Source organism: Nicotiana sylvestris, chromosome 4 (genome assembly GCF_000393655.2).
Source record: "Nicotiana sylvestris chromosome 4, ASM39365v2, whole genome shotgun sequence".
Lineage (NCBI taxonomy): Eukaryota > Viridiplantae > Streptophyta > Magnoliopsida > Solanales > Solanaceae > Nicotiana > Nicotiana sylvestris.
Window position 1 is genome coordinate 17,774,284 of NC_091060.1, and position 144,179 is coordinate 17,918,462.

Sequence of the window (144,179 nt, forward strand, 5' to 3'; positions counted from 1 at the left end):
TCTATATTTCTTCCATGTCTCTGATGTACTTACTTATGTGCCTTACATACTCGGTACATTATTCGTACTGACGTCCCTTTTGCCTGGGGACGCTGCGTTTCATGCCTGCAGGTCTCGATAGACAGATCGAGAGCCCTCCAAGTAGGCTATCAGCTCCGCGAAAGATGTTGGTGCGCTCCATTTGCTTCGGAGTTGGTCATTTGGTTAGTATGATTTAGACGTGTATTGTTTGGTATGGCGGGACTCTATCCCGACCCTTATGACATTTATGTATTCTTAGAGACTTGTAGACATATATCGTGCACATAAAAGATTGTACGGCCTTGTCGGCCTATGTTTTGAGTTTATAAAGGATCATGTTGGCCTATTAGGCCCGTATGCATGTGTATATGGTGATGTATTAAGAAAGATACGTTACGTTGGTACTCAGTTGAGTAAGGTACCGGGTGCCCATCGCGGCCCATCGGTTTGGGTCGTGACAATCAGTCCAAATAATGATGATATCAAATAAACTCCAATGAAATACGCGGTAAAAGCATCACTCGGGACGGACCAAGTCACAATCCCCACTAGTAAACGACCCCATGCTCATCATCAAGCGCGTGTCTCACCTCAATATAGCACTACGATGTGCAAATCCGGGGTTTCAAACCCTCAGGCATCATTTACATTCATTACTCATCTCGAACCAGCTACTGTGAGCACGTGATTTTTGCCCTACATGAATTACTCCCATAAATTCAAAACAAAATAATTTCTTTTCATTATTTGTAATTTTTGTGAATTTTGTGGCATTTTCTGATAATTGTTTGCATTTGTCTGTGCATTTTCATTTTTGTTTAATTAATGAAAAATACAAAATATCACGCATTGCATTAAGGGTTCAATTTTACATTGTTTAGATTAATTAGTAAAATAGTTTGTTTTATAAAATATGAAAATCACAAAAAAAAAGTAGTTTATTTTTTCATTTTTACTCTTTAATTTTGAATTTTATGGTTTTCTTTAAATTTAGAATTTAATTAATTATTGCAAATACTATGATGAGTGATTAATTTAGTTTAAAAAATTAATTTAGGATTTTATTTTTAAGAAAGGATTTGAAATTGAAAATGAAAAAGAATTGAAATAAAAGGAAAAACCAATTTTTGGGCTGTTACAATTGAGTTTGTCCCAGGCCCAAGTGTTAAACACATCTCAACCCAGCCCAATACCCGTCCCCTAACCCTGTCCGCCCCACCTAAAGCCAAACGACGTTGTTTCGTTAGGCTTGATCTGAGCCGTTGATAGTTCCTAATCCAACGGATCAGAACTGATTCCCCCTGTATATAACTGTTCTAAACGAGCCTCCCCCCCTCATCGTCTCTCTCACCCTTCCGCTTCAGAGGTCAGGTGTAACCCTAATCCGCCGCCCTTATTTCCCCACCGTCTCAGCCTGGCGTCGCCGACCCAAACCGCCTCAAAATCACACCACAGAACCATCCTGACCCCCTCTTCCCAAATCCCGGGTCAATACCCCTCGAATGTTGCCCGAGCTTCTCGAATCTTGAATCATAGCTTGACCCTAAAAATTTCAAATTTTCCAATTCGGGGTTTCCTCAAAGTTTTAGGTTCATTCGGATGGTATCTGTGTGTTTTGATAAAAAAACACACGATTAGTCTCAGATTGAGCCAAGAATCTGAAGGTTCAAAGATCCATCACCACCTTTTACGGTCCGAGACACGTTTAGGTATTTCCATTTTTCTTTTGTTATTTGTTCTCCAGTTTTACTCCGTTTGTTTTTCTTGTTCTACTTCAGTCTCTTCTTCTGAACTCCTGTCCATTCTGTTTAGTTCCTGAAGGGTAGTTTTTGTGATGCATGTTAGTTTTAAGAAAACCTTTTTCTTTAATCAGTACAATCAATCTGTTAATTAGGTTAGTTCCGATTTGTTAATTTTAGTTCATCATTTGGGTTTGGAAATTGTTCGAATTGCTTCTGTTCTTTTTTGCCTCAGATAATTTGGTTTTGATTTAGGTCTGGGGTTTGTACCTTTAGGCTTCAAGCTCGTTGGGTTGGATTGGTCTTTGAATTAACTCAACCTAGGGTCAACTTGACCCGTATTTGGTTGGAGGGGTAATTTTCAGGGTCATGGGGGGTAGTCTAGGAAATTGGCCTAGGGAATCTCATGGTAACTGAATAGGGAAGCTTCTAGGAAGCTGGGGTGGGGGGGGGGCTATTTTGGATTCTGAAAATTAAACTAAGGGCACCTAGGCTAAAATGAAAACTTCAGAAGGGGCCAAGTGCAAACTTGATTTTCTTTAAGGTACCCTAATGGCCTGCCTATAAAGACATCCTGACTTACACCCAAGTCAGGAATTCAGAGATAACAAATCCAGAAAAAAAACATCTGAAAATTTCAATGAAATCATTGTTTCATTGAACTTCTCTTGTGATTTTTGAAGTTTTCAATTTCTAAAACAATTTCTGATTCATTTGGGGTGGAAATGGATTGAATCTGGGTTTGTAAAGGTTTGGTTTGATGTTTGCTGGGTGATTGTTCGATTGAACTGTTTTTTCGACTGTTGCATATCCTGTTTCTGGTTTGAAATTGGTTTTACTGGATATTTCCTGCTGCTGAAGTTCTGGTTCTGTTGTTGCCTACTGTTCCCTCACCTCTTTTTCCCTTTCAAATTACAGGTACATGTTCTTGAGACTCATACAATGTGATACTCAAACTGACGATTTGAAATGGAAACAAAATCTTGAAGTTTTAATAGTAGTCTAATGGTCCATAGCCTAATCTCATTTCCTTTATGAATATTTTCTGATTCATGTTCTTCCTACATGCTGTATGTTCACTTTAGGACTGAATTTGGTTCTGTTAAAGCGTAGGTGATTCAGAATACTTTGGACCATACATAGTATGTGTTAAATGAGCCATTAATTATATCTTATAACTCATTATGGAATTTAGGTGCAAAAGACTGCATTAGAGCTATCTTGTTGTATGATTCATTTAAGAGGATATGGCATATGTGTTGTGCTTAAATAACATTCTGACATAGCTAATCAAATGAGGTATATTAGCTATTGGATGGGGTTGAAATTTGTCAATATATGTTTCACTTGTTAATTATGGTTGTTCGCATTAGCCTAAATTCGATAATGAGTCTATGACCGTTAGTCTTTTTTTTTAAAAAATGGTTCTGAGTTCATTGAGGTTTGGGAGGTGAGGTCTCTTGCAAAGAAATGACCTGTTGTTGATACATGGGCTTGCTTTTCGAGCCAGATCTGAGGCTGGCCCATTTGACGCCAGTTATGGCTTGCTCAGTTTGTTTGGAGGTGTGTCTTTGGACATTCATCTCACATTAAGAGTTTGGTCTCAATTTAGACCCAAAATCTTAAAATGCAGTCGGAGGTATAAAACGGTAAACCTTGCATCATGCGTTTTGCTTAACTGGCCCAAGCCCTCATTGTTACAATTTGGTTTAACCCGGTTTCGTGGATTTGATTCGCTAATTTCCTATGCCTTTTAATGGGTTAGCTAAGCCCTTTAATAATCAAGGCAAGCCATATTATGTAACATGAATAGTCTATGACCCTCCAAATGTAATTTGAATTCCCTTTTAAAACTGGATTTGAGGTGTGCTACGCCAAACAAAACTCTTGAAATGCGTGGCCCTCACTTAATTGTTTCTTTTAAAGTCCTTAGAATTCGAGGCATTCCATTTAGCTAATTTTTATGGCCCCCGCAAAGTTGCTAACGCGTAGTTGCCTAGGCGTGCCATTTTAATAAAGTTACCTTCCTAAATTCGGTTGCGCATTTATGTGACCCAAATCTAAATCCCAACAATATTAAAATATGTCAAAGACCACGGGTGCATTTATGTGACGTGGTTCAAGACGTGTTTTAGTAACGTTGCAATCTTCTTAAAAATGTTAAAAGCGGTCAATTAGTTAAAATTGTATCATAGGCTAAACATGTACTAAAATCAAATAATAGGCCAATTATAACAGTTGATCGACCGTGCTAGAACCACGGAACTCGGGAATGCCTAATACCTTCTCCCGGGTTAATAGAGTTCCTTACCCTGATTTCTGGTTCACAGACTGTATTACAGAGTCAACCTTTCCTCGATTCGAGATTTTGAACCGGTGACTTGGGACACCATAAATCTCCCAAGTGGCGACTCTGAATCTTTTAATAATATGATCCCGTTTTGATTGTCCTTTAATTGGAAAAACTCCCTTATACACTCCCTCCTGGGGGTGTAGGAAAAAGGAGGTGTAACAGCTCTGGCGACTCTGTTAGGGATAAAAACCTAGAATCTCTGGTTCAGGGTTCAAGAATTTGAGCTTAAAATAATTATTCTATTTGGCTTTGTTTATTATCTGGTTTTATTACATGTTTGGGCCTAATGTGCTAATTGTTGCTTTTTACCGCTTTGATATTATCTGAACTGTATATATAAACTGCTACGAAACCCCTCTCTTCTCCCTCCTGAGGAGTGCACGCTGGTCGTGACTTCCTTCTGTTAGTGTCATATCCCAAATAGAACGAGGTTCAGACAAGTTGCAAAGCCAAATGATCTTTTGGTTACCGGTACGCAGCCCCCCCTCGGCTCGAGTTGTCTGCTCGGGTAAGCCAGGTCTAGAACAATAAACCCAGGTTTTACACCTAGTATAACCATACCTCATGCCGGATCCCTAGTAGGAACGTTTGTTTGCATCATGTGTATTTTGACTTTAGAGACTCACAGGGGTTGGGTCTGTCTAGGACAGGTGCACCCGAAATAAAAAGACCATCCTGATGCATCTTACTTGCTACTTGCGCATTTATTTGCTTTGGATTTGCATGCTGACCGGCTTTGGAATGAAAGGAGAGAATTTGGGAAAGAAATAACAGTGTAGAGGGTTAAGGGAGTGAATCACCTGTTTAAAGAAAAATTAGTGTCCAAATAGCGCTGAAACTCTGCCGAATTTTTGAAAAAAGAGAAAACGAATTGAAAAATGAGAAAGGAGTTTTGTTTTCGAAAATAGTTCATTTTATTTGCTCAAACTACGCCAGTTTGATTTCACCGGATGTGAGATACGTAGGCAACCCCCATCGGGTTCAACTTCCTTTTTGGAAAAAATAGCCCAAAAGAACGAAAATTTTACTTTTATTTAAAAAATAATTAGGGTGGTGTCATTCTTGTCATAAATAGCCGAATGTCTCTAAAAGGGAGTCGGAAGGCTGCTTTTGCAAGAATAGCCGCCTGTGGTAATTTTTTCAAGGTTTTCACCGGTTAGCCAACACAGCCTTAAAATCTTCGTCTCCGAGGCGCTGAAAGGCCGTTCTTGCAAAACCGAATTTTATTTTTAAATAAAAAAAAGAGAAAAAAGTGTCAATTTTGTATTTGAGTCAAATGAGTCTTGATTTTTGTTTAATACCCTAATAAATGTGCAGAATGACCACGAGTCCAAGTTTGCCGATAACAGTCATGAACAAGATCCCTTTGGAGTTGCATATGTGGTGGGAGGATCTGGGAAAATCGGAGCAAGGTAAAGTCAATATACATTTGGGAGGTCTCACCGGGTTGTTGAAAATTAGACCTAGAAGAGAAATCATAAAGGCTTTGGTTACGTTTTGGGACCCGGTCCATAACGTATTTCACTTCTCGGATTTTGAACTCACTCCAACTTTGGAAGAGATAGCAGGTTATATGGGAAGTACTGAAGGGCTGAGACATAAGTATCTGATTGCTCCAAGAGCTGTTAACTCTCACAAATTCATGGATTTGTTAAAGATAAGCAAGGGAGTCTCGTATGCCGAGTTGGAGAGTGGTTTTTCCACTTTACGCTTTATATATTAGAGGTACGGGCATGTAGGAGAGTTCAACGATCCGGAAAGCGGGGTTTGTAGCAAAGGAAACCGAACAAAATGGGATGAGCATAGGCGATTCGCCTTCATGGTAGCTTTCCTAGGCCTTGTAGTGTTTCCCCGAAAAGATGGGAATATCGATTTGCGAGTGGCTGGAGTCATCAAGGTCCTGATTACCAATGCCAAGAGCATTCTTGCCCCTATGATAGTATCTGAGATATACCGGGCTCTCACAACATGTAAAGCTGGGGCAGATTTCTTCGAGGGATGCAATTTGCTGTTACAGATGTGGATGATCGAGCACCTGTGTCATCGCCCTCAGTATATGAGTTATGGATCTACAAAGAAAAGTTGCATTGAAGAGTTTGACACAAGGATTTCAGGGTTCAAGCTGCCAGAAGGGTTTGGAGATTGGGTATCTCGCCTTCGTTCCATTACTGTGGGACAAATATAATGGACATTGGGTTGGCTTCCTATTGAAGAAATTGTGTATATGCCCGCCACTGGTCCTTACTTCCTCCTGATGGGTCTGCGAGGTATTCAACCTTACGCTCCTTACCGGGCGATGAGACAATTGGGAAGGTGTCAGGTGATGCACCCAGATGAAGATCTTAGTGTTTATGCAGTCGGGGCTAGTTCTGACGGTCAATTTCATGAAGAAATAGTTCGTTCTATTTGGAACAAATTCCAGTATTTGACGGTGAACACTCAAGTGCATGACCTATCTAGAGGCGAAGTCTCACCCACCTACCTTGCCTGGTATAGAAAGAAGAACACTGCAAGGGCTGAACCAGAAAGACCAGCCAAAAAGCCTCACATTCAGGAATTCGTTGAGGCGTCGCAAGAACAGTTGGTTTGGTTGGCCAAGGAGAATGAAAATTGGAAAAGCAAGTCAGAGAACTTCAATTCGAGAATAGCTTGCAAGTCGCGGCAGATGAAGGAGAAAAGAAAAAGCTAGCCAAAGAAAATGAGGCCCTTCGAGCCCAAATTCAGAAAATGAAAATAGCGGCAGAAAACCCCGCCCGAAGTGCCAAAGATGAAAACTCATAGATAACTTAAGGCAGAAAGTGAATGATTATAGTTTTGATTTGAACAAAGCAGAAAGTGAACTAGCCAAGGCTCGGAAGCAATTGGCTAAAAATGCAGATGAACGAGCACGCCTGATTAAGCAGTTGAAAGAAAGGTACGACAATGAGGTCGTATGATCAAACAAGCTAAAGACTTCAAGGTTAAAAGCGAGCATTGTTATACAGCATTGGCACAATTAGAAATAAATTTGCAACAATTTCAGGAGCAGAATCAAGTGGCCGAGCAAACTTTGGAGGCCAGGGCCCATCAAATCGGGAGTTTGTTACAAGAAAAGGGTGTCATAAGAGAGAGAATCAGAAACATCGCCGATTACATTGTTATGAAGTGCCAAGTCTATGAGGATATGACTCGCACCACCTTCTTCGCAGCAGTAACGACATTTGTTAAGCAGATAATGAGTGACTTGGACCGACTTCAAAGGGATCTTGCATATAGGCCCGCGATGAGACCGAATGATGTCCCGCGGGCACCAGGAGCATTGATGTATTCATGAGTTTTCATTTGAGTCTGTATTTCCTTTTCCGTCTGTCAGTTGTGTTGAGTCTATATTTTCTTTCTGCTGGAGTTTGTCATTTCTTTTCGAGTCTGCATTTTCTTCTTTTGAGTATGATAGTTTATTTTGGAGTCTGTATTTCGTCTTTTCATCAGCGTTTGTTAGTTTCCCTTGGAGTCTGTTAGTTCTGAGTCTTTGTAATCAAAGCATTTGCTTTTATGAAAATTGAAAATCCCAAAAAATGTTTTATTATTTACTTTCACACTTATCTCCCACAACTACGCTCGGTCTAATTTATGCGGGGTCATGATACGTAGACAATCTCCATAGGATTCGACCATAACCAAAAGAGAAACAAAAAAGAGAAAAGAAAAGAGGAAAAGAAGAAAAACGAAAGGAGAGAGGAAAAACAAGAGAGAAAAGAAAAGAAAAGAGAGAAAAAATAAGAAGGCTAAGAGAAAGAAGCAATGGCAAAACCAGAGGAAAATGGGAGGATGAAAACAACATAATGAAAAAGAGAAAAAAGGGAGGAAGTTGCAAATAGAAAAGCCGGGATGACGCAAGCAGCCGATCAAATGCATAATAGAAATGGTTAACTCCTTAGGTGCATTCATTCCCCAAAATGTGCGGTTACCAATCTGTTAAAATCCTAATCGCTAACAAGGTTGTTATTGATGTGTTGAGTTCAGACAGGTGGTTAGTTGATTGGCATTCTGGCAACTCACTCATACAACACCCGATCAAAAGACAGGCTGAATATGGCCAACCAAGAATTTGAGGCAAGTATTGTTGACCCGTCAAAAGAGGTGGAAGAATTGTATGTTAATGCGATGAAAGAAGAGATGTATAAGTTAAAGCAGCAAATGCCTGAAATGTACTAAGCCTGGGCAAAGGGGCATCCGCCACCGGTTTATCCCGCCAACCCTACTTATATCCCACCATTGGCTCAATCTCAGGAACCTCCCATTGTGAACTCATCTCCCGCCTTTCCCCTCTACCAACAATGCCACGAAACCACTTCCCATACATCACAAGCTCCTCCATCCAGACAAGTCCCGCACCCTCCCCCACCAATCACACCTGTTTTTGTGGCACCTCCACCTGCTGCATTACACCGATCTTCCAGTGAACCTCTGTTCCAGACTGACGACAACCAGTATTATCCCCCTGAACCCACCTTCAAAGTCCCGGAACCATATTCTTACACCCCTCATCTTGATCTCCCGGCGAAGACCGAGAAGCCACCCAAAAATCTCGAGCATGAAGAGATGATCAGAAATGTCAAAAGCTTAGAACAATCGTTTAGAGATATGAGGGGGTTGGGAGGTCAAGTAAGTTTGGCCTATAAAGATTTATATCTGTTCCCAGATGTTCAGTTACCAGCAGGGTTCAAAATGCCCAAGTTTGATCTGTACGACGGGCATAGTGACCTAGTAACACACTTAAGAGGATTTTGTAGCAAGATGAGAGGAGCAGGCGGAAGAAATGAATGGCTGATGACATATTTCAGCCAAAGTTTGAGTGGATCGACATTAGAATGGTATACCAGACAAGATCACAGCAGGTGGTACACATGGGACGATTTGGTCCAAGCCTTTGCCTGCCATTTTCAGTACAATCTTGAAATTATCCTAGACCGTCTGTCATTAACAAAGATTGAGAAAAAGACCGGTGAGAGTTTCAGAGAGTATGGATTCCATTGGAGGGAACAAGCCGCGAGGGTTAACCCTCCGATGAAAGAAAGTGAGATGGTTGATTATTTCTTGCAGGCTTTGGAGCCCACTTATTTTGGTCATTTGGTGTCAGCAGTGGGCAAGTCCTTTAATAAGGTTGTAAAAATGGGAGGCATGGTTGAGGAGGGACTCAAGTCCAACAAGATCATGAGTTATTCAGCAATCAAAGCAACCACCCAGGCCATTCAAAACGATACTGTGGGTGTACTCGCGAAGAAGAAGAAAGAGGACGTTGCGACAATTGAGTCGGGAGCTTGGGTCGGATCTAGGAACCTTCCATGTTACTACAACCCGCCTCGACCCTATCACCAAACTTACCCCCACACTCCATATAGCCACAACACTACTACCCACCGCCAGATCCCCATTTTTCTGTCCATCAGACACAAACCTATACCCAACCTCCTGCTCACGCACAATGGCATGCGCCAGCTCCATAAAATCCATACCCAGCCCCACAAAATGCCCATCCACCCCCAAGAGCCTATAGAAATCCCCCTGGAACAGGTTTTCGACCAAATCAACCCTTTAAGAATGAGAGGTTGCAGAAGCAGAAGACTTTCACTCCATTGGGGGAATCATATACTAGCCTATTCCACAGATTGAGACAATTGGATATGTTGAATCCGATCGAGGCTAAACTGCCAAATCCCCATCCCAGAAATCTTGACCGCTCGATGAGTTGTGAGTATTGTTCAGGGGTCCCGGGTCATGACACAGAGAAATGCTGGAAATTGAAAACAGCTATTCAAGAGCGCATTGATACTAATAGTATTGAGGTCCAAGCCCCGGAGTCACCCAATATTATCCAGAACCCGTTGCCGGCCCATCATGAGACAAATATGATTGAGATAGTGCATAAGAGAGGGGAGCCTAAGAAGTCTTCTCAAACCGTCATGATGATTCGGGCTAGTGAAGCCAAGCCGTTTGAAAAGTCAACAAGTGAGAAGTCTATGATCAAGTTGAACGGGTCAAATAATGAACCATCTGTGGAAGTCAAGAAGGGGTCCTCAAGTGACGTTGAAGGAAAACATGAAAGAGCAAAAATGGTTGTGCTAGGAGTGACGAACAAGTTTGTGGTAATTATGAAGGGCGCCCGCACATATCCTATCATTATTAAACCGGTAACTCAATTACCGATAGTCAACAGCAAGGCAGTCCCATGAAATTATGAACGAGTGATAGTGACTTACAAGGGGAAAGAGGTTAAAGAAGAAGTGTGTGAGACCCATGGTTTGACTCGATCGGGGAGATGCTTTGCCCCCTAAGAGTTGAGAAAAGCTAAGACCTCCAAAGATAACCCAGTGTTGGTGAAGAAAGCTGTGACCGAGAGAAGCAGAGGAATTTCTGAGAAAGATGAAAGTGCAGGAGTATTCCATTGTGGATCAGTTAAGGAAGACACCGGCTCAGATCTCGTATTGTCATTATTGATCCATTCAGACGAGCACCGTCGGGCTTTGATGAAGATCTTGAACGAAGCCCACGTTCCTAACAAAATCTCAGTAAACCACTTGTAAAAGATAGCTAACAAGATATTTGAGGTAAACAGAGTCACCTTTTCTGATGATGAGTTGCCCGTGGAGTGTACTGAGCACAATAGAGTCCTCTATCTGACGATGAAATGTGAAGATTCCGTGGTTACTCGGGTATTGGTTGACAATGGTTCCAGTGCAAATATTTGCCCTCTTTCCACTCTGAACAAGTTGAAGGTGGATGATGAAAGAATTCACAAAAACAGTATCTGCATTCGGGGATTCGACGGTGGAGGGAAAGATTCAGTCGGGGACATAGTGCTCGAGCTTACAATAGGGCCAGTTGAATTTACTATGGAATTCCAAGTGCTCGATATGGCTATTTCTTACAATCTGCTGTTAGGTCGACCCTAGATTCATGCTGCCAAAGCGGTCCCGTCCACTCTGCATCAAATGGTTAAGTTTGAATGGGATAGACATGAAATTGTTGTGCATGACGAAGATAATTTGTGTGTTCCCAGCGATGCCATTGTTCCGTTCATAGAGTTTGAAGACGACGACGGACCATGGGTTTATCAGGTTTTTGACATGGTATCGGTAGAAAAAATTCCTGGAGGGAAGTGCGTGCCGACTCCAAGGGTAGCTGCTGCATTAGTCATGGTAGCCGTTGAAATGTTGAAAAATGGTTTTGTACCGGGTAGGGGTTTGGGTGCATCTCTGCAAGGTATCGTACAGATGGTTTCTCTTCCTAAAAACTTGGATACATTTGGTCTGGGGTTAAAGAACACAATCGCAGACGTGAGAAGAGCCAGAAAAATGAAACAAAGAGCATGGGCCCTTCCAAAGCCAGTCCCATGTCTTTCCAGATAATTTGTCAGGCTTGGTACCAGAAAGCGCCCAGTGACGACGATTCCCAGTTCGGTGGTTGATATGGATGGAGATTTGATGGAAAAGTTCGAGAGGATATTCGACGACGTGAACACGGTGGAAGCTGGAGAGGGTTCTAGCAAGGCGGATGTGCAATTTGTTGGGCCCAGCGCAAAGATTAACAATTGGGAAGCTACTCCTCTCCCCACCAGGAAGGAGTTTTGGTAGTTTTCTTTGATTTTCTTTCAGTTTATATGGATTATCCCAGGGTTGTAGTTCAGATTCTATGTTTCGTCCGTTTGGATGTATAAGCCTTGTTATCTCTAATTTCAATGAAATGCAATTTCCCTTTTTCTCCCTTCCTGATAGTTTTATTTTTGTTTTGCTTTTCTTCCTTGTACAGTTCTTTTTATGCTGGCTTCAATGATATGACAAGCATGCGGAATATCCGGCCCAGTCTTAAAAGTCAATCTAATTCTGAAATAGTAATTCAAGAAATAGAGTGATGTTGAATCGGAATATGACGAGGATGAAGCCTTTGAAGATATGTAAAGAATTAAGCCATTTTGAAGAAAAACCCAAGCCGAACCTGAGTGATACAGAAACAATCAATTTAGAGAACCAAGATAATGTCCGGGAAACTAAAATAAGTGTCCATCTTGAACCACAACTCAGAAAGGAGATAATTAAAACATTGTTCTAGTATAAAGATGTTTTTGCATAGTCCTATAACGACATGCCAGGTCTAAGCACTGGCTTGGTGGTTCACAAATTGCCCACTGATCCGGAATTCCCCCTGTCAAGCAGAAGCTGAGGAAATTTAAAACTAATATGAGTGTAAAAATTAAGGAAGAGGTCACCAAACAGTTTGAGGCCAAAGTCATTCGGGTCACCCGGTTAGCCAATGTTGTGCCTGTGCCGAAGAAGGATGGTAAGACTAGGGTGTGATTTGATTATCGAGATCTCAACAAGGCAAGTCGGAAGGATAACTTCCCATTGCCGAATATCCATATATTGATAGATAATTGTGCCAAACATGAAATTGGTTCTTTTGTGTATTGTTATGCGGGTTACCACCTGATCTTAATGGATGAGGAGTACGCAGAAAAGACAACATTCATCACGCCATGGGGAATGTACAGCTATCGGGTCATGCCATTTGGTTTGAAAAATGCTGGGGCAACCTACATAAGGGCAATGACAACCATGTTCCACGACATGATACACAGAGAGATCGAGGTCTATGTGGATGATATGATCATAAAGTCTAGAAAGTAGTCTGACCATGTCAGAAATTTGAGAAAGTTCTTCCAAAGGCTTCGCAGGTACAATCTTAAGCTCAATCCTGCAAAGTGCGCATTTGGTGTGCTGTCTGGAAAATTGCTGGGATTCATAGTCAGCCACCGAGGTATTGAATTGGACCCGTCAAAGATTAAAGCTATCCAAGAATTGCCACCTCCAAGGAACAAGACTGAAGTGATGAGTCTATTAGGGAGGTTGAACTACATTAGCAAGTTCATTGCTCAGCTTACGACAACCTGTGAGACTATCTTCAAGCTGTTGAAGAAAGATGCCGCGGTCAAGTGGACAGACGAGTGTCAAGAAGCATTTGATATGATAAAGGGGTACTTGTCAAACCCACCTGTGTTGGTCCCGCCAGAACCAGAGAGACCTTTGATTCTGTATTTGACGGTCTTGGGCAATTCATTTGGATGTGTGTTGGGACAGCATGACATCACTGGCAAGAAGGAGAAGGCCATCTATTATCTTAGCAAGAAGTTCACATCTTACGAGGTTAAGTACACTCATCTTGAGAGGACGTGTTGCGCCCTAACTTGGGTAGCCCAGAAGCTGAAACATTATTTGTCATCTTATACTACTTACCTCATCTCTCGCTTGGATCCGCTGAAGTATATCTTCCAGAAGCCTATGCCCACGGGAAGACTCGTAAAGTGGCAGATCTTGCTCACAAAATTTGACATTGTCTACGTGACCCAGACTGCGATGAAAGCACAAGCATTGGTCGACCATTTGGCTGAGAATCCCGTGGATGAAGAATACGAACCTTTGAAGACATATTTCCCTGATGAAGAGGTAATGCACATTGAAGAGTTGGAACAAAGTGAAAGGCCAGGATGGAAACTTTTCTTTGATGGGGTTGCTAACATGAAAGGCGTTGGGATAGAAGCGGTACTTGTTTATGAAATCGGGCATCATTACCCTATCACGGCTCAACTTTGGTTCTACTGTACTAACAATATGGCTGAGTACGAGGCATGCAGTTTGGGTTTGAGGATGGCTGTGGATATGGGTGTCCAGGAAGTCTTGGTCTTGGGTGACTCAGACCTTCTGGTGCACCAGATTCAGGGAGAATGGGAAACACGGGATTTAAAACTCATACCATACCGGCAATGCTTGCATGATCTTTGTCAACGGTTTCAATCAATAGAGTTCAAGCATATTCCGAGGATCCACAATGAGGTCGTCGATGCTTTGGCTACTCTAGTGTCGATGTTGCATCATCCGGATAAGGCTTATGTTGACCTGTTGCATATTCAGGTCCACGATCAACATGCGTATTGTAACATGGTGGAGGATGAACTCGATGGTGAACTGTGGTTCCACAATATCAAGGAATACATCAGAATGGGAATGTATCCGGTATAAGCCACAGGTGATCAAAAGAGAACAATTAGGCGATTGGCAAGCGGTTTTTTCTTCAGTGGAGGAGTGTTGTACAAAAGAACTCCAAATCTTGGATTGCTGAGATGCATAGATGCTAGGCAGGCTACAAATATCATGACCGAAGTACATTCTGGATTCTGTGGACCGCACATGAGTGGGTACGTGTTGGCAAAGAAGATTCTCCGAGCAGGTTATTATTGGCTCACTATGGAGCGAGATTATATCAGTTTCGTGCGTAAATATCATCAGTTCCAAGTGCATGGAGATTTGATTCATTCTCTACCATCTGAATTACACACGATGTCTGCACCATGGCCCTTTGTTGCTTGGGGAATGGATGTCATTTGACCAATTGAGCCAGCAGCGTCCAACGGGCATAGGTTTATTCTGGTGGCCATTGATTATTTCACCAAGTGGGTAGAGGCTAAAACATTCAAGTCTGTAACCAAGAAGGCGGTGGTTGATTTTGTGCACTCAAATATCATTTGCTAGTTTGGGATACCAAATGTGATCATTACAGACAATGGGGCTAATCTCAACAGTCATCTGATGAAAGAGGCATGTCAGCAGTTCAGGATTACACATCGCAATTCTACCCCGTACTGCCCTAAGGCAAACAGAGCAGTTGAGATGGCTAACAAGAATATAAAGAAGATACTTCAAAAAATGGTGGAGGGTTCTAAGCAGTGGCATGAAAAGTTGCCATTTGCGTTGCTGGTTTATTGCACTACTGTCCGAACTTTAGTAGGGGCGACTCCTTATTTGTTGGTGTATGGCACCGAAGCAGTAATACCCGTAGAAGTGGAAATTCCATCCCTTCGAATTGTCGCGGAGGCTGAAATTGATGATGATGAGGGGGTTAAAACCCGTTTGGAACAATTGAGTTTGATCAACGAGAAAAGATTGGTAGTAGTGTGTCATGGCCAATTGTATCAATGAAGAATGGAAAGAGCATACAATAAGAAGGTGCGTCCACGGAAGTTTGAAGTGGGTCAGTTAGTATTGAAGCGCATTCTTCCTCATCAGGTTGAAGCAAAAGGAAAATTTTCCCCAAACTAGCAATGGCCGTTCGTTGTAACTAGAGTGTTGTCCAATGGTGTATTGTATTAGACAAAAGTAGAAGGCAAATGTGTAGAAATGGCTATCAACTCTGATGCAGTCAAGAGATACTATGTATGATTTTCTTTGTTTGATTGTACTTGTTTGTATTTGGCGTGTTTTGAATATTGAAATGACGAAGGCATTTGTTCTGCTATCTAAACAGTTCATACCTTGTCATCCCCTTTGAGCCTTATTTATTTTCTTTTATACCCCTCTTTCGGAATCAGTAACAAATATCGGAAACACAAGCGTAAAAGATAAGTAAAGGAAAGAGAGAAAAATGGAAAGAAAAGAATGAAGAGAGAAAGAAAAGAATGGAAAAGAAAGAAAATAATGAAAATAAAAAAGAAGAAGAAAAACAACAAAAAAGAAAGCAAAGAAAGAGAAAGAGAAAAATCACAACAACAGAGCAATTCCTATGTCATGAACTACGTTCGACCTGATTCCTTTTATGGATACGTAGGCAGCCTCACAGTTCGGTGCCATCAAAGTAAAAATCCAAAAGTCCCCAAACAAGAAACTGGGGCAGTTGTTGCGGTTGTTATCAGAAATTTGATTCCGAAAGTTGTAATTTTGAACCCATTCGAATTGTTTTGAGCTTTTTACACCCTTTATTTCTAAACCCATCCAAAAACCACATTACGGTCCAAAGAAAGACCTTCCGATCAGTCTTCGAGAAATGCCAAGTCAAGCAGGTAGAGGTGATTCATATCAAGGGCAACACTCTGGCCCAAATAGGAAGAGAAATAAAAAATGAGAGAGTCTTATTGGTGAAAACCCTCACGGGCACCATAAGGCGACGAGAGCTGAGAGAAATCAAAAAATGAGAGAGTCTTATTGGTGAAAATCCTCACGGGCACCGTAAGGCGAAAGTGAGTTGGGAGATGAACGAATGAGAGAGGTCTGCTGGTAAAAACCTTTCAAGGCACCGCATGATGAACAAGGTCAGGATTTGGGTGAAGAAATTAGGTTATGGAAATTCTGAAGCAACAAAGTATGGCAACTGTAAGTTGATTGGTTGGACAAATTGGGCCGATTAATCCAAATTGCATGTCATGATCATTGGCGACAATTGTTCCACTCAGATAAGTCTCTTTTTTTTTCTCTCTTCAGATAGTCTTCCAGTTTTGGATTTCCTTATACTTAACTCTGAAGGTCATTGCATTTCATTTCTTTTGGGTTTATTTCTCTAAGATGTTCGCAATGTCAGTTCTGTTTAAGCAAATAAGAAGGAATTTCAAAGCTCACTACCAGCTTCAAGATTGTAAAGCACAGTGCGACCAGAGCACACCAAAGATAGCATGATGTAAAGTGGGATAAAGTGCCAACAAGAGTTTCATCGGCAAAATGATTTGGTAATTTCATGGGAGATGCAGAGGTTCCGTTTAAGGGGTCAGTGGTGTGAAACAACGATTCAGGTAAAGAACCCTTGGGTCATTCAGGGTCATAGGGTTTTGAAAGTCAGTCATAAATCCAAGCGGTTCAGGGCCAGTTCGGGGAAGCTAGTCAAAACAAAACAATGCAGCGGAGAGACCTTCAGCAAAGAATGCCATCAACTAACCACCACATTTTAAACTGACGAATTTTTATTTGATTAAACAGGGACATGAAATTTCGGTTGTTTCGGAGAAATCCTCCATGGAGAAAGACGGTCACCAAACAGGTTTGATTTTTGATTTTTCAGGACCCTCCTGGAAAATGGGACCTAGTTCAGAAATAGCGTAATCTAGTATAAATGTATCCCGAAGGAATATAAGCTGGTTTAGAAGTTTTCATGTTCGAGATAAGATTCAATGAGGAGTTATCAGGACCCTCCCGAATAATGGGACTTAGCTTTAAGATTTTGATTAGATAACAACATTTAGCATAAATTCTGCTGTAGGGTAGTATAATTCAGCCATAAAAGTTGTCACTCTTAAGATAAAATTTGACCTTTGATTTTCAGGACCCTCATGGATAATGGGAATAGTTTAAAGACCCTCTTAGATAACAAGATTTAGCAGAAGTCACACCTTTAGAAAATATAACTTAGATTTAAAATTGTCATTTAATTAAGAGTTGTCAAGACCCCCTGGATAATGGGACCTAGCTTTCAAATTCTTAGTAATACTTGGTAATATGATTTAGTTTTACACTCACATCTGTGCCCAACCACCAAACTGGGGCAGAAAATTTTTTCTTTGTTTTTGTCTATTTTGTTGAAGTCAGGAGCCCGCCTGGAGAGCAGAGAATACATTTCAAGTCAGCAGTCAGGAGCCCGCCTGGAAAGCAGGGAATACATTTCAAGCCAGCAGTTAGGAGCCCGCCTGGAGAGCAGAGAATACATTTCAAGTCAGCAGTCAGGAGCCCGCCTGGAGAGCAGAGAATACATTTCAAGTCAGCAACCAGGAGCCCACCTGGAGAACAAGGGAGTATAACTCAAGTTTTAGCTTTCAAGTTCTTATTGATATTTGGTAATGTGGTTCGTTTTACACTTACATATGTGTCCAGATACCCAAACTGGGGCAGAAAAAGTTTCTTTGTTTTGTCTATTTTGTTGAAGTCAGGCGCCCACCTGGAGAGCAAGGGAATACAATTCAAGTTCATGAAATCAGGCGCCCACCTGGAGAGCAGGGAATACATTTCAAGTTCAGCAATCAGGAGCCCGCCTGGAGAATAGGGAGTACATTCAAGTTCAGCAGTCAAGTGTCCACTTGGAGAAAAGAAAAAAACATCTCAAAGTGTAGTTGGCAGTCAGGCATCCACCTGGAGAAATGGAAAACATCTCAGATTACAATTCAAGGAGGCAACAAAAGGATTCCACCGGGAGAATACAAGTCAACAAGGCAACATGAACCGCAAGAGCAAGTTTGAAGATAAATAGGATTTTGTAATGCATAGATCATAGTCTAGTCTAGCTTCGTTTTATTTTATCATGGTGTAATAAGGGGATCCAGTAAGTAGTAGCAGCAACAGTAAAACCACAGTTTCATGGTAGTCCCAGCTACCAAAACTTCCTGAACTACACTGACCTGATCCCTTTTCAGCCAAAGATATGTAGGCAACCTTAGAAGTAGGGTGCAATCAACTCTTTCAAAAGCGCTTCCCACAGAGTATTCAAACAAGCAAAAATCGCTCGTATCCGCTCACTTTATCTTTGCACGAAAATTCTTCGTGTTTTCGAGCAAAGAGGGGCATCTGTGAGCACGTGATTTTTACCCTACATGAATTACTTCCATAAATTCAAAACAAAATAATTTCTTTTCATTATTTGCAATTTTTATGAATTTTGTGGCATTTTCTGATAATTGTTTGCATTTGTCTGTGCATTTTCATTTTTGTTTAATTATTGAAAAATACAAAATATCACGTATTGTATTTAGGGTTTAATTTTACATTGTTTAGATTAATTAGTAAATTAGTTTGTTTTATAAAATATGAAAATCACAAAAAAAAAGTAGTTCATTTTTGCATTTTTACTCTTTAATTTTGAATTTTATGGTTTTCTTTAAATTTAGGATTTAATTGATTATTACAAAAACTATGATGAGTGATTAATTTAATTGGGTAGGTTAATTTAGTTTAAAAAATTAATTTAGGATTTTATTTTTAAGAAAGGATTTGAAATTGAAAAAGAAAAAGAATTGAAATAAAAGGAAAAACCGATTTTTGGGCTGTGACAATTGAGTTTGTCCCAGGCCCAAGTGTTAAACACCCCTCAACCCAGCCCAATACCCGTCCCCTAACCTGGTCCGCCCCACCCTAAAGCCAAAGAACATCGTTTCGTTAGGCTTGATCTGAGCTGTTGATAGTTCCTAATCCAACGGATCGGAACTGATTCCCCCTGTATATAACTGTACTAAACAAGCCTACCCCCCTCATCGTCTCTCTCACCCTTCCGCTTCAGAGGTCAGGTGTAACCCTAATACGGCACCCCTATTTCCCCACCGTCTCAGCCCGGCGGAGTCGGCCCAAACCGCCTCAAAATCACACCACAGAACCACCCTGACCCCCTCTTCCCAAATCCTGGGTCAATTCCCCTCGAATGTTGCCCAAGCTTCTCGAATCTTGAATTAGAGCTTGACCCTAAAAATTCGAAATTTTCTAATTCGGGGTTTCCTCAAAGTTTTAGGTTCATTCTGATGGTATCCGTGTGTTTTGATAAAAAAACACATGGTTAGTCTCAGATTGAGCCAAGAATCTGAAGGTTCAAAGATCCATCACCACCTTTTACGGTCCGAGGCACGTTTAGGTATTTCCATTTTTCTTTTGTTATTTGTTCTCAAGTTTTACTCCGTTTGTTTTTCTTGTTCTACTTCAGTCTCTTCTTCTGAACTCCTTTCCATTTGTTTAGTTCCTGAAGGGTAGTTTTTGTGATGCATGTTAGTTTTAAGAAAACCTTTTTCTTTAATCAGTACAATTAATCTGTTAATTAGGTTAGTTCCGATTTGTTAATTTTAGTTCATCATTTGGGTTTGGATTTTGTTTGAATTGCTTCTGTTCTTTTTCGCCTTAGATAATTTGGTTTTGATTTGGGCCTGGGGTTTGTACCTTTAGGCTTCAGGCTCGTTGGGTTGGATTGGGCTTTGAATTAACTCAACCCAGGGTCAACTTGACCCGTATTTGGTTGGAGGGATAATATTCAGGGTCATGGGGGGTATTCTAGGAAATTGGCCTAGGGAATCTCATGGTAACTGAATAGGGAAGCTTCTAGGAAGCTGGGGTGGGAAGCTATTTTGAATTCTGAAAACAAAACTAAGGGCACCTAGGCTAAAATGAAAACTTCAGAAGGGGCCAAGTGCAAACTTGATTTTCTTTAAGCTACCTTAATGGCCTGCCTATAAAGGCATCCTGACTTGACACTCAAGTCAGGAATTCAGAGATAACAAATCCAGAAAAAAAAACATCTTAAAATTTCAATGAAATCACTGTTTCATTGAACTTCTCCTGTGATTTTTGAAGTTTTCAATTTCTAAAACAATTTCTGATTCATCTGGGGTGGAAATGGATTGAATCTGGGTTTGTAAAGGTTTGGTTTGATGTTTGCTGGGTGATTGTTCGATTGAACTATTTTTTAGACTGTTGCATATCCTGTTTCTGGTTTGAAATTGGTTTTACTGGATATTTCCTGCTGCTGAAGTTCTGGTTCTGTTGTTGCCTACTGTTCCCTCACCTCTTTTTCCCTTTCAAATTCTAGGTGCATGTTCTTGAGACTCATACAATGTGATACTCAAACTGACGATTTGAAATGGAAACAGAATCCTGAAATTTTAATAGTAGTCTAATGGTCCATAGCCTATTCTCATTTCCTTTTTGAATGTCTTATGATTCATGTTCTTCCTACATGCTGTATGTTCACTTTAGGATTGAATATGGTTCTGTTAAAGCGTAGGTGATTCAGAATACTTTGGACCATACATAGTATGTGTTAAATGAGCCATTAATTGTATCTTGTTGTATGATTCATTTAAGAGGATATGACATATGTGTTGTGCTTAAATAACATTCTGAAATAGCTAATCAAATGGGGTATATTAGCTATTGGATGGGGTTGAAATTTGTCAATACATGTTTCACTTGTTAATTATGGTTGTTCGCATTAGCCTAAATTCGATAATGAGTCTATGACCGTTAGTCTTTTTTTAAAAAAAATGGTTCTGAGTTCATTGAGCTTTGGGAGGTGAGGTCTCTTGCAAAGAAATGACCTGTTGTTGATACATGGGCTTGCTTTTCGAGCCAGATCTGAGGCTGGCCCATTTGATGCCAGTTATGGCTTGCTCAGTTTGTTTGGAGGTGTATCTTTGGACATTCATCTCACGTTAAGAGTTTGGGCTCAATTTAGGCCCAAAATCTTAAAATGCAGTCGGAGGTATAAAACGATAAACCTTGCATCATGCGTTTTGCTTAACTGGCCCAAGCCCTCATCATTACAATTTGGTTTAACCCGGTTTCGTGGATTTGATTCTCTAATTTCCTATGCCTTTTAATCAGTTAGCCAAGCCCTTTAATAATCAAGGCAAGCCATATTATGTAACATGAATAGTCTATGACCCTCCAAATGTAATTTGAATTCCCTTTTAAAATTGGATTTGAGGTGTGCTACGCCAAACAAAACTCTTGAAATGCGTGGCCCTCGCTTAATTGTATCTTTTAAAGTCCTTAGAATTTGAGGCGTGCCATTTAGCTAATTTGTATGGCCCCGGCAAAGTTGCTAACGCGTAGTTGCCCTAGGCGCGCCATTTTAATAAAGTTACCTTCCTAAATTCGGGTGCGCATTTATGTGACCCAAATCCAAATCCCAACAATATTAAAATATGTCAAAGACCACGGGTGAATTTATGTGACGTGGTTCAAGATGTGTTTTAGTAACGTTGCAATCTTCTTAAAATTGATTAAAAGCGGTCAATTAGTTAAAATTGTATCATAGGCTAAACATGTACTAAAATCAGATAATAGGCCAATTATAACAGTTGAGCGACCGTGCTAGAACCACGGAACTCGGAAATGCCTAACACCTTCTCCCGGGTTAACATAATTCCTTACCCGGATTTCTGGTTCGCAGATTGTATTACAGAGTCAACCTTTCCTCGATTCGGGATTTTGAACTGGTGACTTGGGACACCATAAATCTCCCAAGTGGCTACTCTGAATCTTTTCATAATATGATCCCGTTTCGATTGTTCTTTAATTGGAAAAACTCCCTTATACACTCCCTCCCGGGGGTATAACGTTACCTTTTACCCTCGAATCATTTTAATAAAGTTACCTTTGCCCCTCGAATTGGCCTCCACGTGCATCAAATCTATCCAAAATCAGAACGAATACGTCACTATATGCTAAGGGAACAAAGCCCAAGCGAAAATAATCGAAAAATATTAAAAATCTCGAAATTAGCAAAACCCGAGCCCCGGGCCCACTTCTCGAAACTCAAAAACTTTCACATCATTAGATTCCTTATCACCCCACGAGTTTATACATACTAAAAGTTCTCAAATCCGACCCCAAATGGTCCTCCAAATCGCAAATCAAAGTCCAATTTTCTATAGCCCTAGTTCTTCAATTTTAGCCTTAGTTTTCCATGAATTTCTAGGTGGATTTCACAATATAATCGAGTTTTAAGACCAAGATTCTATCCTCAAGTCGATTCCTCTTGAATCCCTCTTTAATTTCCTTAAACAATCTCCAAAAACGAGCAACCATGGGTGAAAGTAGACCCAAAATCGCAGACAAGATGACTTAAAAACATTCTGCCCAGGACTGACTTTCCTTCTTTGCGAACGTGGTCAACCACTCGCGAACGCGTAGCACAAAATTGCGTTGACCAATTTTTACTCTATGCGAACACGACATGCGGGTCGCGAATGCGATGCCTTTCCTCCTCTACCTCCGCGAACGCATAGACTCTTACGCGAACGCGATGGGCAATCTCCCCTGGGACCCAATTCCTTATACACGATCGCGAACACAACATCGTGAACGCGATGAACAACCTCATGAACCCTTCGCGAACGCGGCCTAGACCCTCGCGAATGCGAAGCACACAATCCCAGCCTTCCGCGAACGCGAGACCTCAAACATGAACGCAAAGGCTTAACTCTAGCTAACCCAAATTCCTTCTACGCGATCGCAATATTCCCCTCGCGATCGTGAAGGCATAATTTCTCTACAACTGCTGAACACAATTTCTGCAACTTTTAACTTCAAAAGTATCCGATTGACCACCTGAAACTCACCCGAGGCCTCCAGGACCCCATCCAAGGGTACCAACACATCCTAAAACCTCATTCAAACTTGTTCCAATCATCAAAACACCTCAAACAACACCAAATCCATCAATTCACATCGAATTCAAACCTAAGTTTTCTAAAAACTTCTGAAATACGCTTTCGATAAAAAACCCAACCAAACCACATCCGAATGACGTGAAATTTTTCACACACATCAAAAATGACATAACGAAGCTACAACAACTCTCGGAATTCCATTCCGACTCTTGGATCGAAATCACACCTATCAACCGGAATTCGCCAAAATACTAACTTCGCCAATTCAAGCCTAATTCTACACCGGACCTCCAAAACTGATTCCGATCGCGCTCCTAAGTCATAAATCATCCAACAAAGCTAACTAAATCATAAAAATTCCAATCCGAGCTCATATACAAATAAGTCAACTTTTGGTCAAACCTTTCAAATTCAAAGCTTTCAACTAAGACTGTTCTTTCAAATTCATACCGATTTCCGTGAAAACCAATATTAACGATTTACATTAGTCATAATACATCATACGGGGCAAGTCATGCCCAAGAACTGGCGATCCAAGTGCAAAAGCTCAAAACGACCGGTCGAGTCGTTACAGCCTCCCGTACTTAAACACGCGTTTGTCCTCGAACGTACCCAGAGTTGTCCTAGAAGCCAACCAATAACTGAATAACTTTACCATGCATATACCCGGGGGTAATCCCACATCACCCTATCTCACATAGGTTCGATAACACAATATAACTAAAATTTCACAATCCATCCTAGTTCATAAACCATAGAACCACATTTCCACTTCTAAAACCATCAATGCTATCAAAATCCCACATTTATACTTTGAATAACTCCAAACAAGCCGTAACAAACCATATCTACTATCTCAGGTGCAATCACATGATATACCACATAACTCAAACACTCGTAGCGATAAGTTCTATTCATAGCAGCTGCCCATAAAATCGAATACTGGTAGAAAATCTCTTATCAACTAAAGTCTCATTCCAACACTGTCATATACTTCCAACGATAAAGGAAACATGCAATAAACCATAACCATTTATGAGATCAACTACCCATGTAGCCGCTTCTCCTTTGATAATTACCATAGCAAATTTTCGAGCCGAACCTCGACATTATCCTCCCAATATGCTGAAATCGAATCCGTTCGTATTCCTTAATGATCCCAACGATCTCCTCTAATCCAACACACTACTCTGGCGACATGACACATCAATACAGGCTTAAGCTATAACTTGTGCAATACACGCACCAATAGGCAACAGTCTGAACAAACTCAAATCATGAAAATGACTCAAATGAAAGAGCTGCACCTCAAGCTCAGCAGAACCACCACAACGCAAGGCTGAGGACCCGTCTCACATCATAGAAATAGAACACACGAATCTAACCCGAAAAATCATATCTCCACATAATCTTCGTTGCAATGCACGACTCTATCCAAACACTGCTCCACATGAACCACCTCAAGCCACTATGCTTGAAATCGACAACCACGCACAATTTGATGTCTGGAACCAATGCAATTCATTACACCCACGGTGAAACAAGTAACATATACCACGCAAACCCGATAGGGCATAACCGATACGCCATTCACCGAGCAACACCTAATTACTCTTCCTGCTCGACTTCGACTATGAACCCCAATAGAATCGCACCATATGTTCCCATAACCAACAAATCGTAACGCCTCGCAACACCAAAAGGCAACTCATAGATCTCCCTAGATCACCAGTAGACTCAATAATAGTCAAATCGACACATCCCTCAACAATGCAATTCAGAGCCAACCAACGAACTCTTTATCAAGGGGAAAACCTGAAGCTGTTCCTTTATCTCCTTAACTCTGCCAGTGCCATACGATATGGTGCCCGACACCAAATTAATACAGAAATCGACAACCCTGCCAGGTGACATGCCCGGCCACAAGAAACACATCTGAAAAGTCCCTCACCACCGGAACTGAATCAATATGAGGAGCCTCAGCACTAACACTCATCACAAGAGCCCGAGTAAGAAAGACAAACCCTTCCCAGCTGTCCGTTGAGCCTTCAAAATGTAAAACAACTCTACCAGGACATAATCCAACGCACCTCGCCATTCAACCCGTGACATTTCCGGCATAGCCCATAGCGCAATAGTCCAGAATAACCCAACACAAAGACAACCAGTCTAAACCGCCATATCACATCCAAAATCTAACATACCAAGCAAATAAAGATCCACTCAGGCCTCCAAATCCTGATAGTTGCTAAACAGTGCCGATACCCACGATCTACAACCAACATAGCCTGAATGTGAGAACTTTCATCTCCAATTCCACACGGTACATGAATCACCATATCCAATCCCAATTTCTACATCCAAATACATGCCACACCTTTAATACCCAATCATTTCACGAGAGATACTCTAAAATTCTTCTGTGCCACCAAGCAGACTCGAATATCAGCAATCGATCTAGCCAAAAAGTGCCATAATACTACCGAAGTGCCATCAACTTAATCACATTGCCCTTTTCCTAAAACATACACCCTCGCCAAATCACCTCAGTTAGCATTACCATTTCTTTAATCATCTGAAGATCATTTCTCAAATCATCTGAAATTGCCTGTGCTGCCTAAGAATTTTATGACTTTCCACTCAGAACTAAACTGTAACCTTACACACGCAATTCTCAATTCTCCACAACATACCGCATGTGCCATTCTTACCATCTTAGGATAACATGAGAACTTCATCCTCTTTCCTAGCCACAAACATTTACGTACTCAACTAGTCAAGAACTTTCCGAGTTTTTTTCCCTTGTACAAATCAGATCTGCCAGGACTGAGTCCTTCTAACTCGACCAAGCTAAGAAAGCCATCAAAACTTAAGAGCATTGCTGAAAAATACCTGCAAGAACCCATTACCTCGAACACACACACGGAATTAATCATATCCTTACCATACCGATTCGGTCTACTAGCAAACTATTCCCTCTATCTAAATTTCCTTCTGATTCATTTTCAACTTGATATTCCCTCTAGCTATAACATCACAATTCCTCAACCCAGACGTACCACACGGGACCCAAGCATAAAGCCACACCGTCTAAGGCTCATAAGCCGCTCAATACTCACTCAATTACTCCCAGAAACACCACATCCCAGAGCAATTTACTCTGAGGAACTTCCTGCGAATCAAAATCCGTTACCTTTGTTTTCCTGATACTAATACATAGAATCCGATAATCAATATAGAAACATCACAAATTTTGACCTCTTCCAATGAAAACACAATTCTAACCCCATATACAACTTTAAGATACCCAATTGTTCCATGTAGAACCTCAAACACATTAGAACCATTCTTGAGAGTCACTCACTCTCCTCAAACTACAATTAGCCTGATCAAACAAACAGAACCACCCGAGCCGCATTAGCACTCTGACACCGCAGAATGAATTCCTCATCCCAACACACCCAAGCAACTTCCTGCTCTATGCACCGAGCATTCTTTACCAATAACAACTTAAGAAATCCCGTGATTTTCTTACTCTATGAAGCATAATATAACCTTTGTCAAATTCTTGAGTCATCCTCGGTCTCAATTTCCGCAAGCCATAACTGATTCGCCCGCACGCCTCAACCTGGAACCAACATAGCACCTAACTATGCAATCAACTACTCACAGCAGACTCCCCCACTTGGCTCGGAGCCATAGATCAAAATACACTCGATAACTCATAACACTTATACTCCATTGATGCCACAATACCATAGTGAGATTAAGCTCAAATCCTTTTGTAAGCTTGTGAAAACACAGATCATCTAGTACTTTAAATCTTCAGCAAATCTTGCATTCACTCTCACAATAGTTAAGCCCACTCTCTCAAGTGACCCGAAATTTCAAATCCTCACGCACTTTTCACTTACACATGAGATCTTCTAACATACCCATAAGGATCACACCACTTCAGAACACTCCGCAGGAGATAACCCACCTACTTTGCCTCAATATAACATTTCTGTATACCTTCCACCGTCATACATATTACACAGTCACTTAGTCTTCCTGAGTCTGAACTCGTACCTCAACATAAAATTTACTTCACTCTCAATTGGGAAACATGAAAAGATCATTCACACGCCCCTAATTCGGGGCTATACCTCGAATCATGATAGAATTCAAGCACCTAATAGTTCTTCTATCATCCAGCAGACCTTCCTCGTCACTTCCAAGTCATATAGATACATCTCGCAGTACTAACATACTCATCACATAGTTACCCAACCGTCACTCCCACTAATAGTGACAATACCGAACATATAAGTCCAAAACACTTGCTCACACAATCAGTACCTCGGTGCTCAAGCCATAGGCAATGATCCTTCCTCAAGCCATAGGCAAAGATCCGTCCTCAAGTCCTCCAGACTGGCCCAACATCAACTCACAGAGATCACATCTCGCCCCTCGATCAGGGAATCACAAGCCACCAGGGCACATCTAATACGGAGCGCTCATACGTGCATACGAACGCGTGGAAGGAATTTCAAGAGTTACATTTCAAGCTGAATCAAGGATGCACGATAAGAATTCAAGAATGTGAAGTTTTCCTAAAGGTTTTACAGCCTCTCGAGGATAAATACGGACGTCTCCGTACCGATCCACGAGACTCTACTAAACCTGCTCATGACTCGTGAGACCTATGTAACCTAGGCTCTGATACCAACTTGTCACGACCCGAACCCCGATCCGATCATGATGGTGCCTCTCGTGAAGACAAGGCCAGCCAACCAACCCATTTCGCCTTTTCAAAATAGTTAATAAGAATAAACAATTTTAGCATAATTAAATAACCACAGTCTAAACAAAAGTTTTCTTTATTAAATACAGAATACAACCCAAACACAGCCCAAACCGGGGTGTCACAAGTCACGATCATCTATTAGGGTGTAAATACAACTACAAAGTCTAAATTATACAAAATAGGAATAATGAGCAAAAGGGAGAAAAATGGTGCTGCGAACGCCGGTAGCCACCTTGCTAAACTCCGATAACTCTGCCTCTGACCAACCAAAACCCGCTACCGGGTGTATAAATACCTGCATCTACATACAAGGTGCAGGGAGTAATGTGAGTACTCCGACCCAGTGAGTGATAAGCATAAATAATGACTGGGAATAAGAAATCACAGAAAACACAGAGTAATCTATAATGTGGCGGTTTAAACAAGTAATATGAAAGCAGTAAACCAATGGAAACGAAATATGGTAATGCTACAACAAATAAGCGGTTAAGTGAAAGACATATAAGGAAATTAACACATAAAATGGTACCCTATAGTACCCACTGCGGCGTGCAACCCGATCTATATATCGCTGCAGCATGCAGCCTGATCCATATATTTCGTCGACGGCGCTCACTAGGGGTGTGTAGACTCTGGGATGGGCCCCTTACGACCCAAGCACAATATCAATCCATATCGTGGCATCAAAATCTAGGCCCTCAGCCTCATATCAGTATTAGTATAACACTGTTGCGGCGCGCCGCCCGATCCCATAGTATCCTCACTTCTGGCCTTTGGCCATACTCAGTACAGAAATCATATAAGCCCATCGGGCATTAGTAAAACAGTAGTTCTTAGCACAAAACATCATCTAATATATCATTTTAGTTTCAAACCGAGTAAAAGTGGCTGAGATGTAAAAACAGTGGAAAACGGTACAACTGAGTTCAAGTAGTAAGTCAAAATAGTGAGGAAATAGTGATAAAACTTCCCGGAGGGTTCAAATAGTTGGCACGAAGCCCAAATATGGCAATCAGTCCAAGTAATGATGATATCAAATAAACTCCAATCAAATACGCGGTAAAAGCATCACTTGGGATGCACCAAGTCACAATCCCCACTGGTAAACTACCCCACACTCATCATCAAGCACGTGTCTCACCTCAATATAGCACTACAATGTGCAAATTCGGGGTTTCAAACCCTCAGGGCATCATTTACATTTATTACTCATCTCGAATCGGCTACAACTCTAGCTCGCGACACCTTTGCCCCTTGAATTGGCCTCCACGCGCATCAAATCAATCCAAAATCAGAACGAATACGTCACCATATGCTAAGGGAACAAAGCCCAAGCGAAAACAATCAAAAATAGCAACGATCTCGAAATTAGCAATACCCGAGCCCCGAGCCCACTTCTCGAAACTCAAATATTTTCACATCATTAGATTCCTTATCACCCCATGAGTTCATACATACCAAAAGTTCTCAAATCCGACCCCAAATGGTCCTCCAAATCCCAAATCAAAGTCCAACTTTCTCAAGCCCTAGTTCTTCAATTTTAGCCTTAGCTTTCCATGAATTTCTAGGTGGATTTCACAATATAATCGAATTTTAAGACCAAGATTCTTACCTCAAGTCGATTCCTCTTGAATCCTTCTTTAATTTCCTTCAAAAATCTCCAAAAACGAGCAGCGATGGGTGAAAATAGACTTAAAATCGCGGACAAGACGACTTAAAAACATTTTGCCCAGGCCTGACTTTCCTTCTTCGCGAACGCGGTCAACCACTCGCGAACGCGTAGCACAAAATTGCGTTGACCAATTTTTACTCTATGTGAACGTGACATGCGGGTCGCGAACGCGATGCCTTTCCTCCTCTACCTCCACGAACGCATAGACTCTCACGCGAACGTGATGGGAAATTTCCCCTGGGACCCAATTCCTTATATGCGATTGCGAACACAATATTGCGAACGTGATGAACAGCCTCATGAACCCTTCGCGAACGCGAAGCACACAATCCCAGCCTTCCGCGAACACGAGGCCTCAAACGCGAACGCGAAGGCTTAACTCTAGCTAACCCAAATTACTTCTACGCGATCGCGATATGCCCCTCACGATCGCGAAGGCATAATTTCTCTGCAACTGCTGAACACAATTTTTGCAACTTTTAACTTCAAAAGTGGTCCGATTGACCACCTGAAACTCACCCGAGGCCCCCGGGACCCCAAACAAGGGTACCAACACATCCTAAAACCTCATTCAAACTTGTTCCAATCATCAAATCACCTCAAACAACACCAAATCCATCAATTCACATCGAATTCAAGCCTACGTTTTCTAAAAACTTCTGACATACGCTTTCGATCAAAAACCCAACCAAACCACGTCCGAATGACCTGAAATTTGGCGCACACATCACAAATGACATAACGAAGCTACAACAACTCTCAGAATTCCATTCAGACCCTCGGATCGAAATCTCACCTATCAACCGGAATTCGCCAAAATACTAACTTCGCCAATTCAAGCCTAATTCTACACCGGACCTCCAAAACCGATTCCAATAACGCTTCTAAGTCATAAATCACCCAAAAAGCTAACCAAATCATAAAAATTCCTATACAAGATCATATACAAATAAGTCAACTCTTGGTCAAACCTTTCAAATTCAAAGCTTTCAACTGAGACTGTTCTTTCTAATTCATACCGATTTCCGTGAAAACCAAAATCAATGATTTACATCAGTCATAATACATCATACGGGGTAAGTCATGCCCGAGAACTGGCGATTCAAGTGCAAAAGCTTAAAACGACCTGTCGGGTTTTTACATGGCCCTAGTAAGTGTCAAAGTCCACCCCTCATCACTACTTCTTCGTGGTTAGACGAGATACTTACTGGGTACATATTTTTATGTACTCAAGCTATACTTCTGCACTTTATTGTACAGGATTTGAGGCAGGAGCATCTGGCCATCAGTCCGGTGCATAGACTTGACTCCCTATCTTTAGACTTCCCGGTGAGCTACCCTTTTGAGCCATTCTACAGCAGCTGGAGTCTCTCTAATGTTTTTATTTTCCTATATATTTCTTCTCAGATAGTAGGATAGTATGGTTTTGTATCTTCTACTAGATTGCCCACATACTTGTGACACTAGGTCTTGGCACACACACTAGTAGACTTGTGATTTTGGTTTACTTACATGATCACGATTCGTATTTATTGCTTCCATTTATTTATGCTTATATTTTAAACTCCTAAATTTTTATCAAATAAGGGGAAGTTATCACTTATTAATTACTTAAATGAGAATTCACTAGTTGATTAGTGTTGGCTTGCCTAACAATAGTGTTGGGTGCAATCATGACCTAATATGGAATTTGGGTCGTGACAAAAATTCACTATACCGATAAGACTACAAAATTAGAGTAAATACTCTAATTAATCTCAAATACCCCCAAAAGAATAACCTCACAAGATCACTCCAAAGAAAGGGGATCACACAAATATTTTCCAACACTCAACTCTCTTACAAACAAATCTCAATAAAGGAGGAGAGGAAGAAACAATAAATGAAGATTGAAGTCTTGTTGGTGTATTTAAAATGAACTAGTGGCCTTTCTTTTTATAGGCAAAAAAGCCTTGCCTCCAAGGTTTAAAAGAAAAGATACAACTTGTGCAAATGATATCCACCATACAATGTAATATTTTTGGTTCCCAAAGAACATTTCCAACAATTACAAATAGGCTTTTATCTGAGATGGACTCTACTAGCCAAAATATTGGCCATATTACAAATCTCCACATTGGCCTAATTTGGGTTGATATAGTAAATTTGCTCCACCCTCTTTGCAAAATCCCATATGGGTTGGATCATTCTTCATAAATAGCAATCTAGCTCAAGAGCTTGAACTTGCCAACTGGAAGAGGCTTTGTGAACATGTCAGCATGACTGTCTCTAGTGTTGATATTCTGAACAGAGGCTTTTCCATCAGCAATGGTTTCCGGATAAAATGATACTTGATGTTGATATACTTCGTCCTCTCATGATACATTTTGTCTTTAGTCAAGTAAATGGCACTTTGCCTATCACAAAAATAGTAATACTACCTTGGTGTAAACTGAGTTTAGCAAATAGACCCTTCAACCATAAGGCTTCTTTGATAGCCTCGGTCCCTTCCATATATTCTTCTTCAGTAGTAGATAAAGCTACTGCATGTTGTAATGTAGCTTTTCCGCTGATAGCTCAACCACCAATGCAAAATACATAGCCTGTTAGTGATCTTCTTTTGTCAAGATCACCTGCATAATCTGAGTCTACAAAACCATCCAAAGAGTTAGTATTTCTCCCAAGCTCCAAAAATGTGTTTGAAGTACCTTACAAGTATATGAGAATCCATTTCATAGTCTGTTAATGTGCTTTACCAGGGCAAACCATATATCGGCTCACTATACTTACTTCTTGGGAAATATCTGTATGTGTGCACACCATTGTATACATAATATTGCCGACTGCACTGGAATAAGGTACCTGTGCCATATACCTCTCTTCTTCCTCTGACTACAGTGACTGAGCAACTGATAACATTAAATGAGCAGCAAGAGGGGTACTAACCGGTTTAGCATCTTTCATGCTAAACTTTTCCAAAACTTTCTCCAAGTACTTTTTCTGGGTCAGGAATAGCCTGTTGGCTCCTCAGTCTCTTTTGATATCTATGACAAGAATTTTCTTAGTTGCTCCCAAATATTTCATCTAAAATTTACCTTGACTTTTCAAATTGTGAATTTTTGTCAAATCCTTAGCAGCAATGAGCATTTCATCAACATATAGTAATAAGTACATAAATGAATCATCATTTAACTTCCGAAAGTAAACACAACTATCATACATGCTTCTCGAATAACCATGACCCAACATAAAGAAATCAAACCTTTTGTACCATTGTCTTAGAGAATGCTTTAATCCGTACAAGGATTTATTCAACAAGTAAACAAGATCTTCCTTTCCTTCAATTTTAAATCCTTCGAGTTGGTTCATGTATATTTGTTCCTCAAGTTTTCCATGTAAGAAAGTTGTCTTAACATCAAGCTATTCTAATTCCAAATCATACATGGCAACTAAGGCAAGCAAGACACAAATAGAGTTATGTTTAACAACAGGTGAGAAAATATCATTAAAATCAACTCGTTGTACCTGACAATAGCCCTTTGCAACTAATTGTGCTTTATACCTCGCATCTTCAACCCCTGAAATGCCATCCTTTTTCTTGAAGACCCATTTGCAACCAACAATTCTCTTTCCTGATGGTGGCTTCATAGGAGACCAAGTACTATTCTTGTGGAGAGACTCAATTTCTCCATTCATTGCAAACTACTTGGCTAAATCAGCACCAAAAACCGCTTCTGAATATTTTGATGGTTCTCCAATTTCTTCAGCTTCCTATGCAACTAATGGTTGTTTACTTTCTCTTCTTGGTCTATTTTTGGCTAAAGAATACTCCTCTTCTTCTGGTTCAACTTTAGGAATTTCAACTTCTGGCTCAACTTTAGGAGTTTCAACTGTATTTTGCTCCAAAGTTGGTGATCTTGGCTTAGAAGGAATGCCAATCTCAACCTCTACATGCTTTTTTGTACTCTTCCCTTTATCCGTATTACAAGAACTAGAAGACTCTTTTTTGGAATGTAACATAGAAGATTCATCAAAGGTTATATGTTTGCTAATTATAAATTTTGGTGTCATGGGATCAAGATACCATAGTCGTTATCTGATCAACTCCAACCCTATACCCATATAAAATGGTGAGGAGTGGTCGATGCAGCTTTTACCGGAAAGGTCAGGATCGAATCTGCAGAGAGTTAATATTGGTTTGGAATTGGATTTCTATCTAATCTAGCTATGCGTGTTGTTCTTAATTGCACTTCTAATAATGTTTGGATTTGATTCTATTCTAATTTTAATGCTAAGGATTGTTGAAAATAATCTAAGTACAATATTTTTGCAAGGGTTTTCTCAAGTGATAAAAGGCACTAGGGAAGTGACTTAGAACTAGGTGAGTATCTGATGGGATCTAAAACTTAGGGCAAGCTTGTTATAATTTGGGTCGTGATATAACCATTACATATAATTACTCACTCTATACCTCTCGGTAGTTTGAGTGACTTTGCCCTAATTGGCTTTCTCAAGCCCAATTGGGTGTTCAAATAATACAAGTAAAATTGGTTCAAGTCGGGTATTACTATCTCTAGGTTTAACCCTTTAATTGGGGCTATCAATCTCTTGAGTGCACCCCTATTCGTTGTTAGCCTGAATTTCCTAGACTTAGTCCCTCTTTCTCAAGAAAAGTCTAAGCCATAAAGGCATGAATCAGTGTTTGCAACTACCAATTCTACAATTAAAGCATGAAACAAGCTAAATATCACTAACCCATAAACAATTAAGCCCTAAAATAGAAGACCCATTAAATACCCACACTAGGGTTGGGTCACAACCCTAGTTAATGGGTTTAGCTACTCATAATGAAGGTAGAAATCAAAGATGAAGATGAAATATAAGCCATAAATGTTGATTACAAAGATAAGATCTAAGAATAAATAGCTAAAGATACTCTAAAATTACTCAAAACAGCTAAGTACAGCGGTTCACGAGCTCCTCAGTACAAAAGTTACCCTAAAAATCTGAAAAAGATCTATTTATACACAGCTAAAATTACTGGACAAAAATGCCCCTACGGAGGTTCTGCTGACAACGGAAAACTGGTCGCCTCAACGCTTGGACTTCCGTGGCCGCACAAAAGCAAGCGCGGACCGTGGTTCTTCTCTTCTGATCTTGGTCTAGACGTGATTCTGCTGGGAGCGGAAAAGAAACCACCTCAGAGTTGTCTTCAACAGCGGCCGCGAAATATGTTCACGGACTGCACTTTTTATTTGAGCTCCAATCTCCAGTCCTCTGATTCTCAATTCCGCTGAGGGCGAAATTTGGACCTTGGCCATGTCAAGTAATTCTACTGCTGTGCTATTTTACCGTGGTCAGCGGCCCCTATCTTCCTTCAAAACACCTCTCTGAACCTCACTTCCACTGAGAGTGTAATTATGGCCGCCCTAACAGTTGTCCTTCCGCGGCTGCACTATTTTATCGCTGTCAGCGCTTTTTCTCTCAACTTTGAACTTGCACAGATTTCACTCCTTTATGAGTTGGTTATGACTTTCTTTTATGGGTGCTGAGAATTTGTGCTTCACGATCGCGAAGGATGTCCCGCGATCGCGAAGAAGGAAATTAAGACCTGGGCAGAAGGTTTAAAAGGTCGTCTTGTCCGCAAATGTGAGGTTTATTTCTTCCATTGTTGGTCGTTTTTGGAGCTTTTTGAAGGAGATTGAAGAGGGATTCAAGGGTAATCGCTTGGAGGTAAGATTCTTGGACTTAAAAATCGATTCTAATGTGAAATCTACCTAATAAATCATAGAATCTAAGCCTAAAATTGAGGAATTAGGGCTTGAGATTGAGAGACTGTAGAATGTGAATTTGAGGGGTCATTTGGACTCCGATTTCAGTGTTCTTAGTATGCATGGACTCGTGGGAGGATAAGGATTCCGTTGATGTGATTTTTATCGAGTTTCAAGATGTGGTACCGGGGGTCAGGTTTGGCCAATTTCGGGATTTTTGGTATAATTTGATTATTTTTGTTTGGGCTTCGTTCCCTTAGCATATTTTGACGCCGTGATTCTGATTTTGGATAGATTCAACACGAGTGGAGTCCAATTCGAGGGGAAAAGGCATCGTGGAGTAGTATTTTCACCTATTTGAGGTAAGTAACCATTGTAAATCTGGAACTGAGGGTACAAACCCCGGTATTTGACTTGTTTTGATAAATGCTGATGCACATGCTATGTAGCGAGCGTGTGGGCATGCACCAGTAGGGATTGTGACTTGGTCCGTCTCGTAGAGACTATTAACCTGCGTATTTGATTTGGAATCTTATATTATTCCGTACTTTAGTCATTTATACTATATTATGGGATGTATGCCATGTTTGGGGCCTTGTGCCGACCTGTTGAGACTCTTAGGGGCATTTTTACTGTTTTTCCTCACTTTACTTATTGAAAGCATATCTTCAGTCATGCTTTACCTGTTTAATTGTTTAGAACTGGTTTTATAACCCTACTTTTAAATGTGAGGATTGTTTGGGCTGAGTTCCCTAGTTTCTACTATTGTGCCCGAGAGACTGTGAGATTAATGACCAAGAGAGGTTGAGAACCTAATGGTGAGGATAATTATATATGTATGAAATATGGATCGGGTTGCACTCCACAACGATACTTATATGGATCGGGCTGCATGCCGCAACGATATATGTATTGGATCGGGCTGCGCGCCGCAGCGATATGACACTTGGGCTGTAGGAGCCCCTCCGGAGTTTGTACACCCACAGTGAGCGTAGTCGACTAATAATTACGGATCGGGCTGCACGCCGTAGTGGTTACTATGATTTCTATTATTATGGGATATTAATGAGCCTGAGTGCTGAGAGTGAGTCACGAGTGACTGAGAGGCTGCCCGAGAGGCCATGTTTTGAGTGATACCTTGCCCGAGGGGCCCAGTTATTATATTTTCACTGATTTCACTCTTCTTTTTAAAATAGCCTCTATTGGAAAAATTGCTAAGTATATGATTTCAAGTGTTTAAATTGAAGTTGATAATTTTACGACGAAACTGGTTTTAAACTATGAAATGGATTTGTTATCATGTGTTTATTCAGTTATATGATTTTTAACTGATCGTCACTACTTTCAGACCTTATTTACTTTAGTTACTTACTGAGTTGGCGTACTCACGTTACTTCCAGCACCTTGTATGCAGATCTAGGTGCCCGAGTGGTAGAGTGATGATCCTCAGCTGATCCAGAGGTTACTGGAGATTTTAAGGTAGCTGCATGGCGTCCGCAACCCTGTTTTCTCCTTCTTATCTTTTTCTTTTCTGCATTTTTCTAGAATTTTGTTGTATCAAATAGTCAGTTATATAGTAGAGGCTCTAGACTCGTGACACCAGATATTTGGGGACTTTCACTTATATTTTGTTGTTTTTAAACACTTATTATGGGAAATTGGTATTTAAACCTATGTTACAAAAATGAGTTTATAAAAGGAACTTGTTGTAGTTAATGGTTTGGGTTGGCTTGCCTAGTAATATGATAGGTGCCATCGCGACCGGGTATTTGGGGTCATGATAAGTTGGTATCAGAGCCTAGGTTACATAGGTCTCACGAGTCATGAGCTGGTTTAGTAGAGTCTCGCGGATCAGTATGAAGACGTCTGTATTTATCCTCGAGAGGCTGTAGAACCTTTAGGAAAATCTTCATATTCTTGAAATTCTTGTCATGCGAATATGTTGATCTGACTACTAAACTTCTGTTATTCTATTCTCTCACAGATGGTGAGGACACGTGCTACCGGGCACGGTGGACGACTACCAGTACCAACGGTTGCGGCCACCAGAGACCGAGGACGCGGCCGAGGCCATCGTAGGGGCAGAGCAGCTAGGGCAGGACCTGCAGATCCACCAACTGCCCTAGTTCAGGATCAGGTCCCAGTTGTGGACGCTATAGCAGCACCAGTTCAAGCACCAGCTGTGCCTATTGTGATTCCAGTCCTTCAGGAGCCTTTAGCTTAGATCTTATCAGTGTGTACCGGTTTGGCTCAGGTGGTCTCAGTTACTACGACCGCATCTACTTTTCAGGCCGGGAGAGGCACCCAAAATCTCATTACTCGCACACCTGAGTCGGTTGTACAGGGACTCCAAACACCAAAGGCACCTCCAGCCCAGCCGGTTGCACCAACTCAGGAGTTTGTGGTACCAGTTATGCTGGACGACGAGCAGCATTGACTAGAGAGGTTTGGTAGACTCAAGCCTCCAACTTTTAGCTGTGCAGAGGGCGAGGATGCCCAGGGTTTGTTAGATAAGTGTTAGAGGATGCTTCGTACAACGGGGATTCTAGAGACCAGTGGTGTAGCTTTTACCACCTTTCAGTTTTCTGGGGCTAACTTCACTTGTTGGGAGGCGTATGAGAGGCGTAGGCCTATTGATGCAACGCCCCTTACTTGGCAGCAGTTCTCTGTTCTCTTTATTGAAAAATATGTACTACAGTCTCGCCGAGAGGAGCTACATAGGCAGTTCTAGTAGTTGCGTCAGGGAGAGATGACTATGACGCAATATGAGATGCGGTTCTCTGAGTTAGCTCGTCATGTGGTCTGGTTGGTTCCGACAGATAGAGAGAGGATTATAAGGTTTGTTGATGGTCTCACATATCAGCTTTGGATTCTTATGACTAGGGAAAGGGTGACATGTGCTACTTTTGAGGAGGTTGTTGACATCGCCCGTGAGATTGAGTTGGTTTGCCGCCAGGAGCGAGAGGAGAGGGAGGCCAAGAGGCCTCAGGGATTTGGTAGCTTTAGTGGTGCTCCTTTGAGGGGTCAGTTCTAGCAGGGAAGAGGCTGCCCATTCAGACAGTCTCATTCAGCTCGCCCAGGTTATCGTGGGGCATCATCGGGTCATGGTTCTCACAGTTCTCATCAGGGCCACTCATCACTTAGTGCCCTTCTAGCCCAGAGTTCGTCCTGTGCTCCATCAGTTCAGGGTTCTTCCATGCCAGGTCCTTCTACTGGTCATTCCGGTGCCAGGGGTTCTTTTTAGTCCCCATCTCCAGCACCGAGGAGTTGTTATGAGTGGGGAGAGTTTGGAAATATGAGGAGGCAGTGTCCTCGTCTTCATGATGGTCAGTCTCAACAGAGGGGTCAACCCTCGACTTCTACTCCAGTCACTTCACCACCCGCCAAGTCAGCTAGGGGTGGAGGTCAGTTAGTTAGGGGTCGCCCTAGAGGGAGAGGTCGATCAATGGTGGTCAGGCTCATTTCTGTGCACTTCCAAGCAGACTCAATGCTATTGCTTCTAATGCTATTATTTCAGGTATTGTTTCAGTCTGCCATAGAGATGCCTCTGTATTATTTGATCCCGGTTCCACCTTTTCTTATGTGTCATCATACTTTGCCCATTATCTCGATACGCTCCTTGAGTCTCTTGTTTCACCTATTCATGTATCTACTCCAGTGGGCGATACTGTTGTTGTAGACCGTATGTACCGGCCATGTGTGGTAACTATTGGGGGTCTAGAGACCCGAGTGAATCTTTTATTATTGTGTATGGTGGATTTCGATATTATTTTAGGCATGGACTGGTTATCTCCGTGTCGTGCTATTCTGGACTGTCATGCCAAGACAGTCACATTGGCTATACCGGGTGTGCCACAAATTGAGTGGGGGGGTTTGACTGATTATGTTCCCAGTAGAGTGATCTCATTCTTGAAGGCCTAGTGTATGGTTGGGAATGGATGTCTTTCGTATCTAGCCTTTATGAGGGATGTCGGTGCAGAGACTCCCAACATTGATTCTATTCTAGTTGTGAAGGATTTTCCCGATGTGTTTCCTACAGACCTGTCGAGCTTGCCACCGGATAGGGATGTTGATTTTGGTATTGACCTGGTGCTGAGCACTCAGCCCATTTCTATTCCGCCGTATCGTATGGCACCAACGGAGTTGAAGGAATTAAAAAAGCAGCTTTAGGAACTCCTTGATAAAGGGTTCATTCAGCCTAGTATGTCACCATGGGGTGCGCCGGTTCTATTTGTGAAGAAGAAGGATGGCACTATGAGGATGTGTATTGATTATAGGCAATTAAACAAAGTAACAATTAAGAACAAGTATCCTTTGCCTCGCATTGATGATCTATTCGACTAGCTTCGGGGAGCGAGAGTGTTCTCTAAGATTGATCTCCGTTCGGGTTATCACCTATTGAAAATCAGGGACTTGGATATTCTTAAGACAGTTTTCAGGACCCGATATGGTCATTATGAGTTCTTGGTGATGTCTTTTGGGCTGACTAATGCCCCAACAACGTTCATGCTTTTGACGAATAGCGTGTTCCGACCTTATCTCGATTTGTTTGTCATAGTCTTCATTGATGACATTCTGGTGTATTTGCATAGTCAGGAGGAGCACGCAGAGCATTTGAGAGTTGTGTTGAAGAGATTGAGGGAGGAGAAGTTTTATGAAAAATTCTCCAAGTGTGAGTTTCGGCTTAGTTTAGTGGCTCTCTTGGGGCACGTGGTGTCCAGCGAGGGTATTCAGGTTGATCCCAAGAAGATAGAGGCGGTTTAGAGTTGGCCCAGAGCGTCCTCAGCCATAGAGATTCACAGTTTTCTTGGTTTGGTGGATTATTATCGCCATTTTGTTCAGGGATTCTCATCTATCCCATCGCCCTTGACCAAGTTGACTCAGAAGGGTGCTTCATTTGTATGGTCGAATGAGTGTGAGGAGAGCTTTCAAAAGCTCAAGACAACTTTGACCACAACTCCGGTGTTAGTTTTGCTATCAAATTTAGGTTCATATACCATGTATTGTGATGATTTGAGAGTTGCTATTGGTTATGTATTGATGTAGGAGGGAAGAGTTATTGCTTATGCTTCTCGTCAGTTGAAGCCCCATGAGAAGAACTACCCCGTTCATGATTTGGAGTTGGCTGCCATAAATCACGCGTTGAAAATTTGGAGGCATTACATGTATGGTGTGTCTTGTGGGGTATTTACTAATCATCGTAGCCTCCAGCACTTGTTCAAGCAGAAGGATCTCAATTTGAGGCAACGGAGGTGGTTGGAGTTGCTAAAGGATTATGATATCACTATATTGTACCATCCGGGAAAGGCCAATGTGATGGCCGATGCTTTGAGCCGAAAAGCGGTAAGTATGGAGAGTTTGGCATATATTTCAGTTGGGGAGAGACCTCTTGCAGTTGATGTTCAGGCCTTGGCCAATCAGTTCGTGAGGTTAGATATTTCGGAGCCCAGTCGGGTATTGGCTTGTGTGGTTTCTCGGTCTTCTTTATATGATCGCATAAGAGAGTGCCGGTATGATGATCTGCATTTTCTTTTCCTTAAGGATAGAGTTTAGCATGATGATGGCAGGGATGTGACCATTGGTGATGATGGGGTGTTGAGGATGCAGGGACGGATTTGTGTGCCCAATGTAGATGGGCTTCGGGAGTTGATTCTGGAGGAGGCCCATAGATCGCGGTATTCCATTCATCCGGGTGCCGCGAAGATGTATCAGGATTTGAGGCAGCATTATTGGTGGAGAAGAATGAAGAAAGACATTGTGGGATTTGTAGCTCGGTGTCTCAATTGTCAATAAGTGAAATATGAGCATCAGAGACCAGGTGTCTTGCTTAAGCAGATGGATATTCCCGAGTGGAAGTGGGAGAGGATCACTATGGACTTTGTTGTTGGACGTCATCACAGGTATTATACTGGTTTGTCACAGAGATGCATCGGTTCTATTCGATCCAGGCTCCACTTACTCTTATGTGTCTTCTTATTTTGCTCCGCATTTGGGTGTATCCCAAGATTCCTTGAGTTCCCCTGTTTATGTTTCTACTCCTGTAGGAGATTCTCTTATTGTGGACCACGTTTATCGGTCGTGTTTGGTTGCTCTTAGTGGTTTTGAGACCAGAGCCGATCTATTGTTACTCAGCATGGTTGATTTTGACATTATCTTGGACATGGACTAGTTGTCGCCCCATTATGTTATTCTTGATTGTCACGCCAAAACCGTGACACTGGCTATGCCAGGTGTACCGCGTGTTTAGTGGAGAGGTACCTTAGATCATACTTCCAGTAGAGTTATTTCTTTCCTTAAGGCTCATCATATGGTTGAGAAGGGGTGTGACGCATATATAGCTTATGTGAGAGATGTCAGTATCGATACCCTTTCGGTTGATTCAGTCCCCGTAGAACTAGATTTTCCTGATGTGTTTCCAATTGATCTCCCAGGCATGCCGCCTGATAAAGATATTGATTTTGGCCTTGATCTGTTGCCGGGCACTCAGCCCATTTCTATCCCTCCGTATCGTATGTCTCCTCCTGAGTTGAAGGAGTTAAAGATCAGTTACATGAATTGCTTGATAAGGGTTTTATTTGGCCCAGTGTTTCACCTTGGGGTGCTCCTATTTTGTTTGTGAAGAAAAAGGATGGTTCTATGCGTATGTGTATTGATTATCACCAGTTGAATAAGGTTATAGTAAAGAATCGTTATCCTGCCTCGTATTGATGATCTGTTTGACCAGCTTCAGGGTGCACATGTGTTTTCTAAGATTGATTTGCACTCAAGTTACCATTAGTTGAAGATTCGGGAGTCAGACATCCCAAAGACTGCTTTCAGGACTCGGTATGATCATTACGAGTTCCTTGTTATGTCATTTGGGTTGACCAATGCCCCAACAACCTTTATGCATTTGATGCACAGTATGTTCCCACCGTATCTTGACTCGTTCGTCATTGTCTTTATTGATGACATTCTTGTATATTCCCGGAGTCGAGAAGATCATGAGCATCACCTGAGGACTGTGCTTCATACTCTAGAGAGAAGAAGTTATATGCTAAGTTCTCGAAATGTGAGTTTTGGTTGGATTCAATGGCATTCTTAGGCCATGTGGTATCGAGTGAGGATATTCGGGTGGATCTGAAGAAGATAGAGGCCATGCAGAGTTGGCCCAGACCATCCTCAGCTATAGAGATCCACAGTTTCCTTGGCTTGGTGGGCTACTATCGTCGTTTTGTGGAGGGGTTTTCATCGATTATAGCCCCTATGACTAGGTTGACTCAAAAGGGTGCTCCATTTCAGTGGATAGAGGAGTGTGAGGCGAGCTTTCAGAAGCTCAAGACAGTTTTGACTACAACCCCAATTTTGATACCGCCTATAGGTTCGGGGTCTTATACAGTCTATTGTGATGCCTCGAGGGTTGGCCTCGGTGCGGTGTTGATGAAGGACGGTAGGGTGATTGCCTACGTGTCTTGACAATTGAAGATACATGAGAAGAACTACCCTATTCACGACCTTGAGTTAACTGCCATTGTCACGCCTTGAAGATTTGGCGCCATTATTTATACGGGGTTCCCTGTGAGATTTATACTGAACATCGGAGCTTAAAGCACCTATTCAAGTAAAATATCTAAAGTTTCATTAGTGGAGGTGGTTAGAGTTGATAAAGGACTATGATATCACTATTTTGTATTACCCGGGCAAGGCCAATGTGGTGGCTGATGCTTTGAGTCGCCGGGAAGAGAGTTTGGGGAGTTTGGCTTATTTACTAACATCAGAGAGGCGTATGGCGATGGATATTCAGGCCTTAGCTAGCCAGTTTGTGAGATTGAATCTTTCGGAGCCTAGTCAGGTTCTAGCTTGCGTGGTTTCTCGGTCTTCTTTATTTGATCATATCAGGGAGAGGCAGTATGATTACCCTTATTTGCTTGTCCTCAAGGACAAGGTTCAGCACGATGATGCTAGGGATGTGACTACTGAGGATGATGGGGTATTGAGGATGCAGGGTTGGATTTGTGTACCCAATGTTGATGGGCTGCGAGGGTTGATTCTAGAGAAGGCCCATAGTTCGCGGTATTCCATCCATTTGGGTGTCGCGAAGATGTATCAGGATTTGAGGCAGCACTATTGGTGGAGGTGGATGAAGAAAGATATAGTTGGATTTGTAGCTCGGTGCCTCAACTTCCAACATGTGAAGTATGAGCACCAAAGACCGGGTGGGTTGCTTCAACAGATAGAGATTCTGGAGTGGAAGTGGGAACGGATCACCATGGACTTTGTAGTTGGACTCCCACGGACTTAAGAAGTTTGATGCTATTTGGGTGATTGTGGATCGACTGACCAAGTCCACTCATTTCATTCCTGTGTGTGCTACTTATTCTTCGGAGCGGTTGGCGGAGATTTATATCCGGGAGATTGTTCGTCTGCATGGTATTCCAGTTTCCATTATTTCAGATAAAGGTACTCAGTTTACATCACGGTTTTGGAGGGCCGTTCAGCACGAGTTAGGTACTTGGGTAGAGTTGAGTACAACATTTCACCCTCAGACGGACGGACAGTCCGAGCGCACTATTCAGATTCTTGAGGATATGCTCCGTGCGTGTGTGATTGACTTTGGAGGGTCTTGGGATCAGTTCTTGGCATTGGAGGAGTTGTATGTTCTAGTTTCAATTCAAAGTTCCAACAACAATATGATTCTTTTATTGTTTCTATTTATCATATTTCTAGTTCGCTTCTATTTATGGTTTTGTTGTGAAACTTGTAATTGATATTTACATTATTATGTACTCCCTTTCCTTAAGAACAGTATATTACCCCTCTATGTTGTTTCTGAACAAGTCTACACCAATTATCTTTATGTGTTTACCACCATATGCTACATGTATCCCCAAATACCTATCACCCCTGTATGTGAGTTTGTTCTTTATGTTTGATTCCGTGACTATGTCTGGTCAGTTGTTTCTGAGCATGTCTATACCAATTCCTAGACCTTTGTTTGTGTCCTATGTATCCCCAAATCCCTTGACCCCTGTTTTGACTACTGAACTTGCTTTGGTTCTATGACTACTGGTTGCGTATGAACCTATCTTAAAGCTACTCCACTCTCTTTCAAACCGCCCCTATTGTGTTACTGAATTACTTTCAAACATACTTCCTTTTTAATATAGTTTTTCATTAAAGAGTTCTCACCTTTGTTATCTTGGTACCCTTCTTTATGTGAACCACATTGGCATAAAATTCTTTAACCAAGTGCTCATTTGCATCGATGACACTTTGGTGAACCACTTCCACCCCTTTCGCTCTCGGAACTGTCTAAGTACATTTCGATTGTGAATGTCCAAATCCTTAATTAAGAACTATCACTCAAGTATGAGTGATCTCTGGGGCCACCATTCTCTAAATCTCGTGAAGGCAGTCAAACTCATAAAACGATCCTCCCATATTTCCTTCTTCTTCGACCTCTCAAAACCGCCCACTCGAGTGTCACCTCTTCTACCATCATCTAGGACATCATCATCATTATCTAAATCAATTGGTGCAGGAGGAGTGTGTGTAGAGGAGGGTTCTAAACCCTGGCTCCCAGCATCTGAACCCTTAGAAGAACTTGCTGAGGTGGAGGACTCGTCGTGGAGTTGGTATCTCTCTTGAACTTGGTGTAATTGAGCTTCCGGTTGTGCTTGCATAGAGTTGCCCTGTGAAGCTTCCTTAGACGGGGCATATTCACTGGTGTTTGTAGATTCTGGGACTCTATTGGCAGTAGCCTTCTTGTTTATTTCTCTCTGTATGGCGAGTGGTAGGTTACTCTTGCCTTGGCCTCGGCCTCAGAAGGGTTCACCTCTCCCTTTAGATGTGTCGCCTTTACCTCTTGAACGAACCATTGTCTGCAATACAAGGCATAAAAGTTATTTAGAGTTGAAAATCACAATGCATGTAGATGTATGAATGACAGTTGCAGGGAAACAAACTCAGAAGCGGCAGTGCGAACCACACATCCAAAAGTGCAAACCGCACAATTTCGAGGGTGGCCGCACAACCCCAGGTTCAAACTACTGGGCCTCTGAACTTCCAACAATGGGGTCACACACATTTTTCTGCTGACCACACACTTTTTTGCTGACCGCAAAATTTTGAGTGTGGTCCGCATTTCTCATGCACACTCTTGCCCTAAACTTTAATATCTGTGGAACGGAAAAAAGTGTGTCCGGCCTCATAATTTGGAATTATGCACCAATATCTCTATGTTTTGCAATTTTTATACAATTGAGGCATGGTATTTGTAATTAAACATGATAAACGATCTACCCAGGCCCTCAATGATCATATAGGATAATACCCAACTTATTCTAAGCACACATGACTAATCAATTGACATTTTAAGCCTAAAAATAACCCTAACACAAAAGAACAAAACTAAGAAAAATTGAAAAATCTGTAGGGTTTCTTGGATAAGTGTTAGAGGATTCTCCGTACGGCAGGTATTTTGGAGACCAGTGGGGTCTATTTCACTACTTTTTAGTTCTATGGAGCTCCCTTCACTTGGTGGGAGGCTTTTGAGAGGCGTAGGCCGGTTGGTGCAACGCCCCTTACATGGAAGGAGTTCTCCGTTCTCTTCCTGGAGAAGTATGTGCCGCAGTCACATAGAGAGGAGCTATGCATACAGTTTGAGCAGTTGCGTCGGGATGATATGACTATGATGCAGTGCGAGATAAAGTTTTATGATGCCCGTCATGCTGTTTGGTTAGTTCCTATGAACAGGGAGAAGATCAGGAGATTCGTTGATGGCCTCGCATATCATATGCAGATACTTATGACTAGAGAGAGGGTGTATGGTGCTACTTTTGAAGAGGTTGTTGACATTGTTCGGGAGATTGAGTTTGTTCATTGCCAAGAGCGGCTTGAGAGGGAGGCCAAGAGGCCTCGTGGATCAGGTAGTTTTGGTGGTGTTCCTTCTGAAGGTCAGTTTCACCATGGCAGGGGTCGTCCTTACAAACATGCTTAGACGGCTCATCCAGTTCACCATGGTGCATCATATAGCCATGGTTCTCATAGTTCTCAGTAGGGCCACTCATCTCTCAGTGCCCTTCCAGCTCAGAGTTCGACTCATGCACCGTTAGCTTAGGGTTCATCTATGTCTAGTCCTTCTAGCGGTTATCTCGGTGGTCAGGGATCCCTCAATCCCCACCGTCTTTTGTAGGGAGAGGTTGCTTTAAGTGTGGAGATTTGGGTCCTATTAAGAGGTACTGTCCCCGTCTTATGGGAGGTTCATCTTAGCAGAGGAGCCAACCTACGACTTTAGCATCGGTTACTTCACCACCCACCCACCCAGCTCGAGGTAGAGGTCAGGCAGCTAGGGGTCGCCCTAGAGGGGGAGGCCGATCAGGTGGTGGTCAGGCCCGTTTCTATGCACTCTCTGTCAGACCAGATGCTATTGCTTCCGACATAGTGATCATAAGTATTGTCTCAGTATGTCACTGAGATGCTTTTGTATTATTTGACCCTGGTTCCACCTATTTGTATGTATTATCGTATTTTGTCCATTATCTGGATATTCCCCGTGAGTTTTTAGTTTCATCCATTCATGTATCTACTCTGATATGCGATACTATTATTGTGGACCGTGTGTATAGGTCTTGTGTAGTGACCATTCGGGGATTGGAGAACATAGTTGACCTTTTATTGCTTAGTATGGTTGATTTTGATGTGATATTGGGTATGTACTGGCTGTCTCCCTATCATGCTATTTTAGACTGCCACGCTAAGACTGTAACATTGGCAATGCCGAGGTTGCCCCGGATTGAGTGACGAGGTTCTTTAGACTATGTTCCCATTAGGGTAATTTCATACTTGAATGTCCAGTAGATGGTTGGGAAGGGTTATCTTTATTATTTTGCTTTTGTGGGGGATGTCAGTGTAGATACCCTTACTATTGATTCTATTCCGCTAGTACGAGATTTTCCGAATATGTTTCCTATAGACCTGTCAGGTATGCTGCCTGACAAAGATATTGACTTCGGTATTGATTTGGTGCCAAGAACCCAGCCTATTGTTATTCCATTGTAGCGTATGGAACCGGCTGAGTTGAAGGAGCAGCTTCAGGAACTCCCTGTGAAGGGATTTATTAGGCCTAGTGTGTCACCTTGGGGTGCACCGGTTCTATTTGTGAAGAAGAAGGATGGCACCATAAGAATATGCATTGATTAAAGGCAGTTGAACAAAATCACAATCAATAAAAAATATCCTTTGCCTCGCATTGATGATCCATTTGACCAACTTCAGGGAGCGAGGGTGTTCTCCAAGATTGATTTGAGGTCAGGATATCACCAGTTGGAGATTCGGGACTCGGATATTCTTAATATGTCTTTAAAGACCTGATATGGTCATTATGAGTTTTTTGTGATATCTTTTGGGCTGACCAATGCCCCAGAAGTGTTCATGCAATTAACGAACAACGTGTTTCGGCCTTATCTCGACTCGTTCATTATTGTATTCATTGATGATATCCCGATGTAGTCTCGTAGCCAGGAGGAACACGTCTAGCATTTAAGAGTTATATTGCAGTGACTGAGGGAGGAAAAGCTTTATGCCAAGTTCTCAAGTATGAGTTTTGGCTCAATTTAGTAGCTTTCTTGGGGCACATGTTGTCCAACGAGGGTATTCAGGTTGATCCGAAGAATATAGAGGCGGTTCAGAGTTGGCCTAGATTGTCCTCAACCATAGAGATCTAGAGCTTTCTTAGTTTGGATGGTTATTATCGTCGGTTCGTGTAGGGTTTCTCTTCTATTGCATTGCCCTTGACCATATTGACCCAATAGGGTGCTCCTTTCAGGTGGTCGGATGAGTGTGAGGCAAGCTTTTAGAAGCTCAAGATTGCCTTGACCACAACTCCAGTTCTAGTTCTGCCATCAGCTTCTGGTTCATATTAAATATATTGTGATGGTTCTCGGATTGGTATTGGGTGTGCCTGGGTGCAGGAGGGTAGAGTGATTGCTTATGCCTCACGCTAGTTTAAGCCATATGAGATTAAATATCATGTTCATGATTTAGAGTTGGCTGCCATTGTTCACGTGTTGAAGATTTGGAGGCGCAATCTCTATGGTGTGTCTTGTGAGGTGTTTACTCATCATCGTAGCCTCCAGCACTTGTTCAAATAGAAGGATTTCAATTTGAGGCAGCGGAGATTATTGGATCTTCTTAAGGACTATGATATTAATATTCTGGATCATTCAGGGAAGCCAAATGTGGTGGTTGATGCCTTGAGTAAGAAGGTAGTGAATATGGGCAGTCTTGCATTCATTCTTATTGATGAGAGACCTCTTGCGGTTGATGTTTAGGTTTTGGTCAACTAGCTAGTGAGATTGGATATTTCGGATCCCAGTCGGGTTCTAGCTTGTGTGTTTTCTCGGTCTTCCTTATTTGATCGTATCAGAGACCACAAGTATGATGGCCCTTATTTGCTTGTACTCAAGGACAAGGTGCAAGATGATGATGCTAGAGATGTGACTATTGGAGATGATGGAGTTGATTCTAGAGGAGGCCCACAGCTCGCGGTATTTCATCCATCCCTGTGTCGCGAAGATGTATCCGGATTTAAGACAGCACTATTGGTGGAGGAGGATGAGGATAGATATAGTTAGGTTTGTAGCTTGGTGTCTCAACTGTCAGGATGTGAAATATGAGCATCAAAGACTAGGTTGCTTGCTTCAGCAGAGAGAGATTCCAGCGTGGAAGTGGGAGCGGATCACCATGGACTTCGTAGTTAGGATCCCATGGACTTTGAGGAAGTTCGATGCTATTTGGGTGATTTTGGATCGGTTGACCAAGTCCGTGCACTTCATTCCTGTGTGTACTACCTATTCTTCAGACCGGTTGGCGGAGATTTATATCAGAGAGATTGTTCGTCTTCATGGGGTGCCAGTCTCCATCATTTTAGATAGAGGCACGTAGTTTACATCGTAGTTTTGGAGGGTCGTGCAGCTAGAGTTGGGCACTCAGGTTGAGTTGAGCACAACATTTCATCCTCAGACGGACGGGCAGTCCGAGTGCACTATTTAGATATTGGAAGACATGTTACGTTCTTGAGTCATTGATTTTGGTGGTTCATGGGACCAGTTTCTACCGCTCGTAGAGTTTCCTTACAACAACAGTTATCAGTCAAGCATTCAAATGGATCCGTATGAGGCTTTATGTGGAAGGTTGTGTAGATCTCCAGTGGGTTGGTTTGAGCCGGGTGAGGCTAGGCTATTGGGTACTAACTTGGTTCAGGATGCTTTGGACAAGATTAAATTAATTCAGGAGTGGCTTCGTACGGCGCAGTCAAAACAAAAGAGTTATGTTGACAGGAAGGTCCATGATGTGTCTTATATGGTTGGGGAGAAGGTGTTGCTGAAGGTTTCCCCCATGAAGGATGTTATGAGATTTGGTAAGAAGGTCAAGTTGAGCCCTCAATTTATTAGGCCATTTGAGGTGCTTCAGAGGATCGGGGAGGTGGCCTATGAGCTTGCTTTGCCACCTAGATTATCGAGTGTGTATCCAGTATTTCATGTTTCTATGCTTCGGAAGTATATCGGCGATCCATCTCATGTTTTGGATTTCAGCACGGTCCAGTTAGATGGTGATTTGACTTATGATGTTGAGCTGGTGGCTATTTTGGAGCGGCAGGTTCGGAAGTTGAGGTCAAAGGATATAACTTCAGTAAAAGTGCAGTGGAGAGGAGGGTACTTGGGAGACCAAGTGGGAGATGTGGAGCAAATATCCACACCTATTTATGGCTCCAGGTATGTTTCTAGACCCGTTCGAGGATGAACGTTTATTTATGAGGGGGAGGATGTAATGACCCGGCCAGTTGTTTCAAGACTTATAGCCCCGTTTACCCATTTTCTACTTCTTTTGTGTTCTACAATTGTGTTATGATTTACTGGGTTAGAGGTTTGGGTCCAGAGTGGTTTTGGAGTGAATTGAAACACTTAGTCTCTTAGTTGAAAGCTTAAGTTGGAAAAGTTGACCGAATGTTGACTTATGTGTAAACGACCTCGGATTTGGATTTTGATGGCCGTTAGCTCCATTATATTATTTTGGACTTAAGAGCGTGTCCAAAATGTGATTTGGAGGTCCGTACTAGAATTAGGATTTAATTGACGAAAATTGGAATTTTGGCAATTTTGGCCGGTAGTAAATATTTTGATATCGGGGTCGGATTGGATTTCCGGAAGTTGGAATAGGTTCGTGGTGCCGTTAATGACTTGTGTGAAAAAAATTTGAAGTTAATAGAACGTGATTTGATAGGTTTCGACACTCTAATATTAATCTGATACTCTTGGAAGTGCGCACCGCACCAGAAAGATGCAGACCGCACTAGAGGAGTGCGGCCACAACAGATTTATGTGGATTGTAGTGGAAAAGGACTGAGAAGTATGGCCGCACGATTTTTGTGCGATCGCAGAGATTGGCAGATTGCAGCCGGAGCAGAATTATGCAGACCGCATAATGAAGATTCAAAGAGTGTACTATGCAAGCGAGGCTTAGGGTTTATTTTCACATTTTGGACTTTGGGAGCTCGATTTGTGACAATTTCTTGTGGGTTTTTCAAGAAATTCATCAGAGTATGTAATTCTAACTCGGGTTTGGATAATATACATGAATAAATCATAGATTTCATCATCCGATTAGTGCTTGAGATAAAAATTTGGAGAAAATTGTAGAGATTTCATAAAATTAATTTTTGGGATTCGAACGCAGATTCGAAGTCTAATTTGAGAGAAACTAGTATGGTTGGTCTCGCAATCGAGTGGGTTGTCGTATTTTGTGACTTTTGTCGTATTTAGAGACGTGGGCCCAGGGGGTTGGGCCGATTTCAGATTTTTGGCAATTATTTAGTACTTTTCTTGTGGAATTGCTCCCTTTGGCATATTTTGATTGTGTTGTACTACTTGTGGCTAGATTCGGGGAATTTGGAGACCGATTTAAGAGGCAAAGGCATTGCGGAGTAGGATTATTTTTTGGTTTGAGGTAAGTAATGCTTTCAAACTTGGTTCTGAGGGTTCGTAACCCCGAACTATGTGTTATGTTAGTAGAATTTTGGTGACGCACCTGCCAAGTGAAGGGAGCGCGGGCGTGCACCATGAGAATTGTGACATGGGTGATTCCATGGCATCGATTAGTGACCCTATCCTGCTAATATCCATGTTTCCATCCTATGATAAAGTAATTGAGCTGTAAATCATACTAGATATCATGTTTAGGCTTTATGCCGGTATTGTTGTGACCCTTAGTGGTCGTTTCTTGCTATCATCTCATTAGTATTCCGTACTCAGACATATTCATGCATTTTTATATCATATCTCGGCTCAGTTATTTATTGATTCATCATATCATTGTTCCGGGTTATTTTCATGACATTGTGAGCTTGTGGGTGATACTAGAGAGATTGATGACCGAGTGAGGCCGAGAGCCTGATTATAAGTGAAAGTTATGGGATCGGGCTACATGCCACAACGGTTATATTGATGATTATGATAGCGCTTGGGCTATAGGAGCCCCTCCGGAGTCTATAACATACTCCCAGTGACTGCAGTTGATATTATTGATGGATGAATCTTCCTTGGACATGGATCTTGTCAGAAGCTTTTGATACTTGGAGATGGATCTTCTACATAGGGTTGGATTGGCCTTTCCTCGGTATTGAGTGACAGATATCAGAAATGTATATATTCCAAAATGAATCTTCCCTGGGCCGCATGAGCCATATACAGTACCGAGTGGTTGATTATTTTGAGAGTGTGAGCCCATGAGGTTGACAGCATGGTGCATCACATATAACATGTGCATTGGTATCTAGGGGTAGCAGAGTTATATTCTTTACAATGTTCGTATCTACTCTACATTACTCTTTTGAACGGCCTATTGAAATTAAAGCATACCTACATTTCTGCACAGTTATTTCCATGTTTAATTTACTGGTTGAGTTCTTCACTACCTTTCAGTCAAAAATTTGGACTCGTTACCTACTGAGTTGGTGTACTCACGTTACCCCCTGCACCTCGTGTGCAGATCCAGGCGATACCGGTCGCAGCGGCAGTTGTTGATTGAGTTCTTTCAGAGTTTGGAGACTATTGAGGTAGTTGTACGGCGTTCACAGACCTTGACTCTCCTTCTTTACCATTTGTCGCATTTCAGTTATTTCTCTAGACACTGTAGTGGATTGTATTCTAATTTAGATGTTCATGTATTCTGTGACACCCAGGTTTTAGGCTGATTTATATCAAATTTTGGGATTTCTTATGTTTTCAAACCGTTTTCTTTAAATGCTAAATGCTTCCGTTTCCACCTTTAAAATTATTGTTGCTATGATGGATTGTTAAGTTGAGGCTGGCCTAGTTCCACGATAGGCGCCATCGCGACGGTAGATTTTGGGTCGTAACAAACACCCTCAAAATTGATATATAAACTCCCAACAATATTCCCAATTGTTTGCAACAACACCCAATCCAAACATATAATGGTTTCTGAAAATCCAAATTTGATTTCAAAGCTTCAAAGCTTTTTAATGGCTGTCAATGGTGGAGAGTGAAACACCCTCAAATTTTATTGATTGATAATTTCAATTTGAACACCAATTGTGCAACATGAAAGGAAATTGCTAAGTTAAAATGATTGAAACCTTTAGATGAATTCCATTAAAATACTATACAAAAAGAAAGCATAAAAAATAGAGAAAATAAAATGAAGAAAAATTGGGAAAAAAACAAAGAAGAAGCGTATAGAGACGAAGAGAGAGAGAGAGAGAGAGAGAGAGAGAGAGAGAGAGAGAGACGGAGATAGAGAGAGAGTGGGCAAAGTATAAAGGGATAAGGAAATAACTGATATTAGTAATTCAATGCCTAATATAAAGGGATACTCATTTAAAATTTATTTGTATATAATTGGTAAATTGTATATGACCATGTAATAAATTAAACTTGAGCAGGGAGGAAAATAAGGTTTCAAATAGCATATAGGAAGGTAAAAATTCCTAAATATTATTCTCTTAAACCAACTCCAATAAAAATCCGTTTCTTCTAAAAATAGTAATAGTTCAATAACTTAATCACTTAATTAATTTAACTTTAAGCAATCATTAGGTCTGTTTTAGTAATTTTATTCTAATCATGAACTCACTTGCGTAGCATAATTTCTTGGCTTCCAATAATTAATTCCATCAGCAATCTCATACCTTTTTCCAATAACTATAATTCACCTTTATTTTTAATTAACTCATTTTTATCGTAATTACGGATTCACTTGTACAATGCGGTTGTTGTGAACACGTAATTTTTGCCCAGTGAAACATTCCTACAAAATCCACAAAAATAAATTTTTTCTAATAGTTTTTGAATTTATAGAATTTCAGGAATTCCTCTTTAATTGTTTATTTGCATTTAGCAACATTTTGTGCATATTTAATATTTTAAAATCATAGAAAATACCATAAAATATTCAAAAATTTCATGCATTATATTTTAGATTTTTTATTTGCATTTTTAGGATTTAAGTTGTTATTTAATTGCATTGTTAAACAAAAATCACAAAATAATAGTCATTTTTACATTTCTAGCTTTTAGTTTTAAATTCGTAATTTCCTCTCATTAGTTTTAAGTTAATTAATTATTTAATTTGTATAAATAGATAATTAAGTTTCATTCTACAAATTAGATTTAAGTTGGGATTTAATTTATATTTTAATTAATTTGAGTAGGATGTAAAATTAAAGGAAACGAATAGAAAGAAAAAAGAAGAGAAGCCATTTTTCACTTCACAATACTGGGCCAAATTCTAATATCCCATTCTCCCTAAGTCACCCCAAGCCCAAACTTCCCGGAAATTCAGTCCAGCACCCCCTCTAAATGAAATGGCGGCGTTTTGTCGCGTTTAATCATGGTCGTTCGTTGATCAAGATCAGACGACTGTGAACTGAAGCCCCCATCCCCTTAAGACTATCTGAAATTTCCCCTCCTAACCCTAGAGACCTCCTCACACTTCATCTCATTCATTCTCTGTCCCGCCGCTGTCGGAAATCGCCCCACGGCAGTGGCCCTCGCCAAACCACCCCATATTTTCACCAAAAAAATCCTTAGCCCTCCCCTATAACTAATCCCCCATTAATTTTCCCAAAATCCTCGCCAAGGTTGCCGAATTTCAAATCCGAGATTACAGAAAACCTAAAGTTATCTCTTTATGATGTTTTCTTTTACTCGTTTTGGACTCGAACTTACTAGAATCAATTGCTCTTAACACGAGCAATCGATAAACACTAGTTTGAGCCCATTTCTATGTCGCCGAGGTCTAGTCGAACACTACCTATCGGTCAAGTTCCAGTCACCCAATTTTTGGAGTTCGAAGGTATATTTTACTTCCCAACCTTTCCATGTTTCCAGTGTTCCACTTTCATTTTTTTACTGGCCGCATCATTCCTTTTAATTTTTAATTGATTCTAAAGCAAGTTGTATTTCATAAGGATCAAGTTAGACTTTTGAATTATTTTTAATTAAAAACTGGTGGTGCATAGGTTCAATAGAATGGATCAGTTGCTTTGGGTTGAGAGTGTGAATTGGGCTAAGAATCAGGCCCAAATGCAGGCCCAGTCCGAGTTTGGTTTAAAATCTGACAGAAAGAGTAAAAATAAAGATTTAGAAAGAGCATTAAGGGGTTTTGACTTGGGGAATCTTTTTCGTTAAACTAAAAGAAGTTTCTAGAAGAAAGAAAACGTCGGTCTCTGCAAAGAAATTAGAAACAACTCAAATTTTGGGGTCTAGGAGTCAAATAACAAAAGTTGACGGGTAAAAGTGAATTACAAAATCAGGTTTTTGTTTCCCTAAAATCTTCTGTAAAAGGATCCTTTTCTCATTCATTAAGGGGAACTTAGACAGAAAAAGAGTCACGACTGCTAGAAATTTAGTTTTTTTTTTGAAATCTGAGTTTAATAGTTGTTAAAAAAAACTCCAAAATCAGAGAGATATAGTCAAAAAGGAAAGATTGAAAGCTGTTTCAAATCTATTTGGATTCTTGCATCATTTCTGGGTTCAAAGTTTGGTTTGGTTTGGTTTGAAGAAATTGTTGGTTTTATTGTTGCTGTTCTTTTGTTGTTTATTTGGGATTCAAACTATCATCCTGATTTCTGCTGATGCTATGTTTTGAGCTCTTTCGTTAGCTATAATCCTTGGTGTTTACTTGGCAAAAATTCATCTTCATTTGCAAGTTTAGGTACACACCTCTCACTTGTATTTTGTTTTGATCCATATTGAAATATAGGTTGTTTGTCTCTGAAGTTATTTGTTATAGTGTTTAATCTTGTTGTTTGTTTGGTTTTGAACATAAATTGGATGGTTGACTTCAATATAATAATTATATGAAGATTGTTATAGATTTGCGTATTAAAGACAGATTGTTAGCAGTGATTTGTGACCTTAAAATGTCTCTCTGGTGTTACTAAACTAACATCCGTCTCTTAATTGAATAACTATGTTTGCTCCTTTACAGTTCCTTACTAATGATGTTTGCAAGGCTTGAACATTTGTTGGAGGATCGACGATAGAATTAATGTGATTATGTAATCCCTCCAACACTGAATCTGATGAGAAGCATGCAAGGTAATAAGAACATATGAAGTTTGGATAGCTTTAGGTCATTTGTTTGAAGATCATTTAGAATCAAAAGCATGCAAATCTGTTATTTATTCTAGATTTTAGTACCATTGAATGTAATCGTAACTGGTATTATAATCTGTTAGAAAATTACAGGTGTGACAATATTCTTCTTCAATTCTGTTCTTTAATATGTCGAATATGTTGATAGTTCAAGATGGTCAGTGTTAAAAGCAGTATAATTATAGTCTCTTGATTCAAAATAATGGCTACAATATTTTGACTATTCTTCTTTGGACAAATATTTTGGATGCAATTAAAGTTAAACGCAGATATTTGTCTTACTGGATGAACAAAATGATGAGTGGAATTTATATTTTAGATTATTATAATCTAATGTGGATTTTGGATCATTTTATGATGTAAATTTAGGCTATGTTGTAAAGACATTTGTGTTTGTTAATTAATCTGTATGTCCCCTTTTCACGTTATTGGGATATGTAATAGATTGGCCCATTTTTGAAATCTCCAAATGATTGAGGGGATAATTAATAAGAGTCTGTTTGAGACCCAAATGGACGAAATCTGTCAAGGCCTAACTACTTTGTGCCTAGGGCTCTAATTAAGCCTAATTTGTAAGACTAAACCTTTGAATACATAGCTATGCCTTTTTGGTTGGAATAAAAGGGTAAAATTGTCACTCCCCAAACCTAGGAAGGCGTGGCTGGTACCCGGTGCCGCACTGGCCCGAGCGAACCACTTTGCAGCTCTTTTTTTTCCTTCTAACTATCATGAGTCAACATGACTACAACTCATAATGTATAACTATAGGTGGACAACACTGTATTACTGAACCATTTTTCTTAAGTCATGAATACATATGGGCCGGTGTGTTGACCCGAAAGGTCATCACTCGTTTTAGAAACAAATCTTGTGTTCTGAGACCTTAAAAACTCCTTTTTACCTCACCTCGATTTGCGTGCGTGGTCCAGACCTATATCCAGAAAGTCTTTTATGTGAAAATATGAGAAATAGAAATTTCTAGAGTTAAAAATTTGATTATGGTTGACTTTGGTCAATATTTTGAGCAAACGGACCCGGATCCGTATTTCAACAATCCCGAGAAGACCGCAGTAAAATATGGGACTTGGGCGTATGCCCGGAAATGAATTCTGAGGTCCCAAGCCTTAGAAATCAATTTTTGGGAGAAATTGTTTTGCTAAATTATCTATGAAATAAAGAAAAAAGTTAATGGTTGAAACCATTGGTATCGGACCCGTATTTTAGTTTCGGATCCCGGTACAAATTTGTTATAGTATTTAAAGGATAACAGTGAAATTTGGGGGAAAATAGAGTCTATTTGACGTGATTTGGACTTTCGGTTGAAGAGTTGTGAACTTTAAATATTCTTGATAAAAATGATGAGTTTTTGAGGCTTAATTCATGGTTTTACATGTTATTTTCATGATTTGATTTCACGAGCAAGTCCGTATGGTGTTTTTAGGTTGGTGTGCATGTTTAGTTTGAAGCCCCGAGGGCTCGGGTGAGTTTTGGATACGCCACGAGGTGGAATTTAACTTAGGATGTTGCAAATGTTTAACTGGTATGTTGCAGGCCTGCAGGCTTCGCATTTGCGAATCCGGGATCGCAAATGCGAGTTCGCAAATGCGACCAACCCATCTGTCATGATCCAAAATCTAACCATATCGTGATGGCGCCTATCGTGTTACAAGGCAAGCCTATTTCCCAAAATATTACTACTAATTAATTTAAGGATTTAATAAAACAACACCAACATTCAAATTTCTCATAAACTAAATCAACTCTAAATATAATTAATATAAATATACGGAAGCTAGCCCCAAACATCGGGGTGTCACTAAGTCATGAGCGTCTGAAACTATGAACTAAGATATATAAACTATCTAACTGTCCAAAAGAAGAAATGACAAGAGGAGTAACAAGGCCCTGCGGATGCTAGCAACTACCTTGCAGTCTCCAAAGATAGTTGGCCTGAACTCAACAATCGTCGCGCTCTAACTCACTCGGATCTGCACATAAAATGCAGGGTGTAGTATAAGTACAACCACCTCAGTAGTAACGAAAATAACTAAGGAACTAAGCAGTAGTGACGAGCTAAGTAAAACAGTCCAATTATTTATTTTTATAATTTTAAAAATAACAGGTAAATTCCATAACTCAGTAAATACCACAAAGAAATTTAGCAGATAAATGCAGCAACAGTAAAAGTAAATGCAACTTCACAACAATGTCACTCCATTACTCATCACTCGCACTCAACACTCAAAACTCAAAACTCAACACTCAATACACTCAACACTCTGCGGCTCACTGGGTATGAGTACAAATTCTGGAGGGGCTACCAAAGCCCAAGCGCTAAGCACAGACAACTGACGTGCCATCATATAAATACCTGGATCCGTACGGTCAAGTCACATACTACGTGGATAACTCACGCGCTATAGTATCAATACCTGGACCCGCATGGTCAACTCACATGCTACGCGGACAACTCACGCGCTACGGTATTAATATCCATACAACTAGGCCATCATATCAATACCTGGATCTGCACGGTTAACTCACGTGCTATGCGGACAACTCACGCGCTATGGTATAAATACCTAAACCCGCACGGTCAACTCATGTGCTACGCGAACAACTCTCGCGCTATGGTATTAATATCTTCAAAGCCAGAGTTAAAGCTATTACTTACCTCAACCACATAAAATCCTACTTCGGGATGCCCTCGTCTCTGGACTCGGTCTCCAAAAGCTCTGAATCTAACCATAATCAGATTAATACCATCACCATGTGCATAAGAATCTAATTCCACAACAAAAACTACAAAATATGCCAAAAATTCGAAATCGGCCAAAATCTGGCCCCGGGCCCACATCTCGGAATCACTCAAAAATAGAAGAATAATAAACCTCGTTCTCTCCCGAGTCTAACCATATAAAATTTATCAAAATCAGACTCTATTTGGTCCCTCAAATCCTCACTTAAAACTCTACAAACTCAAACTCTAACTCCCTCAATTTCACTTGGAAATCATCAATCAAATCCCAAAAATAATTATGGATTAATGTAATATAACCAAAACCGAGTAAAGAATACTTACCCCAATCCATATGGTGAAAATCACCTCCAAAATCACCCAAATCTGAGCTCCACAACTCAAAATATGACCGAATGAACAAACCCTAGTTTTATTTATTTTTCTGCCAGCTATTCTGACTCGTTTCTCTTCCCAAACAATCCCGAAAGTCATGTTTTATGCCTCCAATAGATTCCTTGTGAAATTCTAGTCAAGTTAGACTTTCGAATTACTCAATTTGACCTTATAATAAATGAGATATGTAGGTTTTAGTATTTGCAAATAATGCAGATTTTTAAATACGTCATCAATGGCAATTTCATAATTAATCTGAAAAATCTAGCAACCTAATTCTTAATAAAATGACCATATCCTCATACGATGTCCAAATTCGATGATTCTTTTTGCTATTGGTCCGTCATTACGATACTGATCTAATGCTTCAATAAAAAAAAAGAAACCGGAGCTCATTTGTTCAATATGATATCATTTATGCTTGAACAAACAACATCGAAACATAAGAAAAACGAGCGCAACATAATCCAAACCTATCCGAAACTCACCCGAGGCCCTCGGGACCTCAACCAATAATTCTGAAAAGTCATATATCACTACCCGAACTTAGTCGAACCTCCGAAATACCCAAAATACCAAATCAACCTCGAATTCAATCCTAAGAGCTTCTAAACTTCCAACTTTCGCCAATTCAAGCCTAATTCTACCACGGACCTTCAAATTATATTCTGGATACACTCCTAAGTCTAAAATCACCTAACAAAGCAACCGAATCATAAAAATCTAAATCCGAATTCGTTTTCTCCTTAGTCAACTCCCGGTTGACTTTTCTAACTTAGCTTCCTAATTAAGAGACTAAGTGTTCATTTCATTCCAAAACTACTCCGAACCTAAACCTACCAAGTGGATACAACTCAACACAGCTGAACAACACATAAATAAGCATAGATGGGGGATATGGGGCTATAACTCTTAGAACGAACGGCTGAGTCGTTACATCCTCCCCCTCTTAAACAAACGTTCGTCCTCGAATGAGTCTAAAAACATACCTGGAGTCTCAGATAGGTGAAACCTTCAGCAATACCTTCTCGTCATATTCAAATCATATGAACTCATCTCGCGGTTACATCATACTCATCATGTATCCATCCAACCACTATTTTCACTAATAGGGACATTACCGAACATATAAGTCCACAAGCACAAGCTCACACAATCAATACCTCAGTGATCAAGCTACAGTCAAAATTCGGCCTGAAGTCCTCTAGACTGGCCCAATATCAACACACAGAAATTACATCTCACACCTCATCCAGAAAATCACAATCCATCGATGCAAAAATGATATCGAGCGCTCATGTGCGCATATGAATGCGTGGAAGGAATTCAAAGATTTACACTTCAAGCTGAATTAATACAGTATGATAAGAATTCAAGAATGTGAACTTTTCCTAAAGGTTCTGCAGCCTCTCGAATATAAGTACAGACGTCTCCGTACCGATCCGGAAGACTATACTAAACCCGCTCATGACTCGTGAGACCTATGTAACCTAGGCTCTGATACCAACTTGTCACGACCAAAAATCTAACCATGTCGTGATGGCGCCTATCGTGTTACAAGGCAAGCCTATTTCCCAAAATATTACTACTAATTAATTTTAAGGATTTAATATAACAATACCAACATTCAAATTTCTCATAAACTAAATCAACTCTAAATATAATTAATATAAATATACGGAAGCTAGCCCCAAACATCGGGGTGTCACTAAGTCATGAGCGTCTGAAACTATGAACTAAGATATATAAACTATCTAACTGTCCAAAAGAAGAAATGACAAGAGGAGTAACAAGGCCCTGCGGATGCTAGCAACTACCTTGCAGTCTCCAAAGAGAGTGTAACAACCCGACCAGTCGTTTTGAGCTTTTGCACTTTGCTCTCCTGTTCTTGGGTATGACTTTCCCCGTGTGGTGTATTATGACTTATGTAAATCGTTGGTGTTGGGTTTCAGGTTAATCAGAATGAATTTGAAAGAACAGTCTCAGTTGAAAACTTAAAATTTGAAAGGTTTGACCAAGATTTAACTTATTTGTATTTGATCTCGGATTGGAATTTTTATGATTTGGTTAGCTCCATTAGGTGATTTGGGACTTAGGAGCGTGATCGGAATGCATGTTGGAATTTCGTGGAAGGAATGGGCTTGAATTGTCGAAATTGAGATTTCGGTGTTTTCCGGTTGATAGCTGAGATTTTGATATAAAGGTCGGAATAAAATTCCGAGAGTTGCAGCAGCTTCGTTGTGTCATTTGGGATGTGTGTACAAAATTTCATGTCATTCAGACGAGGTTTGATAGACTTTCTGATCGAAAGCATAATTTAAGAGTTCTTGGAGTTCTTAGGCTTGAATCCTATGTTAAATTAGTAATTTGATGTTGTTGTGAGCGTTCCGAAGTTTTGAACAAGTTTGAACGATTTCATAGGATGTGTTGGTACAATTGGTTTGAAGTTCTGGGAGTTCCCGGTAGGTTCCAGGATGTTTTAGGCCGAAAATCATAGCTGTAGCAGGTCCAGAAGGGTTGCAGGCCTCGGAACTCACCCGCGTGGTATGACGACCCGGCCAGTTATTTCATAAGTTACCGCTCCGTTTTTCCCTATTTTAGCTTCTTTACACTTCATTATCCGTGTTTTTTTTTGTGATCGGGTTGATTAGTTTGAGTTCGAAGAGGATTTGGTAAGAAATGAGACACTTAGTTTTTTTTAAGAAAGCTTAAGTTGGAAAAGTCAACCGGATATTGACTTATGTGTTAGAACGCTCGGAAGTGAGTTCCGATGGTTTGGTTAGTTTCGGGTGGTGATTTGTGACTTAGGATCGCGATCGGAATGGGTTTTGGAGTTGTAGAGAAGATTTAGGCTTAAATTGGCGCAGTTGATATTTTGGCGGTTCCGGTTGATAGGCGAGATTTTGATATAGGGGTCGGATGGAATTCTGAGAGTGACAGTAGTTTCATTGTGTCATTTGGGATGTGTGTGCAAAATTTTAGGTCATTCAGACGAGATTTGATAGACTTTTTGATCGAAAGCATAATTTAAGAGTTCTTGGAGTTCTTAGGCTTGAATCCCCTGTTAAATTAGTGATTTGATGTTGTTGTGAGTGTCCAGAGGTTTTGAACAAGTTTGAACAATATCATGGGATGTTTTGGTGCAATTGGTTTGGAATTCTAGGAGTTCCGGGTAGGTTCTGGGATGTTTTAGGCCAAAAGCATAGTTGTAGCAGGTCCAGAAGGGTTGCAGGCCTCGGAACCCACCCGCACAGACCGCACAAAAGGAAGTGCGGTCGCGGTATGTGCTGTGCAGACCGCACAAAATGAAGTGCGGCCACGGTGGTTTTGTGCGAGCCATGGTGGTTTTGTGCGGACCGCGGTGGTTTTGTGTGGACCGCGGTGCTTTTGCGTGGACCGCGGTGGTTCTGTGCGGACCTCGGAGGCTGAGATCTGAGGGGTACTCTATAAATACGAGGTTTTGGGTTTTATTTAATATTTTGACCTAGAGAGCTCAGATTTCATCGGGGTAAGTGATTCTAACTCAGATTTGGCTAGAGTACATGAATCTATCATTGAATTCATCATTTAATTCATGATTTGGGAAGAAAATTGTGAAATCTTTAAAAAATATAAAATGATGATTTGAAGGACCAAATGGTATCGGAATTGGATAATTTTGGTATGCTTAGACTCGTAAGGGTATGGGGATTCTGAAAATGTAAATTTTACTCGATTCCGAGATGTGGGCTCGGGGCTTGGGTTTTGCTAATTTCGGGAATTTTTGATATTTTTTGAATGTTTTCGCTTGGGCTTTGTTCCCTTAGCATATTGTGACGTATTTGTTCTGATTTTGGATTGATTCGACGCGCGTGGAGGCCAATTCGAGGGGCAAAGGTGTCGCGAGCTAGAGTTGTATCCAGTTCGAGGTGAGTGATGATTGTAAATGATGTCCTGTGGGTTTGAAACCCCGGATTGCACATCGCAGTGCTATATTGAGGTGAGACACGCGTTCGATGATGAGCGTGGGGTCTTTTACTACTGGGGATTGTGACTAGGTCCGTCCCGATTGATGATTTTACCGCGTATTTAACCAAAATTTATTTGCTATCATCACAATTTGAGTTGATTGCCATATTTGGGCTTCGTGCCAAATATTTGAACCCTTCGGGGATTTTTATCACTATTTCCTCACTGCTTTGACTTATTATTTGAAGTCAGTCCTGTTGATGTCTACTGTTTTACAAACTCAGCCACTTTTACTTAGATTTGAAAACTTATATGATATTTCTAAATGATGCTTTGGGCTGAGAACTACTGTTTTACTAATGCCCGAGGGGCTTGTGATGATTTTCGGACTGAGTGAGGCCGAGGGCCATATATGAGGATATGTTGAGTGATGTGAGGCCGAGTGCCGAGTGATGTGAGGCCGAGTGTCGAGTGATGATGCCACGAGGTGGCTTGATATAACGCTTGGGCCTTAAGGGGCCCCTCCGGAGTCTGCACACCAACAGTGAGCGCGGGTACCCCTTATGATCTGAGAGTGAGCCCATGGGGCTGATACTGCACTGAGAGTGAGCCCGAGACCCAAGGGCGGATTCCTACTTGTTATTTATCTGTTAAATTACCTGTTTTACCTATTTTTAAAAGGGATTTCATTTAATTTCTTCACTGATTTACTGCCTTAAGTGATTTAACTACTTGATATGGAATTTCTTTGTGCCTTTACGTGTTTTCATACTTTCAGCCATTATTTATAATTATTACTCACTGAGTTGGAGTACTCACATTACTCCCTACACCATGTGTGCAGATTCAGGCATCGTAGAGTCCGCTCCTGAGTGCTGATTCTCCCAGTCCAGGCAGTGATTCGGAGACTACGAGGTAGCTGTTGGTGCTCGCAGCCCCGTGCCTCCCTCATCTTATCATTTTCATGTTTTTAGAACTATTGTATCGGATTTAGTGTTCGGTAGACTTGTATCCGGATTTCTTAGTTACTCATGACTTGTGACACCCCAGTTTGGGCTGTGTCAGAATGGTTCTTACTGAGGTTATCGTTAATTCCACAAATTATGGATATTATATCATGCTTTAGAACTATTTATGATATTTAACTGTTTAAAAGAGGTGTTCTGTTTGGTCTGGCTGGCCTTGTCTTCACGAGAGGAGCCATCACGATCGAGTTCAGGAATTGGGTCGTGACAAGTTGGTATCAGAGCCTAGGTTACATAGGTCTCATGAGTCATGAGCAGGTTTAGTAGAGTCTCGCAGATCGGTACGGAGACGTCTGTATTTATCCTCGAAAGGCTGCAGAACCTTTTTAGGAAAAACTTCATATTCTTGAAACTCTTTTCGTGCGAACTTGTTGGTCCAAGTACTAAACTTCTGTTATTCCATTCTCTCACAGATAGTGAGGACGCGAGCTACCGGACGAGGTGGACGACCACTAGTGCCACCCACTGAGCCCACCAAAGGTCGTGGACGTGGTGGTGGTCATGGCAGAGGCAGAGTAGCAAGCGCAGCACCTGTATATCCACCAGCTGCCCTAGCTCCAGATTAGGCTCCAGCTATGGATGCTCCAGCAGCACCAGTTCAGGCACCAGCTATGCCCATCGTGATTCCGGGTCTTCAGGAGGCCTTGGTATAGATCTTATCAGTTTGCACTGGCCTGGCTCAGGCAGTTTCAACCACTACAGTAGAAGCTACTTCATAGGCCGAGGGAGGCAATCAGACCCCCGCTGCTCGCACACCTGAGCAGGTAGTGCAGGGACTACATACACCTGGGGCACCTCCAGCTCAGCCTGTTGCACCAGCTTAGGAGTGTTTTGTGCCAGTTATGCCGGATGATGAGAAGAGTCGTCTTGAGAGGTTTGGTAGACTCCAGCCTCCATCATTCAGTGGTGCTGAGGGAGAGAATGCCCAGGATTTTCTTGATAAGTGTCAGCGGATGCTCTGTACAGCAGGGATCCTTGAGACTAGTGGTGTGGCATTTACCACCTTTCAGTTTACTGGCGTTGCCTTCACATGGTGGGAGGCGTATGAGAGGCGTAGGCCAGTTGGAGCAGTGCCCCTTACTTGGCATGACTTATCCACTCTCTTCTTGGAGAAGTATGTACCGCAGTCTCGTAGAAAAGAGTTGCGTAGGTAGTTTGAGTGGTTGCAACAGGGGGATATGACTGTGTCACAAAAGTAACTTCAAATAGGTAGTGGAGGCCTTATGTTGGAAAAGAGACTAGGGAATGGAGACCTTTATGTCTAAAATAAACATCAACTAGAGAGTGGAGACCCTATGTTGGAAAAGCGACTAGGGAGTGGAGACCCTATGTCTAAAATAACTTCAACTAGGGAGTGGAAACCCTATGTTTGAAAAGCAGACTAGGGAGTGGAGACCCTATGTCTAAAATGAAAAGCAACTAGGGAGTAGAGACCCTATGTTCGAAAATGCAGCTAGGGATTGGGGATCTTATACTACCATGATTTTGAATTTTCTTTCTTTTCTTTTTCATTTATTTAAGAGAATGAGTAACACGCGGGAATGAATTTGGAGAAAAACTTTCCTTTCTGGAGTTGTTGTTGCAGAGCTATTTTAGTCTCCACGTGATTTCTTTTTGGTTGCACCAGCTTTTTGCAAGGTTGCTTTGAATTTCACCTGTTTCCTGTTTTTCAAACAAAGAACAATTTGTCATTTTGAAACAGTGGTTGGTTTTGTGGCCTTGAGTGTTTCAGTCACTTGATCTCGGACTGGCTCCTTTGATGCTACTTTCAACTATAGCTGGTTGTTTCCTGAAGACCGATTTCATTTCTGCCCCTAGAAAAACTTTGGCTTTTCCAAAACATTACTATGATAGTTGGTCGAGTGGGACTTAACCTTTTTCAACTTTATTTTGCCTTTGTGGGCACTTGACTTCTTTCTTCAAAATTTTATCTTCAAAGCATTGGGGAATCCTTGGCTTTTCAGACCTTTCCAAGACAGTTAGTCACGTGGGACTCTACATTTTTAACTTTATTTCACCCTTGTAGGCACTTCCATTTGATTTCCTTCTTTTGAGAGTTTTTGATTTTAAAACATCGGTCACCGTGGCCGGTCCAGGTTGAATTGATGCCCGTGCTGAGGCTGGGTGCCTTTTTTACATATTAACTCGTATCAAGTGAGAACCCTGTAAATCACTCTTGTCATCCCTTCTTTGTCTTAGTTTCGGAACAAAGTTAGACCGAAATGGATTCAAAGAAAAACAAACAATGGAATGGACAATGAATTTAGACAGGAGGTATCCCTTTCGGGGAAAGTAAAGAATGACTTATCTGGAGTGCATGCAGACTTCAATGAACGTGACATGCCTCTTGGACTAGATGCTTGATCTATGTAAAACGTCTGACTCTCAGAAATTCATGACAACTTTTACCTCGAAACTGAGAAACCTTGCCAGGACTCTGTTGATGCCGATGGCTGTGAAGATCCTCTTTTCGATCAGTGGCATTCTTTGCAGGTTTTCATCAGTTGACCTCTCTCATTTCTCTTCTCATCGTCGCCTTATAGTGGCTCTTTGCGAGTTTTCACTAACAATACTTTCTCATTTTCAATTTCTTTGCTTACCATTGCCCTACGATGCCCGTGAGGGTTTTCACCGGTATGACTCTCTCATTTTATTTCTCTCATTTGGTTGCATCAGATCCAAGTAACGGTATCCTCCAATTTGAACATCTTTGTGGATCGATCAGAAAGGCTTGAAAAGGATTTGGGTTAAAGAAATTTGGATTTAATTACAATTTTGGATCCTTTCGGGCGAAACCACTGCCGAACCATTGTAACTTTTGCCCCAGTTTCAACTTTGGGGAAATGTGGATTTTTATTTTAGTGTGACTGAACCCCAGAGAGAGGCTGCCTACGTATACTTTCGGAATCAAGTCGAACGTAGTTCAAGGAACATGAACTCTTTTGATTTTTGTTTTGTTTTTCTTCTGTTTTGTTTTTTTCTCTTTCTTTTATTTGTTGTTGTTGTTGTTTTTTATTGTTTTTTATTTACATTTTCAGGTTCCAAAGAGGGTAACCAAAGAAAAGGGTACCGACTCAAAGGGTTTGAAAGGGTTGGTTTGGGTAGCGAGAATGAAAGGCTTCGTCATCCAAATCAGAGATATTAAAGTTGCGTAAAGGGTCAAACATAATACCTTTTGATTACATCTGCATTGACAACGGCTTCGGGGTCATTTCTTTCAATGTCTTCCAAAAACAACGCTCCTTTTGGAAACACTATTCTTATAATGTACAGACCTTTCCAATTCGGAGCAAATTTTCCTTTGGCTTTTTCATGATATGGGAGAATACGTCTCAGAACAAGTTGACCCACTTCGAATTTCCTGGGCCTCACTTTCTTGTTGTAGGCACGGGCCATTATTTGTTGGTAAAACTACCCGTCAATAACTGCAGCCATCCGCTTTTCATCAATCATAGTTAATTGTTTCAACCGGGTCTTGACCCATTCATCATCCTCGATCTCGGCTTCAATAATGATTCGAAGAGAGGGAATCTCAACTTCTACAGGTATTACAGCTTCAGTGCCATAAACCAATAAATAAGGCATGACCCCGATTGACGTGCGCATGGTTCCGCGATATCCCAATTATTCAAAAGGCAACTTCGCATGCCAGTGTCTATAATTTTGAATCATTTTCCTGAGGATCTTCTTGATATTCTTGTTTGCAGCTTCGACATTGCCATTAGCTTTTGGCCGATAAGGGGTAGACTTACAATGCGTAATCTTAAATTGTTCGCATACCTTCCTCATCAAATGGCTGTTCAGATTCGCAACATTGTCTGTAATAATAGTTTTAGGAATACTAAAATGACAAATAATGTTGGAATGCACAAAGTCCACTGCCGCTTTCTTGGTGATGACCTTGAAAGTGACTGCTTCGACCCACTTTATGTAATAATCAATGGCAACCAAGATGAATTGTTGCCCATTTGAAGCTTTCAGCTCGATTAGCCCAATGACATCCATACCCCAAGCAGAGAATGGCCAAGGTGCTGACATAGGATGCAACTCTGAAGGCGGTGCATGAATCAGGTCACCGTGTACCTTACACCGATGGCACTTTCGGAAAAAACTGAAGCAATCCTTTTCCATGGTCATCCAGTAATAACTTGCTCGAAGAATTTTCTTTGCAAGGAAATATCTATTCATGTGACGCCCACGTATTCTCGAATGCACTTACTTCATGATCTTTTCAGCTTCTCGAGCATCTACGCATATCAAAAGATTCAAATCTGGAGTTCTTTTGTACAAGACCTCTCCGCTCAAAAAGAAATTGCTTGAAAGCCTTGTAATAGTTCTCTTTCGATCTCCATTGGCCTGCTCGGGATATTCCTTTGTTTTCAAAATCTTTTGATATCATAATACCATGGATGAACATCTGGTTCTATTTCAATTGCATTACAATAACCATGCCTTTCTCAAACTTGGATTTCTAGCGGGTTAATATGGACATTGCCCCGATACGACAGCATTGAAGCCAAAGTAGCTAGTGTATCAGCTAACTCATTGTGGATTCGCAGCATTGTCTATAGTGTATCCCTAGGACACAGCCGAAGGAATTTTTCAAGACTGTCAGATACAAGAACAAAGGGCTTCCTCGCTCGGGCGGAACTAACACTGGCTTATTTGACAGATATTCTTTGATTTTATCAAAAGCCTCTTGACATTCATCTGTCCATTTGATCGCCGTATCTTTCTTCAACAACTAAAATATGGGCTCACATGTGGTAGTAAGCTGAGCAACGAACCTGCTGATGTACTCATGACCTCTTTCTTGGTTCTCGGAGGTGGCAAATCCTGAATAGACTTTATCTTTGTTGGATAAAACTCAATACCCCTCCGGCTGACTATAAAACCTAGAAGCCTTCCAGATGGAACTCCAAATGCATATTTAGCTGTGTTCAATTTCAAGTCATACCTGCGTAGACGTTCAAAGAATTTCCTTAGATCTCTCACATGGCCTTCTTGCGTTTTGGATTTAATGATCACATCATCCATATATACTTCAATTTTTTGGTGCATCATGTCTTGGAAGATTGCAGTCATAGCTCTCATGTAGGTTGCCCCGACATTTTTCAGTACAAATGGCATGACCCTGTAACAATAAGTGCCCTACGGTGTGGTGAAAGCCGTCTTTTCTGCATTGTCTTCATCCATTAGAACCTGGTGGTACCAGTATAACAATCCACGAAAGACTACATCTCATGTTTGGCACAATTGTCAACAAGAATGTGGATGTTTGGAAACGGGAAGTTGTCCTTGGGGATCGCTTTGTTCAAATCCCAATAATCAACACACACTCGGGTTTTCCCATCTTTCTTCAGCACTGGGACAACATTAGCCAACCATGTGGTGTATCGGACCACTCGGATCACACCAGCTTCAATTGTTTGGTGACTTCTTCTTTGATCCTATCACTGATGTCCGTTTTTAACTATCTTTGCTTTTGTTGGACAGGTGGATAAATGGGATAAGTCGACAATTTATGCACTACCAAATCAACACTCAGTCCTGGTATATCATCATAGGACCATGCAAACACTTCTTTGAATTCAAACAAAAGTTGGTTCAATGCATCTCTAGTTCTTTCATCAATGTAAATGATTATCATGGTTTCCCTGACCTCTTCTGAACTGCCCAAATTAACTGGCTCGGTTTCATTTAAGTTCAGCTTAGGCTTATTCTCAAATTGTTCCAATTCTCGATTTATTTCCCTAAAAGCCTCATCTTCATCATATTCTGGTTCTTGATTCACTATTTCACAGTTAGACATCGTTTTAGGATCTGTGCATGATGTTCGCAAGCATGTCATGTTATTTAAGTCTGCTTTATTAGAACTGAAAAGAAAAGGATAAGAAAAAATAGCAAAATCAGAATAAAGAAAAAGGAGACATCCATTGACGATGGAATATTGATTTCATTTCATTGAATTGAATATATGAGGGTTTATATCGAAATCAAAAGACAATAAAGTAAAAACATTCAAGTTACACCATGAAATAACTCGTAATTGTCACGACCCAAACCGATGGGCCGCGACGGGCACCCGGTACCTTACTCAACCGATTACCAATGTAACGTATCTTTCTTATCATACTATCATTGGTAACTGGGACAACATGGCCACAACTCGTAATATATAACTATAAAGTACTGTATTAATGAGCCATCTTTCTTAAAACATGAATACATATGGGCCGTCAAGGCCTCTAACATACTCTACAAAATAAAACTCTATCTACAAAGCCTCTAAGAGTATTTGACTTCAAATGGGATAGGGTACCGGCCTACCCATAAGTCTGTAGCAAAATTCTGACACGATGACTCATAAACTCGGATGCACTCCGAATGAGGTGGAGTCTTATCGATCCTTTGCTGAATGCTAACCCCGTCTACTATGAGGGCTCGTCAAACTGATTATCTATACCTGCAGGCATGAATGCAGCGTCCCCAATAAAAGGACATCAGTACGAATAATGTACCGAGTATGCCAGGCACATAAATAGGTATATAAAAGACATGTATGAAACATGGAGTAAATGACTCAACCTGTAATTCTGGATAACTCTGTAACTCATGAAATACTTATAGTGTCATGTATATGCATATGAATGTCATGTCGTGCATAGGTATATGTGTTAATAACATTATCAAGCCTCTAAGGACATCTCATTATATCATCTCGGCCATTATGGGCAAAATCATCAACGTATATCACCTGATCAGGTGGTGGTGCATATATAACGCCACAACCTTTCCCATACCCCATATACATATAATATACATATATACGCATATATAACGTCATCTAGTCATGGGTCCATGTACATGTATAAATGAATTCAATGCATGAGAAGTACATCAATAAAATCTCTCAGAATGTCATAAGACCATTATGCTTTTGAGTAATATCATGAAGTAAACATTTTTCAACTTATGTATTTTTTTGAGACCCATGAACAAATGATAGAATAATAGGACACATGGGGAATCAAGAATATAAGCATCTCTAATATTTCTATGAATAGAGTCATTTATGGAAGTTGTGCATTTGCTCGTTTCGTTTGTATCGTATGGATCATGCCAAAAGGAAAGAAGAGATAGCCTTAACATACCTGAGCCGATTTTCTTGACAATCCCTCTAACACCCGTCAATTGCGAAAAAGACACGTAACGGCAGATCAATGTAGGAAAAAATCCATATGATGTTCTTGAGAAAGATTATATCGGGCTTTCTTAGAATTGCAAATCCCATTGCTATTACGTAGTATAACTTCGTATGAATTTCTTGGCTGGAGATCCGTCACTTTGTAGATTAGATTAGGCAACTCTCTTTCGTGAAGTAACTCATGTTACTAACATTTTTGTTTTGCCTAAGCAATGTACAGTGCCATGGAGATCGTTACTTGGAGATGGGAGGATGTGAGCATCCCTATTTTGTGAATTTTTTGTCATAATCTTACATGTCTTTTGTTGGATTTAAGAAACTTTTATGGTTTATCCAAGAGGCCCTCTAAAGGTGCCACCTAGTAATTTAATTCAAGAGTCACTAATTTGAATAGTGGGCTGCCATGTTGGGACTTTTAGGACTTATCCCATAATCATAATTCATTAATCTTCTTGATTATCTTGTTAATCTCCCAGTGACCGATAATTACTCAATTATCCACATAATGAAGAATTATCCCAAATTACATAAAATGCTACTTATTTTTAATACACTTTATATACCTTGCTACCATGGTCATGTAGTACCTTGTATGGCACTAGTCCATAAATACGGGGTATTATAGCTTAGACCGTATTTTATCCCGAAATTTCTAAACTTCGATGAAACTTATTTTTTTCCATTCGCTTACCCTTTAATCTTTACGGCACATACTTATCACATGTTATAAATAGCATAAATGCTTATAACCTCAAAAATAATCTCATTCCCGAGCCTACATCGATTAACTTATGACAAAACTTTAACGTACGAAAATGCGGGATGTAACATCTCATTTCCGAGCTTACATCAATTTACTTATGGCGTACTTGCATGTACGAAAATATGTGGGGTAACATAATGTTGAACAGATGGCAAGATTGGACTACCGAGACTCCCGTCTGACAGGGGATGGGATAGCTTCCCAATTCTGAAGCTTGGCATCTGGTCCCATATACAACACCTCAGCAGTGCTCGTGCCTTCCCCCGGCTGGACCATGTAGGACTCATACAACATTTGTTTCATGGCTTCACAAATATCTTCAATCTCTTTGGTCGTGAAGGCCTCTTATTCTTCTTCTATATACTTGGATTTAACAAATGACTTAGCGAGATTCAGAATGAGCTGGGGCAGGACCCACCCATTTTTCTTACGCTCATAAGCCCATTTTCTATCAGCCTCTGTAGCTCGGAAACCTACACCGAAGAAGTTCTCATTGGCGGTCGAAGTGATGGGCTCTATGATGCCTTGTAGAGATACCTCGAGCCCCTTTCCGGGCTTGTACCCAAGTTTACTTATTTCAGTGGCGACCTTGACCGAGGCATTAGATAAGCAAGGTTGAGGGAACGGGGCCCCTTCTTCTCATTGGTCGGCAACCACAATTTCGAAAGATTGGTAGACAATGCTCTCACTTTCTTCCCTAGCTTCGAGACACGAGACTGAAGGGTCCCTATAAATGGACTGTTCGTCCTCCCCATGGACAACAATTTCTTGATTTTCATACTCAAATTTGACGAATTGATGAAGAGTGGAGGGCACAACTCCTACGGCATGAATCCATGGTCTTCCTAGGAGAAAATTATATGAAGTATCCATGTCATGAACCTGGAAAGTCACTTCGAATTCCATGGGGCCGATGGCCAAAATCAAATCGATTTCCTCTATTGTGTCTCGCTTGATACCATCAAAAGCGCGCACACAGACATTGTTTGGTCGAATTCTTTCTGTTCCAATCTCCATCCTTTAGAGCGTTGAGAGAGGGCAAATGTCGACCCTGGAACCACCATCCAACATGACTCTCTTCACATAATAGCCATCATATTTGACAGTCAGGTGAAGGCCTTTGTTGTGGGTGGCTCCCTCTGGGGGCAAATCATCGAGGCTGAAAGAAATCCTGTTGTTCAACTGAAGTTTCAACTGGGACATATGCCTCGTTCAATGTTTTCAAGAGTACCTTCTGATGTTCATTCGAGCTCAACAACATAGATAAAAGTGAGACCTGGGAAGGAGTCTTCTGGAGCTGGTCAACTATTGCATATTTAGAAGTTTTCATTTTTCAGAAAAACTCTTTTACTTCTTCAGTGCTCACAGGCTACTTGGGTGGAAACTGTTTATCCTTGCTCAATTTTAATTTCTTTAACTCTTTTGGATTGTGGTCTTTCCCAGATTGATTCATTTCGTTCACCGCTCCGACAAGCTCAGTTAGCCTTGGTGGAATTACCAACCCCCGTGCCACATAGGTTCCTTTTGGCACATACAATTTCTGCACATTCAACGTGGCTTTCCCTTGATCGAATATTTTGGGACTGTTGGATATGAGATGTTCTTTCCTTGGGGCCCTAGGAACATAGAGAACTGTGTTCTTAGTAGGTACTGCCCCAGTTTTTGTTTCTATAATTTTTTCTACAACTTGAGGAATTAGAGTGATTTTCTTCTCATTTATGGCTTGTTTCGCCGTCGCTTTGGGTCTCGCCTCTAAATTGGCAATGGCGATGATGGCTTTTAAGGCTGGATTAAATTCTTGTCATCACAGATCATTCCAATGACCGGCCCCGGTAATGGATTGTTAGTCACATTAGGAACTTCCTCGTCCCTCTGCACCACTCGTTTTGTTCTATAAAATTTTCAACTGCCCTCTTCAAGGTCCAACAATCCTCCATATGTTGACCCTTTGCTACCAAATGGTAGGTACACCTGGTACCGGGCTAGTATGATGGGGATTCAGGATTTTGCCGGTTTGGGGTCATAGGTTGCAATAGACTTATCTGGATTAACTTCGAAAACAGGCTAGAGTAGGATTCACCAATAGGAGTGAAGTGGTTTCTCCTAGGAGTCTCACGAGGGCGTGAATTATGTTAGTAGTTGTTTTGTGGTGGACATGGGTTATATGGAGCTTGGTGAGGATGGTTATTTCTGGGAGGTGGAGCTCGATTTTAGTTGTAGTGCTGTTATAGCCGTGTATAGGGTTGGGAATTCATCACTGCATAAGGAGGAAGTGCCATGGCATATGCTGTGGTGGGGGTAGTAGTGTTGTGGGGTTCTTGGAGGCAGGTAAGAATGATCATGTGATTTATGGGGTCATCTCGAACCTGAAACCATCATGGCTCCTTCTTCCATCTTCTTTCGATTTGCTAAATCCCCCGAGCCGTTTCTGGATGGCTTAGGCGGTGGATCTCAAAGCAAATTGACTTATGATCCGGCCAGTTTCTACCATTTCTCCGATTTTTATAGCCTTTGCAAAGGGTTTGCCCATGTCAGACATCATTTTCTGAAAGTAATCGACTTACTAGGCCTGTAAGAAAACCGTACTCAGTTTCATCCATGGGAGGCTTCAATTTGGTTGCCTGCTCACGCCACTTGATAGCATATTCACAGAAACGTTCTGTGGTTTTCTTGAAATTAGACAGGGAATTCTGATCTGGAGCTATATCAACATTGTATTGAAATTGCTTGACAAAATATCAGGCCAAATCGTCCCATATATGCCAATGGGAGATGTCTTGGTCCATGTACCATTCTGACGCAATTCCCGTTAGGCTTTCCCCAAAATAAGCCATCAATAATTCTTCTTTTCGATCAGCACCCCTTAGCTGGTTACAATATTGTCTTAGATGAGGGATCGAGTCTCCGTGTCCGTTGTACTTTTCAAATTTTGGCGCTTTGAAGCTAACAAGCAAGTGAACATGGGGAAACATACACATGTCGGAGTATGAGACACTCTTTTGGCCACTCAAGCCTTGCATGCTTTGCAAACTTTCTTCCAAGCTTTTCATATTCCGAGCCATTTCTTCTTGCTCAGGGTTTCTCACTGTTCTCTCCTATTCCATTGGATACTCATATTGCGGGTGTTGAGGGTAAGCGTTTAGGGTAACATGAGTTGTGTCTAGCTAAAATTGCGGGACTTGAAAAGTTAAGGCTAAAGGCTCGAAGCATGGCTTGGGCAATGTTGGTTGTGATGTAGTAGAGACTAGTGGTGCAGTGAATAACTAGAAGATATCCTTGAAAACGGTGCCTGGGGGCGAACCTTAGAAGGCATATCGGTTAAATTGGCTGATATAGTAGGGCACCCAATAAGTTAAACATTTCTAAATATTTTTGCAACTGCTGTGTGTTTCATCCCGGCTTTGCTATCTCTTTTTCAAATTTCAAATCCTGATTTCTTTTCCCTTCTCTTTTTTGCTGTTTTTTGCTCTTTTATTTTTCACTCTTTTCTTTCTTTCCACTCAATTTTTCTATTTTTATTTTATTCTTTGTCAGTTTATTTTTCACTCAGATTGTCTATGGCTATGATTGAATCCGATGGAAATTACCTACGTATCATGATGCTGCATGAATCAGACCATTACGTAGTTTAGGGAACAAATGTGGAATAAAAGAAAAGAGAAAATTTTGGGTTTTTCAATATTTTCATTAAATAAAAATCTTTTTGTGTTTTGCAATTACAAGGACTCGGAAATATTGAAGATTAAAAAAAGAAATATACAGACTCTAAATAGAAGAACCAACAAACTTGGAAAAGATGAACAGACTCAAAAAAGTAATATACAGACTCAAAGCCAAAAAAGTCAAGAATACATAATAGCCTCCAATGCTACTCCAGGGGCTTGCGTGATATTAGTCGGTCTCGACGCGGGCCTACGTGCAATCTCTTCTTGAAGGTACTCTAAATCAGCCACCACCTAACGGATAAAAGTCATATAGAAGCAAAGAACATGGACATGGTCATATATTCACATTCATGGCACTTTATTGCAACATAATCAGCGATTTCTTTAATATTCATTCTAATGACACCTTTTTCTTGTAGCAGGCGTCCAATTTGCTGTGTCTAGGCCTTCAAAACCTGCGTCCCTAAGTTGTGTTGGTCTTGCAACTTTTGCACGCTCTCTTATAATCGGTAGATCAAGGCATAACAATGTTCTTTTTCTGCTTTGAAATTCTTTGTTTGCTGGACCATTTCATTTGCGAGAGTGGTCAACTTTTTCTTTAAGATCGTGACTTTTGCTTTAACTGTTGAGCAAACCTTGTCTGTTCTTCTGCACCTTTTTCCAATTTTGCTCGAGCTTTTGCCAATTCATCCTCGGCCTTTGTCAGATCAAACCCATAATCATGCACTTTTTGCCTCAGATTGCTTATGAGTCTTTCACCTTTTTTGCTTCTTATCAGGGTTTTACGTCTATTTTCATCTTCCAGATCTGATCTCGGAGAGCTTCGTTTTCTGGATCCAACCTCTTTTATTCAACTTCATCCACAACAGTCTGCAAACTACTATCAAATATGATGTTTCTGATTTGATCTTCTAGTTTTTTTGTGGTGGTCTAGTATTCATTCTCTTTGGCTAACCAAGCCCACTGTTCCTGCGATGCGTCGATACATTCTTGGATATAAGGCCTTTTATTCAGCCTTTCAGATTCAGCATCCATCGCGACTCTCTTTCCATACCAAACAACATAACCAGGTAAGGCCTCACCCCTGGACATATCACGTACTCAGGTGTTCTCCCTAAATACTGGCATTCGCTCCAAATTTGGTGAACTAGTTCTTTAGGAAACTAGGCATCGGAGCGAATTTCGACTACATGAGTACTAAGATCTTCATCTATAGGAACTGTATGGTATCTTCCAAGTTGTCTCAAAACCCAGTACGTGGCATATGGCTGGATGCTTTGGAGACCCATTACAAGGAAGTAGGGACCGGTGGCTGGCATGTAAACGATATCATCAATAGGAAACCAACCCAATGTTCAATCTATCTGATCTGTAGTTATAGAGTGAAGGCGGGGTATCCAATATTTGACCCCTTCAGGTATTTCAAATCCTGTCACTCATGTACCAAACTGTTCGATGCAGTTTTTTCCCGTAGACTCGTAGTTCATGTATCGAGGATGGTGACAAAGGTGCTCGATCATCCACATCTGCAACAGTAGATTACATCCCTCAAAAAACCTTACTCCAGCCTTACAGGATATGAGGGCTCGGAATATATCTGATACGATCATAGGTGTAAGGATGCTCTTGGCCTGAGTAGTCAAAACATGGACAACTCCGGCTACACGCAAATCAATGTGTCCGTTTTCCCTTGGAAATACCAAAAGGCCTAAAAATGCCACCATGAAAGCAAAACGCATATGTGTTTCCCATTTTGACTGGTTTCTCTTATTATAGAGTCCTTTTCTGGGTCATCGAATCCCCTTAATTATCGGTATAGAAAGTGGAAAGTGGAAGATCCACGTGCTAGACTTCCAGTCTTGATCTGTCTGTTTATTTTCAGTTGGTCTAGAAACTTGTGGGGAGTAATGGTCCTTGGAGATATCAGGTACTTATGTCTTAATCCCTCTGTACTGCCAGCATAACCCGCCATTTCGCCAAGGTAGGTGGAAGCTCAAAATCTGAGAAGTGCAAAACATTGTGAGCGGGGTCCCAGAGTGACAATAATGCCTCTATCAAATCACTTCTAGGTTGAATTTTCAATAGTCTAGTGAGTGCCCCCGGGTGTTGGTTGACCTTGTCTTGCGCTTGTTTTCCCAAATCATCTCACCACATGTGGAGTGCTAGTAAAATCTAATCCATAACCTTCAATGGTAAATTTTGAGCAATGCTCATTCTGCACATTTTTAAAAAAATATTAAGGTGACTTGGTTAAAACATGTGCATTTTGTTTGAAAACCAGAAAATATTATTTTTGCAAAATCCGATTTAAAAAAATCATGGCTATTTTTTTTGCAAATACAACCGTTTAGTACTTCAGAAGTGAAGATTTTAGGGTTGAGCTTGCTAAGTGGCCAAAAATTAGAAAAAGGACCATAGGTGCCTATTCTTACAAAAACGGCCTTCCGGTGTCCCGTCGGGACATTTTTGGCTATTTGGACAGAAGTGGCATCACCTAAATTTATTTATGACAAAATGACGATATTTTGCATATTTTTGGTTATTTTTGCAAAAGTGGGGTCGGACCCGATGAAGGTTGCCTGCAATACCACATCAGGTGAGAATCAAATACACATAGTTTGGAAAGTTTTAATGCAACAGAAAATATGACTTATTTAAAAATGACTTTTTCCCTTTTTTGTCAAAATTTTGGCAGAGTTTCGGGATATTTTGAATACTGGAATTTTAAGAAACGGGGATTTTCTCTCCTACCTCGCTCTTGGTTGTTCTTGGTTTTATTTCCCTATTTTAGAAGTCGATCAACATGCAAGCCGAAACAAATAAATGCACAAGTAGCACGTAAAATGCATTAGGATGGTCTTTTTAATTGGGTACACCTGTCCTAGACGGACCCAACCCTTGTGTCGAATTCCCAAAGTCAAATGCATGTGATGCAAACAAACGTACCTACTAGGGATCCGACATGAGGTTATGTCTTTCTAGGTTTAAAACCTAGGTGTATTGTTCTAGACCTGGCTTACCTGAGTGGACAACTCGAGCCGGGGACAACATACCGGTAACCAAAAAGCCCTTCGGCTTTGTAACTGATCTGATCCTCATTCTAAATTAGGGTATGACACTAACAGAAAAGAAGTCACACAAGCGTGCACTTTCCAGAAGATTTAGAAGACTTAGTGAGAAGAAGGATTTCCTAATAGTTTTGTATACAGCTCACAGAATATCAAAGCGGTAAAAAGCGGCATTTAGCACATTAGGCTCAAACACGTAAAAATCAGATAAGAAATAAAAGGCAAGTATAACAGTTATTTTAAGCTCGAATTCTAAATCCTGAACTAGAGATTCTGGGTTCGATCCCCAGCAGAGTCGCCCAGAGCTGTCACCTCTTTTTTTCCAAGGGGATTGGTAATTGTTCAAATTAAAGTTACATTATTTGAAATGGGATTATTTATTTAGTTTCAGAGTCGCCACTTAGGATATAATTTTGATGTTGCAAGTCACCAATTTATTTTAAATCCCAAATCGAGGAAATTTTGACTCTGTTCTAAAGTCCACAAGATCGAAAGATCGGGTAAGGAATTCTGTTAACCTGGGAGAAGGTGTGAGGCACTCCTGAGTTCCGTGATTTTAGTACGGTCGATCAACTATTAATAATTGGCCTAATTATCTAATTTAATACATATTTGAACCTACAGTTCATTATTACTTTTGACCACTTTTAGTATTAATGGGATTTATTTGAACAAGCCGCGATATCGCACACTTATTCTTTTTGTACACATTGTAAATCGTGTCACGTGAAACGCACCCGCGATCTACAACATGTTTATTTTAATTATTATTTGAAGTTATGGTCGGGTCACATAAAATGCACACCCGAATTGGGGATTATGTACCACGACTATGACACAGGAACCGTAACCATAGCCGTGACAATCTAATTACGCGCCTAAAGTAAACTACGATGCTTGTGATTCTATCATTTCTTCCTAAAACTACTTTGAGATTATTGCAAGGTCTTTGTATATGGATAAGTGTAGTGGTATGTGATGTGCGTTTTAAATCTTATAAGGAACTACATAGTTTTTGTTATAACCCGTATATTTAATAACCTTGATACCGTTATATATATATATATATATATATATATATATATATATATATATGGAATATTTATTGTAAAAGAAAAAAATGGTTTGAAAATATGATTTTATATAGTTATTAATATTACTACTTTCAATTATACACATAATATGTGAAAGTTTATGAGATTTTCTTTATTGTAAAGATAGAAATTATTTTTTTCACAAGAAAAGAAGGTTTTTTTTTTTACCATTTTAAGAATCAAGCGTACAAAAATTTGTACTCTTTATATGAGATTAGGAAAATTAGAAGTTGAAAAAATATATGTATTTTTACATGGATATTTTAATAAAATAATAGTGTATGTATTAATTTTATATGGTACCAAATGACCATGATAATAGGGTATAAAGTGTATTAAAAGTGAGTAGTATTTTAAGTAATTTGAGATAATTCTTAATTATGCAGGTAATTGATTAATTACTGAATAACCGGACACTACCTAATAAACTAATAAGTTGGATAAAGATTAAAAAATTTCCCCCACCCCCACGTGGCAAGCAAGCCACATCTTAGCCAAATGACTCTTAGTCATTTTCTATTAGGTGGCAACCTAATGGATGTGGCAACCTAATGGATGATTAAAAAGACATTTCATTTTTCTAGGATTTTGGTAAGACATTTCATTCTCAACAATCAGATTCTTAAATTCCCTACACAACTATAATCAAGAAACGTGAGCTTAGCCTAACACCTTAGCAAATTAATCTCTTAAAAATTCCTACTACCATGAGCTTTTGCACTAATGGAATCTAGAATCATTGTTCTACATGCATATCCTACCTTAGGATTCATGGTATTTTCAGTGGCACACTATATTAGAATGATGGGTGACGGTTATGTATTGATATCTATGGATTGGCTTACCTCTGTGTTAGATTCCTCTTCTCCCCTTCCACAGGATAAAATAGATATCATGCAAGGAGTTCTTGTTTTACGTCAACACACTCCAGAGTCTGAAAGTAAAAGAGCATTTTCATCTAGATAGAACAAGTCGACAGGTATGTTAAGGCTATTCCTTCTTTCTTTTGGCATGATCCATACGATACAAACGAAACGAGAAAATGTACAATTTCCATAAATGACGCTATTCATAGAAGTATTAGAGGTGCCTATGTTCTTGAATTCCCCTATGTCCGATTATTTAATCATATGTTCATGGGTCTCAGAAAATAGACAAGTTGGTCATGTTTATTTCATGATATTAATCAAAGGCATAATGGTCTTATGACATTCCGAAAGATTTTATTAACATACTTCTCATGCATTGCATTCATTCACATTTGCATTTACCATGACTCAGATGGCATTATATACGCATATATATGTATATATATGTATATGGAATATGGGAAAAGGTTATGGCATCATATACGCACCACCACCTGATCAGCTAGTATACGATGATGATGTTGTCCACAGTGGCCGAGATGATATGATGGGATGCCCTCAGAGGCGTAATGATGTTATGGCTTTATATACGCGCATATATAAGTATATATATGTATATGGGATATAGGAAAAGTTATGGTGTTATATACGTACCACCACCTGATCAGCTGGTATACGATGATGATGTTGCCCACTGTGGCTGAGATGATATGATGGGATGCCCTAAGAGGCTTGATGATGTTATGCACTTATAGACTTATGCATTACATGACATTTATACTCATACTATAAATATTTCATGATTAACAGAGTTATCCAGACTTACAAGTTGAGTCCTCTACTCCATGTTTCTCACATGCTCTTTATATATTTATTTACATGCCATACAGACTCAGTACATTATTCGTACTAACGTCCTTTTGTTGGGGACGCTGCATTCATGCCTGCAGGTATAGACAATCAGTTTGACGAGTCCTCGTAGTAGACAAGATTGGCATTCAGTGAAGCATCGGTAAGACTCCACCTCATTCGGAGCACATCCACCTCATTCGGAGCACAACCGAGTCTAGGAGTCGTCGTGTCAGAGTTTTGCTACAGACTTATGGGTAGGTCGATACCCTGTCCCATTTAATGTCAAATAATTTTAAAGTTTTTTTAGACAAAGGTTTATTTTGTATAGTATGTCAGAGGCCTTGCCGGCTATCACGACCCGGATTTTTCACCCTCGGGAGTCGTGATGGCGCCTACTAGTGAAAGCTAGGCAAGCCAACCATTTAAATTTTTTACCTTTTTTCCATTTTAGTCCTTTTACAATTAATAACCAACAATTGATAAACAACAGAAATCTAATAAGCGGAAGACTGAAATATAATAATTTAAGAAAGATGCCAATACCAATCCATACAAAAACTACCCAAGACTGGTGTCACAATTCCACAGACTGTCTAGGAATACTACAAATAAAAGTCTGAAAGATTTATTACAACACTGTGTCGTGGAGGATTAAATGGTGTTTGAAGAAAACTATACTCATTATATATTTCGTATTTGTAAGAATGAGCTTGAATGATAATGGAGCAAAATATATCAAATTATTGCAAAATAAAAGGAGAAAACGGAAGGATTGGGAGCTCGTCTATTCCCGTGCGTGGCACGAAAATGGACGGGAAAAAGGAGAAAAGTAAAGGCGCGAAATAGCGAACCGAAGCAAAGGCACGAATCGCTTCGCGAAATGGAAGAATTTCAAAAGCTGAATCCATGTCAAAGTTCGCGTGCTGCGCGAAGGCAGACGCGGATCCACGTCAAAGTTCGCGCACTGTGCGAAGGTAGACGCGGATTCCAGCTTTCCCTAGCCGAAGTGCGATTGGAAAATTCCGGCCTTTAGCAACCCTAAGTGATATAAATACATCAAAGAATGACTTTTAGAGGGTTACACAATATTTTGAGAGGCAAGAACACACAAGGAACAAGACGAAAACTCCTCTACGAGTTTTTCATCTTCTTCTTTTTAATTTCTTTGTTGGTTATGACTTTTTACATTGTAATCTTGTTGTAGGCATGTGATTTTTGATCCTCCCCAAGAGTTTTTATATTTTAGCATGTAAATATTTAATTTAGGCCTAATTTCGCTATTTCAACTAATTTTGACGCTTTTACTTTATTTTATTACAAGAAAAATGAAAATTACAAAAAAATATTTTAGTTTATGTATCTTTCATAAATTTTAAAAATACAAATAGAACCTTATTTTTATATTTATATAATTTTAAAAATACAATATATATATATATATATATATATAATATTTTCATTGTTTAATATAGTTTAGTTTAATTAATTAGGATTAGCTTTTGCATTGTATAGTATTTTTATCTTATTTTAAAAGGAGTCAATTAAGGTGTTGGACCACAATTTTAGGAACTTTAGAGCCCAATTTTTGGCCCAATTCAGATTAGCCCATTAAGTCCAATACCCAATACCCGTCAAGCTAACCCTATGGACCTTTCTAGACTCTTCTTGGGAACAAAAAAAATAAAAAGACCCTAAGGACCAAAGAGAAAAAAAAGAAGAGAATACACACAAAAATACATATACCTAATGCTTAAATCAGCTGGAGGAGACAAAAAAATTAGACCTAGACATTTCTTTTGGGAAGCGCCATTTTCAACCATAGAGACCTCACCCCCCCCCCCACCAGTATTCCATCTTCCACCCATCACCCCAAAGGACCATTAGAACAAAAACACAGACCTTCATCTTCTTCAACAAAAGGAAGCAGCGGACAAAACAAAAACCTAGAGACCCTAAGATGTGAACAGTTGAGGTAACACAACAGAGGACCCTTTGGCTTTCCTTCTTCTTCAATCTACGGGAAACCAACAAACACCCTCCTACTGCCGATCTTCACCACAGTTAGCTAACATAGCACACCCTCACACGTCTCCGGCTTCAACACCTTTCCTTCGTCATACACGAAAAACCAACAAACCAAACCTTAGAGAACATGCGTGAACAATATTTTTTAAAAGAAAGAGAAGCTAAATGAAGCAAGGTTTCTTCTTCTTCATGAGGCTCTAATAGAACCCTAGGCTATCACTGAAGTGTGGTGATTGGGGAACTCTCTCCAAATCTGTAGAAGGAGAACATGAACACGCTGAAGTTACTTCTCATGCTAACTTATGTGAGTCCACCGAAGCTATTCTTAATCTCGTCTGCATCGCTTGTGGAAAACCTTGCCGCTTCAAATGGAGAGTGATTTGCAAACGAAGAGAACTGGGCACATAAAGATCACGGACAAGACAATAGAGGCAGTGAAGCCAATCAGCCTGGATTTGAATCCGTGTTTGGTTAAGTTTTCGGTGCTAATTCGGGTTCCGTTCGCGGTTTGTCACATTTTTGAATTTAAAGCATTGAAACGATTATTTTCTGGCTATATTGAGGTCAATCATTTCATCCTATATTTGTTTTATTCAAGCTTAATGTTAATTATTTGTTTGGTGATGCGATCCCGTTGTTTCTGTAATTGTTCTTGTGACGACCCGGCCAGTCGTCTCATGCGTTACCGCTCTGTTTCCTTTATTTATGCTTCTTTATGCTTCGTTATTTATGTGTTATGTGATCGAGTTGATTAGTTTGCGTTCGGGGTGGATTTGGTAAGAAATGAGACACTTAGTCTCTTTTAAGAAGGTTTAAGTTGGAAAAGTCAGCCGGATGTTGACCTATATGTTAGAGGGATTGGATGTGAGTTCCGATGGTTCGTTTAGTTTTGGGAGGTGATTTATAACTTAGGAGTGTGATCGTAATTGGTTTTGGAGGTCCGGTGTAGAATTAAGCTTAAATTGGCGAAGTTAGTATTTTGGCGATTTATGGTTGGTAGGTGAGATTTTGATCCAAGAGTAGGAATGAAATTCCGGGAGTTGTTGTAGCTTCGTTATGTCATTTTTGATGTGTGTGCAAAATTTTAGGTCATTCGGACGTGGTTTGGTTGGGTGTTTGATCGAAAGCATATTTCGAAAGTTTTTAGAAAACTTAGGCTTGAATTCGATGAGTTTTGGGTAATTTGATGTTGTTTGAGGTGTTTTGATGATTGGAGCAAGTTTGAATGAGGTTTAAAGATGTGTTGGTGCTTTTGGTTGAGGTCCCAAGGGCCTCGGGTGAGTTTCGGGTGGTCAATCGAACCATTTTGGAGTTTGGGAAATTGCAGAAATGCATGTTCAGTGTTGCAGAGATTTATCTCTTCGCATTCGCTAGGGGATCCTCGCGTTCGCGAAGAAGGAATTGTGGAAGGCCAGGGTTAATCCTTCGCGTTCCCAGAGGGTTGACAGGTTGGGCATCGCGTTCGCGAGAGGGTACTCACGATCGCGTAGTGTAATTTGAGATCAAGGTCTTTTTGTTCATCGCGTTCGCGAAGGTATAAGAGGAAGAAGCATCGCGTTCGCGAGTCCTTTGTCACGATCGCGTAGAAGGAAAATCTGGTCAAGATAAGTTGTGCATTGCGAATGCGAGAGTTTGACCGCGTTCGCGAAGAAGTAATATCAGAACTGGGCAGAAAGTTTATAACACATTTTATCCGCGATTTTGAACCATTTTTCCTCCATAGTTGAGTATTTTGAGAGCTTTTTGAAGGTGATTGAAGAGACATTCAAGGATAATTGATTGGAGGTAAGACTTTTGAACCTAAAACGTGATTCTATTGTGAAATTAACCTAGAAATTCATGGAACCTAAGCTAAAAATGGAAGAACTAGGGCTTGGGATTTTGAGTTTTTTGAATTGGGATTTGAAGAGCCATATGAGGTCGGAATTGAGACCTTTTGATATGTATGAACTCATGGGAGAATAAGGAACCCGTTGATGTGAAAATTTTTGAGTTTCGAGAAGTAGATCCGGGGCTTGGGTTTTGCTAATTTCGGGATTTTTGATACTTTTCAATTGTTTTTGCTTAGGTTTTGTTCCCTTAGCATATTGTGACATATTCGTTCTGATTTTGGATAGATTCGACGCGTGTGGAGTCTGATTCGATGGGAAAAGGCGTCGCGAGCTAGAGTTGTAGCCGGTTCGAGGTAAGTAATGATTGTAAATGATGTCCTGAGGGTTTGAAACCCCGGATAGCACATCGTAGTGCTATATTGAGGCAAGACACGCACCAGATGATGTGTGTGGGGTCTTTTACTACTGGGGATTGTGACTTGGTCCGTCCTGATTGATGATTTTACCATATATTTAACTGAGACTTATTTGTTATCATCATGATTTGGGCTGATTGACATATTTGGGCTTCGTGCCAACTATTTGGACCCTTCGGGGATTTTTATCACTATTTCCTTACTGCTTGACTTATTATTTGAACTCAGTCCTGTTGATATCTATTGTTTTACAAACTCAGCCACTTTTACTCAGATTTGAAACTTAAATGATATTTCTACATCATGTTTTGGGCTGAGAACTATTGTTTTACTAATGCCCAAGGGGCTTGTGATGATTTTTGGACTGAGTGATGCCGAGGGCCATATATGAGGATATGCTGAGTGATATGAGGCCGAGGGCCTAAGATACTTTATATGCCACGAGGTGGCTTGAGTGATATGAGGCCGAGTGTCGAGTGATGTGAGGCCAAGTGTCGAGTGATGATGCCACGAGGTGGCTTGATATAGCGCTTGGGCCGTAAGGGGCCCCTCCGGAGTCTACACACCCACAGTGAGCGCTGGTACCCATTATGACCTGAGAGGGAGCCCAAGGAGCTGATACTGTTCTGAGTGATTGATACTGAGCCTGAGGGCCTGATACTGTACTGAGAGTGAGCCCGAGGGGCTGATACTGTTCAGAGCGATTGATACTGTGCCCGAGGGGCGGATTTCTACTTGATATTTAACTTTTAAAATTTCCTGTTTTACTTGCTTTAAAAGGGATTTCATTTGATTTCTTCACTGATTTATTGCCTTAAGTGATTTTACTTCTTGATATGGAATTGCTTTGTGCCTTTACATGTTTTCATACTTTCAGCCATTATTTATAATTATTACTCACTGAGTCGGAGTACTCACATTACTCCCTGCACCATGTGTGCAGATTCAGGCATCGCAAAGTCCGCTCCTAAGTGCTGATTCTCCCAGTCCATGCAGTGATTCGGAGACTACGAGGTAGTTGTTGGCGTCCGCAACCCTGTGCCTCCCTTATCTTATCATTTTCATGTTTTTAGAACTATTGTATCGGATTTAGTGTTCAGTAGACTTGTATCCAGATTTTTTAGTTGCTCATGACTTGTGACACCCCGGTTTGGGCCGTGTCGGGATGGTTTCCACTATTGTTATCATTAAGTTTTGCAATCTACGGATATTATATTATGTTTATTACTGTTTATGATAATTAACTGCTTAAAGAGGTGTTCCGTTTTGGTCTGGCTGGCCTTGTCTTCACGAGAGGCGCCATCACGATCGGGTTTGGGAATTGGGTCATGACAAGTTGGTATCAGAGCCTAGGTTACTTAGGTCTCACGAGTCATGAGCAGGTTTAGTAGAGTCTCACGTATCGGTACGAAGACGTCTGTATTTATCCTCGAGAGGTTGCAAAACCTTTAAGAAAAACTTCATATTCATGAATTTCTTGTCGTGCAAGCTTGTGGTCCCAGTACTAAACTTCTGTTATCCTATTCTCTCACAGATGGTGAGGACGAGAGCTACCAGACGAGGTGGACGACCACCAAAGCCACCAGCGGAGGCCACCAGAGGCCGTGGACGCGGTTGTGGTCGTGGAAGAGGCAGAGCAGCAAGGGTAGCACCTGTAGATCCACCAGCCGCCCTAGCTCCGGATCAGGCTCCAACTATGGATGCTCCAACACCACCAGTTCATGCACCAGCTGTGCCCATCATGATTCCGGGTCTTCAGGAGGCCTTGGCACAGATCTTATCAGTTTCCACTGGCCTGGCTCAGGCAGTTTCAGCCACTACAGCAGCATCTACTTCATAGGCCTGGGGAGGCAATCAAACCCCCGCTGCTCGCACACATGAGCAGGTAGTGTAGGGACTACAGAAATCGGGGGCACCTCCAGCCCAGCCGGTTGCACCGATTAGGAGTTTATTGTTCCAGTTATGCCAGATGATGAGCAGCGTCATATTGAGAGATTTGGTAGACTCTAGCCTCCATCATTCAGTGGTGCTGTTTCTGGATAAGTGTCAGCGGATGCTCCGTACAGCAGGGATTCTTGAGTCTAGTGGTGTGGCATTTACCACCTTTCAGTTTTCTGGGGCCGCCTTTACTTGGTGGGAGGTGTATGAGAGGCGTAGGCCTGTGGGAGCAGCGCCCCTCACTTGGCAGGAGTTCTCCACTCTCTTCTTGGAGAAGTATGTACTGCAGTCTTGCAGAGAGGAGTTGCGTAAACAGTTTGAGTGGTTGCGACAGGGGGATATGACTGTGTCACAGTATGAGTCGAGGTTTTCTGAGTTGGCTCATCATGTCGTTTGGATGGTTTCGACAGATCGTGAGAGGATCAGGAGATTTATTGATGGCCTTAACTATCATCTCTGTATTCTTATGACCCGAGAAAGGGTATTGGGTGATACGTTTGAGGAGGTGGTCGATATCGCTCGCGAGATTGAGATGGTTCGCCGTCAGGATCGAGAGGAGAGGGAGGCCAAGAGGCCTCGAGGATCTGGCAGTTACAGTGGTGCTCCTTCGAGGGGCCAGTTTTAGCATGGTAGAGGCTGTTCTTTTAGGCATGCTCAGTTAGCTCGTCCAGAGTATCGCGGGGCATCTTCGGGCCATAGTTATCATGGATCTCAGTGGGGCTAGTCTTCACTCAGTGCCCTCCCATCTCAGAGTTCATCTCGTGCCCCGTCAGCTTAGGGTTCTTCTATGCCGAGTGCATCAGCTAGCCACTCCGATGTGAGGGGTTCCCTTCAGTCCCCTTCTCCAATACCTGGGAGTTATTTTGAGTGTGGAGAGTTTGTAAATGTGTGGAGGCAGTGTCCTCGTCATATTGCTAGTTCATCTCAGCAGAGGGGTTAACCCTCGACTTCTGCTCTAGTTACCTCACCACCCGCCCAGCTAGCTAGGGGTAGAGGTCAGGCAGCCAGGGGTCGCCTCAAAGGGGGAGGTCGATCAGGGGGCTGTCAAGCCCATTTCTATGCACTTCCATGCAGGCCAGATACTATTGCTTGAGATGTTGTCATTACAGGTATTGTTTCAGTCTGCCATAGAGATGCCTCTGTATTATTTGATCATGGTTCCACCTTTTCTTATGTGTCATCATACTTTGCTCATTATTTGGGTACGCCCCGTGAGTTTCTTTCTTTACCTGTTCATGTATCTACCCCGGTGGGCAATACTATTGTTGTAAACCGTGTGTACCGATTATGTGTGGTGACTATTGGGGGTCTGGAGACCCGAGTAGATCTATTGCTATTGAGCATGGTGGATTTTGATGTCATGTTGGGCATGGATTGACTATCTCTATGTCGTGCTATTCTAGATTGTCATGCTATGACAATCACTTTGGCGCGGATCGAGTGGCGTCGTGTGACTAATTATGTTCCTAGTAGAGTGATATCTTTCTTGAAGGCCCAACGTATGGTTGAGAAGGGTTGTCTTTCATATCTAGCGTTTCAGAGGGATGTTGGAGTTGAGACTCCTAGTATCGATTTTGTCCTAGTTGTGAAGTATTTTCTCGATGTGTTTCCTGCAGACCTGTCGGGCTTGCCACCGGATAGGGATATTGATTTTTGTATGGACCTGGTGCCAGGCACTCAGCCCATTTCTATTCCGCCATATCGTATGGCACCAACAGAGTTGAAGGAATTGAAAGAACAGCTTCAGGAACTCCTAGATAAGGGGTTCATTCAGCCTATTGTGTCACCTTCGGGTGCACCTGTTTTGTTTGTGAAGAAGAAGGATGGCACGATGAGAATATGCATTGATTATAGGCAATTGAACAAAGTAACAATTAAGAAAGTATCATTTGCCTCGCATTGATGATTTATTTGATCAACTTCAGAGAGCGAGAGTGTTCTCCAACATTGATATCCATTCGGGTTATCACCAGTTAAAGATCAGGGATTTAGATATTCTTAAGACTGCCTTCAGGACCAGATATGGTCATTATGAATTCCTTGTGATGTCTTTCAGGCTAACCAATGCCCCAGTAGCGTTCATGCATTTGATGAACAGCGTGTTCCGGCCTTATCTTGATTTGTTCGTTAAGGTATTCATTGATGATATTCTGGTGTACTCTCGTAGCTAGGAGGAGCACACGGAGCATTTGAGAGTTGTGCTGTAGAGATTGATGGAGGAGAAGCTTTATGCAAAATTCTCCAAGTGTGAGTTTTGGTTCAGTTTAGTGGCTTTCTTGGGGCACGTGGTGTCCAGCGAGGGTATTCAGGTTGATCTGAAGAAGATAGAGGCGGTTCAGAGTTGGCCCAAACCGTCTTCAGCCACAGAGATTCGTAGCTTTCTTGGGTTGGCAGGCTATTATCGCTGGTTTGTTCAGGGATTCTCATCTATCGAATCGTTCTTGACCAAGTTGACTCAGAAGAGTGCTCCATTTGTATGGTCGGACGAGTGTGAGGAGATCTTTCAGAAACTCAAGACAACTTTGACCACAACTCCAGTGTTGGTTTTGCCATCAGCTTCAGGTTCATATACTGTGTATTGTGATTCTTTGAGAGTTGGGATTAGTTGTGTATTGATGAAGGAGGGTAGAGTTATTGCTTATGCTTCTTGTCAGTTGAAGCCCCATGAGAAGAACGACCATGTTCATGATTTGGAGTTGGCTATCATAGTTCATGCATTGAAGATTTGGAGGCACTACTTGTATGGCGTATCTTGTGAGGTATTCACTGATCATCATAATGTTCAGCATTTTTTCAAGCAGAAAGATCTTAATTTGAGGTAGCGGAGATGGTTAGAGTTGCTTAAGGATTATGATATCACTATATTGTACCATCCGGGAAAGGCCAATGTGGTGGCCGATGCATTAAGCCGAAAGGTAGTGAGTATGGGGAGTTTGGCATATATTCCAGTTGGGGAGAGACCCCTTGCAGTTGATGTTCAGGCCTTGGCCAATCGGTTCATGAGGTTGGATATTTCGGAGCCTAGTCGGGTGTTGGCATGTGTGGTTTCTTGATTTTCCTTATATGATCGTATCAGAGAGTGCCAGTATGATGATCCACATTTGCTTGTCCATAAGGATAGAGTTCAGCATGATGATGCCAGAGATGTGACCATCGGTGATGATGGTGTGTTGAGGATGCAGGACCGGATTTGCGTGACCAATGTAGATGGGCTTAGAGAGTTGATTCTGGAAGAGGCCCATAGCTCGCGGTATTCCATTCATCCGGGTGTCGGGAAGATGTACCAGGATTTAAGGCAGCACTATTGGTGGAGAAGAATGAAGAAAGATATTGTGGGATTTGTAGCTCGGTGTCTCAACTATCAGCAGGTAAAATATGAGCATCAAAGACCAGGTGGCTTGCTTCAGCAGATGGTTATTACCGAGTGGAAGTGGGAGAGGATCACTATGGACTTTGTGGTTGGACTTCCTCGGTCTTTGAAGAAGTTTGATGCTATTTGGGTGATTGTGGATCGGCTGACCAAGTCCGCGCACTTCATTCCTATGTGTACTACCTATTCTTCAGAGCGGTTGGCGGGGATTTATATCTGGGAGATTGTTTGATTGCATGGTGTTCCGGTTTCCATCATCTCAGATAGAGGTACTCAGTTTACTTCGTAGTTTTATAGAGTCGTGCAGAGAGAGTTGGGTACTCAGGTGGAGTTGAGCACAACATTTCATCCTCAGACGAACGGACAGTCCGAGCGTACTATTCAGATATTGGAGGACATGTTGCGTGCTTGTGTTATTGATTTTGGAGGTTCATGGGATGAGTGTTTGCCGCTTGCAGAGTTTGCCTACAACAACAGCTACCAGTCGAGTATTCAGATGGCTCCGTATGAGGCTTTGTATAGGAGGCAGTGTAGATCTCCAGTTGGTTGGTTCGAGCCCGGCGAGGCTAGGTTATTGGGGACAGATTTGGTTCAGAATGCCTTAGAGAAGGTGAAGGTGATTCAGGAGAGACTCCATACAGCACAGTCATGTCAGAAGAGTTACACGGACCGTAAGGTTCGAGATGTGTCCTACATGGTTGGTGAGAAGGTATTGCTGAAGGTTTCGCCCATGAAGCGTGTTATGAGGTTTGGGAAGAAAGGAAAGTTGAGTCCGCGGTTCATTGGGCCTTTTGAGGTGCTTCGGAGGATTGGGGAGGTGGCTTATGAGCTTGCCTTGCCACCCAGCTTGTCGAGTGTGCATCCGGTATTTCATGTTTCTATGCTCCGAAAGTATATTGGGGATCCGTATCATGTGTTGGACTTCACCACGGTTCAGTTGGATGATGATTTGACCTTTGATGTGGAGCCAATAGCTATTTTGGGTCATCAGGTACGGAAGTTGAGGTCGAAGGATATAGCTTCAGTGAAAGTACAGTGGAGAGGTCGGCCCATGGAGGAGGCTACTTGGGAGACTGAGCGAAAGATACGGAGCACATATCCTCACCAATTTGAGGCTTCAGGTATGTTTCTTGACTCTTTCGAGGACGAACGTTTGTTTAAGTTAGGGAGGATGTGATGACCCGGCCAGTCGTCTCATGAGTTACCACTCCGTTTCCCCAATTTTTGCTTCTTTATTCTTTGTTATTCGTGTGTTATGTGATCGAGTTGATTAGTTTGCGTTAGGGGTGGATTTGGTAAGAAATGAGACACTTAGTCTCTTTTAAGAAAGTTTAAGTTGGAAAAGTCAACTGTATGTTGACTTATGTGTTAGATGGCTCGGATGTGAGTTCCGATGGTTCGCTTAGCTTCGGGAGGTTATTTATGACTTAGGAGTGTGATCGGAAATAGTTTTGGAGGTCCGGTGTAGAATTAGGCTTGAATTGGCGAAGTTAGTGTTTTGGCGATTTCCGATTGGTAGGTGAGATTTTGATCCGAGGGTCAGAATTCCTGGAGTTGTTGTAGCTTTGTTATTTCATTTTTTATGTGTGTGCAAAATTTAAGGTCATTCGGACGTGGTTTGGTTTGGTTTGGTTTTTGATCGAAAGCGTATTTCAGAAGTTTTTAGAAAACTTAGGCTTGAATTCGATGAGTTTAGGGTAATTTGATGTTGTTTGAGGTGTTTTGATGATTGGAGCAAGTTTGTATGAGGTTTTAGGATGTGTTGGTGCTTTTGGTTGAGGTCCCGGGGGCCTCGAGTGAATTTCGGGTGGTCAATCGGACCATTTTGGAGTTTGGGAAATTGCAGAAATGCAGGTTCAGTGTTGCAGAGATTTATCTCTTTGCATTCGCGATAGGGTCCTCGCGTTCGTGAAGAAGGAATTGTGGAAGGCCAGGGTTAAGCCTTCGCGTTCGCGAGTGGAGCTTCGCGTTCGCAGAGGGTTGACAGGTTGGGCATCGCGTTCGTGAGAGGGTACTCGCGATCGCGTAGTGTAATTTGAGAACAAGGTCTTTTTGTTCATCGCATAAGAGGTTCGCGTTCACGAAGGTATAGGAGTAAGAAGCATCGTGTTCACGAGTCCTATGTCGCGATGACGTAGAAGGAAAATCTGGTCAAGATAAGTTGTGCATCGCGAACGCGAGAGTTTCACCGCGCTCGCGAAGAAGGAATATCAGAACTGGGCAGAAAGTTTATAAGATATTTTATCCGCGATTTTGAACCTTTTTCCCTCCATAGCTGAGTATTTTGAGAGCTTTTTTAAGGTAATTGAAGAGGGATTCAAGGAGAATTGATTGGAGGTAAGACTTTTGAACCTAAAACGTGATTCTATTGTGAAATTAACCTAGAAATTCATGGAACCTAAGCTAAAAATGGAAGAACTAGGGCTTGGGATTTTGAGCTTTTTGATTTGGGATTTGAAGGGCCATTTGAGTTCGGAATTGAGAACTTTTGATATGTATGAACTCGTGGGAGGATAAGGAACCCGATGATGTGAAAATTTCCGAGTTTCGAGAAATGGGCCCGGGACTTGGGTTTTGCTAATTTCGGGATTTTTGATATTTTTCGATTGTTTTCGCTTGGGTTTTGTTCCTTTAGCATATTGTGACGTATTCGTTCTGATTTTGGATAGATTCGACGTGCGTGGAGGCCAATTCTAGGGGCAAAGGCATCGCGAGCTAGAGTTGTAGCCGGTTCGAGGTGAGTAGTGATTGTAAATGATGTCTTGAGGATTTGAAACCTCGGATTGCACATCGTAGTGCTATATTGAGGCAAGGCGCGTGCTGGATGATGAGCGTGGGGTATTTTACTACTGGGGATTGTGACTTGGTCCATCCCGATTGATGATTTTATAGCGTATTTGACTGAAACTTATTTGTTATCATCATAATTTGGGCTGATTGCCATATTTGGGCTTCGTGCTTCACGAGAGGCACCATCACGACCGGGTTCAGGAATTGGGTCGTGATAGTTTTCTGTGGTTTTGAATTTGCTCGCTCGGTTATCTGCTCGTGTTTACTCGAATTGGTTATAGGTGAATATGATTTTGTCAGAGCATAGAAATTGGATTGCTGAACTACGTTAAATTAGATTAAAGGGGCTCAGGTGTGCATTTCATGTGACCCGATTCTAATTTCCAACAAGGTTAAATAGAACATGTCGTGAACCACGGGTGCATTTCATGTAGCGTGGCTTACGACGTGTTTTAAATAACCTTGAATTTTCCCAAAATATTAAAAGCGGCTAAAAGGTTAAAAGGGGCACGTAGGTTTAAAATGTGTAGTTAAATCAGATAATTGAGCCAATAATAATAGTTGAGCGACCGTGCTAGAACCACGGAACCCGGGAATTCCTAATCTCTCGGGTTAACAGTATTCCTTACTTGGATTCTCTGTTTGCGGACTATAAAACAGAGTCGATCTTTCCTCGATTCGGAATTTTAAACCGGTGACTTGAGACACCATAAATTATCCCAAGTGGCGACTCTAAATTTTAAATAAAGTATTTCTGTTTCGATTGTCACTTAAATTGGAAAAAACTCCCTTATACCCCTTCTCGGGGTAGTAAAAAGGATGTTTGACAGCTCTGGCAACTCTGCTGGGAACAAGAACCCAGAATCTCTGGTCCAGGGTTCAAGAATTCGAGCTTAGAATAATTGTTATATTTGGCTTTATTTATTATCTGGTTTTATTTACATGCTTGGGCCTAATGTACTAAATGTTGCTTTTTACCGCTTTGATATTGTTGAACTGTATATAAATTGATACGAAACCCTCCTTTCTCTGAGTGTTCTAAATCATCTGGGAAGTGTGCACTTCGTGTGACTTCTCTTCTGTTAGAGTCATATCCCAATTTTAGAACGAGGTTCGAACAAGTTGCAAAGCCGGTGAAGCTTCTGTATTCCCGGTACACTCCCCCCCCGGTTCGAGTTGTTCGCTCGGGTAATCCAGGTCTAGAACAAATAAACCCAGGTTTTTAAACCTAGAATAACATAGCCTCATGCCAGATCCCTAGTAGGAACGCTTGTTCGCATCACGTGAATCTGACTTTGGGGACTCAACATAGGGGTTGGGTCCGTCTAGGACAAGTGTACCCCAAAAAATAAAAGACCATCCTGATGCATCCTAATGTGCTACATGTTGCAATCTTCAAGGGTAAAAGGGTCATTTGGCGGATCAATAATAGTTGAGGGCAAATGAAAAAAAAGGAAAAAAAAAGAGAGGGTGAAGTGTGAAAATAAAACAAGTAGGGCCCAGTTATGTTTTGTGTCACATTTTTATTAAGAAAAGACAAAAAAATGAAAAATTCAAAAAAAAAAAAGATTTTGCACTTTTTCATCATTTTCCAAAAATCAAAAAAAAGGAAAAGAAAATCCAAAAAGAGTTTACATGTTTCATCATTTTTTTTCAAAAAAAAAGGACAAAAACATATTTTCTCTAAATTACTTGTTTTTTAATTCTCGCACGTATCCAATCTACCCGAACTACGCATACCTGATTCTCGCCTTTTGGGGCGTGATACGTAGGCAACCCATATAGGGTCCGGTCTTCCTAGTAAATCTTAGGTTCTTGGCTTTGCGGGGTCTTAGCCAAATTTTGTATCTCTAGCCACCTTTTGGCCAAATAAGCCATTTTGCAAAAATAGCCTCAATCATGTCTTGCATGTGTCTAATAGGGAGTGTTATTATCTCACATAGTGTTGGTTAAAGTTTTCTCATACAGGGGTGGGTCTATTTACTAAAGTTCGAGCATGGTAGACACCTCGGGACCATCCAGTTAGGATCGTTCTTCCAGGAGTTGCTTAAGGAGATTTTTTTATGTTAAGTTTGTTTTTCTTTTATGTCATCTTTTACCTTCTAGTTTTGTACAGTAATGTCGAGTCTTTTGTTATTGTATTTCCAATTTTGTATTTGAAAAAATGTGTAATAAATCAAAAATCCAAAAAAAAAAAGATTTGTGCTTTTGTATTTCTGTTAGATGTTTTCTTTAGAATACTAACTCTAGAAGTTCAAAAAATCTTTTGTGCTTTTCCATAGGAAATTAATATCTAGAACTCAAAATAACAAATTGCTTTTATATTTTCTTTAGTATATTAAGACTAAGGATTCAAAAACAAGAGAATTTTCTTTTAGTACCTCTTTAAAAGTTTTCTTTAAGATTTTAATTCCAAAAATCCAAAAAAAAAAAAGATTTTCTTTTGAGGTGCTTCTTTGGGAAATTAATGAAAAATGAAAAAAAAACTTTTTCTTATTTTCATTAGAACTTTAAGATATTGTACACAGAAGAAAAAAAACATACTTTTTGGTTTATTTTCAGAATTTCTCCCTTAGGTAATTAAAAAATTAAAATCCAAAAATATTTTTTTTATCTTGCTCATTTCCTATTTCGAAATATTTCCTCAGGATATCAAACGAAAATCAAAATATATTTCTTTGGTTTATTTTTTAGATTCCCTTCCTAAAAAAAGGTCAAAAAATATTTTTCTCTTTTAGGATTGTTCCTTAATAGAGTATTTGTTTCGAAAGAAAAGGAAAAGGAAAAAATCCGTTAAGCTTGAGTTTAGAATATGTTATAGAACATTAAGTCTAGAAAATTCCAAAAAAAAAAAAGAATTTGCTTCTTTTATTTCTCTTTTCTCATCAGAGCAGTCATTAAGGTAAAAAAGAAAACAAAAAAAAAAAGAAAAAGAAAATGAGAACATTAGTTTGTTTACATTATTCCCGATCTTCCCGAACTACGTAAAGATCTGATTCATGCAGCGTCATGATACGTATGCAACCTACATAGGGTTTGATCGAATCATTTTTTTATTAAAAGAAAAAGAAAAAAAGGAAAAAGAGAAAAAAAAGATGAAATTATGGGATATAAGAAATGAGAGGAAAGAAAAGAGTGATAATTAGAAAAAAAGGAAGGGAAATGAGCAAGCAAAGAAGTGCTAGAAAAGAAACGAAAAGAGAAGATTGAAGGGAACAAAAGTTGGATGATGCCAAGTGACCTTATAACTCCCGAAGTCATTCTAGAATCGTTAATTGTCGCTAGGTGCATTGCACACAATGTGATATTTTTAGCTATTAAATGCCCTAATGCTAACAGGATGGCCCCATTTTGTTCTTTTTGTTATCTCCATTAAGCAGAAGGGTGGTTGGTTTGTGGTTTTTAAGTAACTCATCCATACAACACAAGGTCAAAGAGCAAGGTAGTCATGGCTAGCAAAGACCTGAACTCGGGTGTTACTAATCCGTCTAAGGAAATTGGTGAATCAGAATATGAGTTGAAAGAAGAGGTCTTAAGGTTGAAAAAAAAGATGGCCGAAATATACAAAGCCTGGATTAGTGGGCGCCCTCTACCATCAGTTCCCACTAACTACACTGAAAGTCTTGTCACCACTCTGCCACTGTCACAAGTCCAGGAGATCTCCCCACAACCTTTTCTCACTCCACCTACCAAAACCACCTCATATCCTGCACCTTTGACCACTCATGTTTTTGTAGCTCATCCACCTGCTACCTTTCCTCAACCCTCTAGCGAGACTATGTTCAAAGTCCCCGATGCCCAACACTATGCTCTAGAACCAATTTTCAAGGTCTTGGGTCCATACTCTTACGCTCCTCATTTGAGCCTCTCGGTGAGACTGCAAAGCCTGCTAAGACAGTAGAGCAAGATGAGCTATCTAGAAAGTTGAAAGGGTCTAAAATGCCAAAGCTTAATTTATGTGATGAACGTGGAGATCCAGTAGCCCATCTGAGGGGTTATTACTGTGAAATGAGAAGTGTTGGCTGGAAAAATGAGTTACTGATGGTGTATTTCAGTGAGAGCTTGACTGGGGCAGCTTTGGAATGGCATACTCGTCAAGATATCGGTAAGTGACATACATGGGATGACATGGCTCAAGATTTTGTGCGACACTTTCAGTACAATATAGACATTGTCCCAGACAGCTCTTCCCTATCTCATATGGAAAAGAAACCCAAAGAATGTTTTAGGGAATTGTGGTTCTAATGGAACGAACAAGTTGCTCAGGATAGTCCTCCCATTGATAGAAAAGATGTTGTTGAGCCGCCAACGACAGGATCTAGTGGGTATTTCTGCTAAACATTTTCAGTCTCAATACCGACCCCATGAACATCCCCAAGCTCCACATAATCCACCCCAGTATTATCCTCCGAACAACATCCGGCCATCTGTCCAACCAGTGGGTCATTCCTCGTGGCGAGCGCCAGCACTCCATAATGCATTTTGCCTTCACAACATTTTTTAGCATCCAACAACCCTAGAAAACAGGGGCAGAGAGGGGAACAAAGGCAAAGAAATAATTTCACGCCAATCGAGGAGTCCTACACAAGCTTGTTCGAAAAGTTAAAGCATTCTGGCCTGATTGAGCCGCTCATCGGCTATATACCGGATCCATATGCAAAAGTATTTGATGGTACTGTACGATGCATGTACCACTCTAACGTCCAAGGGCATAACATTGAATATTGCCGCGCTTTGAAAAGGGAAATAGAAAGAATGATTCAAGAAGAGGTAATTGTGATCAAGGACAGTGACAGGGAGCATGCGAATCCTCTTGGGAATTTGCTAACTGAAGTTAATGATATTGAAATTGGTAATGGTCTTGGTAATATTGATGTGGAACTCAGTGGCTAAGATGCCGAGCTTGGTAAGTGGAAAGACGCTCCTTTCTTGGCTAGCCAGGGAGGAGTCTTGGTGGTTCATTTTGTTGTAATTTCTGTTGTCTGGGTTATTTCAGGGTTGTAATCCGGATATTGTCTTGTGACTCAAACCTTTCTATCCTTTTATTTTGCCTAGTTCCTTTAGTCGTAGTAACTCGTTTAATGTTGTCTAGGTTTGTTCCAGGGTTGTAACCCCAATTGAGTTTGCTTGTTTTGTTGTTCGAACCGTTTCACTGTCTGTCTAGTGCAATTTTCTGTTTTCTGTTATTTCTAGTCATTTTTGTTTAGCTCTCTTCTCCTTTTATAGTTCTTTTTCATGCTGGCTCTAGTGACATGACATGCACGCATAATTCTAGGACTGGTCTTAAAAGTTAGTTTAATCATGAAACAATGAAACAAATTTGAAGATGGCAAGGACATTTGAAGGAAGTAAGTAAAGGCATTTTGAGATCATTTGAAGCCCGGACTGTGTGAAACTGGGGCAAATAGTTTGGGAAGTTAATGGGACGACAAGAATTTTTTGCAAGATAGTGTGTCCCAACTATTTAAAGTGAGCAGTTTTGAGTTCAAGTACACCTCAATTTACAAGATAAAGTCAAGTGAGTTGGCTCCAAACAGACGGAGGGTATCCATCCTGAAGAAGAAATCACCCAAGAAGAGTTATGTACTTGACAAGGCACTAAAGAAAAGGTGGAAGGCATATCTGCGATACCTATGCCGATGCTGCAAAAGAAATGCTATGCATAATCTTCATTTTTCATCGTCAGGTTGCATGTGTTATCCTTGGTATTCTTAGAGATTGGGAGACCCTCTTTCAGCTACCCAAACACTTATACCATTTGATACCCTTTTGAGCCTGTACTAATTTCTTTGACCTCCCCTCTTTCAGAATCAAGTTAGAGTCATACGAAGAAAAAAAAAGTTCATGTCCCCATAGGTTTGTTTTAGAAAGTTCATTCCAAAAGAAAAATTCAAAAAAAAGATATGAGAAAAATAGAGATAAAGAAGAAAAAAAGAAAAAGGAAAAAGAAAGAAAAAGGAAAAGAAAAAAAGGAAAAAAAAGGAAAATAGTAACAAAAGTAGTCTTGTGAACTATGTTTGACCTGATTCTTGTCACCACAAGATACGTAGGTAACCTTACGGTTCGGTCATACCAAATAAAATATTTCATAATCCCAAGAAGTTGAAAGTGGGGCAGTCTTTCTTAGTAACTCCATCAAAAGAAAAAGAAAAAAGAGAATCGAATTCCCTTGTTTTAGAAAATGGGGCAAAGTTTTAGAATGGATTCCAAAAGTTGTAAATAAATTAACCCCGTTGTCTTAGTTATTTTGAACCTTTATGATGTCATTTATTTCTAACCCTGTCCAAAAGCCACATCACAGTCCAAAAAATACCTCCCAGATAATCTTTGAGAGTGTTGAGTTTAGACATGCCAAGAGTATATGATGTTTTTACCATGGTTAATGCCTTGTCATCTGCAGAATCAGAAAAAATAAGAAGAAAAGAACAAAATGAAAGAGTCTTATTGGTGAAAACCTTCACAGGCACCATAAGGCGACGATGAGTTGAGAGAAAGAGTAAAATAAGAGAGGCTTGATGGTGAAAACCCTTCGGGCACTACAAGTCGAATAAGGATCGTGAATCAGATTGGATAATCGGAGAATTGAAGCCCAGTTTCACGATTTAGGGGTGTCACACCTCCTTTTTCGGCCCGCACCGCCGTGAAGGGACGCGGAAGGGAGTTTTTCCAATTAAAGTATAATCGAAACGGGGTTTATTATTTAAGGATCAGAGTCGCCACTTGGGAGATTTATGGTGTCCCAAGTCACCGGTTTTAATCCCGAATCGAGGAAAAGAATGACTCTATATTATAGTCTGCGCACCAGAAATCCGGATAAGGAATTTTGTTAACCCGGGAGAAGGTGTTAGGCATTCCCGAGTTCCGTGGTTCTAGCACGGTCGCTCAACTGTCATATTCGGCTTGATTATCCGATTTTATATAATTATGAACTTATGTGCAAACTTTAAACTCTTTACCGCTTTTATTATTATTATTATTATAACAGAGAATTACAACATTGTGAAAAACGTATCTCGAACCACGTCACATCAATGTACTCGTGGTTATCGACACATTTCGACTCTGTTGAGATTTGGATTTGGGTCACATAAATGTGCACCCGAGTTTAAGAAAGTAAATTGTTAAAGGCGCGCCTAAAGCGACTAGCGTATCATTATTTTGGGTAAGGCCGTGAAATTTGCTAAACGACCGATCCCGAAGTCTATAATTAACTAATTATTGAGGGCCCCGCAACTTGTGCGTTTTATTGGGCGAGGTTCATCTCATTTATTTTAAAAGGATAATCCTAAAGTGCCTACATTTTTTCTATTAAATTTGTCTCTAAAAATGAAAGAGAAAAGGTCCTAATTTATTTACATGCTTACGAGTTGTTATAGTCGGGTTCCGAACACAATTTGTTAAATCAGAATGTAAACACAATATGGACAGCCCGTTGGCCAACGTGGGCCCAGGCCCAACGTATATGGCTCAAAACTAGACTTGGGCCAACTCATTCACATGTTACTACCTAGTTACATTATACTACGCATGCTCACAGTTTGTCAAATTAAAAAAAAACTTGGCAATCTAATTTTAATCCTAAACCATTTACATGCTGAAATTAACCAATAGTATCTAGCTAAACAATATTCCTACAAGTTCTGAAACGGGCTATTTGTTTAATGAGCTAACTGTTGAATGTTTAAGAATAGTCTAAATCAGCTAACATGCTTTTTGAGATATGATAATCATCAAACCATAATGAACTAACTGAATAGAGCTACTACACCATTAGTCTTTTTAACTAGCATACATATACAATTCGTCCACTAAGCTACTGTCAGATGTTCCATTATATATATCAAACAACTACATGATTCTAATTCGAGGAAGTTAAATAATGTACATATACAACTAAAATTCAGAATATAACTAAGATAAATTCAGAACTTCAACTCTTCATTTCATATTTATGCTTCAGTTTCCATTCTACAAGAACCAGTGTATCAATTGTGTACCTGATATTGGAAGCAAAAGAAGAGGAAGATCAGCAGAAATGCAGTAGCATATAACAACAACAAAACCCAGCAACCAGTAACAACCAGCAACGAGAAACCAGTGACGAATTTTAAAATCAAGAAAAAAAATCCAGCAATAACCAGTGAAGTAGTAGCAAATAACCAACCAAACTCAAGGAACAGACCAAATGAAAATCCAGAAACACCAACAACAATCAACGGGCAGAAACAAAGTGAACCTTTTTTAGATTGAAAGACCAGTTAATGTTTAACCCTTAAATTCTGACCCCTCTGTATATCCAGTGTATGCAGAGTGTATATCCAGTGTATACTACTCTCTCTTTAGATTTCCAAAATGTTTTTTCCTCTCCGAAAAATCATCAAATCTCTCTTAATATTCAGAAAATTCTTTTAATTCTCCCTTCATATTCAAAAAATTCTCCCCCCCCAATCTGTGTTCAGCTCTTCTAATCTCTTTTAATATTTTCGAATCCTCTCTTAATATTCAGAAAACCTCTTCTATTCCAAAAAAACCGCCTTACTTGTGTCCAGCTCCCCCCCCCCCATTTATTTATAAACTTGAAGCATTTAAACTAAGTCCCACCATCTTCTACCCATCCCCCTTTTGAATCCCACTACCTAATGTTTTATCTCCCACTATATTAAACAATGTATTAACTCCCACTAACACATATCTTTTCCTTATTTAATTCCCTTATTGCCCCACTACCGCATGTTTTGTCCCCCACTATACTAAATAATGTATTATTTAATTATATTAGCGCTTAGTGAACAGAACACTCAAATTAATCAATTGTTCAAATTTTCAATTTCAAAAATACCCCTCTGAAATTACTGAAATTACCATTCTACCCTTGAAAATACTGCAATTTACCATTCTACCCACATCAGCTATAACCAATTCACCTAATCAGTTAACCAAAATACAGCAGCTATAACCAATTCCTAATCAAATTTCATCAGCAAATTTAAGCTAGAAACTCAGATTATGTCAAATATCATCAAAACAAAGACTAAGGATTCAGGGAACCAAACCATATGATACAATAAAGAAACAATTGAAATCATTTTGACTGAATAATATTTTTTAACAACAAACATACTTTCAGATTCAATAACAGTAACAAATTGAACATAACAAACAAGTACAATCAAATCACTAAACTCAATAATCAATTGAACTTCAAATTAAATCTAACAACATTATAACCAACACACTTCTATATTAAACTAAACAAGAACAAAAATGAAGAAATAATCAAGAAATGATAAACAACGAACAAGAAAAGAATCAAACATATACTGATTTCAAATACGAGAATATCAAACAAAATACGGACAAAAATGAAACATAAACCAACTAACCGTTAATGAACAACGACGAACTCGAACGGAAACGAAAAACTCGGACAACAACCTCGACGTACCGGATCTCGACTCAACGAAAACCAACCTTCTCTTTTAACCTCGATGAACTCAAACTGGACCTCACCGAACGACGAACAACGATGGACTCAAACAAAACCAAACGAGACCTTGACAGAACTTCGCCGGACTTTAACCGGACTGCTTCGCTTTTCCTCCATCTATCTCTCACTTTGTTTCAATGACCTCTTGTTGCTGCTCTATCCGTGTGTGTGCGTGTGGTCATGGAAGCAACAACAGTGGGGCTGCGTGTGTGTGTGTTGAGCAGCTGTTTGACGAGAGAGGAGATGAAGCAGCAGCAGCTATGTGTGGTCGCTTGGGATGAGGAGATGAAGCAGCAGCAATGGTCGAAGAAACTGCAGCAGCACTACTACACGTCAATGGCGGGGGTCGTTGGCAGTGTCGTCGATGGGTGGTTTGGGTGGACGACGAAAGGGCAGCTATGGTTGTTTGGACGTGAGGCTGAAGGTCGTTTGGACATGAAGTCGTTTAGCAGATGGTCGTTTGGGACCTATGGGGACGAAGAAGAAGAAGCAGCCACGTTTGGTTGGAGCTCGACGAAGGCAGCCATGGGAGGTGAGGTCGCTGGACGTGAGGGAGCTGGTTGCTGCTGGTTGGGCGACGAAGTAGCGGCCATGACGAAGAAGATGAAGACGGGGCAGCCATGGGATGTGAGGGGGAGCAGAAGCAGCCATGGGAGGGAGCTTGGGGTTGTTTGGAGAAGATGGAGAGAAGAGGGGGCGGATGTTTTTTAGGTTAGGGTTTTCAAAAATGAAAAATGAAAAAATGAAAATGGGGGGGGGGGGGTTGGGATTAGTTTGGGTTATGAGGCGGGCTGGGTCGGGTCGACCCGGTAGGAGTTATTTGGTTTGGGCCTGGTTGATTTAAATTAGAAGGTGGCCCAATCCGATTTTCTTCTTCTTTTATTGCTTCTTTTTTCTTCTTTTATTTTTTCTTAAACTAAAACTAAATTCTAAAAATCCTAAATTATCCTATAGAACTAAATTAATTTATAAAAATGCAAATTAACTCTTATTAACAATTAACACACAATTAAATAGCAATTACGATAAAATCACACAATTTGGACATTAAATCCTAAAAATGCAACGTACATTATTTTTATGATTTTTTTTTGTTCTTGTAAAAACAAACTTAATTGCTCCTAATTGTAGAATTAAATCTTAAATGCAAATGCGACATATTTTTGTATTTTTTATTAATTCAACAAATAAACATGCATGGACAAATACAAATAATTATCAAAAATACCACGAAAATTCTCAAAATTGCACACAAAGGAAAATTGTTTTATTTTGAATTTTTTGGGAGTAATTCTCTCATAGGGAAAAAATCACGTGCTTACAGCTGCCCCTCTTTGTCCGAAAACACGATGAGTTTTCGTGCAAAGATAAAGTGAGCGATTTTTTCCCATCCGAGTACTCCGTATGAAGCATTTTTTTTAAAAAGATTTAACCGAACCTTTGCTTCAAAGGTTTCCTACATATCCCTGGCTAGAAGGGAATCAGGTTAATGTAGTTCGGGAAGTTTTGGTAGCTGGGACTGCAATGTTACTGTTGTTGCATGTTGTTATTATTGTTTGCCGACCACCTTATTACACCATGCTGAAAGAAAACAAGAAGCTAGACTAAACTATAGTCTATGAATTACAAAATCTTATCTAGATCTTCAATCGTGCTCTTGTATCTCTTGTTGCTTTGATGTCTCGGTGACTCCTCTATATTTCTTTACTTCTGATTTGTCTTGTATTCTCCCTTGACTACCGATCTCGAACTGCTTATGTCCTTCTTGGGAGCTTCACATCATTTTTCCCATCGAATCTTGAACTTCCTTCCTCTGCTGGGGATTTTTGTTATTTCCCGTTGGGGATTTCGACTGTATTCTTCTGCTTTACTAGCTTGAAATGTATTCCTCTGTTATATGGGCGGGCTCCCAACTTCAAAACTTGTGATGTAACGACTGAAATGTATTCCTCTGTTATATGGGCGGGCTCCCAACTTCAAAACTTGAAATTTAACAACTGATATGTATTCTTCTGTTATATGGGCGGGCTCCCAACTTCAAAACATTAAATGTAAAGACTGAAATGTATTCCTCTATTATATGGGCGGGCCCCCAACTTCTAGACTTGAAATTTAAAGACTGAAATGTATTCCTCTGTTATATGAGCGGGCTCCCAACTTCAAAACTTGAAATGTAAAGACTGAAATGTATTCCTCTGTTATATGGGCGGGCTCCCAACTTCAAAACTAGAAATGTAAAGACTGAAATGTATTCCTCTGTTATATGGGCGGGCTCCCAACTTCTTCAACTTAAAAATAAATCGTCATTCTGTTCTTCTGGGAGGGATCCTGACCTCAACAACAACTTCAAATATAAATCGCCATTCTGTTCTTCAGGGGGGCTCCTGACCTCAACAACAACTTCAAAAATAAATCGCCATTCTGTTCTTCAGGGGGGGCTCCTGACCTCGACAACAACTTTGAAAATTAAACGCCATTCTGTTCTTTAGGGGAGCTCCTGACCTCAACAACAACTTCGAAAAATAAAATCGCCATTCTCCAGGCGGGCTCCTGATCTCAACAACTAAACATTGATAATCTTAAGAAAACTAAGAAAATGACTCCCTTTTTTTCAAATTCAAACTTCCTTTTTTTTCAAATTATCCTAGGAGAAAATTCGTCAGACTAGGTTTTGATCCTAGGAGAAAATTCATTAGACTAAGATTTTGATATCTTAGGAGAAAATTTCATCGGACTAAGATCTTCTATATTATCTTGGGAGAAAAATTCCATCGGACCAAGATTTTGATCCTAGGAGATAAATCATCAAACTAGGTCCATTTTGTTGTGATCTTAAGAGAAAGATTCATCGGACTAAGATTTGATATCTTAGGAGAAAATTTCATCGGACTAAGAATTGTTATATTATCTTGGGAGAAAAATTCCATCGGACCAAGATTTTGATCCTAGGAGAAAATTTATCAGACTAAGATTGTGATCCTAGGAGAAAGTTCATCGGACCAGGAAGTTTATCCTAGGAGAAAATTCATCAGACCAGGATTTCTAATATTATCTTGGGAGAAAAATTCCATTGGACCAAGATTTGTTATATTATCTTGGGAGAAAAATTCCATCAGACCAAGATTTTTATCCTAGGAGAAAATTCATCAGACTAAGATTGTGATCCTAGGAGAAAGTTCATCGGACCAGGACGTTTATCCTAGGAGAAAATTCATCAGACCAGGACGTTTATCCTAGGAAAAAAATCATCCGACTAAGATTTTATTATATTATCTTGGGAGAAAAATTCCATCGGACCAAGATTTTGACTCTAGGAGATAAATCGTCAAACTAGGTCCATTTTGTTGTGATCTTAGGAGAAAGATTCATCGGACTAAGATTTGATACCTTAGGAGAAAATTTTATCGGACTAAGATTTGATATCTTATCTTGGGAGAAAAAATTCCATCGGACCAAGATTGTATCGGGAGGGAAATCCATCTGACTAGGACTTTTTATCCTGGGAGGAAAATGTAAAGATCAAAGATTTGAGAAACTTTCCTTTGTAATTTCTTCTTTTTTTTTCTTTTTCCCTTGCGCTGCTTTGTTCCTGTTTCAACTCTCAAGCAAAGAAAAAAAAATTTATCAGTTTTGAAATGGTGGCCGATTTGTGGCCTTGCTAGGGATGGCTTCCTCCTTTAAAAGCTCGTGTTGTCTTCCCACGAGACTGCTGGGGATAATGATATTGGGGAATTACTTACTTATCTGCTGGGGATAATACCACTGGGGGAGTCTCCTTTCTTCCCCTCCTAAAATTTTTTTTTTCTCTCAACACTGCTGGGGATAAAAGTGTTATCATCTTGGGATAACGTTGTTGAGGATAACGCTGCTGGGGAATTTTATTCCTTCAAATTGGTGCTTCATTCTTCTGGAAGATGCTGGGGATGATAATGGCTTTTGCTTTTTCTAAACACCAGTTTCATCTCTTTGTTCTGTCCGTTGGGGATACAACTCCTTTCATTAAAACTCGTTATTTTCTTTCTTTCAACACTGCTGGGGATAACACTGGTTCAAAACCCATTTCCCTTAAGACTAGTGTTAACTTTCTTCTTCCCCATGTGGATACCTGACTTCCAGAAAATTTTCTGCCGCAGTTTGATAATCTTCTATATGGCATGCCTTTCCGCCATCAATGCCATTTCCTTTAAGATTCGACTGTGGTGGTTGGTTGTGATACTCCTACTGGGGATGGCTTTTTCCTTTCTCCTTCCCTGCTCTACGTTCCATTACACTATCAAAACTTGCTGGGGATGATCTTATTTGCTGGGGATGATATTCCTGCTGGTCTTAGAACGACTTGACCTGTTTTGCGTCGTTCGGCTATCTTGAAACTTGGGTGATAACTTCCGACATTATTGTCGATTCCTTATTCACCAACCTCTCAACGTTGCTTTCCATCTGACCATGTATCTTTTCCACGACAGCTGATTCCCCTTGAGGATTTTGCAATGTTTTGCTGATAAACCACTTTCTTTGTTTATTCGTGTCACTGAAAACAACCTTTTCTGCCGGGGATATCCCTCTTCTTTTGTGGCATAGCTCGGAAACTGGCATTTCCCGACCTTTTAGTCTCATATAAATTTCCCAAATCATGCCCATTGCTCTCCGCGTTGTTCTTTCTTGATTTGTCCACGGGCCTTGGCCTTGAGGTCTATAACCTTTGATTTCGGCGAGGATATCCCTCTTGACACTCGTCCATCCTTTTGTCAATTCCCTCTTGCTGGGGATATCTTTCTTGACAATGGCCTCGCGCTTGTTCCTTGCTGACTATACCACTTGGATGTACTAGTCAGATCTAGTCTTGCACAATTGGAAAGCTGATGGCAGATTTTGAAGTCATTTCTCACTTGTTCTGACCAAACAGACTCTACTGGGGAATTTTTCTATGAAAGGAGAAAGATAAAAAGGAACAGAATAAAAGACAAAGGGAAGAGATGACTCTCTAACGAGGAAACTATAAAAAAAAAACTATCAAATGCGGATGCCAACTCTAATGGTCATGACATGCACATATGGCCTATCCTCCGTCGTTAATCGCCTTTCACAACTTTCGTCTGGTGATTTCCATCTGATTCTCAATCTTTACTTGACTTGTAGTGCCTGAAGGGTTTTCACTGTCAAGCCTCTCTCATTTTGGTTTTTCTCTTAGCTTTCATCGCCTTATGGTGCCCATGAAGATTTTCACCTATAAGACTCTCTCATTTGTATCACTTTCCAGCTGGGGATTGGGGTGTTACCGCTAGACTCTCTCATATTTCTTTTCTGCTGGGATCAGAGTCTTTTCTACTAGAGATCAGAGTGTTCACCGGTAAGACTCTCTCATTTGTCTAACTTGGCATTTTTTGAAGACTGATCAGAATGTCTTTCTTTGGACTGTAATGTAGGATTTTGGATAGGCTAAAAAAGGGTTTTTAAAGGCTCAAAAAAATCGATTTGGGTTCAAAATTTACAACCTTCGGAATCGGATTTCTTTACATCAAGCACAACTTCTGCCCCAGTTTCTTGCTTGGGGATTTTTATTTTTGTTACACTATGTTACACTATGCACACTATGCATACTATGCACACTATGACCGAGCCGTGAAGCGCCTACGTATCCTCTTTGAGGAATCAGGTCAAACGTAGTTCCCAATTCCTTTGTTTTCTTCTGACTTTCTTTTATTTTTGTTATCATTTTTTTTCTTTTCCTTTTTTTTACTTTTGTTGTTTTTTTTGTTGTTTTTGTTGCTTTCTTTTCCTTTTTTTTCTTTTTCTTTTTTTTTTCTTTCACGTTTGTGTTTCTAACCTTTGCTACTGATTCCGAACGAGGGGTATGAAAGAAAATAAATAAGGCTCAAAAGGGGTAACGAAGGATAAAGTGTTTAGGTAGCAGAACAAAATGCCTTCGTCATTCCAGTCTTCAAAACATGCCAAGTGCAAACAACACAATTAAACAAAGATTTGTAGCCTCTTCTGATGGTGCTGGACTTAATAACCATATCCACACGTTCGCCTTTTCATTTGTCATTTTTAAAAGCACCATTGGGAAATAATCTCACTTGCTTTTATAGTTTTTCTTTATGTTTTGCTTGCCCCAGTTTCACGTGGCTCGGGCTTCGAATGATCTCAAGCTGTGCTTATTTCCCTTAACTGTCCCGATCATCTCCCAATGGATTTATAATTAACTTTTGAGATTAGGCCTAAACTCTGCGGGCATGTCATGTCACTAGAATCGGCGTTGAACAAGGACAAAATAAAAAAGATAAAAAGAACTAAACAAAGAAGATGATTGGAGGTAACAAAAGACCGGAATTTGCATTAGACAAGCGGTGAAACGGTCCGTATAACAAAACAAGTAAAACAACTGGGGTACAACCTGGGAACAAACCTAAAACGAACCTAGACAACACTAAACAAGTTACTACGGAAAATAAACTAGGCAAAATAAAAGGATAGAAAGGTTTGAATCATAAGACAATATCCGGATTACAACCCTGAAAATAACCCGGACAACAGAAATGACAACAAAATAAACCACCAAGACTCCTCTCCAGCTAGCCAAGAGATGAAGTGTCTTTCCAATTACCAAGCATGACATCTTAACCACTGGGTTCCCCATCAATATTGCCAAAACCATTAATAACTTCAATATCATTAACTTCAGTCATCAAGCTCCCGAGAGGATTCTCAAACTCCATGCCACCAGGCATCTTCCCCACAAAGTGTTCATCATGATGTGCAGGTAAAGGATTTTGCGCGATATTCTGGGTGTCACTATCTTGGATCACAATCAGATTTTCCTGGATCATCCTTTCTATTTCTCTTTTCAAATCCCGACAACTTTCAACATTGTGCCCCTGGGCATTGGAATGGTATTCACACCTTTTAGAAGGGTCAAAGCTTCTTACACGTTGGTCCACATGATTTGGAGGAATAGATGCAATCATGTCATGATGCTTTAACTTCTCAAATAAGCTTTCATAAGACTCTCCTATTGGTGTAAAATTATCTTTCAACCTTCGTTCCCCTTTATACCTCTGGCTTGGATATGGGTTATAGGGCACCTGAAAATTTTGTGGAGGCTTCTGGAGATTTTGTGATGCTCGTGCTCGCCTTCTGGGGTATTTTGGTGGCTGGGCAACATACTGAGGTGGAACAACAGAGTGTTGTGGGTTCTGAGGGGGATAATACTACTCAGGAGATTCATGGAAAACTTGAGGAGGCTGCTCATACCTTCGAGATGTTCTCCTGGGACCTCTTCTCGACCCTGATATCATCATGATTTCTTCAATCTTCTCATTTATGTCACTAAAATTATCAGACTCAACCCGGACAGCGTGAGTTGCGGCTTTAAAAACTGCTTGACTTATAATTTTGCCTGTTTTAAGGCCATTCTCTATCATTTCTCCCATTTTGATTGCTTCCGAGAAGGATTTGCCAACTGCGGACATCATGTTTTGAAAGTAATCTGGCTCTTGCGCTTGAAGGAAGACAGTTATTAACTCGTGGTCATCCATGGGTGGCTTAACTCGAGCTGCTTGCTCTCTCCATTTAATGGCATATTCCCTGAAACTTTCACTTAGTTTCTTCTTCAGGTTTGAAAGGGAAATGCGGTCTGGGGCAATGTCGAGGCTGTATTGGAACTGTTTGACAAAGGCCTGTTCCATGTCATCCCAGACATACCAGCGAGACATGTCTTGATCCACAAACCATTCGGAGGCTACTCCCGTAAGGCTTTCCACAAAATAAGCCATCAACAATTCTTCATTTCTTCCCGCACCTCTCAGTTGATTGCAATACATTTTCAGGTGAGCTATGGGATCTCCATGTCCATCGTACTTTTAAAATTTGGGAGTCTTGAAACCAGGCGGCAAGTGGACATCGGGGAACATACATAGATCTTTGAAGGCAACACTCTTTTGACCTGACAACCGTTGCCTGTTTTTCAACCATTGTTCAAAGCTTTTCACTCTTTGGGTCATTTCTTCCTGTACCATCTTTCGGGCAGGCTCTTCAATCTTTGCAGGAAGATCAAACGAGTACGAGTGGTACTGCTCTTGTTGTGTCACAAATTGTGACTCATGACGAGGCTGTCCTTGACCACTGGCCCATGCTTGACACACTTCGATCGTTTGCTGTTTCAGTATTCTATTTTTCTCCGGCACAGTAGACTCTTGTTGAACCCTCTGACCCTGAGTCTCTTGAGCACTTGTAATAACTTCGATGTAAGTTATCATTTTCCTTGGATCTTGTGTTTCCATCTTACCACAAACCGACCACCTCAACTTTTTTCATAATTCAAAACAAAACATGTTAGAATGGACTCAGTCGGTCCTTATTACTATCAATATTTTTTTTTGTTTCTGCATTTTTATTTATTTATTTTTCACTTCTTTTTAATGGTGATCGAACCTGATGTGGGTTGCTACGTATCATGTGGGAACATGAATCAGATCTTGTGTAGTTCGGAAAGATTAGGAATAAAGGAAATAAACTAAATTTATGTTTTTCTGGATTTCGAATTTTCTTTTCTTTTTCACTTTTCTTTTTCAAAAGAAAGACTTATAAAGAAGAAAGAGAATATTTGTGGATTTTGATTTTCTTCAGCATTCTTGCAAAGAAAGACTTCTAAAGAAGAAAGTTTTTTTTTTTTTGGAATTTCGATAGAAAAACTTCTAAAGAAGAAAAAAAATATTTTTTGCATTTATGGATTTTTATTCTGAAGTTAGGAAAGAAGTAATTCTAAAGAAAAGGAAAGTATTTTTGAATCTTGGATTTTTTTTCAGTTTTAGAAAGAAGAACGAAAATATTTTTGTATAATTTTTTTTTTTTTTTGATTTTGAGAAGCAACTAAAAGAAATTTTTTTTTGTATTTTTAAAAATTAGGGTCTCAAAGAAAAAAAAATTCTAAAGAAGGAAAAGAATTTTTTTTTTTATTTTTTATTTTTTTAAAAATTGGGGGCCGGAACCGATGAGGCTTGCCTACGTATCTCATACCCGGTGAGAATCAGACCCACGTAGTTCGCCCAACATAAACTAAACTTGTAAACAAGACTCCTTTCTTTTGTTTTTCAAATAAATCAAACTTAAAAAGGCAATTTTTTTTCATTGTTTCAAAATTTCGACAGGGTTTTAACACTACTTGGACATTTATTTTTCTAAAAATAAGTAGTTATCTCCCTACACTGCTATTTTTCTTTTTCTCTTTTTCACAATTTTTCAAAAATTCCTGATTTCAGATGTCGCACCTCCTTTTTCCGCGCCCGCGGGGGCGTAGGGAGTTTTCTCTAATTGAAGGACAGTCGAAACAGGATTTGTTTATTTGTTTCAGAGTCGCCACCTGGAAATTTTAAGGCGTCCCAAGTCACCGGTTTTAATCCCTGAATCGAGGAGAATATGACTTTGTTTGTTATTCTGCGAACCAGAAATCCTGAGTAAGGAATTTTGTTAATCCGGAAGAAGGTGTTAGGCATTTCCGAATTCCGTGGTTCTAGCACGGTCGCTTAACTGTTTTTATTTTTGGCTTAATTATCTTGATTTGTTAAATACATTTTTATTGCATGATTTTATTACCGCTTTCGTTTAGATTGTTTACAAATTAAAGATTTTCTTGAAACGAATCACGCGTACATATATTCGCCTTATATATTTTTATAAACGTAAAGAATCATGTCACGCATACGTGTACAGAATAAGATTGACAATATTATATTTTTTATTGAAATATCATACGTTCAAAATTTAAAATAAAATTAAGAACATCGTCACCCTTGTATTTAAACAATGAACTGCACATCTCGGGTTATATGAAATTATTTTAACATCCTCGGAGAAACCCCTTTTTTATTAAAATGTTCGCTCGAAGTTGCGCGAACGCATAATTCGAATTGCTTTTAGAAATATAATCAGGTTACGCGAACGCATCCCTAATTACGCAAAATATTCTTAATGGTAGTATAGATTTTCCACAAATTGTTTATTGTATCCATACATTTTTATGTAAAAATCATGAGTAATCCTCATTTAAGGTGCCCTTAAATTCTTTGAAAAGAATTCACAATTTATTAAATGTTGACCGCTGATTATATTTTCACGTGTGAATTATATTCTTTCGAGCCATTCAAATTTTAGGAGTAAAAATAAACAAAGTGTGATTAAGACTACCATTTTTCTCGTAAATACAATATATGTATACCTAAAAAGTGAAATTGCGTATGAGACTAAAATTTGATTTTATGAAAGGAAGAAATGTTTTCAAAGAATTTTTATTATTTTATTTGTAGCGAATACTATATTACATTCTTAAAATTGTTACAATTTATAAGCCTAACCTTCTTCCACATCACTTGTTCTTAATCCGATATGCATGATTATTTGGTTAATTCTGCTTATGATTGAATGTAGGATATATATATATATATATAATCAAACTGATTTGATTCTCAATTTATGTGAACCATTGCTAAACACTAACTTTCGCATTGTAAAATTCCTAGGCCATTTGTTGTTAAGAAAGAGAACAAATCTACCTGTTGACTTAATAAAATGATATTGCATACACCATTATTCGCCATATTTTGACATTGTGAACATAGCGGATTTTACTAATGCATCATTCAACTATTGATTGTAAACATAACCATTGTTATGCCATAATATAGCAAAATGCAACCAACATCATCTAGCTTTAAACAACAACTAACTAACTAACAAAATAAACCAATAATGTATTTTTTCCTTGATATTTCCATATTATGCTATACCTAACTAACAATACCATAAAGTTTAAATAATGGCCAACTTTCTATCATGTTCCCTATTTTGACAATTCAAATATAAATAAACTAATGAGATTTCGAAATGGATAACATTATTACAAAGCTTTTATATGAATTTCAAAACAAGACAATTAACTTATAGTCATCGTGTCGAACTCACTACTAGTTAACCAACATGAAACAAAGCTGAAATTTAAACTAATGAACTTAGACGAATGGAAAACAGAATTCTAATTTCCAAGCTTCATTTATTTGTCATGTTGAAGCTCTTCACAACATGAGTTTAAAAGATATGTACCTGGAAATGAAGGTAGAAAGAGTAAATTTTAGCAGTAATAGCAGCAACAAAACACCGGCAGAATATACCAATAACACAGCAAGTCTGAACAAGACCCGTTAACCCAGATGAACAGTGACAGAAATTTGAGAAAAATTTCAGATTTAAACCGAACAATATCCACAAACAAACAACGGACAGATTCTAGAAAAATAACATTTCAGATTTCAGTTTCTTCCCTCTATCTGTTTCAGATTCCTATTTCTGATTTTTCTGTTTCTGCTTTTGTGTGCTTTTCTCTTCTTTTAACTTCTATCTAGATTTTTATCTCTGTTTATATGTATTTCTGTGTGTATTAAAATCTCAGTCTCTCTCTCTCTTCAAATCTCTTTCTAAAATTTGATCTTTTCTCTCTTAAAATCAGATCTCCCTTTTTAAATCTCTTCCTTTCTCTTAAAATCTGTCCCTGTATTTATACAGGTCTGCCCCTCTTCTCTTAAGTGCTGCCTGGACCCCCTTCTTCTTTTAAAAACCAGAAAACCCCATTAAAAATCTGTTTTTCTACTTTAACTCCCATTAAGTGATCTTTTCCCTGCTTTTCAGCATCCCATTACCCTTTGTTTCCCATTATCCCATTAAATTAACAGCCACTAACATTCCACTTCCAGCACACTACTATTATCATATTACCCTCACTGTTTTATCCCAGAAATACCCCAGAAATCCTACTGTAATTACTGTTATTACTGCCTTTAAACTAAAATTCAGAATCTGATACAAAACAGATTTTTAAATCTGTCCAGGCTTAATTATCCTTCTGATTTAAACAGCTAGAACCAATCCTAATCAACTTCCTAACACAGTTGTATCTACCCAACCCCTGTAAACTTGAATTCAAACCCAACATCACAACAACATTATACTGAATTCAACATAACAAGTTAAACTGAACTTCAACATTGAACTAAAAAATCAAACAAACACAGGAGCATTGTCAATATACTGATAATGCCCTGAAACTTGATGTTCAGAAATCAACATACCCACAACATTCATTTTGACGGACTTATTGAAATATAAACAAGGATGATTTAACTGACGAGTATTAATTAAACTGATTATTTACAACAATTGTCCACAAACAACCGATAAACAGATTATTTCAAACAACATTTTTCAGAAACAGGATTCTATGATATAACTACTCGACGAACTTAATCGAGTCGATTACTCACATTGTAAATAATCACAACCAACAGAAACAGTTTCACATTTTGATCATATAGACGAGTATGAGATAGAATAAAAATAAAAGATGGGAAAATTACACAGACTAATGAAACAATCATAAAATACATATAGAATACACAAAGGAAATAGAAAAATACCTCTGAATCTTCAAATTTATTCGGACATAAACTCAACTTGGATTCGGACATTTTTGAGGCTGAACAGACTTTATTCGAAGTATTCTCAGTTGAGAATACCTCGATTAAAGTCTCTTAGACCCCAATCCCTCGCTTGAATTGAAAAAATTCCAAGATTGGAAAATTTTTAGGGTTTCAGATTCTTGGATCTTAAATTCGAACACTTCTGGGCAGATTCAAAGGGAACCAAAGATGACACAAGGGTGGGGGAGGCCTAGGGGTCATTTGGTGTTAATTTGGAAGGAATCTGAGTGAATTCATATTTGGCTTGAATCTTCAAAAGAAGATTCGAAGAGTTCTGAGGTGATTCGAGCCAAACCAACACCAGATCCACAACGAGGGTAGTTAGGGAAAGCTATGGTATTAATTAGGGGCTGTTTGGTTTAGATATGAGTTTGGCTTGAATCTTCAAATGAAGATTCGAGAACCTTCAGGAGGATTCGAGCCAAGTGGCTAACATATTTGGATAGAGGATGGTCAGGGGGTTCTGGGGTGTTAAGGTGGTGACCTGCGGGTTTCAGTCAATGGGGAATTAGGGCGGCTAGGGTTAGGGGTATGTTTGAAGACGATGATGAACAGGAGAGGAAGGGGGGGTGTTCAGTTAGGGGGGCCGAGGTAAGGATTTGGGTTTATATAGGGGTGGGGTGGATTGATAATGATTGTTAGATCAAGCAGAATGGATGGCTAGGATCTATTCACTTAACCAAACGATGTCGTTTGGTTTAAGTTGGGGGACGGGTTGAACCGGGTACTGGATCGGGTAAGGATCACGGGTTAGGTTTGTAAGATCTCAGCCGTTGGATGGATTTGATCCAACGGCCCTTGATGAAATACGACCAAACGTTGTCGTTTGGTTCGTTTGAATTGGACCGGGCACGGGAGTGTTGGGATTGGGCTGTGGAGGGTGAAATTGTTTGGGCCTGATTTTTGTTTAGGATTTTTGGCCCAGATCCGTTTTGCCCATTTAATTTCCACTTTTTTAATTTCCAATTTAATTCTTCAATTATTAAAATCCTAATTAAATTTATAAAAACAAAATTACTCTTACAAAATATTAATTACTTTTAACAACTATTAACACATAGACAAAACATTTATCACACGGTGAAACATTTAAAATAGAATAAATGCATATTTTTGTGATTTTATTTTTAAATCAATTGTTAAGTGCATAATTAAATCCTAGATATGCATGAAACATGTATTTTTATTTTTATTTTTTTTTTAATTATAACAAAGCAAATATTTACGGACAACACAAATAATTAACAAACACCACACAAATTCTAAAAATTGCACACTAAAAAAGATTTGTTTTATTTATTTTTGATTTATTTTGGAGTTGTTTTCGTGAGGCAAAAATCACGTGCTCACAGCTGCCCCTCTTTGCGCGAAAACTCGAAGATTTTTCGTGCAAAGATAAAGTGAGCGGATACGAGCAATTTTTGCTCGTTCAAATACTCCGTGAGAAGTATTTTTTGAAAGATTTGACCGAACCTGTGCTTCAAAGGTTTCCTACATATCCTTGGCTATAAAGGAATCAGGTCACTGTAGTTCGGGAAGTTTTGGGTAGCTGGGACTACCATGGGACTGTGATGTTACTGCTGTTTTGCTGCTTTTACTGCTTGCTGACCTCCTTATTACACCTTGCTTCAAAGGTAAAACAAAAAGCTAAACTAGACTATGGTACATGAATTACAAAATCTTATCTAGATCATGCTCTTGCGTTCTTGTTGTCTTGATGTCTTGGTGACTTTTGGGCATCTTTTGTTTCTGACTTGTTCTGCATTTCCTTTCATTGTGCTTCGTATTTCCTTTATTTGTTTGGGACTCTTGTTGTTTCTTGCTGGGGATTAGGTTGGACTCCTCTGCTTTATTGACTTTACATGTGCTCCTTTCTCTCATGGGCGGGCTTTTGACTTCATGCGTAATGTCAAACTACATTGCCATTCTGTTCTTCAGGTGGGCGCCTGATTGCCTTTTCGATTCTTCATCCTCATTCTCCAGGTGGACGCCTGATTTCTTCTTAAATTTTCATCCTCATTCTCCAGGTGGACGCCTGATTTCTTCTTCAATTCTTCGTCCTCATTCTCCAGGTGGACGCCTGACTTCTTTTTTAATTCTTCATCCTCATTCTCCAGGTGGACGCCTGACTTCTTTTTAATTCTTCATCCTCATTCTCCAGGTGGACGCCTGACTTCTTTTTTATCTCTCATCCTCATTCTCCAGGTGGACGCCTGATTTCTTCTTAAATTTTTCATCCTCATTCTCCAGGTGGACGCCTGACTTCTTCTTAAATTCTTCATCCTCATTCTCCAGGTGGACGCCTGACTTCTTCTTTAAATTTTTCATCCTCATTCTCCAGGTGGACGCCTGACTTCTTCTTAAATTCTTCATCCTCATTCTCCAGGTGGACGCCTGACTTCTTCTTAAATTCTTCATCCTCATTCTCCAGGTGGACGCCTGATTTCTTCTTCAATTCTACATCCTCATTCTCCAGGTGGACGCCTGACTTCTTCTTAAATTCTTTCATCTGGTGTTTCCTGACACCAATGTTGTTTTTGCCCCTGTTTTAAATCAAAGAAAACTTTGTTAGTTTTAAAACAGGATGGTTAACTGGGGCATTCTTGCCGACGGTGGGGCTTCTCTTCGTCTTGTTTTGTTGCCTTGGAATGGTTGAAAAGACTGTTTGTCCTTGTAATTGATCCTTAACTATACGATCCTCATCTGTATGTTTTCCTTCAAACCCTTTTAACCGTAATCATATGTTCTCCTGACATTGCTGATCCGCTTTTGATTCCACTTTTCTTACACCCATATCTTATTATTATTTTTTTTATTACCTCCTGCCCATCATGGCCGTATTTTTGTCCTATGCAACCTTGAATCTTGGTAGTATACCTTGACATTCTTTCTTATTTGTTTGGAACAAAACTCATCTCAAAAGCTTTAGAAGAGTAAAATTATTAGTGACGAAAACATGATGATTTCGACAATCTAGAATGAAAAGACAAAATCCAAATTTGGATTATTTTTGGAGAAGGAATAAAGGACTTATCTGATTGGAGTCACTGGCGCCAATGATCATGGTATGCATTTTGGATTAATCAACCCAGTCTTTTAATCAATCTCTTTTCGATTGTCTCATTTTGTTTTCCCAAAATTTCCATAACCCAACTTCATCTTTTCATTTTACAGACCTGCTTGACTTGCAATATCTCAAAGAGTTTTCACCGACAAACCTTCCTCGTTTGTTCATTTCTTACTTCCTTTTCGCCTTATGGTGCCTGCGAAGGTTTTCACCAATAATACTCTCTCATTTTACTTTCTCTCAACTTACGTCGTCTTATGGTGCCCGTGTGGGTTTTCACCTATAAGACTCTCTCATTTTACTTTCTCTCAACTTACGTCGTCTTATGGTGCCCGTGTGGATTTTCACCTATAAGACTCTCTCATTTTTACTTTCTTTTCTTGTTTGGACCAGAGTGTTATGAACCATCTTCATTTGCTTGACTCAACATTTTTCTAAGATTGATCGAAAGGTCTTTTTGGTATGTGGTTGGAAATGGAAATGTATCAAAAAGTTAAATAGTTTTGATATGGGTTTAAAATTACAACTCTTGGAATCTTTTTCCTATTTCCAATATAATTCCTGCCCCAGTTTCTTGATTGGGGTCTCTTGATGTTTCTTTTTGTGCACATTATGCATATCGTGCACCCTATGACCGAGCCATGAGGCGCCTATGTATCCTTCTTTGAGGAATCAGGTCAAACGTAGTTCACTACAGTAATAGTGATTTTCTTTTTCTCTTTTTTTTTTTTAAAAAAAAATTATATTGTTCATATTTGATTTTCATTGATTCCAAGAGAGGGTAGGAAAGAAACAAATGTGGCTCAAAGGGGAAGCAAGGGGTATAGTGTTTGGATAGCAGAATAAATTGCCTTTGTCATTCCAATCTTCGAAATAATGCCAAATACAAACATTCAAAAAGTTATGCATAATATCTCTTTACCGCGTCAGAATTGATAGCCATGTCTATGCATTTTCCTTCGATATCTGTTAAACATAGTGCACCATTCGATAATACTCTGGTCACAATGAATGGTCCTTGCCAATTCGGGGCAAATTTGCCTTTTGCCTCAACCTGATGTGGAAGAATACGTTTCAGCACATGTTGACCCACTTCAAACTTCCGTGGACGCACCTTTTTGTTGTATGCTCTTGCTATTCTTCTTTGATACAATTGACCATGACATACTGCGGCCAATCGTTTTTCATCAATCAAGTTTAACTGTTCCAGACGGGTTTTGACCCATTCATCATCATCAATCTTTGCTTCGGCGATGATCCGAAGGGAAGGAATCTCAACTTCTGCAGGAATTACTGCTTCAGTGCCATATACCAACAAATAAGGAGTTGCCTCCTACTGAAGTGCGAACAGTAGTGCGATATCCCAATAACGCAAATGGTAGTTTTTCATGCCATTGTCTTGAACCTTCTACCATTTTCCGAAGTATCTTCTTTATGTTTTTGTTGGCTGCCTCGACTGCTCCATTCGCCTTGGGCCGATATGGGGTAGAGTTGCGATGTGTAATCTTAAACTGTTGACATACTTCCTTTCATTAAGTTACTGTTAAGATTAGCACCGTTATCTGTGATGATCACCTTTGGGATTCCGAATCGACATATGATATTTGAGTGGACAAAATCGACCACAGCTTTCTTGGTCACTGATTTGAATGTTTTGGCCTCAACCCATTTGGTAAAATAATCAATGGCTACCAGAATGAACCTGTGCCCATTGGATGCTGCCGGCTCAATTGGTCCAATCACATCCATGCCCCAGGCAACGAAGGGCCATGGTGCCGACATTGTGTGCAACTCGGATGGTGGAGAATGAATCAAATCTCCGTGTATCTGGCATTGATGACACTTGCGCACAAAACTGATACAATCTCGCTCCATGGTAAGCCAATAATAACCAGCTCGGAGGATTTTCTTTGCCAACACATATCCGCTCATGTGGGGTCCACAAACTCCCGAATGTACTTCAGACATGATAGCCGTAGCTTGTTTGGCATCTATGCATCTTAATAATCCAAGATCTGGTGTTCTTTTATACAAAACTCATCCGCTTAAGAAGAATCCCTTTGCCAATCGCCTAATGGTCCTCTTTTGATCTCCTATGGCTTGTGCGGGATATATCCCCATCCTGATATACTCCTTGATGTCGTGGAACCATGGTTCACCATCAAATTCTTCTTCAACCATATTGCAATAAGCATGTTGATCGTGGACTTGAATATGTAGTGGATCCACATAAGCTTTGTCTGGATGGTGCAACATTGATGCCAAGGTAGCCAATGCATCGGCAACCTCATTATGGATCCTTGGAATATGCCGGAACTCCACTGATTGAAACCGCTGACAAAGATCATGTAGACATTGTCGGTATGGTATGAGCTTCAAGTCTCGGGTTTCCCATTCTCCTTGAATTTGATGTACCAGAAGATCCGAATCTCCCATGACTAAGATTTCCTGGATACCCATGTCTGCGGCTAGCCTTAACCCCAAAATACAAGCTTCATATTCAGCCATATTATTGGTGCAATAAAATCGTAGTTGAGCCGTAACAGGATAGTGATGCCCTGTTTCAGAAATGATTACAGCTCCAATCCCGACTCCTTTCATGTTAGCGACCCCATCAAAGAAAAGTTTCCAGCCAGGTTTTTCAATTTGCTCCATCTCATCGATATGCATTATTTCTTCATCAGGAAAATAGGTTTTCAACGGCTCGTACTCCTCGTCGACCGGGTTTTCAGCTAAATGATCAGCCAGTGCTTGGGCTTTCATTGCAATTCGAGTCACATAGATGATGTCAAATTCTGTGAGCAATATTTGCCACTTTGCAAGTCTTCCCGTTGGCATAGGCTTTTGAAAAATATATTTCAACGGATCCAGACGCGAAATGAGGTAAGTAGTGTAGGACGACAAATAGTGTTTCAATTTTTCAGCTACCCAAGTCAGGGTGCAACATGTCTTCTCCAGATGAGTATACTTAATCTCATAAGCTGTGAATTTCTTGCTAAGGTAGTAGATGGCCTGTTCCTTTCTGTCGGTGAGGTCATGTTGCCCCAATACACAACCAAATGAATTTTCCAAGACCGTCAAGTAAAGAATCAGAGGTCTTCCTGGCTCTGGCGGGACCAATACGGGTGGGTTTGACAGGTATCCTTTTATCTTATCAAACGCCTCCTGACACTCATCGGTCCATTTGACCGCAACATCGTTTTTCAACAATTTGAAAATAGGCTCACAGGTTGTCGTAAGCTGAGCAATAAACCTGCTGATGTAATTCAGCCTTCCCAACAAACTCATTACTTCAGTTTTGTTCCTTGGAGGTGGCAATTCTTGGATGGCTTTGATTTTTGATGGGTCTAGCTCGATGCCTCGCCGACTGACTATGAATCCCAGCAACTTTCCAGACGGAACTCCAAATGCGCATTTGGCAGGGTTAAGCTTGAGGTTGTACCTGCGAAGTCTTAAGAAGAATTTCCTCAAATCCCCAACGTGGTTGTCCTGATGCTTTGATTTTATGATCACATCATCCACGTATACCTCAATCTCCTTGTGTATCATATCATGAAACACTGTGGTCATCGCTCTCATGTAGGTTGCTCCGGCGTTCTTCAAACCGAATGGCATTACCCGGTAGCAATAAGTTCCCCATGGTGTGATGAATGCCGTCTTTTCTGCATCTTCTTCATCCATTAGAATTTGATGATACCCGGCATAACAATCCACGAAAGATCCTATATCATGCTTGGCACAATTATCGATCAAAATATGGATATTGGGTAATGGGAAATTATCCTTCGGACTTGCTTTGTTGAGATTGCGGTAGTCGACGCATACTCTAATTTTGCCGTCTTTCTTTGGTACAGGAACGATATTAGCTAACCAAACAGGATATCGAGTGACTCGAATGACCTTTGCTTCCAACTGTTTGGTGATTTCTTCCTTAATTCTCACACTCATATCAGGCTTGAATTTTCTCAGCCTCTGCTTGACAGGAGGCACCGTTGGATCGGTGGGCAATTTGTGAACCACTAAATCAGTGCTCAGGCCCGGCATGTCGTCATATGACCATGCAAAAACATCTTTGAATTCTATGAGTGCTTTAATTAACTCTTCTCGGATCTTTGGTTCGAGATGGACACTTATTTTAGTTTCCCGGATATTACTCGTGTCCCCTATATTGATGTCCTCGGTATCACTCAAGTTAGGTTTGATTTTTTCCTCAAAGTGAATTAACTCTTTACTAATCTCTTCAAAAACCTCATCTTCATCATATTCTGATTCATAATCACAATATATTTCTTGAATTATTATTTCGGAACCAGATTGATTTTTAAGACTGGGCTGAGGATTCCTCATGCATGCCATATCACTAGAGCCAGCGTAAAAAGAACTGTACAGAAAAAGAAGAAAAGGAAAAGAAAACTATCAGGAATGATAATGAAAAAGGAAACTGTATTTTATTGGATGATGAAAGATAACAAGGTTTGCACACTTCAAACAAACTGTAAGATAAGCATTGGGATTACAACCCTGAGGTAACCCAAACAAACTGAAAGAAAATCAAAATAAACTACCAAGACTCCTTTCGAATGGGGAGAGGAGTGGCTTTCCAATTATTAAGCTTTGTTTCTGGCCCAACGAATTGATCTTCTGTGTTGCTACAACCTTCCCCGCTTTCCACCATATTCACATCGTCAAACAATTTCTCGAATCTTTCAATTAATTCCTCCGCAAGATTGACCAGGGATTTAGGAATTGTTGTTATCGGGCGATTTTTAGCACCGGTCTTGACAAAAGACTTTGATAGATGTGGGACTGGTTTTGGAAGAACCCATACCTTTTGTTTCAGCATTCTGGCCTTTTTCACGTCGGTGATAGTGGGTATGAACCCCAAACCGAATGTTCCCCAGTTCTCGGGGAGAGATACTGGTTGTATAATTCCTTGCAAAGATGAGCCCAGACCTTTGACGGGTATAAAACCATTTTTTAACATTTCATAGGCTATCATGACTGATGCAGAGGTTATCTTTGGATTCGGAAGGTACTTCCCCTCTGGAATTTTCTCAACCGACACTGTGTCGGACACTTGGTATACCCATGGTCCCTGGTCATTTTCTATTCCCTCGACCGGTACAATGGCACTACTATGAGCATTCAAACTTTCTTCCCCATGCACAACTATTTCTTGATGATCCCATTCAAACCAGTGTATCAATTGTGTACCTGATATTGGAAGCAAAAGAAGAGGAAGATCAGCAGAAATGCAGTAGCATATAACAACAGCAAAACCCAGCAACCAGTAACAACCAGCAACGAGAAACCAGTGACGGATTTTAAAATCAAGAAAAAAATCCAGCAATAACCAGTGAAGTAGTAGCAAATAACCAACCAAACTCAAGGAACAGACCAAATGAAAATCCAGAAACACCAACAACAATCAACTGGCAGAAACAAAGTGAACCTTTTTTAGATTGAAAGACCAGTTAATGTTTAACCCTTAAATTCTGACCCCTCTGTATATCCAGTGTATGCAGAGTGTATATCGGGTGTACACTACTCTCTCTTTAGATTTCCAGAATGTTTTTTCCTCTCCGAAAAATCATCAAATCTCTCTTAATATTCAGAAAATTCTTTTAATTCTCCCTTCATATTCAAAAAAATGCTCCCCCAATCTGTGTTCAGCTCTTCTAATCTCTTTTAATATTTTCGAATCCCCTCTTAATATTCAGAAAGCCTCTTCTATTCCAAAAAAAAACCCCTTACTTGTGTCCAGCTCCACCCCCCCCCCATTTATTTACAAACTTGAAGCATTTAAACTATGTCCCACCATCTTCTACCCATCCCCCTTTTGAATCCCACTACCTAATGTTTTGTCCCCCACTATATTAAACAATGTATTAACTCCCACTAACACATATCTTTTCCTTATTTAATTCCCTTATTGCCCCACTACCGCATGTTTTGTCCCCCACTATACTAAATAATGTATTATTTAAATATATTAGCGCTTAGTGGACAGAACACTCAAATTAATCAATTGTTCAAATATTTAATTCCAAAAATACCCCTCTGAAATTACTAAAATTACCATTCTACCCCTGAAAATACTACAATTTACCATTCTACCCACATCAGCTATAACCAATTCACCTAATCAATTAACCAAAATACAGCAGCTATAACCAATTCCTAATCAAATTTCATAAGCAAATTTAAGCTAGAAACTCAGATTATGTCAAATATCATCAAAACAAAGACTAAGGATTCAGGGAACCAAACCATATGATACAATAAAGAAACAACTGAAATCATTTTGACTTAACAATATTTTTTAACAACAAACATACTTTCAGATTCAATAACAGTAACAAATTGAACATAACAAACAAGTACAATCAAATCACTAAACTCAATAATCAATTGAACTTCAAATTAAATCTAACAACATTATAACCAACACATTTGTATATTAAACTAAACAAGAACAAATGAATAAAAACAAAAATGAAGAAATAATCAAGAAATGATAAATAACGAACAAGAAAAGAATCAAACATATACTGATTTCAAATACGAGAATATCAAACAAAATACGGACAAAAATGAAACATAAACCAACTAACCGGAAATGAACAACGGCGAACTCGAACGGAAACGGAAAACTCGGACAACAACCTCGACGTACCGGATCTCGACTCAACGAAAACCCACCTTCTCTTTTAACCTCGACGAACTCAGACTGGACCTCACCGAACGACGAACAACGATGGACTCAAGCAAAACCAAACGAGACCTTGACAGAACTTCGCCGGACTTTAACCGGACTGCTTCGCTTTTCCTCCGTCTATCTCTCAATTTGTTTGAATGACCTCTTGTTGCTGCTCTATCCGTGTGTGTGCATGTAGTCGTGGAAGCAGCAGCAGTGGGGCTGTGTGTGTGTGTTGAGTAGCTGTTTGATGAGAGAGGAGATGAAGCAGCAGCAACTATGTGTGGTCGCTTGGGATGAGGAGATGAAGCAGCAGCAATGGTCGAAGAAGCTGCAGCAGCACTGCTGCACGTCAATGGCGGGGGTCGTTGGCAGTGTCGTCGACGGGTGGTTTGGGTGGACAACAAGAGGGAAGCTATGGTTGTTTGGACGTGAGGCTGGAGGTCGTTTGGAAATGAGGTCGTTTAGCAGATGGTCGTTTGGGACCTATGGGGACGAAGAAGAAGAAGCAGCCACGTTTGGTTGGAGCTCGACGAAGGTAGCCATGGGAGGTGAGGTCGCTGGACGTGAGGGAGCTGGTTGCTGCTGGTTGGGCGACGAAGCAGCGGCCATGACGAAGAAGATGAAGACGGGGCAGCCATGGGATGTAAGGGGGAGCAGAAGTAGCCATGGGAGGGAGCTTGGGGTTGTTTGGAGAAGATGGAGAGAAGAGGGGGGGGCGGATGTTTTTTAGGTTAGGGTTTTCAAAAATGAAAAATGAAAAAATGAAAATGGGGGGGGGTTCAGATTAGTTTGGGTTATGGGGCGGACTGGGTCGGGTCGACCCGGTGGGAGTTATTTTGTTTGGGCCTAGTTGATTTAAATTAGAAGGTGGCCTAATCTGATTTTCTTCTTCTTTTATTGCTTCTTTTTTCTTCTTTTATTTTTTCTTAAACTAAAACTAAATTCTAAAAATCCTAAATTATCCTATAGAACTAAATTAATTTATAAAAGTGCAAATTAACTCTTAATAACAATTAACACACAATTAAATAGCAATTACGATAAAATCACACAATTTGGACATTAAATCCTAAAAATGCAACGTACATTATTTTTATGATTTTTTTTTGTTCTTGTAAAAACAAACTTAATTGCTCCTAATTGTAGAATTAAATCCTAAATGCAAATGCGACATATTTTTGTATTTTTTATTAATTTAACAAATAAACATGCATGGACAAATACAAATAATTATCAAAAATACCACGAAAATTCTCAAAATTGCACACAAAGGAAAATTGTTTTATTTTGAATTTTTTGGGAGTAATTCTCTCATAGGTCAAAAATCACGTGCTTACAGTTGCCCCTCTTTGTCCGAAAACACGATGAGTTTTCGTGCAAAGATAAAGTGAGCGATTTTTATCCATCCGAGTACTCCGTATGAAGCATTTTTTTAAAAAAAGATTTAACCGAACCTTTGCTTCAAAGGTTTCCTACATATCGCTGGCTAGAAGGGAATCAGGTTAATGTAGTTCGGGAAGTTTTGGTAGCTGGGACTACCATGGGACTGCAATGTTACTGCTGTTGCATGTTGTTATTACTGTTTGCCAACCACCTTATTACACTATGCTGAAAGAAAACAAGAAGATAGACTAAACTATAATCTATGAATTACAAAATCTTATCTAGATCTTCAGTCGTGCTCTTGTATCTCTTGTTGCTTTGATATCTCGGTGACTCCTCTGTATTTCTTTACTTCTGATTTGTCTTGTAATCTCCCTTGACTACCGATCTCGAACTGCTTATGTCCTTCTCGGGAGCTTCACATCATTTTTCCCATCGAATCTTGAACTGCCTTCCTCTGCTGGGGATTTTTGTTATTTCCCGCTGGGGATTTCTGCTGTATTCTTCTGCTTTACTAGCTTGAAATGTATTCCTCTATTATATGGGCGGGCTCCCAACTTCAAAACTTGTGATGTAACGACTGAAATGTATTCCTCTGTTATATGTGCGGGCTCTCAACTTCAAAACTTGAAATTTAACAACTGATATGTATTCCTCTGTTATATGGGCGGGCTCCCAACTTCAAAACATTAAATGTAAAGACTGAAATGTATTCCTCTATTATATGGGCGGGCTCCCAACTTCTGGACTTGAAATTTAAAGACTGAAATGTATTCCTCTGTTATATGGGCGGGCTCCCAACTTCAAAACTTGAAATGTAAATACTGAATGTATTCCTTTGTTATATGGGCGGGCTCCCAACTTCAAAACTGGAAATGTAAAGACTGAAATGTATTCCTCTGTTATATGAGCGGGCTCCCAACTTCTTCAACTTACAAATAAATCGTCATTCTATTTTTCAGGGAGGGCTCCTGACCTCAACAACAACTTCAAAAATAAATCGCCATTCTGTTCTTCAGGGGGGCTCCTGACCTTAACAACAACTTCAAAAAATAAAATCGCCATTCTCCAGGCGGGCTCCTGATCTCAACAACTAAACATTGATAATCTTAAGAAAACTAAGAGAATGACTCCCTTTTTTTCAAATTCAAACTTCCTTTTTTTTTCAAATTATCCTAGGAGAAAATTCGTGAGACTAGGTTTTGATCCTAGGAGAAAATTCATTAGACTAAGATTTTGATATCTTAGGAGAAAATTTCATCGGACTAAGATCTTCTATATTATCTTGGGAGAAAAATTCCATCGGACCAAGATTTTGATCCTAGGAGATAAATCGTCAAACTAGGTCCATTTTGTTGTGATCTTAAGAGAAAGATTCATCGGACTAAGATTTGATATCTTAGGAGAAAATTTCATCAGACTAAGAATTGATATATTATCTTGGGAGAAAAATTCCATCGGACCAAGATTTTGATCCTAGGAGAAAATTCATCAGACTAAGATTGTGATCCTAGGAGAAAGTTCATCGGACCAGGACGTTTATCCTAGGAGAAAATTCATCAGACCAGGATTTCTTATATTATCTTGGGAGAAAAATTCCATCGGACCAAGATTTGTTATATTATCTTGGGAGAAAAATTCCATCGGACCAAGATTTTGATCCTAGGAGAAAATTCATCAGACTAAGATTGTGATCCTAGGAGAAAGTTCATCGGACCAGGACGTTTATCCTAGGAGAAAATTCATCAGACCAGGACGTTTATCCTAGGAGAAAATTCATCAGACTAAGATTTCTTATATTATCTTGGGAGAAAAATTCCATCGGACCAAGATTTTGACTCTAGGAGATAAATCGTCAAACTAGGTCCATTTTGTTGTGATCTTAGTATAAAGATTCATCGGACTAAGATTTGATACCTTAGGAGAAAATTTTATCAGAGTAAGATTTGATATCTTATCTTGGGAGAAAAAATTCCATCGGACCAAGATTGTATCGGGAGGGAAATCCATCTGACTAGGACTTTTTATCCTAGGAGGAAAATGTAAAGATCAAAGATTTGAGAAACTTTCCTTTGTAATTTCTTCTTTTTTTTTTCTTTTTGCCTTGCGCTGCTTTGTTCCTGTTTCAACTCTCAAGCAAAGAAAAAAAATTCAGTTTTAAAATGGTGGCCGATTTGTGGCCTTGCTAGGGATGGCTTCCTCCTTTAAAAGCTCGTGTTGTCTTCCCACGAGACTGCTGGGGATAATGATGTTGGGGAATTACTTACTTACCTGTTGGGGATAATACCACTGGGGGAGTCTCCTTTCTTCCCCTCCTAAATTTTTTTTTCTCTCAACACTGCTGAGGATAAAAGTGTTATCATCTTGGGATAACGTTGTTGAGGATAACGCTGCTGGGGAATTTTATTCCTTCAAATTGGTGCTTCATTCTTCTGGAAGCTGCTGGGATGATAATGGCTTTTGCTTTTTCTAAACACCAGTTTCATCTCTTTGTTCTGTCCGCTGGGGATACAACTCCTTTCATTAAAACTCGTTATTTTCTTTCTTTCAACACTGTTGGGGATAACACTGGTTCAAAACCCATTTCCCATAAGACTGGTGTTATCTTTCTTCTTCCCCATGTGGATACCTGACTTCCAGAAAATTTTCAAAATGAAAAGAAAATTTTCTGCCCCAGTTTGATAATCTTCTATATGGCATGCCTTTCCGCCATCAATGTCATTTCCTTTAAGATTCGACTGTGGTGGTTGGTTGTGATACTCCTACTGGGGATGGCTTTTTCCTTTCTCCTTCCCTGCTCTACGTTCCATTACACTATCAAAACTTGCTGGGGATGATATTATTTGCTGGGGATGATATTCCTGCTGGTCTTAGAACGACTTGACCTACTTTGCGTCATTCGGCTATCTTGAAACTTGGGTGATAACTTCCGACCTTATTGTCGATTCCTTATTCACCAACCTCTCAACGTTGTTTTCATCTGACCATGTATCTTTTCCATGACAGCTGATTCCCCTTGAGGATTTTGCAATGTTTTGCTGATAAACCACTTTCTTTGTTTATTCGTGTCACTGAAAACAACATTTTCTGCTGGGGATATCCCTCTTCTTTTGTGGAATAGCTCGGAAACTGGCATTTCCCGACCTTTTAGTCTCATATGAATTTCCCAAATCATGCCCATTGCTCTCCGCGTTGTTCTTTCTTGATTTGTCCACGGGCCTTGGCCTTGAGGTCTATAACCTTTGATTTCGGCAAGGATATCCCTCTTGACACTCGTCCATCCTTTTGTAAATTCCCTCTTGCTGGGGATATCTTTCTTGACACTGGCCGCGCGCTTGTTCCTTGCTGACTATACCACTTGGATGTACTAGTCAGATCTAGTCTTGCATAATTGGAAAGCTAATGGCAAATTTTGAAGTCATTTCTCACTTGTTCTGACCAAACAGACTCTACTGGGGAATTTTTCTATGAAAGGAGAAAGATAAAAAGGAACAGAATAAAAAACAAAGGGAAGAGATGACTCTCTAACGAGGAAACTATAAAAAACCCTATCAAATGCGGATACCAACTCTAATGGTCATGACATACACATAGGGCCTATCCTCCGTCGTTAATCGCCTTTCACAACTTTCGTCTGGTGATTTCCATCTGATTCTCAATCTTTACTCGACTTGTAGTGCCTGAAGGGTTTTCACTGTCAAGCCTCTCTCATTTTGGTTTTTCTCTCAGCTGTCATCGCCTTATGGTGCCCGTGAAGATTTTCACCTATAAGACTCTCTCATTTGTATCACTTTCCAGCTGGGGATTGGGGTGTTACCGCTAGACTCTCTCATATTTCTTTTCTGCTGGGATCAGAGTCTTTTCTACTGGAGATCAGAGTGTTCACCGGTAAGACTCTCTCATTTGTCTAACTTGGCATTTTTGAAGACTGATCAGAATGTCTTTCTTTGGACTGTAATGTAGGATTTTGGATAGGCTAAAAAAGGGTTTTTAAAGGCTCAAAAAAATCGATTTGGGTTCAAAATGTACAACCTTCGGAACCGGATTTCTTTACATCAAGCACAACTTCTGCCCCAGTTTCTTGCTTGGGGATTTTTATTTTTGTTACACTATGTTACACTATGCACACTATGCACACTATGACCGAGTCGTGAAGCGCCTACGAATCCTCTTTGAGGAATCAGGTCAAACGTAGTTCCCAATTCCTTTGTTTTCTTCTGACTTTCTTTTGTTTTTGTTATCATTTTTTCTTTTCTTTTCCTTTTTCTTTTCTTTTGTTATTTTTTTGTTGTTTTTGTTGCTTTCTTTTCCTTTTTTTCTTTTTCTTTTTTTTTTCCACGTTTGTGTTTTTAACCTTTGCTACTGATTCTGAATGAGGGGTATGAAAGAAAATAAATAAGGCTCAAAAGGGGTAACGAAGGATAAAGTGTTTAGGTAGCAGAACAAAATGCCTTCGTCATTCCAGTCTTCAAAACATGCCAAGTGCAAACAACACAATTAAACAAAGATTTGTAGCCTCTTCTGATGGTGCTGGACTTAATAACCATATCCACACATTCGCCTTTTCATTTGTCATTTTTAAAAGCACCGTTGGGAAATACTCTCACTTGCTTTTATAGTTTTTCTTTATGTTTTGCTTGCCCCAGTTTCACGTGGCTCGGGCTTCGAATGATCTCAAGCTGTTCTTATTTCCCTTAAGTGTCCCGATCATCTCCCAATGACTTTATAATTAACTTTTTAGATTAGGCCTAAACTGTACGGGCATGTCATGTCACTAGAATCGGCGTTGAACAAGGACAAAATAAAAAAGATAAAAAGAACTAAACAAAGAAGATGACTGGAGGTAACAAAAGACCGAAATTTGCATTAGACAAGCGGTGAAACGGTCCGTATAACAAAACAAGTAAAACAACTGGGGTACAACCTGGGAACAAACCTAAAACGAACCTTAAATAAAAGGATAGAAAGGTTTGAATCATAAGACAATATCCGGATTACAACCCTGAAAATAACCCGGACAACAGAAATGACAACAAAATAAACCACCAAGACTCCTCTCCAGCTAGCCAAGAGATGAAGTGTCTTTCCAATTACCAAGCACGACATCTTAACCACTGGGTTCCCCATCAATATTGCCAAAACCATTAATAACTTCAATATCATTAACTTCAGTCAGCAAGCTCCCGAGAGGATTCTCAAACTCCATGCCACCAGGCATCTTCCCCACAAAGTGTTCATCATGATGTGCAGGTAAAGGATTCTGCGCAATATTCTGGGTGTCACTATCTTGGATCACAATCAGATTTTCCTGGATCATCCTTTCTATTTCTCTTTTCAAATCCCGACAACTTTCAACATTGTGCCCCTGGGCATTGGAATGGTATTCACACCTTTTAGAAGGGTCAAAGCTTCTTACACGTGGGTCCACATGATTTGGAGGAATAGATGCAATCATGTCATGATGCTTTAACTTCTCAAATAAGCTTTCATAGGACTCTCCTATTGATGTAAAATTATCTTTCAACCTTCGTTCCCCTTTATACCTCTAGCTTGGATGTGGGTTATAGGGCACCTGAAAATTTTGTGGAGGCTTTTGGAGATTTTGTGAAGCTCGTGCTCGCCTTCTGGGGTATTTTGGTGGCTGGGCAACATACTGAGGTGGAACAACAGAGTGTTGTGGGTTCTGAGGGGGATAATACTACTCAGGAGATTCATGGAAAACTTGAGGAGGCTGCTCATACCTTCGAGATGTTCTCCTAGAACCTCTTCTCGACCCTGATATCATCATGATTTCTTCAATCTTCTCATTTGTGTCACTAAAATTATCAGACTCAACCCGGACAACGTGAGTTGCGGATTTAAAAACTGCTTGACTTATAATTTTGCCTGTTTTAAGGCCATTCTCTATCATTTCTCCCATTTTGATTGCTTCCGAGAAGGATTTGCCAACTGCGGACATCATGTTTTGAAAGTAATCTGGCTCTTGCGCTTGAAGGAAGACAGTTATTAGCTCGTGGTCATCCATGGGTGGCTTAACTCGAGCTGCTTGCTCTCTCCATTTAATGGCATATTCCCTGAAACTTTCACTTGGTTTCTTCTTCAGGTTTGAAAGGGAAATGCGGTCTGGGGCAATGTCGATGCTGTATTGGAACTGTTTGACAAATGCTTGTGCCATGTCGTCCCAGACATACCAGCGAGACGTGTCTTGATCCATAAACCATTCGGAAGCTACTCCCGTAAGGCTTTCCACAAAATAAGCCATCAACAATTCTTCATTTCTTCCCGCACCTCTCAGATGATTGCAATACCTTTTCAGGTGAGCTATGGGATCTCCATGTCCATCGTACTTTTAAAATTTGGGAGTCTTGAAACCAGGCGGCAAGTGGACATCGGGGAACATACATAGATCTTTGAAGGCAACACTCTTTTGACCTGACAACCGTTGCCTGTTTTTCAACCATTGTTCTAAGCTTTCACTCTTTGGGTCATTTCTTCCTGTACCATCTTTCGGGCAGGCTCTTCAATCTTTGCAGGAAGATCAAACGAGTACGAGTGGTACTCAGGAGAGTGGTACTGCTCTTGTTGTGTCACAAATTGTGACTCATGACGAGGTTGTCCTTGACCACTGGCCCATGCTTGACACACTTCGGTCGTTTGTTGTTTCAGTATTCTATTTTTCTCCGGCACAGTAGACTCATGTTGAACCCTCTGACCCTGAGTCTCTTGAGCACTTGTAATAACTTCGATGTCAGTTATCATTTTCCTTGGATCTTGTGTTTCCATCTTACCACAAACCGACCACCTCAACTTTTTTCATAATTCAAAACAAAACATGTTAGAATGGACTCAGTCGGTCCTTATTACTATCAATATTTTTTTTTGTTTCTGCATTTTTATTTATTTATTTTTCACTTCTTTTTAATGGTGATCGAACCTGATGTGGGTTGCTACGTATCATGTGGGAACATGAATCAAATCTTGCGTAGTTCGGAAAGATTAGTAATAAAGGAAATAAACTAAATTTATGTTTTTCTGGATTTCGAATTTTCTTTTCTTTTTCACTTTTCTTTTTCAAAAGAAAGACTTATAAAGAAGAAAGAGAATATTTGTGGATTTTAATTTTCTTCAGCATTCTTGCAAAGAAAGACTTCTAAAGAAGAAAGATTTTTTGTTTTTTTTTGGAATTTCGATAGAAAAACTTCTAAAGAAGAATTTTTTTTTTTTGCATTTATGGATTTTTATTCTGAAGTTAGGAAAGAAGTACTTCTAAAGAAAAGGAAAGTATTTTTGAATCTTTGATTTTTTTCAGTTTTAGAAAGAAGAATGAAAATATTTTTGTATTATTTTTTTTTTGATTTTGAGAAGCAACTAAAAGAAAATATTTTTTGTATTTTTAAAAATTATGGTCTCAAAGAAAAAAAAATTCTAAAGAAGGAAGTAAAAGAATTTTTTTTTGATTTTTTTTTTTGAAAATTGGGGGTCGGAACCGATGAGGTTTGCCTACGTATCTCATACCCGGTGAGAATCAGACCCGCGTAGTTCGCCCAACATAAACTAAACTTGTAAACAAGACTCCTTTCTTTTGTTTTTCAAATAAATCAAACTAAAAAAGACAATTTTTTTTTCATTGTTTCAAAATTTCGGCAGGGTTTTAACACTACTTGGACATTTATTTTTCTAAAAATAAGTAGTTATCTCCCTACACTGCTATTTTTATTTTTCTCTTTTTCACAATTTTTCAAAAATTACTGATTTCAGAAACCGGTCAGCATGCAGATCTGAAGCAAATAAATGTGCAAAACAAACAGGATGCAGCAGGATGGTCTTTTTTTCATTTCAGGTTGCTTGTCCTAGACAGACCCAACCCCTGTGTTGAGTCCCCTAAGTCAAATGCAACATGATGCAAATAAACGCTCCTACTAGAGATCCGACATGAAGTCAAGTTATTCTAGGTTCAACCTGGGTATATGTTCTAGACAGTGTACCCGAGCGGACAACTCGAGTTGAGGAAGGAGCTCCTTTCTGGGAACCAAAAGGCCAGCCGGCTTAGAAACTTTCCGAGCCTCTTTTATTTCAGGGTATGACACTAACAGAATAGGAAGTCTTAACCAGTAAGCACATCCCCGGAGGTGAGAAGAGAAGGTTTCGGCACAGTTTATATGTACAGTGCAAATAATATCAAAGCGGTAAAAAGCATCATTTTGCACATTTAGGCCAAAACATGTAATAAGATCAAATAATAAATAAAGCCAAATATAACAACTCATAAGCTCGAATTCTGAACCCTGAACCAGTGGTTCTAGGTCTCGTCCCCAGCAGAGTCGCCAGAGCTGTCACACCTCCTTTTTCACCCCGCGCCGCCGTGAAGGGACGCGGAAGGGAGTTTTTCCAATTAAAGGACAATCGAAACGGGATTTATTATTTAAGGATCAGAGTCGCCACTTGGGAGATTTATGGTGTCCCAAGTCACCGGTTTTAATCCCTAATCGAGGAAAAGAATGACTCTGTATTACAGTCTGCGCACCAGAAATCCGGATAAGGAATTTTGTTAACCCGAGAGAAGGTGTTAGGCATTCCTGAGTTTCGTGGTTCTAGCACGGTTGCTCAACTGTCATATTTGGCTTGATTATCTGATTTTATATAATTATGAACTTATGTGCAAACTTTAAACTCTTTACCGCTTTTATTATTATTATTATTATTTTAACAGAGAATTACAACATTGTGAAAAACGTATCTCGAACCACGTCACATCAATGTACCCGTGGTTATCGACACATTTTGACTCTGTTGAGATTTGAATTTGGGTCACATAAATGTGCACCCGAGTATAAGAAAGTAAATTGTAAAAGGTGCGCCTAAAGCGAAGCATATCATTATTTTGGGTAAGGCCGTGAAATTTGCTAAACGACCGATCCCGAAGTCTATACAATTATTAACTAATTAGTAAGGGCCCCACAACTTGTGCATTTTATTGGACGAGGCTCATCTCATTTATTTTAAAAGGATAATCCTAAAGTGCCTACATTTTTTCTATTAAATTTGTCTCTAAAAATGAAAGAGAGAAGGTCCTAATTTATTTAAATGCTTACGAGTTGTTATAGTCGGGTTCCGAACACAATTTGTTAAATCAGAATGTAAACACAATATGGACAGGCCGTTGGCCAACGTGGGCCCAGGCCCAACATGTACGGAACAAAACTAGACCTGGGCCAACTCATTCACATGTTACTACCTAGTTACATTATACTATGCATGCTCACAGTTTGTCAAATTAAAAAAAAACTTGGCAATCTAATTTTAAACCTAAACCATTTACATGCTGAAATTAACCAATAGTATCTAGCTAAACAATATTCCTACAAGTTCCGAAACGGGCTATTTGTTTAATGAGCTAACTATTGAATGTTTAAGAATAGTCTAAATCAGCTAACATGCTTTTTGAGATATGATAATCATCAAACCATAACGAACTAACTGAGCTGAGCTACTACACCATTAGTCATTTTAACTAGCATACATAGACAATTCGTCCACTAAGCTACTGTCAGATGTTCCATTATATATATCAAACAACTACATGATTTTAATATTTTCGAATCCCCTCTTAATATTCAGAAAGCCTCTTCTATTCCAAAAAAAACCCCTTACTTGTGTCCAGCTCCACCCCCCCCCCCATTTATTTACAAACTTGAAGCATTTAAACTATGTCCCACCATCTTCTACCCATCCCCCTTTTGAATCCCACTACCTAATGTTTTGTCCCCCACTATATTAAACAATGTATTAACTCTCACTAACACATATCTTTTCCTTATTTAATTCCCTTATTGCCCCACTACCGCATGTTTTGTCCCCCACTATACTAAATAATGTATTATTTAAATATATTAGCACTTAGTGGACAGAACACTCAAATTAATCAATTGTTCAAATTTTCAATTCCAAAAATACCCCTCTAAAATTACTGAAATTACCATTCTACCCCTGAAAATACTACAATTTACCATTCTACCCACATCAGCTATAACCAATTCACCTAATCAGTTAACCAAAATACAGCATCTATAACCAATTCTTAATCAAATTTCATCAACAAATTTAAGCTAGAAACTCAGATTATGTCAAATATCATCAAAACAAAGACTAAGGATTCAGGGAACCAAACCATATGATACAATAAAGAAACAACTGAAATCATTTTGACTTAACAATATTTTTTAACAACAAACATACTTTCAGATTCAATAACAGTAACAAATTGAACATAACAAACAAGTACAATCAAATCACTAAACTCAATAATCAATTGAACTTCAAATTAAATCTAACAACATTATAACCAACACACTTCTATATTAAACTAAACAAGAACAAATGAATAAAAACAAAAATGAAGAAATAATCAAGAAATGATAAACAACGAACAAGAAAAGAATCAAACATATACTAATTTCAAATACGAGAATATCAAACAAAATACGGTCAAAAATGAAACTTAAACCAACTAACCGGAAATTAACAACGACGAACTCGAACGAAAATGGAAAACTCGGACAACAACCTCGACGTACCGGACCTCGACTCAACAAAAACCCACCTTCTCTTTTAACCTCGACGAACTCAGACTGGACCTCACCGAATGACAAACAACGATGGACTCAAACAAAACCAAACGAGACCTTGACAGAACTTCGCCGGACTTTAACCGGACTTCTTCGCTTTTCTTCCGTCTATCTCTCACTTTGTTTCAATGACCTCTTGTTGCTGCTCTATCCGTGTGTGTGCGTGTGGTCGTGGAAGCAGCGGCAGTGGGGCTCTGTGTGTGTGTTGAGCAGCTGTTTGACGAGAGAGGAGATGAAGCAGCAGCAACTATGTGTGGTCGCTTGGGATGAGGAGATGAAGTAGCAGCAATGGTCGAAGAAGCTGCAGCAGCACTGCTGCACGTTAATGGCGGGGGTCGTTGGCAGTGTCGTCGACGGGTGGTTTGGGTGGACGACGAGAAGGCAGCTATGGTTGTTTGGACATAAGGCTAGAGGTCGTTTGGACGTAAGGCCGTTTAGCAGATGGTCGTTTGGGACCTATAGGGACGAAGAACAAGAAGCAGCCACGTTTGGTTGGAGCTCGACGAAGGCAGCCATTGGAGGTGAGGTCGCTGGACGTGAGGGAGCTGGTTGCTGCTGGTTGGGCGACGAAGCAGCGGCCATGACGAAGAAGATGAAGACGGGGCAGCCATGGGATGTGAGGGGGAGCAGAAGCAGCCATGGGAGGGAGCTTGGGGTTGTTTGGAGAAGATGGAGAGAAGAGGGGGGCGGATGTTTTTTAGGTTAGGGTTTTCAAAAATGAAAAATGAAAAAATGAAAATGGGGGGGTTGGGATTAGTTTGGGTTATGGGGCGGACTGGGTTGGGTCGACCCGGTGGGAGTTATTTGGTTTGGGCCTGGTTGATTTAAATCAGAAGGTGGCCCAATTCGATTTTGTTCTTCTTTTATTGCTTCTTTTTTCTTCTTTTATTTTTTCTTAAACTAAAACTAAATTCTAAAAATCCTAAATTATCCTATAGAACTAAATTAATTTATAAAAATGCAAATTAACTCTTAATAATAATTAACACACAATTAAATAGCAATTACGATAAAATCACACAATTTGGACATTAAATCCTAAAATGCAACGTACATTATTTTTATGATTTTTTTTTGTTCTTGTAAAAACAAACTTAATTGTTCCTAATTGTAGAATTAAATCCTAAATGCAAATGCGACATATTTTTGTATTTTTTATTAATTTAACAAATAAACATGCATGGACAAATACAAATAATTATCAAAAATGCCACGAAAATTCTCAAAATTGCACACAAAGGAAAATTGTTTTATTTTGAATTTTTTCGGAGTAATTCTCTCATAGGGCAAAAATCGCGTGCTCACAAGGGGTAGAACAAGAGTTGAACATCACACTTGCTTAACAGATTAGGCCACATGTGCATGTCATGGTCATTAGAGTGGGTATCTACATCTGATAAGTTTCTATTTTGTAGTTTTCTTGTTAGGAATCACCTCTCCATTGTCCTTTACTTTATTCCTTTTGTCTTATTTATTTCCTTTTCCTGAGTCGGTTTGATCAGAAAAAGTGAGAAATGACTTCAAAATTTGCCACCAGCTTTCCAATTGCACAAAACGGGATCTGGCTAGCACACCAAAGTGGCATAAGTCAGGAAAGAACAGTGTGTGCACTGAGTTGGTAACAATAAATGTGCTTTGGGATTCAAGTGAAATACAAAGGCTTGGTATATGTCAATTCATGAACAATGCAACAGATCGAGGATGTTGGGTGAATGGATCAAAGGTATTTGTTGTGACAAGGTTGACAGAGAAAGTGGTTAACCAATGACAAGCAAGGTCTCCCAAGCGGAAATCAAAGTTATCATGGCAAGCGAAGGAGAAATAGACCTCAAGGCTAAGGTCAATGGTTTAAGTTAGGAAAGAACAGTATGCACACTGAGTGGGTGGCAATTGACGTGCTTTGGGATTCATGTGAAACACAAAGGTTCAGTCTATGTCAATGCATAAGCACAATGAAATAGATAGAGGGTTTGGGTTTGAACGAATCAGAGGTATCTCCTGAGATAAGGGTGACAGAGAAAGTGGTTAGTCAATGAACAAGCAATGTCTTTTGAGTTGAAACCAAAGTTATCATGGGAAGTGAAGAAGCAATCACCCTCAAAGTCAAGGCCACAAACCAACCACCATATTTATAAACTCACAAGTTTTCTTTGTTCGAAACAGGGACGAAAATTGTGTCCAAATCAAAACTTGGAAGTTTGAATTTTTTCAAGTTTTATGCCCAAATTTTGTCAGCACAAAGGCAGTTTGAGAAGGGGAAAGAAAAATTTGTTTGATCTACAGGAACCCTCCATGAGGAAACGCATGGTTCAGGGGCAAGAAATTTTGTTCGTTCTGCAGAGATCCTCCAAGAAGAAAGCATGGCTCAGGTAAGTTCATTCTCGGTTGTCACGACCCCGGTTCACCCTCCGTGAACCATCGTGACGGCACCTAGTCTCTACAACTAGGTAAGCCTAATTTGCGGAAGACAAACCAAAAATTTGCGAAAGTAAACAATTTAAAACAAAAATAAAGTAGAAACAGTGTTTAAATGTGCCGCTCGGCTTACACCATGTTCAACTCTCAATACCAATACATAAATCCAAGACCCGAAAACCCACTAATCACAAGCTAAGATCAATATTACATAGCTCTAACTCCGGAATGTCTAATAAGAACAGAAAAAATATAGAAGAGCTAAATACTAAAAGCGGGAATAGAAAGGGACTTCTCGATCTGCAGACGCGGCAGATGTACCTCGAAGTCTCTAGAGCAGCCACCTCCTCAAGATTGATAGGCCTGAGTAGCAGTACCTATATTTGCACATGAAAAACATGCGCAGAAGAGGCATGAGTACACCACAGTGCCAAACCTAACCTCGGTTGGGTAGTGACGAGGAAGGTTAGGGCCCTACTGAGATTAAATAAATATAAAGATGACAGGATAAGATAAGCAGTACAATTGAAAATCTACAGTAAGAATCTACACAGGATAATAAGAGTACAATAACGGAAACAGAGATGAAGGCAAACCACAAGGAAGTACCACTCATAACAAGGATGATAACCGGGGATCTCTTGGTATCCTCAATATATGCTAGGGATCTCTTGGTATCCCGAGGATCTCTTGGTATCCTCAATATATGCTTGGGATCTCTCGGTATCCCGAGGATCTCTTGGTATCCTCAATATATGCTAGGGATCTCTCAGTTTTCCGAGGATCTCTTGGTATCCTCAATATATGCTAGGGATCTCTCGGTATCCCGAAATCTCTTGGTATCCTCAATATATGCTAGGGATCTCTTGGTATCCTCAATATACGTGCCAAGGATCTCTTGGTATCCCGAACCTTAGTTCAGATCATAAATATGTACAGGGGATCTCCCGGAATGTCCTCCCGTAGTCCCAAATTAAAACACATAGAAACAACACAAGAATACTTAACCAAATGCTAATTTCGTACCAAGTAAACAGTTAATTCTAGCCTAACATGTTTCACGTAATGTAATTAAGGAAGTTTAAGCAAACATGCAATTAAGTCAACTAAACATGTTTTTCTAAACTAACAACAGGCTACATTCGCAAGTAGAAATAAGCAGGAAAAAGGAACTCAATTGAAATTCTTAAAAGTAAAAATCGGATTTTCAACAATTAGCTCAAGTACGCACTCGTCACCTCACGTACAAGGCATTTCAATTATCATATATGTCATATCCTAAGGGAAAGGTCCCCCTCACAAGATTAGCCAAGCCACTTACCTCGAACCAGCTCAAAAATCAACCTGAGACCACGTTTTTGCCACGAGTACTCGACTCCAAATGGCCCAAATCTATTCAGATCAATTGCATAATGTAAATAACACTTCAAGTATCTGATTCTACAATTAAAGTCTAAGCTAATACGCGAAATTATGTAAAATGACCAAAACGCCCCACGGGCTCACGTCTTGGAATCAGGTGAAATTTACATTTTTAGAAACCTTGTACTATCACGAGTCTACACATAACAAGAACACTGAAATCGGAGACCAAATGACCCCTCAAATCCTCATTTAAAGGTCTCTTAAACTCAAGCCCTAATACCTATTTTTCCCAAATTTTTCACCACTAATTAGGTCTGTAATCACATAAAAACGAGTTATGAAGTCAAGGATGTTACCTCCAAGTGATTCCCCTTTGTTTTCCTCAAAAATCTCTCTCAAAAGCTTCAAACCTGGATGAAAATGGTGAAAGAAAAGCTCAAATTCGCGAAGGCAACTATTTATATGTTCTGGCCTAGGCATTTTTGCATCTGCGGCCCAATTTCCGCTTCTGCGGTACCGCATTTGCGGTCCTTGAACCGCATTTGCAGTTTTCCAGTTAAGTCCCAATTTTCGCTTCTACGATTCCTTTTTCCGCATCTGCGGCATCGCAGATGCGGCTCCTAAGCCGCTTTTGCGGTTCCAGCCTTCCCAGACCTCGAATTAACCATGGATTCAAGCCTAAGAACTCCAAAATTCTCAAAATACGCTTTCGATCAAAAAGTCAACCAAACCTCGTCTGAATAACCTAAAATTTTGCACACTCACCACATTCAACACTACGGAACTACTCCAACTTTCGGAATTCCATTCCAACCCTCAGATCAAAATCTCACTATCGGACCGAAAACTTAAAAAATTTGACTTTCGGCATTTCAAGCCTAAATTTGCTATGGACCTTCAAAACACAATCCGAACACGCTCATAAACCCAAAATCACCCAACGGAGCTAACGTAACCATCGGATTTCCATTCCAAGTCCGCCTTCACACTATTCGGACTACGATCAACTTTCCAACACTTAAACTCTCATTTAGGGACTAAGTGTCCCTAAACTCTCCGAAACTGAAAACCAAACATCCCGGCAAATCAAATTAGCAGAAATAAACTTGGGAAAAATAGTTAATAGGGGATCGGGGTGTGAATTCTTAAGACGACCAGCCGGGTCGTCACATCCTCCTACACTTAAACATCTGTTCGTCCTCGAACGAGCATAAAGACAAACCTGAAGTTGTGAAAAGATGAGGGTAACGGCTGCGCATATCCTGCTCCGTCTCCCAGGTCGCCTCCTCGACGGCTGGCCCCGCCACTGAACCTTCACTGATGCAATGTTCTTTGACCACAGCTTTCTGACTTGCCTGTCCAATATTGCCACTAGCTCCTCAACATAAGATAGATCCTTGTCCAACTGGACTGAACTGAAATCCAATATGTGTGACGGGTCACCGTGATACCTCCGGAGCATCAAAACATGGAATACTGGATGAACTTCGGCCAAGGTGGGAGGTAAGTCAAGCTCATAAGCAACCTCCCCAACATGTCTCAATATCTCAAAAGGGCCAATAAATCTCGGACTTAACTTTCCTTTTTTCCCGAATCTCATAACTTCCTTCATAGGTGAAACCCAAAGCATAACCCGCTCTCCAACCATATAGGAAATATCACAAACCTTCCGGTCCGCGTAACTCTTTTGTCTAGACTGGGCTGTACGGAGTCTATCCTAAATTACCTTAACCTTCTCCAAAGCATCCTGAACTAGGTCTGTGCCCAACAATCTAGCCTCACCCGGCTCAAACCAACCCACCGGGGATCTACACCGTCTCCTATATAAAGCCTCATATGGTTCCATCTGAATGCTGGACTGATAGTTGTTGTTGTAAGCAAACTCTGTCAATGGCAAGAACTGATCCCAAGACCCTCCAAACTCAATCACACACGCATAAAGCATATCCTCAAGAATCTGAATAGTGCGCTCGGACTGTCCGTCCGTCGGAGGGTGAAATGTTGTACTCAACTCTACCCAAGTACCCAACTCACACTGAACGGTCCTCCAAAACCATGATGTGAACTGAGAACCTCTATCTGAAATAATGGAAACTGGAATACCATGCGGACGAACAATCTCCCAGATATAAATCTCCGCCAACCGCTCCGAAGAATAGGTAGTACACATAGGAATGAAATGAGCAGACTTGGTTAGCCGATCCACAATCACCCAAATAGCATCAAACTTCTTCAAAGTCCGTGGGAGTCCAACTACAAAGTCCATAGTGATCCGCTCCCACTTCCACTCCGGAATATCTATTTGCTGAAGCAACCCACCCGGCCTCTGGTGTTCATACTTCACCTGCTGACAGTTGAGGCACCGAGCTACAAATCCAACTATATCTTTATTCATCCGCCTCTACCAGTAGTGCTGCCTCAAATCCTAATACATTTTCGAGGCACCTGGATGAATGGAATACCGCGAGCTATGGGCCTCCTCCAGAATCAACTCCTGAAGCCCATCAACATTGGGTACACAAATCCGACCCTACATCCTCAATACCTCATCATCACCAATAGTCACATCTCTGCCATCACCATGCTGAACCTTGTCCTTGAGGACAAGCAAATGAGGGTCATCATACTATCGCTCCCTAATACGATCAAATAAGTAAGATCGAGAAACCACGCAAGCTAGAATCCGACTAGGCTCCGAAAGAT